The sequence below is a fragment of the Anolis sagrei genome, chromosome 3 (assembly GCF_037176765.1).
Source record: "Anolis sagrei isolate rAnoSag1 chromosome 3, rAnoSag1.mat, whole genome shotgun sequence".
Classification (NCBI taxonomy): Eukaryota; Metazoa; Chordata; class Lepidosauria; order Squamata; family Dactyloidae; genus Anolis; species Anolis sagrei.
Genome location: NC_090023.1, coordinates 238,719,286 through 238,863,464, shown reverse-complemented (window position 1 = coordinate 238,863,464; position 144,179 = coordinate 238,719,286).

The following is a 144,179-nucleotide window of genomic DNA, read 5'->3' as shown; positions in this document are numbered from 1 at the left end:
GTGAGGATGTAAATCTTATAAATGTTATTATTGCAGGTAAAAACAAATAATGTTACCAATGTTCCTTTTTGGCGCAAAAAGGTTATAAAAGACATCGGTTTAAAAATATATATATATATTACTATTGTTGTGGATGAGTCTCTGAGTACTAGTAACAACTGGGAGTTGGAAACTAGGCAGGCAAAAAGGTCTACTTGGGAGCAAGAATCTATTGAAGAGCAACAGCAGAAGAGAATTCAGCAAATACTTACTGAATCCACTGATGAAGAGTCTTTTGAAGGGTTTGATGGGGATGATGGATTTGGCAATGAAGCAGATTATATGAGAAGTGCTGGGAGTGACACTTATGGGGCTGGGGATGAGATGGATTGGACAAAAGTAGCGGAAGTGAGAGAAGTGTGTGAGGAGCCTACAAGTAGTGACACATTCAGAGGGTTTGCTGGGGATGAAACTTGGAGGGAGGATAATTTGTCTACTGTTTGGGGAGATGTAAGTAGAAGCAGGAGAAGGACCTCTTGGCAGGCAAGGCAAAGAGCAGCTCGGGCAGCACAACTGGCAGCTGAGCGTGGGGTGTTGTCTGATTCTAGTATGGAGGAGAATGCAGGAGCAGATGAGGGTGGACTTATTGCAGCTCAGAGGAAAGTTTGCAATATAAGGAGGGTTGGTTGCAATGCGACTGGCAAAGTGTATGCTGGGTTCCCTGCAACGCTGGGTTGTGTTTCCTGTGATTCCTGAACTTTGTGGACCCTCTGCTACTGCTTTGGCTTAGATCTTGGATCATTTCTGGACATCTCCTTCGCTCTTCTGCCCTGATTGGACATTGATGCAGCTGCTGCTGTGGTATCCTGTTTGCTGTTGATGACCCATGGACCGGCTTGACTACAACCCTAGAACGTGCTTGCTGAGACAATAGCGAGTATCTTCTCCTTTGCTGTGCATTTTGGTTAGTGGGTTGGGGTTTTTTTAGGACTTTGGGACTCTCTGTTTGCCTCCTTTTTGACCGGTTGGTCTGTGTTTTATTTTGGAATACTATTTTGCTGCTGTTAAGCATTTTTTATTCTTTTGAGCTGTACTTTCAATAAACTGTTGTTACTTTGCACTTGGGACTGACTTTGTGGCGTCTGTACCTTGACAACTATTTTGGGACTTATTCAATGCCATAAATGCCCCCCCCCCCCCCAATACTCTCTCTCTCTCTATATATATATACAGAACAGAAAAAACAGCATTTTTCTGGTTTCAATTGTTTTCTGTCCAGAAAACATATGTATATGTTTGGTCATCTGGGATCGTCTTTGTTAGGGTTTGCATTTTCCAAATACATAATTTGCATCCCTACTACTAAGCACTGAAAGAGGAAGGATGAGCTTTATAGATCCAACAACTGGCAGCTCTTGCAGTTGTTGTGCATCATGAGATGTAACCTAGAAGAGAGGGAGCAGTCTTGATTACATCCAGTAAAAGCATCTGGCAGTGTGGTATGAGATCTTGGCCTTTAGTTCTCCACAATTCTACAACAATGTTACTTGAAAAATTGTTAGTAGTGTCCCCAAATTTCAGCCATTTGCTATGTACATTATTTTTAAAGACATGCAACAACAACAAAAACAATAGTAGTAGTATCATATTGGAAGAAACTCCAAGGACCATCCAGTCCAACTACCTGCCATGTAGTTACGATCCATCTCCATTCATTCTATTGATCTTTGCCTTAGCGGCACTTTTCTATCCTAGCCAAATAAAGCATCATGGAAAAAATTGCTCACAGGGCCTGGAAACAAAGCCATAGAAGGAACTCAGTAAGTATGAAAAAGAGAAAATGAAATTGGCAAGCTTTCAAATAGAAGAAAAAGCAGAGGGTAATTGTAGTAGAAACCTCAAATTAATGAATTCAGATTACAAGAAAGGAGTTTTTAACTAAAATTAGGGTGTACGTATTTGAAAAGGAAATTAGAAGATGGTCAGGGATACTTAGCTGTGAGGGATGGATTTGATTACTCTTAGGTTATATTCCAATTGTCTGAATTTAGTTTGCTCCCAATATGTGGATACTGGTATTTCTACCCAGGGTGTGCATTGTAATTCATTGGATAGCTCCTATTTACAAATACATTAATCTTGGTTTTTATCATACACCTTGCCCCCCAAAATGATATATGTGGTTTACTTTTGGTTACAATGAGCCAGCATGCTGTAATGGTTTGAATGTTGGATAATAACTCCTGGAAACCAGGGTTTCAATGCCCCAATTCCCAGACATGAAAACCCACTGGGGTATCTTCAACACTTTTCCTCTCTGCATTAAAGGAAGGCAATGGCAAATGTCTTCTGTATGACTCCCCCCCCCCAAACCCCCCCCCAAAAAACCCTAGGATAAGCTCACTATAAACAAATCATCTAAAAAGCACATGTCATGTAAAAATTTACTGTTTCACTGGATCAGTAAATCTGTTCTACTGTGTGGGCATGGGCGACTGCATCCTTTCACCAGCAAACCCAATGATGACACACACACAGTGCTGGGATAACAAAAGGCCACAACTTGTTTATTGATTACCAATGAGAAACAGGGTTGGCTGCTTTGCATGGGTCCTGGATCAGGGATTGGGCAGCCCACTGCTGACCGATACCATTTAACCATGCCAGGGGATGCAGATGTTACTGACTGGTACACTACTGGGACACCATTACCACTGCACCCCTGGTAAACCACCAGAAGTTGCCCCTCTCCAATTGGAGGGGGGGGAGATATGCAAGTCAGATCTCAGCCTCATGCCGCATGACTGCAAGTTGTGACAAAGGAGCAAAGCTCAATAAAACCATCAAACAGTTAAAAACAAATGAAGGGTGGGTAAGAGGGGACATCTGAAGGTGCACTGCTGGCGAGAGGCCTCAGGCAGCTGTTGATAGATTGAATGATGGCCAGCCCATGCCAATTGGGGGTGGAGAAGGGCCTAAACTGATTGGCTAGTTGCCTGGCCAGCAGGCAACTTTCCCACTGTGCAGGGGGCTTCTGGGAAGGAGAAGCCCCCTACAGGCACAATGATGGGTGGGAGGACACCCGCTGCCAAAACATCTCCACCCAGTAAGTCATGCAGAAAATTTATGGGTTTGGGTTTTAATTTGCTTGCACAATTTATTCTCAAGAGATGGTCTTGAGAAAAGTTATAAAACAACACCAATAAAAGTTTATCAAGTAAAAGACTGTTTCTTAAAAGGCCGCCTAAAATACCAAACACACATGTGGTTTTTTATCATTATTATTTTAAAGTAACAAGTACACACTTGACAATTTTTGTAAATTCTTCCATCAGATATCTCATCAACATGCCCTCCTTTCTACATCAATAGGTGTTTCCAACTTGATCATGCAACAATTTTATGCCCCATTTATCTCATGGTCATCAAATTCCTATGGCCCCTCTATGTATGAGAGAATTGCAGTCCGCAGGAAAAGTGCTCCTCTGTGTCCCATTAGGCAAAAGTCTTCCTGTGTCCCATTAGGAAAAAAAAAATCCTCCAATTATAGTGCCCTCTCTTTGAAGGGTCAAAGGATGACAATATTGATTTCTTACTGGCACTGAGCTAAAACATTTTTTTTTAAAAAAAAATGTCTTCGGGGACTACATTTAATCAGAGTTTAAATGGTTGTAGCAATTAATGATGTTTTACTTATTGCTATATCTTATCTCATTTATATTATGTTTTAATCTGGAAAGGTTTAAATGGTTTATAATATTGCCCTATTTCCTATGATAAAAGGTGAGATAAAAGAGTTTAAGTAATCAAATAAATAAATATTTTGTGCACTACCACCTTTTTATCCTTATCCTATCTCATCCTTCCCAACTCCATTTGTATCTGCTCCTTTTTCTGATAGTTAAACAGGCCTTTCCTTTTATATTCTCTTCTTCTTCCCAGCATTTCAGCAGTTGTGATTGGCTGGCTACTCATATGTTAACTTGCTGGAAACAACAAAAGATCTGTTTGGAAAGAAACTAGAGTTCTCAGGACAATCTCATGTGCACTGATTGGTAAGCTTAAGTACACATAATTCCAGAGGCATGGCAAAACATCTTCAACTTGGTCAGGGAATTTACCTCAGCTATAACATTTGGTGACTCACCCAGAGAGGAAATAAGTCTGAGGTCAGTGTACAATCCAAAAAGCTACATTCAGTGATTACTGGCTTTGACCAGCATTTGAACCACAAATGTATATGTGGCAACTTGTTTCATTTAAAATGTCATGTTTGTCAAGAATGCAAAAAGGAAAGAAGTTTCCATTTGGGATGAATAGTTCATGCTTTAGAACCCAATACCACAACACCAAACCTTCAAGGAAAGCACTTGGACAGCCCAACTCAAAGATTACAGCATACAATATGTATCAACCATAACTGGAAGTGAAATAAGATGACCAATGTCCTTCTTCTTTATTTCCTTCTCTTTAATCAAGTGGGACAGTGACGAGTCTGTTCCCTTGGCAAGAGTTCAGGCATATAGCTATTTATAAAAGGCCAAGTTCAAGTAAAATTATGCTAAAATGTTGCCCACCTTCCGCTTCTGGAGACTGGGGGTGTATCTCTACAGAAAAGTTCTTCTTTCATGCCATTACCTAGGCTGTTGCCCAAAGGACAGAATTCTGTGCCAAGGCAGGTATAATAAGGAACAGAAATAAAAATAACATCCCATTTCTAAAGAACAAAAAATAAGAAAAGGGCTTCCTGAAGACTTGTCTACACACTACACAGGCACTCACCTTGCAGCGGATCCTGTCTATCCCCATGGTGTTCTGGAACCACTTGTGTTTTTTACAGAGCAAACTGAGTTAATCTGGTTTAACCTCATGTTAAGAAAAGTTGGAGGTGCTCCAAAAGAACTATACAGCCTTGGAAGAGTGGACAGCAGGACCAGATCCAGGGCAGAAAGAAAAGCTTATCCCCAATACTATCTCAATTTCTTTTATATGGGGCTATATATATCTCAGATATGCCCACTCTCTTACAGGCATGTAGCCGGGGGGGGGGGGGGGGGCTTGAGCCCCCCTTCCCCGAAATTCTCATGGTGGTTCACGAAAAGGCCTTACTGGTGCATTATTTAAACTGTTATGTTTATTCATATCATGATCTGATCACCATACTCAATATATCCCATATGCATGGGGGTATTGGGGTAATGATACAAAAGGTTTGCTAGGGTAGACCCTCTTTCACTCAGACTCAGCCCCTCCGAAGCTCAGCCCCCCCCCAAAGCTCAGCCCCCCTGAAACCCCCCCCCCCCCCGAAAAAACTCAGCCCCCCCCCCGGAATCGAAATCCTGGCTACGGGCCTGCTCTCTTGGCATATGTGGTCCAGCCCACCTTGACTCCTCCCTATGAACACAACCCCTTTTGCTCTGAGGTACAGATTTCTATAGAAATATAGTCCTTCCTCTTTACTGAATTCTAAATCTAACAGTGATTTATAATAGACACAGAATTTCAATATTCAATCTAATCAGGAGAATTAATTACAGTAACAAACCATTTTGTTGTACATTCTGTTGGAAAACTATATTGTTATCTATTCATGAAAAGGAGCCATTTTGTTGTATATTCTTATTTTCAGCCGCTGTTTTATTTTAGAGGTGCAAAATTTAGTTATCCTTGATTACCCCTTACTATATACATATCTAGCTGTAGAGATAATATAACGATAAACCACATATTTAAAAACAATGTAGTTCATCATTATATGATCTCCATATAAACATGTATTTGTTGCATTTTTTTAAAAAAATGTAAGATATATCAATCAATTTGTGGAACTATTACTCTCCTTCCTTTTCCTCTTCTTACCTCCTTTTGTTGACACTTGCACAAAGGTTCGCTTAATGCATGATGAATTTAAAACTGGAAAAATATTCATACCAGATACTGTATAGAAGCTAAAATGTTGTGTGTTTTCTGGGCTATATGGCCTCTCCTGACGTTTCGCCTGCATCTATGGCAGGCATCCTCAGAGGTGATGAGGCCAGACCTCACAACTTCTAAGGATGCTTGCCATAGATTCAGGCGAAACGTCAGGAGAGAATGCTTCTGGCCATACAGTTTGGAAAATACATGGAAGCCATCGACAATATAGCTAAAATGTTCTAAATATTTCAAGTATCATTAATTTCCAGTGCTAAAGTGCGGAGCCAATTATGGCAAACTGTTATTATTTTTTCCATGTTATAATATCAATCAGTAGACATATTTAATTAAAATGTATAAATGTTTTGCCTGTGAAACTTTTGATGGCTAAAAAAAACCTCTCAGTACAGTTGTGACACCTGGATAAGTCTTTGAAGAGTTGTCACTGAAATGGATTCAGTTTAGAAAACTTAAAAAAATCCCATCTGTAATAAATTCATGAAGATTGATAAAATAATAAAACACACACATCTAAGATGAAAAGTAGGCCAGAAAGATAAATCTTCTCAGGCTGTGAGTTATTCCAATTAGAGAGAGCTAATAAGCAATTTTCTAAGGCTATGCTGAATTGCTTCCCTGACTTCAATGCAGTTTTGTTAGGAGACTAGCCTCTTATTATGTCTACCTTAAATAAAAAGCATGACAGCAAGTCAATCTTGACTTTTCTCCACTAATGAACCACAAGAAGGTTGATCAAAGTAAAGTAGCTTAGTGAAGACTTTGAAAGATGACACACAAACCCATTAATTTTCTTGGTGGAGGAGATTTTTAAAAAGTCACATCTGATTTTGACACATTTGATCAGTTGGAACAGTTAGTAACTCACTATCAAATACTGTGTGCTTCTATGAGTACTTGAAATCATCCTCTTTTTTATAATATTGAAATATAAATGGGATCATGATAGAGGGTAAATACTGGATGTTTTAGTCCCTCTTTTAAAGGCCAATCCATATTCATAACAAGCAGACTTAGGTGTCTTCAGGATTATTTGGACAGTTTAAACCTGGATTGTTGGAGCTAGAGCTAGAAAAAAATAAAGAATTACCAGCAAAATAAAATTTTAAGAAAGTTGGAAAAGGAAGAAGACAGAAGGGAGAGGAGATATTGGAAGAGTGGAAAATAAAGTTAACTCTGCCAGTCTTCTAGTCAAAACAGCAGCACAGCTGGAGCTTTAGATAGGCAATTGAGTTACATGAAAGGGGGGGAAAGGTTCAGGAGGAGAGCTTGATGACCTACAAGCTGGAAAGGAAGACTGAAGAGAGAAGGACTGAGAGGGCCTTGAAGAAAAAAAAGACAGCAGGAAACTGAGAGTTCAGCAGGAATGGGGATGAGAGGGGGTCATTTAAACCACTGAGAAAAAACACAAGCTGCTGGAAAAAAATCCTTGTGCCTGCTGATAGGAGAGAACAAAAGGACTCAACTTTGTGCATGCTCAAAAAGTTCTGACTAGAAAAAGGATCGAGTGTTGCATCTCAGCCTTGTGACACATTTCTTCCTTTATTAGTCACCCTCAGTTTTACTCTGCAAAAGTAAAGCTGTAGTTTGGATCTCCAGTTTCTAGGACCTTATCAGATGGCAGTATTGAGAGGCACTGTTAAGTTAAGAGAGGAATCAGGAGCTGATGTACCTTCCAATCTTTCCTTGTTCATCTTCTTTCATTCTCCTCTCATCAGACTTTTAATGCTTCCTCATAGGTGCTCACTATCTTTCTTATCACATATAGGAAATAAGTCTCCGCCCCAGCTTTTTTTCTTCATGCAAATCTGCCAGAATTCCTTTCCATGGATGCAATCTGCAATTATTATTTTTTGTCGTGTCAGGAGCGACTTGAGAAACTGCAAGTCACTTCTGGTGTGAGAGAATTGGCCGTCTACAAGGACGTTGGCCAGGGGATGCCCGGATGAATTGATGTTTTCATCATCCATGTGGAAGGCTCCTCTCATGTCCCCGCATGAGGAGCTGGAGCTGATAGAAGTTTTTGTCTGCCTCTCCCCGGATCGAACCTGTGACCTGTCGGTCTTCAGTCCTGCCGGCACAGGAGTTTAACCCACTGCGCCACCGGGGGCTCCTAATCTCCTTAATCTGCAATTAAATCCATTGGATGCTTGAGAAAGGGATGCTGTTTTAAAACATTGCTTTCCATGGAATGCAACAGTTCTGCATCAAAATCCATTGGACTCTTGAGACAGGAATGCTGTTTTAAACAATTTCTTTCCATGGGATGCAATAGTTCTGCATCAAAACCCATAAGGACAGCTTGCTGCTAAGAATCACCAATTGAAGTGCCCCTTTTCATCATGGCAAGCTCCAAAACAGAACAGAGACTGTCACAGACCCCATCACATGTTGTTCTGAGCCAAAATAATGGGCCCTTAGTGCCATTTTGGCTAAATTCATATCCCCCCCCCCATGATTACAGATCTGCCCAATTTCATGATTTCTCTGTAGTTATATGATGGAGGTAGGTGGGGCAGGAGTGGTGACTTGAAGTCATCTGATACTAGCCGTGACACTCAGTAAATTTGTGGTGGCTGCATGTAAAGCTGGGGGGGGGGGGGCACTGTAAGTGTGATGAGATGGCTAGTGTCTAATTGGGGAAAAAAGATACTAGGAACTCACCAACCCTCACAAGGATTTAGCCAAAAACAATTCCCATTGACCTTGGCAACAATCTTTCTAACCAATACAATTAAGATAATTGCTGCCAGTTGCCTGGTTCATGCATTATCCACCTGAGTGCATGCCTGAGATGGCAAGAACTGCATTCATAGACAATTGAACTCCTGCTGTGAAATAAAGAGACCAGGCACAGAAAATTCAGCTATACTACAATGAGTGGGAGTACAGTGGGCCACTGCCACATGAGCTGAAGTGGAAGTGCCCATTCAGCTATGCTACAGACAGTGAATGGGGAATCGATTCTCCACATGGACCTAGGAATTGCATGACGTAGGAAACTCCAATTGCTTTCATATGCTATAAGTCCATCATTTCAAAAATCGTAATATTTCCCAAAATATTCTAGGAGTTCATGGCAATCAAGTATCAAGACTCTGACCTGCAAGCACAATCTAAAACTGGTTAATGACAGAAACAGAGACATAACAATATACCTTAAAACCTTTCTTGGTGGCTAGCTTGTGGCACATATAAATCGGACTGCACAAAGGGTGGTCCTCCAGATATTCTTGGCTTATAACACTCAGAATCCATTACCCATTGATTGTGCTGGCTATGGTGAAGTAAAATTTATTTGAAAGGCTGGGATTTGTCCATGCTTTCTTTAAACAAATGCTAACAAAAATCAGAGTGAAATTTGCTCTAGAATCTCCTTCACTGATGTGCCGCATATCCACAGACAGAGCTTTTTTTTATGATGACACATCTCTTCATCATATTCTGCTTGGATTACTGTAGTGAAGTCTGTACAGACTGCCTTTGGAAACTGTTTGAAAATTTCAGTGGATGCAAAATGCTGGGGCCAGTATGTTCACTTGGGATAATTACCTTGTCGAAAGAGATTCACTGGCAATCGGTCTTTTTCCAGACATCATTCAAAATGCTGTTTGTTACTTTTAAAGCAGTTTACTGCTTGTCTAAAGATTATCTGAAAGACTATAAACCTATCCAGATTCTCTTGGTTTTACTGTCATTGGAAGTTGCTAGGTGAGATAACTGACAAGGGAGTTTATTCCTTTAGAAAACAGGGAATTTCCGACATGAATTTTGCTCCTTTTTGCAACCATTAAAAGGACAAAAGCTCTTCCCTTATTTCATCTGGCAACCCTATTACATGCACTTTTGGTGATGACCAAGGAAGGAACCATCTCAATGGCTACTCCATCTCATGGAGCTCCCTCAATCTCCTTGTGTTGGCAGGAAAAGACTTTTTTAAAATTTTGGAAAGCCTCTAGCTTTAAAATAATATGACACAGTGGTCTTTTAATGTGGTGTGCTTTGCCTTTTTATTATATTTTAGACATGATTTAAACTATTCTGACTTTGTGTTTTTAATTTTGTTTTGTTTTAATAAATGTTTTGGATAATGAGATTTCATTGGGTTTCGTTTTAATTTGTTTTGAGGAAGGTGGCATATAAATTAAATAAGCAGACAATGAACAATTCATTTCTGTTATCTCTCACCCTGTAAAGTGTAAATAAATTTTTATTTTAATTATAGCTGAATATGGTTTTTAAAGTGGTGTCAAGCCGCATTAATTCTACAGTGCAGATGCACCTTAAGAGTAATGTCCAGACCAAAGTGAACAGAGATGATAAGAACTTTAATAACTGAATTCCTAGAGCTAGCCTTTACTGGTAAGTGTGTTTTTCTAAGTAAGTTTTGAACAATAAAAGGCAAAGGCAAAAAACTATCAAAACAAATAAATAATGTGAGAAAAATGATGTATAAACAAAATAATAATAATTGTTGTGAAATATATGCCAAACCAATTAAGTGATGTGAAATATAATGTATGCATTCCAGCCACTATACTAGCCACACATCTGCCTAGCTTCTATAAATAAAAGTCAAGAGATGCTTATGCTCTGCATTCAGCTTTTTATCCTAATATGAACTCTCAGGCTTTATAAAGCCTTTGCATCCATCATCCCAAGGAGGCTGGAGTAATGAATCAATGGACCCTGTGTATGTTTTCAGCATAAACTGAAGTTTAGTTATTTATATCTGACCTTCTTCAGAACAGGTGGTTGTGGTGCTTTTGCATTAAACTAATGCTAGCCTTGACAATTGTGCTTCTATAATCCCATTAAGGTAGCAAACACAGAGAGAAGGCAATCATTATTATGGATTCATTATCCATTGCCATCCCCTTCTGAGCATCATGCTAAAAGGTAGAGAAAGAAGGGCCAAGCTAAAACTGTGTTAACCTTTAATTTGTCTAGTATGTGCAGTTACTAGGCTTGGTTGATTAAAAAAATGGTTCAAAACTTGCTTCGGATGTAGGGGGTGCTGTTCGATTTCAGGTGCATTTCCGAATTTTTCCGAAAAAAATATTCAGAACTTTCCAAAAATTCTGAAACTTCCAAATCACTTCATTAATGGCAGACATGACTGCGCAATATGCAGAAAACAGATTTAAAAACTCTTTAGGAATGATATTCTTGACTATATGGGATTTGTAGTGTCTTCTGGCAAATAACGCACAGCAAACAAAGAAAACAAACAGAGCCGAGAGAGGCCTTTTGTCATTTTGGAAGGTGATTTTACACCTTTAGGAAGGATATTCTCGACTTTATGGGATTTGTAGTGTCTTCTGGCAAGAAACACACAGCAAGCAAAGAAAACAAACAGAGCAGAGAGAGGCCTTTTGTGGTGTTGGAAGGTGATTTCACAAATTTAGGAAGGATATTCTTGACTTTATGGGATTTGTAGTGTCTTCTGGCAAGCAACGCACAGCAAACAAGGAAAACAAACAGAGCAGGGAAAGGCCTTTGGAGTTTTGGAAAGTGATTTCACAATTTTAGGAAGGATATTCTTGACTATATGGGATTTGTAGTGTCTTTTCTGGCAAGTAACAGACAGTAAACAAAGAAACAAACAGAGCAGTGCTTTCCTCTGAGCTATTTTAACCCAGGGTACAGCCACATTACGCAGCTTCATCTGGATTAGTCTATGAGCATTTTGTGGCTGTCCATGGACTGATCTGACCCACAATGACCTAAATGGTCAATATAATATGTCCTTAGTTTCTAAAATAAATTTCAAATTTATATGGAGTGGCATTCTGGACATTCCAATATGTGGAGGGACATAGCATGAGATATAGTTTCCTTAGCTTTCTCCTCTGTACATTTTTATAAACCTGCTTACCTGAAAGTTTATGACTTATACCATTAAATATCATTAAACATGGTGTGCAGTGTATGTTTTCAAAATACATTTTGTCAAGTCTGTCCAGGCTTTGTCCTTAAAAATAGCCACCATGTTAATTAAATATGAAGTATTAAGCAATATCCTCAAAATACATTTAACTGCTCTGCAACCAGGATGAATAATTCAGTGTAACTGCTACTCTAAGCTACACACCATCATTTTCACAGTGAATTATTCATGCAGTTTCACACATTGAATTGTACATTTGCTCTATAACTAACTTTGGAACAACAAAATAGGTTGCCTTCTACATTGTCCAGCAAAATGTGAAATAGGTGAATCAAAGGATGCTATTTTCTTCTGATTTTTTTTTTTTGGCAGGGAAGTGCAAATGTTGACTAAGGTTCTATGACGAGACACAATACACCCTTTTACATCCTTTTGTACATTTTCTGGTCATAAAAAATGTAGTACATACTTTTCAAACTTGATGCCCCCCCCCCCCATTCTCAGAATTCCACAATGATAGGTGTTGCAATCTGGAACAACTGGAAGGTATCAGTTTGGAGACTAGCATGGCACAATAGGAAACTACCCAAATAAGTGTGTTTAACCTGTTTTGGTCTCATAATCATAAAGAGAATCAGTGCCACTGGATTATAAGGGATTCTTGAAAGTCAGTTTCAAGAATGCTACAGAACAGTGTGATCTATTTATTGACAATGGTCCACAAGCCATAGTATGCTGAGGGTATGTGGTGATTGTTCATTAAAACTGTATTTTCACATAGATTCAATACTGAGGCATTTCTATCTAACACAATGGGTGAAGAAAGCCAGAGTGCCACATCCAATCATTTGAAAAGGGCTTACTTAGAACAATCTCCTTTGTATTACCACTATACAATTCATGTCTGCTTTGAAGGACATACTAATGTAGACTGATGTGTTTCAATATGACAAAAAGGAATGTGCATATATTATGCATATACATTTCAAAACAAATGCACATTCCATACTTCTTCCCTTTTAATTTATTAAGAATCATAGAAATATAGATGTAGAAGAAACATCAGCTAAGTAGGAGAACCTCAGCTAAGTGCACATCTACACCTCAGCTAAGTGCACATCTACATCTGACCCCTTCATACTGATGTGGAGTGTCAAATTCTGGATTGTTCCTGGTAATTTTCACTGCCAGTCCCTAGCTGCTGCAGAAGCAGAAAAAAGTCTTGAATTTTGTTTGATGTTGCTAGGTGGCCACCATTGCCATACCCGTCCTGTTCTTGTTGTAGCACTGGCCAGGGGGCACAATGGACTTTATCACATGCAAGCTCCCCTTCCCATTTCCACACACTTCTAAAACAGTTCATAGATGAAATATTACAGAGCTCATCATATTATGCAGACAGACATCTGATTGTTATCTGTCAGTGAACTGTGTTAAAAGTGTGGAGAAATGGAGGGAGCTAAAGCCATGGAAAAATTGTCTTCTGAGTGCCTGATGCACCTGGGAATAGTAGAAAGTACTTAACACATGTGGATCTGTAATATTTGCGCATGCTGAATTGTTTCAGTGATGTGGGGAAATTGGCATTCTTTAGAATGATGCCTTGGATCTCCTCCAGAGTAACGGGAGTAACGGGATTGAGAGGGAAAGTCAAGGAGCCCAGAAGTTGTGTCTGTGTTAAAAATTGTGCCTTGAATTTCCTCTAGAGTAACAGGATTGAAGGCGAAAGTTTAGAAGCACAGAAGTGATGTCTAAAGAGTGGTGCCTTGGGTTTCCTCTAGAGTAACATGATGGGGGGGGGGGGGGGGAGTCAAGGAGTCCCAGAAGTGATGTCTATTTTAAGAACAGTGCTTTAGGTCTCCTCTAAGAGAATCCTTTTAGAGGAGGCGGGAGGAGGCGATCCCACTGGCTGCTGCTATGATGAGAACAGAAGGGGGATGGTGAGTGTCATGCCTACATGAAATGGAGTATTAATTATAAAACATTTCTGTATTGTGAAATTTAGAAATGGAGCATGCATCACAGGCCCCTTCAATACTGCCCCTATAGCCCAGGATCTGATCCCAGATTATCTGATAATCACAGATTATCTGGTAGTGTTGATTTATATAATCTAGTTTAAAGCGGATATCAGGGATCAGATCCCAGGATATAGGGCAGAGTAGAAGGGGCCTCAGAGTTTTGAGAGTAAGCCCCCTTTAAGATAGGGGAAGAACCACTGGTGAGACAGTATGGGAGATCACAAGCAGGGTACCTTTATAATAAAGAGCGCTCACATTTTTTTCATTATGTAGAACAGCTCACAGCATTAGTTCACAGTACAAGGAACAATGCGCAAGCATTGAAGCTGCCCTTGCTGTCTGTTGAAAGCTTTCTTCTGGTGCTGGTTCCAATTAAAGTTGCTTCTCTAAAGTCATACTTCATAGATGAAAAATATGGTCAGCATCTTCATCATAACATACACAGGTATACATTGTGAAACCTATGATTTTGGGGAGCAAAGCATGACAGTTGTACATAGCTGATGGTGGAGGGAGTGAAGTTCTGCAAGAGGAACCATTGCACATGTGCATGTACACTGATCTTTAGAGATTTATGTTTATTGTGCATATTGCCTTTCATTTTGCACACCAAATGTGCAACTGTTGAATTATATTATAACCAGCACAGGGGTTGTGGAATTGAAGTTTTGCATAATTAGATATTCCCCTCCCATGCTGTAAAAACTTCAGGGTTGCAACTATGTTCTAGAATTCATGCAATTTGGCACCACTTTAACTGCTATGGCTCAGTGCTGTAAAATCATGGTTGTTGTAGTTTTACAATATTTTTAGCCTTCTCTGCCAAAGAGTGCTACTTGGCCCAGGATTTTATAGTATTCATAGCAGTTAGTAGTGTCAAACTACTTTAATTCTGCAATGTAGGTGCACTGTGGGTTTATATGGTACCCACCCAGGTGATCAGAATGCCTTCTACCATATTAATCTACCTCAGCACTTAGCTCTACTTCAGAGAATCTCCTCTACACTTTCCATTATTCATGCCATCATTTTAAAACAGTGCTTGCTGTATAATTATTTTGAAATAAGTGGCTCATTAGTATCTTCAGCAAATGATTAAAAACTGGCAGAGTTTTCTAATATATAGAAGACTACAAACTGGGTGATTACTAAATAATGTCTGCTTGCGTGACATGATTGTCTCCTCTTCTGCCCCTCTTACACACTGTAAAGCCCACATTCATCAGTTTTTCTTCAACAGCTCCCTCTATCTTAACCATTAATTTTGAAAGGAGGGGAAATTATACGGTAAATTCCCCCTCCCTTCAAAATGTATAGTGAAGATTGATGGAGCTGCTCATGATAGACTAAACTGGGTCCCATTCTTTCAAATTAGTGACATGATTCAGGAAAGTGATAAAGTTGTATGTTATAAACTCAGGAAAGTATGGTTTGTTCTAATCAAAACTAGTTTAAACATACTGGAATCAAACTATGGCATGATATCCTAGATTGTCAATTGATAACAACATGGAATTGTCATGGTGGTCATTTTCATGCTGATAAAAATAGGAGAACACCTTAGAAAATACCCCAAGAGAATACTGACTTGCACTATATTTATCTATATTTGTCTATAATTTGCCATGCATTGTGGTAATCCATGGGGTCCTGGTGTGAGGCGTGGAGAATCCATTGCCACACACTCCTCATCACCTGACATCACTGGCCCCATCCCATGGGGAAAAGTGTCCACTGCTCAGCTCCCCCCCCTCCCCCCATTGTTACAAAGGCAAGACAGGAAGCTTTCTATGTAGCCACGGAGCCCTGCCAGAAGCAAATTTACATCATGTAATGGGCTCTGTGGCAAAAGGAGAGAGAAAGCAGTGTATGATGGGCAAAGTAGCCTGTAATGTGGGTTTGTATGTATAGATGTTATTTGCGAAATAATTAGTAAAATGTAAATAGACATCCTCATCGTAGTGGAGGAAACAGTTTCCAACTGATCTGCATTCTTGTTCAGCCTGCAGCCCAGGTATTTATTGTTAAAGGGCAACTTCAAGCTTCCTTGATGGGCATGGCTAGATTTCAAGTTGGGGTTTGGCAGCATTTATAATGCTGGTGACAAGGGTGCCATGACTATAAATGTGAATAAGAAACAAATATGATGCTGTTTCCTACAACATCATAATTCATTAACAGGATGCTAGCAATGTTTCATTGATCTAATAAAGTTGCAAGACATTATTTTTTTTAAAGTGGCATGCACTTATGTGTAATTTTTCCACACAGTAACAACTTAACAAGATGGTTTTGACATGTGAATACATTGTTGTTAAGACATGACCTGTATTAACGTGAACTACTACTACACTATTTGCTTTATCTTCACCGTTGTTATATCTACAACAGCTGTTGCTACTGAATAGGATATCTAGATATTTATCCACAATTACTTGAGTTTTCCACAACGCTTCTACATAAACATTGCTTTATTTGGTAACAAACTTATTTTTGTCTTCTTTATTCTTTGCCTGTTCAGTACATGCATGACTGAAAGTCCTTCCTAAACAAAAAGTAAATTACAAGCTGTCACTGGGAAAAAGATGAATTATATGGAAAAAGCCCCCAAATAACAGAGTGAGAGCTACCACATTATATTTTGTAAATCACTTCTCTAGATGTAAAACTGGTACTTTTGCTTTCTGGAACAAGCTGTATTCAGCCCAAGTAAGCACGCAGAGCACCACAGAAAAACAAATCTCTGCTAAGGCCAAGAAATGCATTAAGATAATCTCATCTCTAAGTCTTTGACTGTTGTCCTGAACTCAGTAAAGTGTCCTGAATTTGGAATTCAGCTTTTAGATAAAACTAGTATATGCTCCCTGAGTATCAATGTCATTTTGAGGTGATGGATGCTTTCAGTGTCTGAGCCACTTCCTTGCAATATCATTTCGGTTAGATGGATATATGAATGTCCATTTTCATTTTTTCAGGAACCTGATGTTGATCACCAGTTTCAAACAATGGGGAGGAAAGCTATAAATGGATGCTGTTGCTGAGCTGTAGTGGATATGTGATCATGGACAATGACAGAAGGAAAGTAGAGTGCAGAGACTAACACATTTTTTATTGGCAGTCAAGACCAACATTCATCCAAGGCTGGATAGACTGATCTGAACAGGGCAAATAACTATGCTTGCTGGCCAATGGCTATAGCAAGCCATGTAGATACAAGCCTACCACAGACATACACTACTCCATTTACTTATCTCACCCAGGGTTTTATCAATTTTAGCCTGTGCATTTGGCCCGTACACTCTGTTTTTATTCTTCCTTCATTTTAAGTTGTGCTTGCTTACTGTATACCTGTTATTGTTTGCATTTTATTTGATGTTATTACTTGTTTGTTGCATTTTACCTTGCTGTATTGTAACACTTGAATTTGGCCTCATGTTAGCTACCCCGAGTCCTCTCTGGGGAGATGGTGGTGAGGTATAACTACTTCTTCTTCTTCTTCTTCTTCTTCTTCTTCTTATTTATTATTATTATTATTATTATTATTATTATTATTATTGACACCATTCACTGTTAGGAAGCTTGCAGCTATGTTTTGCAATCTTATAAAGAACCTGTTTCAGCCCACTGATCACATTTCACTTTGGGGTGGATCTAAAGGGCCTCATTCTAACAGGGAGGAAGGCAGAGAACACAAGGTGGGCAAAAGCAAAAAGGGATGAGCCGCATGGAATTCCTACTAATTTGGATATTTACTTAACAAACAGGCAAAGCAGGCCTACCCAGTCAATTTTAAACAATGAATTTTAAATATACATTTCTTGATATTACAAGTGGTGTTAATGTTTTAATCTTTGTTCTATACATGTGTGTATATATGTAATATGTATATATGTGTGCACGCATATATGTTTATGCACAAATGCAGACAGTTTCGTTTACATCACAACAAACCTCTAAAACAGAAAGAAAGAATGCGCAATCCAGAGGGTTTCCTCAGGTTACCTGCAAATGTCTCATCCTATTACTTCCAATAAGTGATCAGACATAAGAGCCGAGAGGTAATTTAAATCCCAGGAAGTTGCCATATGATAGGACTAAGATGTTCTTTGCCATCAGCAAAACTTAACTCAACTTTGTATCTTCGGAGTCTTTGGAGCTTTCATCAGAAACAGACCTGCATAGAAGTGAGCTCTGCTTTGTATGCCTGAAACTGCTGCACTGGGTCTTGCTCCTGAGCAGTAGTAGGACTTCTTCTCCTTCACTGTCTTCTTTTCTCTTCTCCACCTCCTCCTTCCTCTTCTCCTTTTATTTATTAGCTGCCTCTTCTCATGCTTCTAGGTGGCTACAACACAGTTAAAATACAACACACACACACATATCTGTAGACATCTCTGTATCACAAATTCCTCTCCAATCTGATTACCATTAAGAATGATAAACCATTCTCTGTTTACAGCACATATTATTATTTTGGGACAATATTAGGTGGGATCTTTTATTCTTCCATACTTCATTGATTTAACTAGCTCCTAACTGTGTTAACTAGCTTCCAGCCTCTGAGCATAAAAGCTAGGCTCTTTGATAAAAGTCCGCATAAGTTGAAAAGAGCATCTCTTGGTAGCAAAGACAGCAGATGATATGCCATTCTGCTGGCCACATCCTCATAATACCGACCAATGGTTGTTTGCAGATGGTCAGAAATTATACAAGAGTAATTCAACACAGCTTTGTGGTTTCCTTTGGCAGGAATAAGCCATGTTTCACATACATTTAGGATATGGCTTGGTTTATATAGGATCAAAGCTGGATCAGAAATGAATCCAATGGCTATCCCATTCCATTTTAGAAAACAGAGGGCTTTCATACAGTGGCAGTTGGCTGGACTAGGGCTGAACAAATTTTCATTCCTGACAAAAGTTTGCCTAAACCACAGCTCAGAAGGAATCCCAGTGATTTGAGTTATATTTACATTGATTCAAATCCAACCATCCATTGGAGGGTTTAAAAAAATTATAATAAACGTGCTCAGCCACAAACAAAGAAAATATTGTAGTTATTAGTGTTTTGACACTTTAAGGATGATAAAGAAGCCTAGATTCCCATCTTGCTCTATGTGGGTGTATGTATAAACTCTGCAGACAGGAATAAGATTTTAGCAAATTTTACATTATACACACACATGCTAACCCTTGTATATTTAATAACCATGGAGATTAAAACTCTCTCAAAAGCTTACAAACTGAAAGAATTTAAGTATATAGGAAATAGGATGGCCTTTTTATTCTTCTTTAGCAAACCCAACATTAATTTTACTATTATTGGCTTTTGGTCCCCCTCCACCCCCATTTTTGATCACCCCATTCTTTTCTTTTTCACACACAGTCTGTCATTATGTAGTTCTTTGTAATGTGACAGCCACGATCATAGGCTTCTAAAATACTTTTAAATACACACAATACAGAACCCTAGAGATTAACTTCTGACTAGTTCACTGGCCTCTGCAATTTAACATCTTGTTCCTTGTTATTGTACTTATGCTAATCCCAGTGGATGGGTCTGGTTCCAGATCTGACAATGTTGAAAGATTTGTAATTTGGATTGAACACAGTTCACTTCATCCTTCATGCCCACTACAGAAATTGGGTATTTAATATTTAAATAAAGAAAAACAGACAAATAAAGCAAATCAATATAATTCATCTCAAGGTAATTCCCTTAAAAGGCAAAAAATAAGCACAGCATTAGCTGTCAAGATTAATAGAACCCCAAATCCAATTTTCCTTCTTTCCTTCATATTCTAGAAAACCTTAAATGTAGGCTTGTCAGTAGGCATATGTTTATTGAAATAAATATTAGATATGTGTTTATTGAAATAAATGTTATCTAATTCTGTTTTGACTTAATTAGGATAAAAATCCATGCATTTTGTAAAAAAAGAAAAGAAAAAGAAAAAAGACCAACTGATGCCTATTCTCTATACAACTCTTGCTTTCAGGATCTTGCCCAGAATGTTTTTTCTATAATATATTTAATTTTTTATTTTATTTATAAATTATTGACTTTTAAATGAATAACCTTTTAAGTGTATAGCTCAACCCATTGGGAAATATATGTTTTCTCTCTTGCCCTCACAACAACCCTGTAAAACAGATTAGGTTGGATATAAGTGCCCTAAAGTTATCCAGTAATATTCTTTACTGACTAAGATTTGGACCTGGGTGGACCTTGAGGTCTCTTCCAACTTTCTGGATTCTAAGTCCAGATCACATTTTTGGCCAATTATTGCTTCAAAATTCACTACTGCACCTTGACATAGCATATTACAGACCCAGAAAGCCACCATTTGCCTACTGCATTCTACAGTTACATTTTGGGAAATAGGTGGAATCAGTAAAGATTTACACTAGGCAGTTTAGCCTGATGTAAATACATCTCAGAGCAACCTGGATCCTCTATACTCATCATTCAGTGCTGCTGTTCCAATTGCCTGCAAGTGCATTCACTCTGTTGGGAGTGGCCAAAAAACTCACTTTCATGTTGTCACTGCCACCACTCTTAGCCAGTTATGGAGCTTCATTGGAGCATCTGACCATTGCAGTTGTCTCTGCTGATATCAGAATGGGAGCCTGTCTGACCAGAAAGAAGGGTATGATCTTTTCTTTCTTCTTACTAGTGGCACATCCCTCTTGATCTGACATCTGTGTCAGCCAGGAGCATTAAAGTATCTCTGCGACCAGCTAAAAGCAGTGGCAGCAACAGCAACAAAGGCACAATACATCCAGGCTAATGGCACCAGTAAACTACCCCTCCCCCCAAATAGAGCAGTTTAAAGCAAAAACCAAAACCAAGAATGACTACAACAACAAAACCTACAGTACTCACCAGAAGTATTATCTGCCTATAATCCTTGTGTCATAAGCTACATTTTTACATATTTCATCATCATTCTTAAACCACTCAACAGCTCTAAAGGACTGTCAATTGGAAAGCTATCCATAGACATAGTAGCCGTGATTGGCCATGACTTTAGGGGCCTAGAGGGAACCCCAGCCTTCAGTGTCATAAAAGCAGACATAGAAACATTTTCAAACTTGCTTCTTATTTACCTCATGGATAAACAAAGTGCAGCCCTCCACTTATTGTTGATAATAGATGGTGTGGAGTCAGGCAGAATACAGTTGGCCCTCTATGTCTATGGATTCTGTATCTATGGGTTCAGCCATTCATAGCATGAAAATAATCCACCTCATTTCTACCAAAAGATAAACAACGATTTACCATTTTACTATGCCATATAATAAGACTTTGAATACCAATGATGTTTGGTATCCATAAGGGTGCTGGAGCCAAACTCCAGAGGATACCAAGGACCCATTTTACCTTAAAATATGTTTTGAGCATAGATGGGGTCATAAAATTCAACAAGGTTCTGTTCCATATTAAATTATGGGCAATTAGATCACCAAAAGATTGCATTGCTACTGGTTTTGCTTCTGGTGGATACTCCCTCTCCTCCAAGTAAATTTATAAATTGAATGAGCTCAAAAAAACAGAAGGATATGAAGACACAACACTTCATTATTTCTCCCTCAAAACTAGATGAGCCCCTGATTAGAAAACCCAATCAGCCATGACAAACCATGGAGAATTCTAAGACACACCATCAGACTTAGGGAGACATTGTGAAATAAAACACCATGAATCACACATTCCATGATATTATGATCAGAACCTCAAATAATTGCAGAGTGTTTATTTTTTTAAAAAAATCTGGAATAGGGCAGTAAGACAATCTATTTTCCAGCCTAGTATTTGTATATGTTGCAAATAGTTTCTTGATCCATTCTAAATGAAAGGAAAAAGCAATATGTGTATGGCATAGAAATGTTTTATTTCTTTCCTGGCACATTTTGCTTATTATGAAGAGGAACTATTTACGAAACAACTCCAAAGTCATCCATTATCTTTGACTTACATTGCCAATTGCAACTTATTTGGCATTTCTCACACTATGTCAACTGGTCCTTACCATTTCCATCTGAACGTCAAGTACTATAATTTACCACAAAAGCTGAAGAAGATTGAGAGCTATGAAAGCAATTTCTTTGGCAGGTAACAAGTCTTCCATACAAATTGAATGCTTACTACAATAAGCAATCCTTCTCAAAGTCATATTTCTCTTCTAAATACTTCTTTGCCCCTCCCCATTCAGAAGTTGGAAGAAAAGCAAGACATTTTCATTTCCTAAATGTAAAAAAGAAGAAGATCTGAGCACTGAAGGTCCATTTGGATGCAGTGCACTCTTTAACTTTAGCTTGCAAAAATGGAGAAGCCCTGCAAAGTCAAGCCTATTTCATTGTAATACAAAAGTGACAGTGCCATGACCTTTCTATGTCATTTTTTCATATGATCGTGCCCTGCAGCATGAAGAAATGTGACATTTCGAAGGAGAGAGTCAAATGTGGTTAAACAGATGGGGGTTTTCTTGTTTGTTTTGTCTCTACTCAGACATCTGTTGCAAATGAAAAGGAGATCAGAAAGTTACCAAATTATTATTGTGGATGCTGTAGCATCTTTTTAGTATGTTGATTTTTTTCTCATATATGCTACTGTAATGCATACACCACAGTTCTCAATTATTTTAGCGCTTCTCATTATCCCTCCCTTCAAAATAACAACAGTTGCATTCTGGTTCTTGGAAGATTACTTAAAGAATCATGAATAAAAGTCATAACACTATGAACTTGTGTTCTCTTTAACTGCTGAGCCTGAGATTAATGTCTTCTGATTTAGCTAAGAGTATATTAAAAATTCAACATCATTAAAACTATAATGGAGAAATGAGAAAAAAGAAGAATTTGCCAACATCCAATGTAATTAGACTTGGGAATTTGGTTTCCAGGGTCAATATGTGAAATTCCTAATGTTAAATACTGTATCTTAGAATTGATGAATCATAGCTCAAATAAGTTGTGGTAGTGAAGCAAATTAGCAGCTTCAAATGTGAGTTTGATTGGAAAAGAATTCAAGGCTGCATTAAATATCGAAAAGGTCTGAAAATAAGATGGACAATGTCATTACAGTATTCTTCAACATATTTGTTCCTGCAATAGATGGGTGATATAAAGGGGTTTTTTTTTTTTAACTATGGCACATATAATTTTGCTGCTATGAGAGCTGAAGAAAAGATAGAGAAGGGAAGCAAATAATAGCAGCAGGACAAAAGTCTCTGGGTATAGTGGTATAGGTTGAGTATCCCTTATGTTTGGGACCAGAAGTGTTCTGTATTTCACACTGGGTGGTGGTGGTGGGAGTTTAGAATATTGACACATACCTAAGGAGATATTTTGTAGATGATATTCATTTATGCTTTATAAACACCATATTCACATACCCTAAAGGAAATTTTGTATACATTATTTGTAAGTATGTGTGCATGAGACAAAGTTCATGTCTATTGAAGTATCAGAAAGCAGTGGTAATGCTATCTTAACCACCCATGTGGACAATTTTGGTTTTTGGAATAGTCTGGATTTCAGAATTCTAGATTAGGAATACTCTACCTGCATTACTAATAGCCAGTGAAATAATTCTTTGGTGAGAACCATCAGCCACCATAGTCATTACTGATATTAATTTCTTTGACCAATTCTTATAACTCCATTATAAATGCCTCAGTCAGTGCTGTGCAAACAAGTAGGTCTAGATGGCTTAGATATTTGTCTCTATTTATTTCTTGAGAACTGGATGAGGAGGCTGGTTGAGAAAACTTGAAGCAGTGAGATGAACTGCAAGACAAGGGAATTATTGTATCAATACTGTAATGTTTCATGTATGGATTCATCAGTGCTTTAACTTTCCTTCATTTATTTACCTATTTAATTTACACCTCTAGTTTCCCTCATACAGGATCCAAAATAGCTTAAAACATAGCAAACAAAATACACATAAATATTGAAACAATCAATTAAAATAAACTCCCAGCTAAATAACCACTAATTTAAAACAGTGTAAAATCATTTTAAACATAATACTAATAAAAAAAGAACAGTACCCAAGGCCAACAATTTATTTCAGCACATGAGGTATAAATTTTCACAGGTAGCACTTTCAATGGCATTAAAAATAAATAACTAAAATTTTGTTGTTTTTTAATGACATTCAAGATCTGTTGCTAGATCAACTTCTTTCACTTCTCCTAATGGCTGATGGCCCTTATATGACTGATACCAGTATTTGTTTGATTTATACTTTTCTCCATGTTAAGGAAAATTAGAGAAGAGTGTTATTCTCTGGAATAATAATTTAACCCCCCCCCCCCAATGAATCACCAGAGACTTGATTCATTTGCTGCCAATTCAACTCAGCATAAGAAGCTAGAGAAAGAAAGGGAGTGGAAAGTGATTAAATGTTTTTGGTTTAAATATTTGGTTGTAGCATGGGATAATATATAGCAGGGGTCCCCAAACTTTTTGAACAGAGGGCCGGGTCACAGTCCCTCAAACTGTTGGAGGGCCGGATTATAATTTGAAAAAAAAAAACCGTGAATGAATTCCTATCCACACCTCACATATCTTAAAAAACACTTTAAATAATACAATAATTAAAATGAAGAACTATTTTAACAAATATAAACTTAGCAGTTTAGAATAAATATAAACCTAGCAGTTTGAAAACATGCAAATGTGAGTAGATCAATAGATACCGCTCCAGCAGGAAGGTAACGGCGCTCTATGCAGTCATGCCAGCCACATGACCTTGGAGGTGTCTATGGACAACACTGGCTCTTTGGCTTAGAAATGGAGATGAGCAGCAGAGTCCCAGAGTCGGACATGACTGGATTTAAGGCCTCCCCCCCCCTTCTCCTGCCTCCGGGATGCGGCGAGGCGGCACCCTGAAGGGAGGAGAGGCTGGGCCCACGGAGGCGGCGGGCCAAGCAGGCCCAAGCCGCTTGGCCCGCTGCCTCCCCCCCCTTACTCCGGGATGCATCCAGGATGCATCCTGAAGGGAGGAGAGGCTGGGCCCATGGAGGCGGCAGGCCAAGCAGGCCCAAGCCGCTTTGCCCGCCACCTCCCCCTCTTCACCCGCCACCTCCCTCCCGCCTCTCACCCTTCTCCACAGCCCGCGGGCCGGATAGATGCCCTCGGGGTGCCGGATCTGGCCCGCGGGCCGTAGTTTGGGGACCCCTGATTTATAGGATCTGTCAAGATGCTCCAAGATCCACCATTGGTCCAAGATTCATTATACAGCTTGACTCTACTGCATCATGACCCCTCAGGTTTGTGTGCAGATTTATGCTCAGTAGAATGACAACAAACAAATGAAAAACGGAAAAATCACCTGCATGGAATGTGTATACAGAACCAGAATGATGCAGTGATTTCATTGTTGGGCTAAGACTCTGAGAGATGAAGACTTGACTTCCTGCATAAACACAGAAGTCCACTGGGTGATTTTGAGCAAATCACACATTCTTGGTGTCAGAAGGGAGCAATGGGAAACCTTCTCTGAGCAAATCTTTTCAAGAAAATCTCATGATAGGTTCATCTTAGAATCGCCATAAGTAGGAAATGACTTCAAGGAACACAGCTGCAGTAATTATAGCCTGGTGTTTTTTCTGTTAAAAGTAAAACAAAATTTAAAAAATGCTGATTTTTTTTTAGTGCAAAGTTATCCATTTTATGACCACCAAGGGGCGGACATTCCAGGTATGATTGTAAGATGATGATGATGATGATGACGATGATGATGATGACTATAAATATGTCCCTGTGTGGAAAAGGAGGGGGAAAGCCCATTCTCAGAGATTGAGGCCCTTTCCAAATAGCTGAATAAAATCCCAGATTATCTCCTTTGAACTGGGTTATATGGCAGTATGGACTAAGACAACCCAGTTCAAAGCAGATATTGTGGGATTTTCTGTCTTAATATTCTGGCAAGCACTATCTCAAGCAAATATTGACAATTTATTCACACTTTCATTACTTGCAGCAATAGCCGATGTAGCAAAGCAACCAAGTTGGGGGGGGGGTTGAATGCTCTCATTAAGGAGGCCAGACTTGGTGGAGGTGGTTGACAGGGGTGAAACTGCAGGCTATTGAAGGCTGCTCTGCCCCCTGCTGTGCTCTTTGCTTCAGCGTCACCCTAACCCCCCCCCCAAATTTTCAACCCCCCCATTTTCAACCCTCCCCAAAACTTTTATCTGGCTACGGCCCTGGTAGCAAGTAAAAATTCCAACTACCTTTTGCATTAATTTCCAAGTGCAGCATTCAGAAGTCGGATCCCATCACAATTCCTTGTTGCTCCAGAGATTGTTAGTGGGAAGGAGTTAGATAGGCCATTCTGCTTTGTCCAGATAACTAGCACAGAACACTGTCTGTTGACTGTTATAGCAGGTTTGAGAGGGGGTTAGGGGGAGTAGACAGTTACACATTTGTAACGTGTTTGTAAGACTTAAGCATATACATACATTTTCTAAATTGAGAGGACAGAAGAGTGTTCCCATATATCCACACATTCTGTTCATACAAGACTGTTTGGTATCACAAAGATACTGCATGTTTGAGATGGGGAAAATCGGGTACCCATGTGGCAGATTTCATTGGCATTCCTAGCTGTAGATTATCAATGTTTAGGACGTCTGGATTTTGGAGGGCTTGTTTCTCTTGTAGAAACCTTTTTTTACAGCAACTCTAGATCGAGTTCTTGATTTCAAGTCAAAATAAAGAACTTATTTCCCTCAGCAGAAAAACCATGCCATCCCATTATATCATTATTGGTGGCAGGTTGCCCCCCACCTCTCTCTCTATATATAATCTATCTTTATGATGTTAATGATATACCATATTTAAATCTAACTTCTAGCAATAGGTTCTGCCACTGCTTTTTTTGTAAAGAAAAAAAGGGGGATCTATGTCTCTGCTATATTTACAATAATTTTATTATTTTATTTGGTTTTATTGTAAAATAGTCTAAATCCTTTTGTTACACCTAAAGTAAATAGACTGCTGCATTACTTGGATTTGCCGACATATTGGGCCCTTCTGCACATGCATTTAACCCAGGTTAAATCAGGTATTGCATTCTTTAAACTCAGTTCCCTGTCTTACGTTTTAGGGCCGTCCATTTACTTGCTATTGAAAAACCAATTCAAGACACAACAACAAGCAGTTGGATAAAATATGACACTGAAATTATTATAATAACAATAAAAACTTGCCTTAAAGAAGTTGTTTGGTTGTTACTATAATTTTTAAACAACTTTCCATCATCTTTGAAGTATGAAGGTATTCCCAAAATATCATTATTTCGCTAATGACATTCATGTGACTTATCACTTTTTCCTCATTCATAAGAAAAAATAATTAATATAGAGAATTTAAGTGTAATTTACATTGATTTCTTGCCCCGCAAAAAATGCAAGCAAACAACCCCTTATACGGAGTGACTTCTGGAGTATTTTTCACCCCGAGAATTCCACTATATTTCAAGGAACCATCAGGCCCATGGCTACAGGACTGTTGTTTATGAGTGACTGTTTATTATGGAAGGGGGGCAATGAGTACAGTGTCCCCATAATTAAAATTCAATGATTTTTTTTCAATTCTTTATTTTTCAAATTGCAGGAACTTAAGACTTCAGATGAGAATTTAGAAACAGGGACTGACTTCCTGGTTTGATTTATGGTCTTGAATTGTGGTTTGTAACTTTAGACTTCAGTTTAACTTGGATTATGTAGCTTGACTTTGGAACCATGATTATGGATTGTACCCTTGGAACTGGGGGCTTTGATTTGTGTTACCCAAGCTACAGAGTGTTGGCCACTCTGGAAACAGGACGCAAGACTAGAAACAATTTTGGTCTGATCATCATCTGTTTGTGTATTCCTTTCAAGATGTTACATATTTTATTTCATGAGGAACAGTGCTGTTGATTAGGAATTCTTATTTAATATCACAAACATTAATGGGAGCCCCCAGTGGTGCAGTGGCTTAAAGCACTGAACTGCTGAACTTGCTGACAGAAAGGTCGCAGGTTCAAATCCAGGGAGCGGTGTGAGCTCCCGCAGTTATCCTCAGCTTCTGTCAACCCAGCAGTTCAAAAACATGCAAATGTGAGTAGATCAATAGGTACCACTCCAGTGAGAAGGTAACTGTGCTCCATTAGTCATGCTGGCCACATGACCTTGGAGGTGTCTACAGACAACGCTGGCTCTTTGGCTTAGAAATGGAGATGAGCACCAACTCCCAGAGTTGGACATGACTGGACCTCATGTCAGGGAAAAACCTTTACATTTACCTTACCCAAACTGTATGCTGTGTTTTTGTTTTGTTAGCCAGACCTTGGAAAGACTCGATGCTTTAGTTCTTCTTTTATGTAATTTTGGGTTTGATTAATTCAACTCTGCCCTCATTATTGGGTGAGAGCCCTGGAATACGACACATGTCCCACTCTCCGAAATACTGCAACTGTGTGGTTTGAAGGAAAATTTCACTTTCTTTGAGGGGATAATAAAATAATATCACTATTATGTGTAATTTATTTATTCCCCAAAATATAAACATTTAGGAAATGCATGTAAACACTAAATGATATTACCCCCCCCCCCCCATTTTTCATGGGGATGGAATGACTTACACTAAAACACCCTTTTATATTCTACAGACAACTACAGCACTTACATGCCTGCAGTGCTGCAGTGTCCCGTGCATGTAAATTTCCTATGAATTGTCAACTACTCTTCCCTATGACAGAAGTAAGAAGTAACAGAGTGGGTGTGTATGTGTGGCTTGTTCTGTTGACTGTTGCCAACATATACTAGGTCTTCAGCTGGCAGAGAGCATCTGCCATATTTAAGCTGTGCAAAAATTATCTCCCACCACATTTGCTCAATGTGGCAATATGGTTTAGTTAGTGTTGCCACCAAATTGTAACTAAGCTGTGCTTCCCATGGTGTACTAGGCTGCTTGCCCAGGTAAATATCCCTATTCGGATACTGGGATGTCTTAGCTTCACAGTACCAAAATTGTACTAGATTTGCCTGGTTTAACTGTCATCACACACTTCAACAGGCCTACACAATTTGATTTTCATTGTGTATGTTCTTAATACATAAAGTGCCCACGTGCTTCAAAAGCTATATACAGAATGCTTTTTGCTGAGGAACAATTAAAATATTTCAAATACCATTTATTTGTTTCCATCTTTCTTTGGAGCACAATATTCCAAGTGAGTTCTTTTTTTCCTACAATGAATTGTCTGTGGATAATTACATAGGTGCTTCCATCTCTGTCTTTCATAACATTCACTTATTGGACAGGCTCAAATAAGCATGCTATTTCCGCTTTCCTACTTTTGGATAAGTGAATGGTTTGTTTCTCATCCAGAGACACCCATTGGCTTCTCTACATTATGTTTCACTCCAAAATGGCTGGAAATATTGTGTAGAAAAATGGATAGCCCAGCTGCAAAAATATTATTCTAAACTGCTCACCTTGTATGTTTATTATTCTGTGAATTCTGCAAGAAGACAGAACTCTGGGGTATAAAATGTTATGATCCAGCTTTGGTTTGTCATTTGAAAGCTATTGGTGGTTGATGATCTAGAACTGTCGTGCTCACTCATAACAGATAAGCTATTGCATTCTGCACACAATTACTGCCTCCCATAATATGCTCCCTGTTTTTCAAGTCTTGTGAAGTTTTCTGCATTTTGAAATGCTTATTTGCTTTTGAACAATGACACACTAAATGAACAGGGGCATATAAAGCAATGCTTCCATTTTGCATTGTTTTTCTTTTAATTGCACACTCAACTCCATTGTTAGTCAAAAGATAGAACAAACATAAAACAATGTTTGCATTTTGTAGAGTTTTTTGTTAGTTATGGGAGATAGTCTCTTGTCTAAATAGTTAAAAATGAACTTTTGAAGAAGAAATTTCATCCATGGTCACATCTCCAAAGGGAGATATTCATTCTTGATCATGACCCTATTTGGACTTTGGACTTCCTAAGTGGGTTTTGAACCATGCACGAAAGGGGGGGATCTGAATTTGAACCACTTACCTTTTTTTTGGAAATATTCTATAATGTTTGGATGCCTCCCATGGTTATTTTAATTTAAGCAACTTTGATAAAGGCAAGGGAATTTTAAAAATCTCATTCTTTCTGCCAGCGCTGCAAAAAAAAGGGAAGCAGTGGGTGTGGCTAATCACAGCCATCTTTAACTGTAGTTTGGGAAGGCCAGGCCCCCAATGGTAATGATTGCAAAAGGCCCTGCTGTTAAACTACATTTCCCATAATGCATGCCTGTTCATTAGCCAAAATGGCTGAAGGACCCAAAAATAGCTGTCTGTAGCAGTCTTTGTCTAAATATAAAACTGATTGAATCTACAAAGGAGTCTAAAGAAGGCAGCAAAGCAATAAGCAACTTTTGCAAAGCCAAGAGAACATAAACTGCTTAAAAAACCAATCATTTTACTTTTGCCTGATTGCCATGAACAAGGCATTGGGATAGCCAGCCACAGCCAGCAAGCCAGTCCTTTACAGTCAGTAAGTAATAATAAAATAAAATGATTGATTGTATCTGCAAAAAGGAATAAATGGATGGATGTGTCTTGAGGGTCCCCTCCAACTCATTAGAGGAAGCAAATGGATGTCAGGAGAGTTTGGATGGTGCCTTTCTGCCCAGAAGAAAGGGGTCAGTCTAGATGTTCCTTGATGAGGTCTGTACTATGATTTCTGTCCCCCACCAATTTAACACAGTTTGTGCCACACAAACAAAGTTTCTGGAGTAGAACAACTACTTTTAAAGTAAAGACCACCCAATGAAACAGGAAATAACACTTTCAAACCAGGAACAGATTTTATTACTAAAAATGTTTTTTTTATAAAAACTTTGAAAATTTGCCAAAATCCATGGATAACTCAAAGGTTATGAAATTTGGTGGGCTAACAGTGGTCAGTGTATTCTACGACTGCAGCAAGCTTAATCAGGATTGGTCTAAATATGAAGGAGAAACCCCTGAAATTTCCCCAGTGCCAGTGCTATTTTTTCCTACTGTTGCACACCAAGGCTGGGGTTGGCACCTTAGAACCTGTAAACACACCAATGTGCTTTATAAGCAAAGCAGTTTATTGAAGATTAATATAGCAATAGCCAAAAGGTAAAAAGCATTCAAACAGGTAATAATGACATGTCCACAAAATAGTCAGTTGAAAATAATCCAGCCAAAATCTAAGTCAAAAAACAGGAAGGTTCCAAAATCCAGTAAACAAATCCATAGGAGTAAAGTCTTTCAGTTCCAAAAGGTTGCAAAACCAAAGTCCATGGAAGAAACAGAAGCAAACTTGAACCAATAAATCCAGATGCAGGAGCTTGAAACCAAGATAAACAGCTTACAAAAATCTTAGCATGAACATGAATCCAAGGCAATACACAGGAATCTTAGCATGAACAGGAAGGCAAGGATATCAGGCATGAAGCACAAGACATGGTTGTACATGAAAACCATTAATGAATCAATTCAGAAATTTCAGAAATTTCAGAAAGTTTCAATTTTTTTTAAAAAAATCTATAAGTGAGTTTAAATTTGAGCCACCAGCGTCCTCTACAACTGAAACTATTTTTGAACTTTTTTTTTATCAATCAACCCCCCCCCCCCACACAAAAAACACACATATATAGAGAGAGAGTGAGTTCAGGCTATTTGACCAATTGCATTTCCTCTTATAAACCAGCCTGGGCACTGCGGTCATTGAAGGAGGCCCTGTTCCTGGTCCCACCCCCATCCCAAACATAGATAGTGGGAATGAGAGAGAGGACCTTCTCTGTGGTCACCTTCCCTTCACCGCTGGAACTCCCTGTCTAAAAAAATAAAGCTGGCCCCTCCCTCCTCACCTTAAAAAAACTGAAGACCTCCTTTTGCTCACTAGCATATGGATAGAAGGAGGATTAGATGATCAAGAGATCACTGTCGGGCCTCTGGCGGAGAACTATTCATGTTTGAGTTTTCCTGGTCCACACCAGCTCAAAGAACTCATTTGATTACATAACCAACTGACACTGTTTTATGTACCCTTGCTGGCTGTTGTACACTAATTTGGATGTTTTGTTTAGATTTATGTTATTATAGAATTTTGTCTGATTATGTGTAGTTTAATTTATTGATCTCAGGTTTAATTTACTGATGTTAGGTCTTAATTTAATGTTAGGCTTTAATGTTACTTTTATATGTGGGAGTTTTCTGGGATTTTATTATGTAGGCATTGAAAGTTTGCCACTGTTATATTGGAATCCACCTTGAGTCCCCTTGGGGAGATAGGGCGGAATACAAATAGAGTTATTATTATTATTATTATTATTATTATTATTATTAGTAGTAGTAGTAGTATTAAAACTTGATCCATTTTCAGTGTCCCAAAATCCAGAGCATCTCCTGATCCTTTTTCAGGGGCTTCCAGAATTCCGCTGGGTGGTTTCCGTTTTGCTGTTAAATCTACCAAAAATTAATTTTTGATTCGGCCATTGGTAGCAGTTGTGTGTGTGTGTGTTGTGTGTGTGTGTGTGTGTGTGTGTGTGGGAGGGGGGAGACACCATAGGCTCCCCTTCATAGAATCATAGAATCATAGAATCAAAGAGTTGGAAGAGACCTCATGGGCCATCCAGTCCAACCCCCTGCCAAGAAGCAGGAATATTGCATTCAAATCACCCCTGACAAATGGCCATCCAGCCTCTGCTTAAAAGCTTCCAAAGAAGGAGCCTCCACCACACTCCGGGGCAGAGAGTTCCACTGCTGAACGGCTCTCACAGTCAGGAAGTTCTTCCTAATGTTCAGATGGAATCTCCTCTCTTGTAGTTTGAAGCCATTGTTCCGCGTCCTAGTCTCCAAGGAAGCAGAAAACAAGCTTGCTCCCTCCTCCCTGTGGCTCCCTCTCACATATTTATACATGGCTATCATATCTCCTCTCAGCCTTCTCTTCTTCAGGCTAAACATGCCCAGTTCCCTAAGCCGCTCCTCATAGGGTTTGTTCTCCAGACCCTTGATCATTTTAGTCGCCTTCCTCTGGACACATTCCAGCTTGTCAATATCTCTCTTGAATTGTGGTGCCCAGAATTGGACACAATATTCCAGATGTGGTCTAACCAAAGCAGAATAGAGGGGTAGCATTACTTCCTTAGATCTAGACACTATGCTCCTATTGATGCAGGCCAAAATCCCATTGGCTTTTTTTGCCGCCACATCACATTGTTGGCTCATGTTTAACTTGTTGTCCACGAGGACTCCAAGATCTTTTTCACACGTACTGCTCTCGAGCCAGTTCCTTCCTGTCATAGTTTGCCCTTATATCCTTCATTAAGAACTGAATTAAAAGCATTAGAGCCAAAATACCACACTTTCTGGGATTGTTTGTCCTTATATCCTTCATTAAGAACTGGAATAAAAGCATTAGAGTTAAGATACCACTCTTTCTGGGATCATTTCCCTTCTGTCTTTCAAGGAGACTCAGGCTTAAGCAAGGGCTTAAGAAACTCACTTCCTGGGATCCTTTCCCTATTCTCTTCTAGCGGCTGCCTCCCTCCCCACACTCCATGTGTAACTGAAAGAAATAAAAAGCAGCTGGGTTTCGACAGTCATTGTTCTGTTGTGGCAGAAAAAATTGACAGCAGAGCCCATGTTGTTATGGATGTCCAAACCGGCCAAACCAGCAAAAGACTTAAAAAAACCCAGATAGATGCACAAGACTAATATACATATACTTATGCATATACATACACATACAAACACCCACAGAGATGAAATTACTTTGTGAAGATTTTCAGCTTTCTTCTGGAGACCCAAAACCATCTGTTTATACAAATCTGTTTCTTGGAGTGAAGTGAATTGGAAGCACCTGAGTATGTGAAAGAGAGAGAGAGAGAGAGGACTCTTTTGCATCTCTAAGTTATGACTTAATGGAAGCATAAAACATTTTCATAACTATTTAAATAAGATTTTAATTTAAATAGTGTTACACTTTATTAGATTAGATAAAATTTCAATTACATTTAAATCATTCTATATTGCATTACTAGGTTGGTCATGTGGAGCATCCAGAACAAGAGTAAGAAAGTGATTTGGAGTCTATAGCAAGAATTTTCTTTCACATATTTTTCTCAGATGGTTCATCCAAACATCTTAGGTCATTTATCTAGCTTGCACCTCTATTTATGAATGTCTTTGTCTTCAGCATATAGGAAGGCCACATCAAGCAATCTATTCTAATGTTTAATCAATTTTTTTTCTCATTTGTTTAGGTTTGCAGCCGCAAAAAGAAATTTATCCATTATCAATGGAAGCACTCCTTAAGCTATCTGATGTGGGTAATGGTGGTATTGATTTTGCGCTCATTGGCAGTAATTGCTTCTTTTTTCCTACTGGGAATTCTATAGGGACCTGTAGTTGGTGGCACATACACTGGCATGTGTCCATAGATTGGTTAAACACAAATAATCCACTTATAAGGATCAGATAATGAATAAGTCCAACAAATAGGTAGAATGTGAAACTTAGACTGTTCAATTCACAGTAATCACAAAATTAAACAATATGAAATAAGTTCTGTACAGTCTTTTAGTAATATCGTTGTATGTTCATGAATCAGCCTCCCACGACTGGTTTCGGCCTTTGCTTCAAGCCTTCTTCGGGTGGTCTGTAATTTTACATACATACATACATTTTACAATTGTATGGGTTGAACATAATGTAATAGAATGCATTTAGAAATACTTACGAAGTTCAGTCTTTTACATATGTTCTCATAAGAGATACTTAAGTTTTTTGCAATGGGATCTAGGTAAAAGGAACAAATTGTGGCTATTAACATTTAAAAATTACATATATCAAAATAAATGTTTTCCCAATATATTTCACCAATTAGGTGTATACTCACAAGATACTCTGCTTCCATAGATTGCAACTTTGAGTAGCACTGGTATTTGAGTATGCTTTTCAAATACTTTGAGATGGCTACTGCATTCACTCTCATTCCTCACTTCACTGTGATAAACATAACCAACCCAATTACTGGAATCGTCATCATATTTGTCATTGACTTCAGGACTCAATTCAATTTTCAGAATTTTGAACAGTATTCAGGTGAGGTTCAACATTCCTTTGAAAAAATGCATGTCTTGAATGTGAGGTTTCAGTTTTCTAATTTAAGGATATAAGGGGAAGGGGATAAAAGAGTTATACAAAGCTTTAAAAGTCAATGTGACAGTTTAGACAGTATCAGCAAGTTGGCTTTTTCAGGTGACACAAACTAATAAAATATAATCATTTGCAGGTTCTAGAGAGATGCAAAAATAAAAATAAAACTATCTAGAGACCCACCAAGAAAATCCAACAAATGCTACATTCAGCAAAGGACAAGAGGGATCCTCTTGCTTCTGCAGGAGTCTACCGTATACCATGCAGCATTGGAGAAGTCTACATAGGGACCACCAAACGCAGCACCCAAACATGACTCAAGGAACATGAAAGGCACTGCAAACTACTTCAACCAGAGAAGTCAGCCATAGCAGAGTACGTGATGAACCAACCTGGGTACAGCATATTATTTGAGAACACAAAAATGCTGGACCGCTCCAACAACCACCATGTCAGACTACACAGAGAAGCCATTGAAATACACAAGCATGTGGAAAATTTCAACAGAAAGGAGGAAACCATAAAAATGAACAAAATCTGGCTACCAATATTAAAAAAACTCTAAAATTACAACAGCACAACAACAACAGAGAGGAAACAAACAAGGACATCTAATCATCTCTCAACAAAAGATTGCTCCAGGCAATGCCAGGCAATCAAATGCTAATCAAGTTGGTCAGTTGAAACATTCACACCTAGAGTCTTTTGTCCCACCCTGGTCATTCCACAGATATATAAACCCCTTTTCCTAGTTCCAACAGACCCCACTAACTCTGAGAATGCTTGCCATAGATGCAGGTGAAACGTCAGGAGAAAATGCCTCTAGAACATGGCCATATAGCCCAAAAAAACCTACAACAACCCAAAAATAAAACAACTTTTTCTGAAGTATAGCTCTTCCTACTCCCCAGGGCATTCTGGAAAGTACTGTATAATAAACTGAATACTATGAAAAGCAATTGTGATAAAGCCCAGCCTTAAATATTTTGAAGACACAGTCCACCATTCCATATAAATGAGGACTATTATGTTCAAAGCAAAGGTCATCTGTCTAGATAACACTAAGTACAAGTTTCATTGTGAAAATTTCAGTTGCTGTGCAACAGGTTATGAACTGCAAAGTAACGGAGTGATATTGTCATGATTGCAAATGATGGAGAGGACACATAACATGTCTATGTGATGAAATTTCCTTCTATCTTCAGTGCTACATATAGCCAAATACCTCAACTGTGACTTGGGGCAGCATGTTAAACACCATTTAGATTTGTTATCATCTGCTTTCTGATATTGAGGCTATATAATGAATGTACAGCAGGGAAAGTAAACGAGAAGCTATATCATAAGGCTGTACTTTGTTTCCTGTCTAGAAACAATGGCACAGAGCTATTTTGCCTGCTAAATCTAGCTTTAAAGAAATAAGGATGTTGCTTTTATTATGATACAGTGGAATGTAAGTTGAGTGACAATTAGGGGACAGGCAAGATGACAGTTAGGGTGACAGGCAAGATTTTCTATGGCCAAAATCCTATGGTTTACTCACAATTGGAGTAGAATCTTGGATGCAATTGTTGTATGGTGAGTCAAACTATAAGTAAATATCATTTATTCGATGGTTCTACTCCATCAAGACCAAAAAACCCTCTATTTTCACTACAGCAGCTAGAATCCTTAGCCAGCATGAGAGGTAAACAGAGTATAGTCAAGTTTGGATCAGTATGCACAGGATTCTCAACCTAAGTATGCATGATATTGCAGTCTAAGAATTCTGACTTAAGAGAGGTAAGTCCTTTGGTAATCATGATTTAAACAAGGAGGGACAATTCCAAGAAAGATGCATACAGAAATGCATGCATTCATAAACACTGGCATAAATAAAAGTACCCGCCAAGTTCCCTTTTTAATTCTACAATTTGAAATAACACCATAAAATAAGAAACCAGGCATCAAAATATGGAACAAAGGTCTGTTTATTGACCTCTTTAAACTGTAATCGAGAGCAATAAAACACTAACCTGGAGATAACAACAAAGAAATAGGTCATGATGGATGCCAGATATCACACAATGACTACCTCTGCGTATACCTCTGGGCAAACACCAGACTCCAGGGGTAGTCCACTTAATTGCTTGCTAGCCTGGATGGTCATTACTGGAAGGCCATTCCAGGGGCACTCACTCCTGAGCCCCAAAACTTTTTAAGAGGGAGTGGAAACCCCTCAGTCCAGCCCCAAAGGGGAAAATCTCAAGATGCTCCCAAGCCCTGCAACTTGTCAGGGCTATCTCGGGTATCCTACTTCACCCTCATATACAGGGTGCCAATGTGAACACCAATAATGTTCTCCCCCCAATTCTTGCAACCGGAAATTTAATGAGTAGTGCCACCCGAATAAACTCCTTCCTCCAATGACACAATATGGAATAGGTGAAAAAACCCTTCCCTTTAGGAGGAGGAAAAAATCCTACCCCCCCCCCAATAAAATGACCAACATTCACTCATAATGTGCCGAGTGCAGGTGGGCAGGTCGCTGGACAAACAACTGAATCAGGAGGGAGGGGAGCCAGCTACTTAAACAGACAGAGCCTTCTCGGTGGTGGCCCCATGGCTATGGAATGCCCTCCCTATAGATATTAGATCAGCCACCTCCCTTTAACATTCCAGAAAAAGTCAAGACGTGGCTTTTTGAACAAGCGTTTCCAAATGCAGAATAACTGACATAGGAAAATGAAATGACAACAATGAGACCGGACAATCTTTTTAACAAGGAGAAACTATGAATTTAAATTTTATTGATTTGTTTAGTTTTTATTATATGTTATGTTTTAATTATATTTATGATATTGTAAGCATTGAATTTTACTCTGTTAACTGTTCATAGAATCATAGAATCAAAGAGTTGGAAGAGACCTCTTGGGCCATCCAGTCCAACCTCCTGCCAAGAAGCAGGAATATTGCATTCAAATCACCCCTGACAAATGGCCATCCAGCCTCTGCTTAAAAGCTTCCAAAGAAGGAGCCTCCACCACACTCCGGGGCAGAGAGTTCCACTGCTGAACGGCTCTCACAGTCAGGAAGTTCTTCCTAATGTTCAGATGGAATCTCCTCTCTTGTAGTTTGAAGCCATTGTTCCGCGTCCTAGTCTCCAAGGAAGCAGAAAACAAGCTTGCTCCCTCCTCCCTGTGGCTTCCTCTCACATATTTATACATGGCTATCATATCTCCTCTCAGCCTTCTCTTCTTCAGGCTAAACATGCCCAGCTCCACAAGCCGCTCCTCATAGGGCTTGTTCTCCAGACCCTTGATCATTTTAGTCGCCCTCCTCTGGACACATTCCAGCTTGTCAATATCTCTCTTGAATTGTGGTGCCCAGAATTGGATACAATATTCCAGATGTGGTCTAACCAAAGCAGAATAGAGGGGTAGCATTACTTCCTTAGATCTAGACACTATGCTCCTATTGATGCAGGCCAAAATCCCATTGGCTTTTTTTGCTGCCACATCACATTGTTGGTTCATGTTTAACTTGTTGTCCACAAGGACTCCAAGGTCTTTTTCACACGTACTGCTCTCGAGCCAGATGTCACCCATTCTGTATCTTTGCATTTCATTTTTTCTGCCAAAGTGGAGTATCTTGCATTTGTCACTGTTGAACTTCATTTTGTTAGTTTTGGTCCATCTCTCTAATCTGTCAAGATCGTTTTGAATCCTGCTCCTGTCCTCTGGACTATTGGCTATTCCTCCCAATTTGGTGTCGTCTGCAAACTTGATGGTCATGCCTTCTAGCCCTTCATCTAAGTCATTAATAAAGATGTTGAACAGGACCGGGCCCAGGACGGAACCCTGCGGCACTCCACTTGTCACTTCTTTCCAAGATGAAGAGGAAGCATTAGTGAGCACTCTCTGTGTTCGTCCACTTAACCAATTACAGATCCACCTCACCGTAGTTTTGCCTAGCCCACATTGGACTAGTTTCCTTTATTTATTATTGTTAGTCGCCTATGGGCTGAGAAAGGCGGTATACAAATACAGTAAATAAATAAATAATAAATAAATGAACCTCTGCCCAGGCCCCTCCCTCCTGCCAAGACTGGCGTAGAACATGAGTCAAGGCATTAACACAGGCCTCTTCATGGGGGTTTCAATTGCTTCCCTCTAGTCAAATCCTTTGGCTGCTGGCAAGGCGATCATATACTCCCAATCTATCTCATGGGGTTATTGTCTTCAAAAGTGAAAATCAGAGCTACATAAGTACATATACCACCTTCAGGTGACTGGTGAAATGACTGAAAATGAAGACAATTTATATAGAAATTAGTAAAGAAAAATAAACTTTCTGTGTTGGTGCAACTTCTATTTTGATAGTTTTAAAACTCTGAGTAATCAAAAACCTAAACCCAAGGATCTGTGAAAGGAAACAATTTACCCAGTGTAGGCCAGTACTTATCATCTTATGTGAGAAATCTACTTTCATTAACATGCAAAGAATAAATAATTCTTTAGCAACTCATTGCAGGGAAATTGAAATTAAAATGGAGGTTTATATGCTTTGAGATAGTGCTCAAAATTCTAAGTGATGAGTTGCTTCTGCCTGACTGAACATTTACTTGTAATCACATGTGCTTCCCATAATATTTGGTTGGAGATGAAGCTGCCTCTAGAGAAGAGTGATACATCTACATTAGCTCATTTATTAAAAATAGTTAGAATTCACAGTGAAGAAATTGACTTTCCTCCATAGATAATAAAATAATGTGCAGCACTCTCTGATGTGTTACTAATTATTATTTCAAATATTTAGCCTTTTAGCAAGAGTGAAGGTTTCCAGCACCACATATAAGCTTAGAAACTGCACTTCTGTGCACAGTCTTGCCTTGGCAAGGTACTAACATCATACTTGGGTAGTCACTATTAAAGAAAGTAAATGTCCCTGGGAGTTAAATTATCATTGAGAATTTGATATAATGCAAATGTTGTGTATTCTCAGTCTATCTCTTTTTTGAGGACCATGAGCAGCTTTTGGTGCTATGTAGCTGTCCTGTTGGTTAGAAAGATTTTTCATTTAGTGAAATTCTGATGTATACAAAGTATTTATTGAAGTTGTATGGTGTGATGAATCTAACCTTTTGCCAGGAAGGCCGAGGCCTTGAAGACAGTAGCTGACATGTTGAGAGATAGGCAGGAGAGCTAAGAGGCAAGAGGGAGGAGTCAGCCGACTCCTGATTGGCTAGAGCAGTCAGGGGAGGAGTTAGCTTTTAGAGGGAAAAAGGCTGTGCCTTTTGACAAGGAGGGGGAGAAGAGCTTTAAACATCGAAGAGTGGAGAAGGATAGTTAGGAAGAGGGAGCTGTGAAGAATTTAGACAGGGAGAGAAAACTTTTGAAGTGAGCCTTGGGATTAGAGCATAGGAAAGGCAAAGGTTCCCGGATCACTGTACATAGAAGGGTCAGTGAAAGGAAAGCCTGTTTGCTCTGTGAGGCAGTCAGTGGACTGTTCTCAGGGACACACTGTGTCAGAGTTGGTGAACAGTGTGAAGCAAGGAACTCACAAGAAACAAAAGTTAAAGTCTTAAAAGAAAGACTGCTTGTCTAACCAGCTAAGCCTCATGTAACCGCATTACGCTTATATACCACTCTTATTAAGAGTTGATTTGTTCACCAAGTTTAAATAAACCTGTTTCTAATTTCATATTTAGACTGGTGTCTGCCTCGGTCTGTGTAACACATTAGATCTCAGCTAGTCTAAAGACAAATCCATTTCAGTCCAGTCAGCGAAAGTAGCAGTCATTGAAGAAGAACAAAGGGCTTGAACGTAATTTACCAATTTCACATTCACACTTATGTTTTCCTCAGACATATAACTGAAGTGGTGGCGGCGAATCTACCTAATACATCGGTCATTAACATCGTTAATACAGTTGGTCACTCAACAATATTACTGAGGTGGGATAAGAGAGTCTTTCCCCCTTGTCATAGTCATTTATCTTCGTTAAAGTAGTGTCCAGCTGAACGTTAACCTTTCACACTGGTGACCAGCGGTGGGATTGCTTGTCCCCCCTGCCAAGATTACGTTTATCTCCTTTACATATGGTTTCCAGACTGTATGACCATTGTCTAGCATATTCACAAAAAGATGGTGGTAGACGTGTGACTCTTCTGATCTTCTGAAAATGCCAGCCACAGATGCAGGAGAAAATCAGGAGAAAATGCTGCTAGAACATGGCCAAGCATCCTGGAAACCACACAACACTCCACCGATTTCAGCCATTAAAGCATTCAACAATACATTAAAGCAATTTATTATTTACCAGATTACTTGCAGTCCAGATTTCAAGGTCGTGTAGTCCTGCAGTTCACAGATTTAAAATTTACTTATATAAAATATTTTATTATGCTCCTCATATTAAAACAGGAAAATCCACAGAATCTAATAAGATAAATCAATTAAAATAAAACTATATTAATGGCAGAAGTTAATAAAATAGAAAGTTATACCTCTGTCCAAAGTAGGCAGAATTTTCTATTTCAGTGATGTTATGAATCCACTCTGGATTTATTCCAGACTTTAAAGGATTTATTCAAGGTTCTGAATCTACTTTTATTCAGTCTGGGAAGGATACAAAATCTTGAATTAGGTACTATTCAATTTGGATAGGGTTCAAATGTTGGACATAACCCAGTAGATCGGCTACACCATTGACATGATAGTCAATGGCCATCCATGCAACACATTTAATAAACCAAATAGGAGGAAACACAGTACATCTGGAAAAGCAGATAAACTGTACCGGATCACAGCATCGAGTAACTTCAGATAATGCAGGTCAAGGCTGCATTATGCCAGAATAGCTCTTTGCATTGTATAATGACAACATATTGATCCAGCACTTTTGCGCCATAAACAGCACATCAAGATGCACCCTGAGATGTCATTGTGGCTATGTCAGGGGATGAGGAGTTTTACAAAAATCTTTCCTAGCATGTGGCCATATATGCACCCCTCTTCCTACTTTACCAAATACCTCTTTATAGAATAGACTTAGAGATGAATTGGCGCAATTTAAGCTCTAAGTCAGACATGGATCCCGGTGGCCCATATGCTACTCTGTCACATGCTATGTAGTATGTTACTCCCTGCCAGAGGCTATGTTGAGGACTAATTCATTCATCACTACAACAGCAGTGTAATACTCTCTTCCCTCTGACTTATTCCCATACCACCAAAGATATTGTTTTCCCAGATACACAAATATCACTTTAGCTTGGAAAGAGGCAGGATGATGTTCATGGAATCTTGTACTATTCATGGAAAAGAGTTCAGTGTGGATTCCCACAAAAATCTTAAAAAGCTTTCTCTTTTAATGCATACCCATTTGTGCTCCAATCAAGACCTTTACATGTCTTCATTTCAGGGCATACAGAAAGATCAAGATTGTGTACATTGGCCTCACTATTTTTGGATGACAACTTCCAGAATGGAACGTCCATATTGAATTACAAGTCCGCATTGCCAGTAATGTACAAACTTTAGTCCAACCCTGCTGTCAGATTCCCTGGGCATTTAACTATCCACAGGTTGGAGTCATAACTGTAAAGAATAAATTTGTTGAACATGTGCCAGTTAAAGAGTTTTAAACATATTTATAAAGGTCTCAATGGAAATGAAAGAATTTTAATGCACATTTAATAAAAGTTTGATTGTTACAGTTATTATGATTCTGGACATACTCCTGTGTGGCTATTTATTGGCTATTTATTGAGAGGAGGAGGAGGAGGAGGAGGAGGAGGAAGATTGCTGTTGCCAATATATATATACATGCACACACAACGTTTCCCGTGACACCTGACAGCAGATAGGACAGCACAGAAATAGAACACTTTTACTAGGACAAAAATATAGTAGCCTGCTATTGATTTTATGTCATCTTCTCTGAGTTGAATTTGAACAGATGTGTTTATGGAAAGAGGTGCATCGATACTAGGCCTGAATGGAATATTTCACATGATGAAATTTTAGATGCCACTAGTCATAATTTAGCTTGTGAGAGGCAAAGTCTCCATTTTGCGCATATCTATTACTCTTTGATCTATTTTATCTAATTCATGCAAACATGGAATTAAACCTTTGCTACAAATTACTGAAATAGATATTTACTGTTTCCTTCTTCACTGCCCTGTTTGAACTTTACAGAAAACAATATTTAATCTTCTTTGATTAATGGGTTATAGTTTAGGAAAACACTTTTATACCTAGTAACAAAACTAGTAGCCGCTGTGGCAGTCCAAGCAGTGAAAGTATAAAGAAAATTAATACTTCCCCATGAAAAAGATTAATTATACCCATAATTGATGCACTGCTTTTGTAAGGCTTCCATGTATTAAATTTCAGATATAGTGTGTATGATGAGTTAGACATATCTCTTCAATAATGTTGCATACCTTAATAGCAATCCTTATATGTTAAACAAGGTCGCAATAGATAGGTTAAGGTAAAGGTAAAGGTAGTCCCCTGACATTAAGTCCAGTCATGTCTGACTCTGGGGTGTGGTGCTCATCTCCATTTCAACTCTCTCTACGTGGGGTTGCCTTTGAAGACGGCTCGGAAGCTCCAATTAGTCCAACGGTCGGCAGCCATGATACTAACTGGAGCGGAGCGCAGGGAGCACACAACTCCTCTGCTGCACCAGCTCCACTGGCTGCCGATTTGCTACCGGGCTCAATTCAAAGTGCTGGCGTTGGCCTTTAAAGCCCTAAACGGTTCTGGCCCAACCTACCTATCCGAACGTATCTTGGCCTATCAGCCCACCAGGACCCTAAGATCTTCTGGGGAGGCCTTGCTCTCTATCCCGCCTGCTTCACAGGTGCGGCTGGCGGGGACGAGAGACAGGGCCTTTTCTGTGGTGACCCCTCGGCTCTGGAACGCCCTTCCCATGGAGGTAAGATCAGCCTCCTCGCTGATGGTATTCCGAAGAAGACTAAAAACTTGGATGTTCAAGCAGGCATTTGGCTAATTTGGTGCAATGAATGTGTTGATTACGGATTGGTAATATGGATGATGCAATTGGACCACGATTTTAGTTAGGAGATGTATTGGATTGTGATTTCATGTAATATTGTGTATTAGGTTTTTTATGGTTTTAATTGTATACTGTGCACTGTATATTTTGTTGTAAACCGCGTTGAGTCGCCAATTAGGCTGAGAAACGGCGGTATACAAGGACAGTAAATAAATAAATAAATAAATAAATAAATAAACCGAAGAGCCAGCATTGTCCATAGACACCTCCAAGGTCATGTGGCCGGCATGACTGCATGGAGCACCGTTACCTTCCCGCAGGAGCGGATCTACTCACATTTGCATGTTTTCGAAGTGCTAGGTTGGCAAAAACTAGGGCTGACAGCAGAAGCTCATGCCGCTCCCTGGAATCGAACCTGTGACCTTTCGATTAACAAGCTCAGCAGCTCAGTGCTTTAACCCACTGCGCCACCGGGGGCTCCCTCAATAGATAGGTTACTACAGGTGTATTCCTGTGGAAACTGTGGCTGTGCACAGTGCACAGACCTGTTTTTCAAAATGGGCTCTGGCTGTTCCAGTTCTTTTGGCCTGCCATAACGGCATGGGTGCCACCTCCATTTTTATTTCGGCCACAACAGATCACACAACTACCAACAACAGCTATTTTCGGTTTCATTCAGCAACACATGGAAAGCGGAGACATAGCCATGTGCCCATATGGGAGTCCTGTCTGTTGAGCCAAGCTGAACACAAGAAAGCCATGAAGTGTCTTTTAACCAAGCCAGGCCTCTATGATTCTGTTGTGAACAAGTTTCTGAAGAAAAAAAAAAGATTGTGCTCCAGTCTGCTGGTGATCTAAATGCCATTCATAGCTCTGCATTGCTTGCCTTGCTTTTTGACTCAAATAGCAATAAATAAGTGTGTGCTTTCTACACATGTAAGAAACTGGCACCAATAGTGTCCTTCACATGACACAAGCTTCAAATGTAGTATCTTCTTGCCATTTCTAAAGCTGCCATAAAATGAGGAGGTAATTTATATCTTTTTAAAATAATGGCTAATGCTCCTTTAGGTGGTGTGTCTCCTACTGAAATAAATGTTTACAAAGAGTGTCCTAACCCAGTTTCATTGAAAGGGTGTTGAGGATAAATGATATTTCTTAAGTCTAATGTCTTAAACCCAGGTGTAGTTGAAGGATATGAAGAGAAAAAAATGATGGAAAGGGAAGCCTCGGAAGTTCCCCCATTGACGTCAATGGTTTGGATCTTCCCGGAACAAAAACTGATCTTTCAGCTGCCAGATTGAAAAAAAAGAAGTTTGCACATCAGAATTTGGGAGGCTCCCAAAAAACAGATGGGGGGGGGGGGACCTGAAATATGGGCACCGTAAATGGCATGGGTTAAGCTGAATTGCACATCCCTAGTGGAAACTGCTCACAAAGAGTAAGAGATTTGATGCTTTCCAAATAGCTGTAATCTAAGATGTAGTTTCTTGCCTCACACTCTTAATTAATGCCTTTCACCTTTGCTTGCAATATTTAGTTACTGCTATTGTAGACAGGGTGATGCAGAATAGCCCGTGGTGTCTGAAATGCCTTCCCAGTGACTAATACATTGAATTGGTATAATTCAATGTCATTTTAATTGGGACAAGGAATAAGTCAGATGTGTATAATTGCCACTCATTATTGTTGCTGCAAAGGTCAGAATTCTCTTTCAAGCACTGCTTGTAAGTAGTCCAGCCTCAACCCCATGGCCATTTTTGTGTTGTGGGAGTGGGGGATCAGTGGGGACATGCTCAGTTATTTTCCTATAGTTCAAGATAGACCATCTGCAAGAACATCTAGCATTTGTTTGTAATTGTTATCAGGACAGTATTGTTTATATTGACTTCAGTCAACTTACTTACATGGTTTAGATATTTATTTCTTGAGAATTGTTGAAATATAGCTGTCCCTCCATATCGACAAATTCTATATCCATGAATTCAGCCATCCACAGATTCATTTTTAACAAAATAAAACCCAAAAAGTAAGCCTTGATTTTGCCATTTTATATAAGAGACACAACTTTGCTATGCCATTGTATATAATGCGATTTCAGTGTTCACATTTTGTTTCCCAAAAACACCATCGCTGTAGAAACAACTTGATACCGAAAAGGTATGCTTCTGCCTAATATTAACTGAAAAGACATATATAGGATGATAAAGACATCACCATTTACTCAACAGAGGACAGAAATCCAGTTTTAGAGGAGTGCAGAATTTATTTAATATCTATTAATTTATGCATTGGGGGACATGAGAGAAACCTCCCTGCAGGATTGCAAGACATCCAGGCATCCCCTGGGCAACATCTTTGTAGACGGCTGATTCTCTCACTCCAGAAGCGACCAGAAGTGAACTACCTGACTTCTGCCGATAAGTAGCAACCAATAGTGAAAGGACCAAGGCAGTGACATCTCCAGCCCATCCCCTGTTTGGATATCAGCCAGCATGCCAATAACTTAAATAAAAAAAATAGTTTTCTAAGATCTACAGAGACACTCACTGGAACACCTCAGCAAGCGAGAGTCCAAAAGTGGCAGGCTCAAACCCAGAACCTCAACCAATGGCTGATACCAAATGAGAGACTCCCCCCCCCCCCCCCGGGCACACAGAAGACTGGGTGACTTGGAAGGCGTTGAACAGACTGCGCTCTGGCACCATGAGATGCAGAGCCAACCTTCAGAGATGGGGCTACAAAGTGGAATCCACGACATGCGAGTGTGGAGAGGAGCAAACCACTGACCACCTGCTGCAATGCAACCTGAGCCCTGCCACATGTACAATGGAGGATCTCCTTGTGGCAACACCAGAGGCACTCCAAGTGGCCAGATACTGGTCAAAGGACATTTAATCAACTACCATATTCCCAAATTCTGTATTTTGTCTGTTTGTTTGCTTTGTTCTGTTAGAAATGTAATATAATTGACTGGTTGCCCTGACATGACAAACAAGTTACACATGGAGTGTGGGGAGGGAGGCAGCCCCTAGAAGAGAATGGGGAAAGGATCCCAGGAAGCGATGCAGAGCCAATCTTAAGAAATGGGGCTACAAAGTGGAATCCATGACATGCGAGTGTGGAGAAGAGCAAACCATGGACCACCTACTACTATGCAATCTGAGCCCTGCCACATGAACAATGGAGGACCTTCTTATAGCAACACCAGAGGCACTCCAAGTGGCAGCTACTGGTCAAAGGACATTTAATAGAATGCCAAGTTTGCAAACTTTGTGTGTGTGTGCGTGTGTTTTAAAAAATACAATACAACTGTTCACTCCTAACGTGATAAATAAATAAATTTATGCATTTAGCTATCCATACTATCCCTTTCATTGATGCAGAAATCAAACTCAAAGTACTCTGAAATATTTCCTTGGAAGTCAATGCCATTAAATTGAATGTGACTGAATTATGGAAAAAAACTTATATAATCCATAAAACCTACCTCTAATTTGTCTTTAATATTTTAAAATTTAGCCAGACACCAACGAGTTTCAGTAGTTCTGTTGCTCAAGAAGCTGTGTGTGTTGACTGCAAAACATGTTGGTTCCTGTCAGTAATGATGAATGCCACATCTCTACTGAACTTGCCAAAGTACATGGTAACTTGGCTCATAAAATGAATTTGGCCAGCAAAAGCTTGGCTGATATTAGGAATGGATAAATTTCCCTTGGTTCATTTTGAAATACATTTGTGGTCTTTCCAAGCTTTTCTGGAGAATGTTAAAACCAATAACAAAAACACCTTTGAGTTTTTATAAGGAAACTTGATGGAGGAAAAATTAAAGTGATAAAGCATGTACATATTATGATTGAGAGTATGGGAATGGCAGCTTTTCTCTCTGTCTCATGATTCTAAGGGAAGGCAAAATGAGCAGAAACAACTTGCCAGTAGTAGGGTTAGACTTTATTGTGAGCTAGACCTATATTCAGAAAGGTATGCAGCCTGGCTCAAATTGAATTAAGATATTTGCATTTTGATTTTCCCATTTACTATTTTATTACAGTTTCATATCAGTCATTTGCTTATATTCAAATAAAGTTCATGTTCACTCTGAAATTCTAAACAAGCAGTATCTCTATGGTCTTCATTCCCATACAAGCTATTTTGTGGCTACAAGATCATACAGCACATACCCCTGAATCTTGATTCAATTCTCTATTGCTATGAAATGCACATGAACAAGTTAATTGAGCATAGATTCTATGGTTCACTGAGAACCTCAAGTCAATCATTACTAGTTTAAAGATTGGCTATAGGAGATGCTAATTTGATTTACCAAAATTATGTTGTGTATTTGCATAATTGGCTATACAATGATATATTTCTACAAGGTTCAGGACAGATTTGGAACAGAATGGTTTGTGCTGTGTAACTCCAGATTACTTCTTTAGATAATTAAAATGGCTAATCTTACTTGTTTGAGGAGCTGTCATTGAGGAAGCATGTATCAGATACTTTTGTAATCTTTTATTTCTGAGAGAAACATTGGTCCCCTCCTTTGATGTACATATAACAGGATCAATATTGCCCAGGACAATTCCACATTTGAATTTTTTTTCTACCCATTTCAGTTCTTCTTTTCTCTTCACATTTTTGTTTGTTTTTAGGGTTTATGTGACTTATATTCTGATGCTTCATTTTATTGTTTTTTTTCCTTCCATCCTCTTCTGTAATTTTGAGAAGATCTGATAAAGACATTTCAATGCCACAGGGAGGCACTCCCCTCTTTCAGAGTAACTTTTAGAAAGCCTTTCATGGTCAGAATCACTGGGTTGTTGTAAGTTTTTCGGGCTGTACGGCCATGTTCCAGAAGCATTCTCTCCTGTCGTTTTGCCTGCATCTATTGCAAGCATCCTTAGTGATTGTGAGATCTGTTCGAAACTAGGAACACTGGGTTTATATATCTGTGGAATGTCCAGGGTGGGAGAAAGCACTCTTGTCTGTTGGAGGTAGGTGTGATTGTTTCAGTTGGCCACCTTGATTAACATTTAATGGCCTAGCAGTTTTCAAGGTGTGACTTCTTACTGCCTTGGGGAATCCTTTGTTGAGTGGTGATTAGGTGTTTCCGACTGTTTCTTGTCTGGAGTTCCCCTATTTTTTGAGTGTTATTCTTTATTTACTGTTATGAATTTAGAGGTAGCCAGATTTTGTTCATTTTCATGGTTTCTTCCTTTCTGTTGAAATTGTCCACATGCTTGTGGATTTCAATGGCTTCTCTGTGTAGTCTAACATGCTAGTTGGTAAAGTGGTCTAGTATTTCTGTGTTCTCAAATAATATGCTAATCAAGGTGGCTAACTGAAATATTCACATCTACCCCCAACAAACAAGAGTTCTTTCTCCTACCCAGGACATTCCACAGATACATAAAACTCATTTTCCACGTTTTCAACAGACCTCCAACAGACCTCACAACCTCTGAGGATGCCTGCCATAGATGCAGGTGAAATGTTAGGAGAGAATGCTTCTGGAACATGGCCATAGATCCTGAAAAACTTACAGCAATCCACTGGGACAGAGTTTACTGCCTCCAGGCTTTGAGAGAGGTTTCCCTTTTTGCATCACAATGATGTTTTCTTTAAGAATGCAATAATTCAAATTTCTACTTAGATGTAGGTTTCAATGGGACTCACTACTATGTAATTGTGTACACAATTATAGCTGGAGATATTACAAAAGACTATTGGAATGCATGAATTACTTTATCACTATTTGGTTTCCCCCCACAAAATTTATGTTAGGAAATTAAATCTCATTTAGCTTTTGGGTCTATAATTATGGCACTTTTTTAACCTCACCTTTTTAATTCTAAGAACAACCTGATGAAATGGGTTAGGTTGGGAAATTATAATTGGCACAAAGTGATTATGTGAATGTAATGTTATGGGGAGGTTACAATTTGACCTCATCTGAAATGTGGATTGGGCAGAGAGGATGGGTATACCTGAGAAAAACCTATAATTTTCACCTAGTATGGTGAAGCATTGTTAAGCATTCTTATGCATCTATATATGCAAAAGAGTACTTTGGGATTGCTTTGATTGTGTATTCTCGCATGGCAGGGGTTGGACTGGATGGCCCTTGTGGTCTCTTCCAAGTCTATGATTTTAGGCTTTGCTAAACTGAGTACATAAATTCCAGGGTTTTTCTGTTTAAAATAGTAGCTTGGTATGTTCTTCCTCAAAAATAAGTTTTAGTCCCTTGTTGCCTAGCCACAACCTTTTGAACACACTGTGACATTGCTCTGCTAACAGTTTTCATCCTTGAAATGTTGGAGGGCATGAAATATTTGAAATGAGTGTTTGGGATCAGAATGAATGGATTCACCGTTACTTTCTTAAAGGTGTATTTTATTCTATATATTATGTATTTTATGTATGGCATATTTGTGTGCTATTTTGTAAGCTGCCTGAGCATATAAGTAATGTCTTCTTCTTTTTCTTCTTCTTTCAAGTGTTGAGAAATTTTGATGAGAAGAATCCTAGATTGACAAAAAAATCCTTACAGTTTGAGACTCCTTCTGCACATAATTCACACACAGTCATTTTGTGTAGGAAACAGAATTTTGTATATGGACATTTTCAATGCAAAAAAATAATTCCTGCAAAGAAAGTGTGCTTTTCCTTGAAGAAGATATTGGTTTGCATAGAAAATAGCATTTGTTTGTACTGAAATATTACTTTTTCCTCGCAGAAAATAAAAATACTGATTTCTTCACGTAAAATGTTGTTTCCATGTGCAAATTTTGCAAGTATACGTCCTCCACTGCAAATAGCATTAAAAACTGCATGATTCTTAAAGACTTTATTGCAGAAAGAAGAAAACTGCTAATATTACTGTCTTTTTTTGTGGAATATTTTATTAAAGAAAAAGAAAGAAAAAAGGTACTACACCATCCAAATTAATGTCCTGTGTGTTATAATTTTGTCACTACATAAAAAGAGATACATTCTTGACATAAAGAGTGAGAAAAGAAAGGAAGTGAATATGTACATAGAATAATTATATTGACTTCCTATCTCCTCCCTCGTTACATATTTCTATTTGTTTTGATCTTGTCTTCATTCTTCAGGCTTTTATCCTTCTCACTCCTCTCACTACATTTCCTTTACGTCAGTTTCTTCTTTAAGGAAGTTTCTAACTATAGTCTAATCAATTTTCTCTTGTGCTTTCCACTGGTGGTTTCTGAGCTTCTGAGTAAGGCTGTCCATGTTCATGATATCCAATACTTTAAGTGACCAGTCCACTAGTGTTGGTGTTTCCTTCTTCTTCCAGTTCTTAGTGAATGCTATTCTTGCAGCTGTGGCCAGATAGTTAAAGAGTCTTTCCTTGCTTTTCTCCATATCAAAATCTACTATACTTAACAAACTGCTGATATTACTTTCAAGAAGAATTTTTGTGAAGACTTATAACTTTATGTTGCAAAACACACTTTGGAATTCAGAAGTAGTCACCTGTGATTCATAGAACTATTAGATAAAATCCTACCCTGGGTGACAGTTTAAAAATATTTTGTCATGTGCATCAACCTTATTTACTCAAACAAAGGGGGAGTTTTATTGTATTAAGCTGCATTAAGCCTGGTTCCTATTGCTTGAATCCAAAGCCTTTAAATTACTAGATAGTTTCATTCTTCTATTTGGGTGAACTGTAATTCTGAGCTCCTTATTTTAATTTCTCAGTTTATGATTATAGAGGTCATCTTTCGAGAGCTAATTAAAGTCTTTATAGTTTCATAGAACAGGAATGAGCATTCACTGTCTTTGAAACAGCTGAACTGGAAATGTGAACACTGCATTTAGACTGATTTATTGTCTTTTTAATGATATGTTATCACAGTCCTCTTAAATTTTTACAGTCCAGGTTATTCCTAGGTTAATTTTGCTGATAATGAAAAACATGCCACATGATAACAGGAGTATGCAAAGATTATTCTGTCTACTAGAAGACACTGTTAATTTTAGGGATTAAGAATGTCTAAAAAGGGCACACTAACACTTCAATGATACAGAGCTTGCCTACAAACCTCAAAACACACCAGAGGTTCCTACTGGGTATCCAGATGATGATTAGGTACCTCTGGTCCCTAATGTGGAGTAAAACCTGTTAACCTGACCCTCCCCCCCCCCATTAGCAGAAGTAAGAGAATATTTATAAGCCCCCCCCCCAAAACTCAGGAGCAGTTCCACACTTTGAGCTCCACACTGGACCAGTTCTAATTACAAAGCAATCTCATTGTTCACATGGATAGTGCCACCATTTCATTTTCCTGATCTCCACAGTGCTAGGAAAAGGGGATGGCACTTACCCATTTCATTGTTTATCATTGCAGCAATGTTCATGCAGCTCCAGAGACTTCCTGGCTATTGCTTGGTGCCTTTGCTAGTGTCAGCGAAGAAACCTATGTAACTTGGAGAGAGGAGGGTGATTGCCACATTATCTGCCCTTCCTCTTTACAGGTCTGTGGGCACATTTGCTGACATTTACAAAGGTGATGGCCATTGATGCGGTAATGATTGAACAGTGCAAAAGGTAAGGGAGATAGTCCAACATGACTGAACAAGGTTCGATGACTGAATAGTCAGGACTTTACTCCTGTTGCAGTTCAGGAGTGGAAAGGTGTAAAACCCTCAGCAGTATCTTGAGGTGATCTGAAACATTGTTGCTTTGGACTGTTCCAGATTTAGATGCCCATGTCTCTCCCCCCCCCCTCTCTACACACACACACACACACTTAAAAAGGTTTACACATCCAGTGCATTGCAAAGATTATTGGTTAATATGTAATTGCATGGAGATTCTATTTATTTGCACTAAATGGAATAAAATATTTAACATGTACCCGTGCTAGAATGAGGTGGCTATGACTGAACTTTCCCAAAGTGATATCTATGTGAATATGGAGTTCCGCTCCATATTTCAGTTAACCGTTAAAGTAAGAATGGTTTAAGATATTTAGGGTGCAAATGGAATTATGGAAGTTTGATGAGACACCAACACTCTTTGGAGAAGGCTATAGAATTTGTAAAGCTAGGATTTGCACAGTTCCATAGCATTGAGCCATAAGAATTAAAGTGGTGTCAAACTGCATTAATTCAACAGTGGAGACGTACCCATATCTGCCTAAGGTGAGCAAGTGGCAAATACCTTGACACAAACCCAAATGCCTAGTACACAAAAGTACCCATGTTATATTGCCACATGAATCAGAATATCCCACAAACACATCTTCTTATTTCTGGTAGTAAAGTAAATAACAAACATTTTTCTGCTCTTTCATGATTCCCATGAAAGCTGTCTTTCATGGCAACTCCTCTTGCTGCCTAATGGTGAGTCGACCCTATTTTAAAGTCACTGCCAATTTTCAGTGTGTTCTACCAATTTATTCAACAACAGATGCATCTACAAGTACATACACATCAACAAATAAGTATAATTTTCAATGGCTGGGATCCTGCATCATCAGACATAACTATTGTTTACTCCATTGCTATAGGTAATATCTGATGACGCAGCCACCTGAAATCCACCCTTTGAGCAGTGTAATGATAACAAGGAACGCTGATAAAAGAAATGGTCTTGCTGAAACTACTTCTTTAATACTCCGCATGTCTCGTGACTGGGGAAACACTCCAGTCTCCAGAGAAAATGCTGCATTATATAGATGGGTTAAACTGTTTATGGCTCCCATTGGAGATAATTACATATGCCCTGTCTAGTAACAAAAAAGAAATAATGGACCATGTCTAGGGGTCTGTGACACTCTTTGTACTCACATGGGCAGGCATCTTGACTGCAAAAGGAGAAAGCTGCTATATCAGTCCCTTCTTTTTCCTCAAAACATGGTTTCTGTGGAGCCAATGAACCATGTCTTGTCTCCTGTGCTTTGGGAAAGAATCAATTCCTTTCCAAAAGCTAGATATTCAGGAAACAAGCTGCATGGAATTTCTCCTACTATTGCCACCTCTTTTTGCCTGTCTTTCTTCCTTTCTTTCCTTAGCTTCACTATCTTTTGGGGAGTTGCCATGACCACTGGCACAACTACATCAGTTCACCCAGTTGAATTCTCGGCTCTTGTATAACAGACCTTTAATTTTTAAAAAAATATATATTTAAAGGCAAAGTTACACAAAATGTGTATATAGCAAACTTCATTACACATGTAGTGTTCTGTTGGTACATGTAGTGTTCTGTTGGTATAATATTTTTCCACAGAAAGCAGTATATTTTGTACGCAATAAACATTTTATACACCAGGTCTAGTTTTGAGATATATATATATATATATATATATATAGTCCTGAAACACAAACAGGAGTAGCTAACTACTGCATTTTCACAGAGCAGAGAGAAAATTGGTAAAATTATTAATGATTACACATGGGGATAGAATAAGCAAAAATGTCAATCACCATTTTTCATATTCCAAAAAGTTATATCTAAAGGGTTAATTTGATCTTTTGAAACAGCTCTCCCCATGATGATAATCTACATCTCAGAGCAAGTTAACAGAACTGGGTGCAAACAGAGGATGGGATTGCTTAGCAACTAAATGGAAACTAGAAGATTCTCACTAAGATAGACCTCCTGTGTAAAGAAGGAGTTAAGTTCTGCCCAGCTTTTTCTCTCTGTGTGTTCTGTGTGTCTTTATAGCTAAGTAAATTTCTGCCTTGCCAAGCCTTCCGTTTGGTCTCTGTCAGGAGCTCTTACTAACACAGAATTATTTTCCAGTCCTCCCCCTTCCCTCTCCCCCGACCAGGCATTATGGCAACATATACTTCATCTACAAGGAAGAAAAGAGCTACTTACAGCTTGAGATGTAATTCTCTTTGACTCACTGCCCATTTGTACTTCAAAATAACATTTCCCTGTAACCAGATAATGACACAGGCGCTTGCTTGTAAATATGCCAGTAAAGCAAGGGGAGGATTCTCCATCTTTTAATTATGTAAGTAGCAAACCAAACATCCTTGTATGAATGTCAGACTGACCAAGCTCTTGACTTTTCTTCTGCTAACAAAGAGATGCCAGATTAATCTAGGGCTTGCATTTTAGAGGTTCATCAAAATGGCTTCCACTCTCGTCTTTTCTATTTTTTTGCTCTCTTATTTTGTTAAATTGATTCAACTTCTCCTCTCCATTGTAACACAACTGGAATGCCCTATGATACCTCTTTACATTACATCTGTCATGGAACCAAGCCTTTTCAGTCACTGAGATGGGAATTTTCTTATTTCATTTTTCTTCTGATAAGAAATTTCAAAATTACACATATTTGGCAAGGCAAGAACCTGAGGCTCTTGTTGCTGTTTTTTTTTTTTTAAAAAAAAAGCTGAACATGACAGAAGTACAACTGAAAAAGCTTTAGCAATTAATCCCCAGAGTAAACTCTATATTTGATATCATATCATGAATTGACACTGAAATCTCTCCCCCCACCACCCACCGGTGGTTATCCTCATCTTCTCCACTTGTCTGCATCAGTACAACATAGTCTTCTCAACATTGGGAAAAGCTGGAACAAATAGGGGACAAATCAGTTTTATTTCATTATCTGAACCAATACCCATATTTATCATACCTTTCAACTAGGATATATGGCTAAGCAATACTAGAGTATGGTCAAGATATCAGAAATTACAGGTGAAGAACAACAGCAGCTGTAATAGCTTTGTGTACATCTACTGGTAAGGGCAAATCCATCCCCCCCCCCTTTCTTCACCCTCAATGTGTACATGACTTTTGCATTCTGAATTCAGTTTGCAGAAATTGAAATGAGTAGAGGACAAAGGGGTAAAGTGGATGATGGAGAAAAACTGGGACGCTTTTAATTCATTTTAGATACAAGGTGTGTCTCAGTAGTGTCCAGAAGAAGGAAGTGATATCATGTTAGTCTGCCCCAATTTTATTTTAAGTAAAATTCAGCAAACCACATAAATGGTCCAAGATCAGAAGAATGATACTGCAAGTTATGATCCTCAATACTGTAAATCATGTGTGGGTTGAAACATTAATGTCCACTGACTCCAAACTTAAACTTCATATGGAGAACCACATGTCTATGAATTCTTATAAAAAGATGAAGAGGTGAAAGGAAAAATGATGATGTTTGAAGAATTCATGATGTTGTGAACTTTGAATTGTCTAGAAAACAAGCAAAATAAATGTTACTGCATGGGATATAGCAAGTATTGGAAAAAAAATACTTCTAGGTGGACAAATTACTTTTGTGTGCTCTTCTGTTCTCTGTCAATGACTGTGCTATTTTGTTTGTTTTTAATTTTCTTCTGTGCCCTTGACATCAGTATTGATATAGTGATTTGATTTTACAGTTTTTTTTCTTTTACTGCTGGCTTGTGTGGTTTTGCCCAAATTGGACTTCTTTGCTGCTAGAAAGAATACCATTATCTGGAACATGCTCCTAAGTATTTGACATTTACTTGTGGATTAATTAGAGGTGCATTATCAAACCTGAAGATAAAGAGTATTGTTACAGCTGAAGTTTCAACAATGCCAGCATGCAAATTTCAGGTGATCATACAGAAGATATAGACCTGTACAGAAAATTGTAATCCAATGACCCATTGAGGGTTGCATGGTTTGGCAAAATTATCTCCCAAAGGAAAAAAAAAAAGAGAAAAATTGGTCAGAAGAAAATAGACTTGGTGTCCTTCCACGCAACCACATAACCTGGGATATCAAGGCAGAATGCTCCACAATATCTGCTTTGAACTGGGTTATCTCAAGGCTCTTCCAGACAGGACCTATATCCCAGGATCCGACCCCAGGTTTTCAGCTTTACACTGGATTATATGAGTCTGCACTGCCAGATAATCTGGGATAAACAGAAAACCAGAGATCAGATCCTGAGATATAAGGCCTGTCTGGAAGGGCCCTGATTGACCACTGCCATATATTCCAGTTCAAAGCAGATAATGTGTGATTTTATTCAGCTGTGAGGAGCTCGGTTTTCAAGAACAGTTCTGGAAAATTTAACAGAAGACCCATTTAAAAGGTGGATTCCCACCCCATTCAATGAAAACCTGGGGGCTAGCAGATAAAGCAATTTGAAGAGTGTGAAGGAGTCAAGTGGCACAAAAACCGTCATGGGAGAAATCCACTCCTGCTTTAAAATTATCTGGTTGTAAAGGATGGATTGGGCAGTAGTTATATATCTGGGCCACTTGTGCCTCTGTGATTTCAGCTGGCTGAACTTCCTCAACCCTTACACATCTGGTCTGTTCAGCGATAAGACTATAAGTGTTTTTAGTCATTATCCTGATTAAGGGTAGACTCCTTGGGATAAGAGAGAGTTATCCTCCACTAATAATGTATTTTCATGTTATACATACATGAAAGACATACAGGTTCTCATTTGTAAATTACTAAAATCAGTTGTTAATTTAAATGGGATAACTGTATCTTGACTCTTTCAGAAAGTGGATGTGAATAACAGAAGAACTACTGAAATATCCAGACAATAGATGGGACAAAATTGAGTCAAATATTGTTGCAAGAATTATGACAACACTGAAAGTTTTCTTTTAAAGTTAAGCTTTTTGGAACAAACACAATATTGTCCCTGGAAAACTCATTGAGCAGACTAAGTGTCCATATTTCTATATTTATTTTTATGGCAACACACCAAGAATTGACTAACATGCTTAGATCTTCTGTTTCAGACAGACTCAAAATACTTGTCTACTAAATGTTTTTGCCAATAATGGCTTGTTCTCTTTATTTTGAAGAACAAGTAGTTACTAAGTAACAGCATCCCTTCCTGTGTTAGATGACTCTCATTTTTGGAACTCCACACACCTGATTGCTTTGAGAATGGCCTGTGCCAACAGCACATATATGTGGAAATGCACACATACACAAATACTTTAAACCCCAATAACCCTGGCTTTAAGACAGGGAGTTCTTCCTAGATATACTATTAATGCCTTCCTTTTCTTCTTGGTACATGGATAGCTTCTTTTTAACAAAAGTTAAAACTTGTATTTTTTTTGTTTGAAATTAATTTTCTATGCAAACACACTTTTTGGATGATTCATTGTAATATTATTAATATGTGTAATTTTTGAAATGTAGAAAGCTAAGAGCAATTATAGTACATTGTGTATTTGGGAGGTATTACTGTTTGACTTTCACTTGCTCATTACAGTCCAAACCAGTTAGGATGTAAACATGCAAGGAAGCAGTATTGTACACTTGCACTTAAAAGTAACTGGATTACTACATGACAAAGAATAATGTATGTTTGTTTCTACCCAAGCTCATTTAATAGCCAAGCCTGGATGAATAAAAATGTTTTGAAAACCAAAAACCCTCCCAATTGACTGTTTAAGAAAGGAGGAATCTCAAATCACTCACACCAATTTCCTGATGACTCTTTCTCATCAATCATGTAGGGGCCCTTCCAGACAGGCTCCCAATTGTGGGCCCTGTCAGACTTTTACCTGAGGCATCCAAATGACACCTCATGCAAAAGAGGAAATCCCGCTTTGTCCTGAATTATTTAGATAACCCAGGGAACCAAGGAGGGCATCTGCTACCTTCTTTACAGATCATAATACTTAATATATGTTCAGGCAGAACTTAAACAATGGAACAGTTACTCTGACAATTCTAGGGAGGAGGAGTTTGAATTTTTGTAGGTTTACCTTAAAAAAACCTACAGCAACCCAGTTACCTTTTTCTCTAAACTGCTCATTCAATTGATGGGTCACATAATTCCATGAATGCTTGATTGTCTGCTTTTTTTTCTTGTATAGCTCTTTGATTGCAGTGTTATCATTTTAATTTGTTACAACTCTGTTTTTTATACAGTTATTGCTTTAAAGGTTTTCCATTCTCTTGAAGTGGGTACATTATTTATCAATGCAATCATAACTATTGACTCTATATTAATGCTGTATTAGAGAATGTGATTTTTCATTAATTTTATTCTTGAAAGAAACAATGAGAATAACGTTTCTCACTGTGAGAAAATTCGGTCCGTGTTCTATGCAGTATTTATATAGGTTTTTTGTATGTGTAAATGTGTAAAAAAACAGGATCTTTTGTGGACAATATAGCATTTTCTGCATAAAAATGATCAGCTAAAGTATTTTCTGCACAGAATATTCTGTATTTGGGAACACATTCTGTGCAAAATTCGTATATTTTTTTTTGCAGAAAGCACAGAAAAAGATACCTATATTTTCACACACACACACACACACACACACACACACAAACAAACACAAACACATATGAATTTTACTTAGAATAATTCCTGGATTGTGAAGATTCTCCTCATCAGAGTTTTCAGACTTTAGAAACCGATTTGTGGAGGTTGGCACTTGGATATTTGGAAAAGAAGAGAAAAGTAGATTTGAAGATTGCCATAAAGGGAATTTAGTGAAAGAAGACATGTGGGTAGTTGTGGGTTAGTTATGTGGTTCATATTGAGGGGTGTCGGAGATCATGGGGGTTGGGTTCATGGGTGTGAGGTTAGAGGGACAATAAATGTTAAGGTATAATAACTGTACAGTCAAAGTTGATTTTTCACATGTTTAATTAGCACTGACTGTATACCATTCTGTATATCTTTCTTTTCCTTCCCCCCTTTTCCTGATTTTTTTTCTTTTTCTGTTGTCTGCTTTGTTTTGTGTACATTATAAAACAATATATTTTTTAAAAAAGAAACAGATTTTTGAAATAAGTCCTTCCATTGCTGCTCTTGATTTCTTCTATTCAGGGTATTGCTAGATGTTTTCAGAAAAGTAAAATAAGCATTGGGTAGAATTTTTTCCTGCTGTTTTAATTTTGTATACGGGAAATTTCTGACAAGTGCTGGCCAGGACTGAATGAACTTATTTTAAATTGATGCAGAAATGAATGGCAAGTTATAAGAATATATGGAAAACAATGAAACATGTGGGGAGCGGGGCCGGGGGGTGGGGTGGGTTAGTTAGATGTGCATGATCTCTGAGTTTGATTGAGTGAGAAATGGGTCAGAAAATTAGAGAATTCTCCTTCAAAATCCCCAGGTTGTTTTTTTTTTGAGGTTCGTTATTAGGTGAGAGAAGTTAACCATTAGATGTAAAGATTGAGAAAATATAGACCCAGGAGGGGAGGGCTAACTGGGAATTAAATAGAAGGGTATGCATTATAGGTTTGAGTGTTTTCTTAATTAGACATATTTGTTCTCCTGTCTATTTTTGCCAAATTTCTCTTATGGATTTAAATTAATGTTTGCATTGCTTACTGAGTGCTTATCAACAATGTTTAAAGTAAAATAAATTACTGTTGCTGCAAGGAACATAGGCATCTTATATTGAGAAAATATTTAGGTCTCTCAAATTTAATATTATCTTTACTAACTGTCAGTGAATCTTCAGATTTTATCTGATAATTTTCAGAATTATTCCTGGATTCCTCATGTGAGTCATATGTTCTGCTCCTTATCTCCCCTCTTGTAGCTATGTGCCTTATGTGCCTTTCCCCTGGAATTGAAGGTTTTTAACATGTAACCTCTAGATTTATTTATTTTATTTAAATAGAACTAACATTTGTATTTAGGCCTCTAAATATACATTTGTTTTTAAATACTATGGATTACTGAGGAAAAAAGTATAGGCATTTAGCACTCAGATGATTATGATGTACATGAGTCTTGGCTTTTAGTCCTAAGTTGTCTAGTACGTGTGTATACAGTTCCACAGAAAACTTTGTTTTTCCTTGATGCGTCTGTGGCTTCCAGAGATTAAAAAGGGATTCCAGGATTTTCAGAAAGATAAACAAAAAGATAAGCAGTATGCAAAGGAAGAATGACACACCACAAGAAAAACATAGGAGGAGTTTGGACAGTGGTTGTTGCCCAGTCTATGACCTTTTCTTTTCTATTTCAAAATTGTTGTGGTTCTCTGCTTTTCAACTCAAGCATTTTCAGCATTGTTATTTTTTTCTTTAAAAAGCAAAGAAACATGAATGGAAAATGTTTAAATATGGGGGAGGAGAAATCCAACACATCATAAAAACTGAATTTCTTTAGGCAGCAAAATTCTTATTGATAGGTCAGTGCTCTCATTTTGCTCCCATCCTTTGCTTATAGACTGAGGACTCCAAAACCCACCTTGGGGGGGTTGCATGTGATTATAGGACTGCACTTGGTTCACTGCTGTTTTAGGTATTGGAGTTCCTTTGACTTTGCTTTTGGAACTGCCGTTAACAAGACACTTATTTACTTTTTGTATTCTGCTAACCTAGAACCCTGAACAAACTTGAGCCTCCTCCAGACTTGACCTTAACTATCTACTAATGCTGGAATAATATACGTAATGTTATTCAGAAAATACTGGGAAGGGTGAGGGGGAAAGTATTATTATTATTATTATTATTATGCTCTTTGGCTAATTCCATCCCTGTCCCTTAAGAATGATTATGTGGTTTTATTTGCTCCTTTGACAATTTATGCCAAAATGCCATTGAGAGATATTTCCTGCTTATTCCTGTCATTCCCTCTGCATTTCTCCAGAGGCTAGTAGTAATGTGCATCCATTTGATAGTACTTACTCCATGATCCGGATCATAGCTCATTCTGGGCAAGATGTCTGTAATTCTGTTGCTTGGCGAGAGAAGTATAAACCAGAGCCAGTTGTTTTTCTTGCTACACAACAAGGCTAAAAAAGTCTTCATTACTTTATACACTTGAGTGAAAACAAATTGAGTAACTTTAAAAGCGGATTACAAACTCATAGAGGATATCCCTGTCAGCGTCTATTAGTCACGATGACTATATATATATACTGTTTGCACATACCCTCTTTCTCAAGTTTGCCTTTTAATACCACTTGGTGGTTATAAACAGTGGAAGAGGTTTATTGCTCTTTTGATTCAATTTGGGTTTTTCCTCAGACTAGTAACTGGAGGCGCAAGACTATAGGTATCTCATTGAAGTAGAGAATGAATCCACTTTAAATCCGGTTCCACCTCCTGCAGAATTCTGGGGTTTGTAGTTTAGGGAGGAGCCTTTTACAGCTTCAATAAACTACAAACCCCAGAATTCTGCAGGAGGTGGAACCGGATTTAAAGTGGATTCATTCTCTAGTGTAATTAAATAGTAGATAGGTCTTCTATATTGCCATATAATCCAGATTATCAAAGCAGATAATCCACATTATCTGCTTTGAACTGGATTATCTGAGGGCCCTTCCACACAGCCATATAACCCAGAATATCAAAGCAGATAATCCACAATATTTGTTTTGAACTGGGTGTTATGGATCCACTCTGCCATATAATCCAGTTCAATGTGGATTTTATACAGCTGTGGGGAAGGGGTCTGAGTCTACACCATCAGATAATCCAGTTCAAAACAGATAATACAAATTTTACACAACTGTGTAGAAGGTGTCTTAATCTGATCTAGAAGGGCTTCTGGTTTGTTCCAAATTTCCAAAGTTTTTTTTATGTGGAACCTTTTCTGTTATTTATAGCTTATGGAAGCATGTCTTCCATCTTTCCTCTAGGGACAGTCCTAATTAATCTTTTATCAAACATTTTCAGTGTTTTGTACCAATTTATCTTTCTTCCTTCCACTTCCCCTCTTTGACTCTGAATTACTTCCATTGTTCTTAATTGAGTTCAAAGTGCAGGAGTAGTTACTTGGGACCATACTTTAGTGTTGCTTGGCTACACATGTCCTGGTTTTCATTTATGAGATGTTGGTGAATATGGAGAAATCCAGAAGTTACAAATAGCAAATTTTGGGGATGGTGGGAAGCTCAGAAGGTAAAACGGTGGTTTTTGAGTTATGTTAATCCCACAAATGGACACTACATTTTTATTTATATAGATATACATCTTATACACGTAGTCTGAAGATAATTTTATAAAATATTTATAATAATTTTTGCATGAAATAAAGTTGTTTACATTAACTAACAGAAAGTAGTAATTGCATTACCACAGTCACATAGCTGGTCAGTTTTGAATTTTGAAATTCTTGGGATTTCAGAGAATGTGCAATGTGTATTACACATATCTGGACTGATTCTGTGGATAATAAGATGGATTACATATGAAAATAATCTGCAATATGGTCCTTAAAATAGGGAGTGGAAGTGGCTGCTAAACCCAGTAAAAATCAATTTTTAACATTTTATTGGCACTTTCAAGTCCTTAGAATGCTTCACATGGATTATCTAGCTGTAATCCTTATGATAATCCCATTTTCAAGTCTATGTTGGTATGCTCAATATTACTGATGGGGGTGTGTGTCTAAGGCCGATAAAGTGGTTCATCTAAGGCTCCCTAATGAATTCATAGTAAGATTGAGATTTCCGGATTCACCTTAGTCTTTTAGCAACTGGGAATGGCACCTCCCTAGAAGATCAAAAGGACAGTTCCAGCTGAAAGCTACAAAGCAGCCATGGGCAATTTTACTCCCCGTAGTGTTGGATTCCTTATCTGCCTTAGCCAGCATAGCTAATATCGAAGGACTGTAGAATTGCAGTCCAAGAACTTCTTAAGAGCTGTAATTTTCTAATTGTGCACTAAACCTGGAGTAGTTCATGTTTGCTGAGCTTTGACACACATGAAATTTGGAAGCCATTCTATCTCAGGTTTAGGAGAGGAAAGAAGAGCAACCCCTTGTTCTCAAATGGAGCAAGAAATGGTATAGCAATTTCTTTCTCAGCTAACTAAACTATTTGGCCTATCAAATAACATGAATGTGTTGAAGAAACATACATCTTTTTCACAACAGTGTGCTTTCATATATCATAATAATCAGAATTCTAAGAAATCTAAAATTCTGGTTTGATAAAAATTAGCTAGTATGCCAGTGCATGCTTCTCGATCAACATCCATGTAGTTTGTCCTGCAAAAAGAAGTGACTAACGATTTCATCAGATGGGTTTCAGAATTGCTATGCATTGTGGCAAATTCAGTGATGCCCACTGTGGAGCATGGGAACCTGTCACCCTATGCTCTGCATCGCCTGGCTCACTAGTTGGCCACCCAGCTCCCCCCCCCCCCCCCGGTTGTTTCAAAGGCAACACCGGATCATCTATAGTTTTACCATGGAGCTCCATCAGAAGTAGTTCAATATCATGGGATAGAAGCCAGCAGGCTCCATCATAAAACTATAGAAGATCAGTGCATGTCGCCAAAAGCTCATTTGATGAGGTCACTAAACAATCAATCCATGGTTTGTTTAGTGTAAAATATGCAAAAGATAACTGGTTTTCCTCTTCCCTAACAAGATAGATTTATAACTTTGGGTTTGGTTTTGTATTATAACTATGGTTTCTCATGGGAGTAACAAATTAGAAGTTCTGGCTTATTTATTTCATGATAAATAAACAACAGATGGGACATTATTTGTTTGTTTCTTAAAATTGGGTAAAGAAACACAAGCCTGCTGCTTGTAAATGATAAGCCTGGTTTCCCCTGGTACTCTGATCAAACCCCAGTGTCTTAATTTGTACTTACATTGTACATGAAGTTGGGACCATACTCTTAAATCCACCTTTGTTGCTAGTTACATATTATCAGCCTTTACCAATTTCTTCCATAAGAACGAACATTTATTTGATTCACTCTGATAGCTTTAAGGAGATACTATGTATTGTAGTATAATAATATACTAGTGTCTAATGAAGTTGTTAGCACCCAGTGTAGAGATAGCAGACCCAATTCACTCTTCTTTTCTATTGTTTGTCTATCAATAAATGCCTTTACCATCTTTGGTAATGGAAAAAGAGGAATCGATATCATTCATATTAGTTTAAATGCCAGCAATGTGCTTTAACGGAAAACATCTGGCATGAGCTCTCAAAAGAAAAAGATGAAATTTACGGTTCCAGTGGGATTGTATCACATACTTTTACAATAGTAGAAAATGAAAGCTTCTCAGTGCCTTTAGTTTTTACTGGACAAGTCATCCCTTTCAGCTGTGTTTCAGGAAATGTAGGCTGTCATATGTGAATGACAGGAAGTCCTCAAAAACGGTGGGAGGCAAATTATGGTGGCATGGATGAAAGACACACCTTTGATTGAACAAGGCAGAAAAATCCATGTTTAACCTATGGAATTTCTGGAATTTTACATGGATATTGATAATCATTTGGGAGAAGATAGAACTTGGCAGAAGTTAAGATGGAATCCTGTCCAGAAGGATAATCCAGATGTTGTTGATCAACCATTAGGTTTTTAGGGACTCAATTCATTTCCAGTCTAGGATTATTCTATGTAACAGAAAAGAAGGGGTAACACTGCATGAGAAAGAAGGAAGAAGAATTTAGGAGCCAGGTTTATGCAAAACAAAAATTTCTGATGTTGAACATATCTTAATTTAATATTACTATAGATGCAATAATCTCTGCATGGTCCTGGGAGCAGTGGAGCATCTATAGTTGCTAATGCAATCTTAAATCTTCTATGACAGAAAAAAAAATCTCTATCTTCCTCTGATGTAGTTGTAATGCAAAAGGGAGTTGTCTTTCTCAAACTGTGCATTAGTCTTTTAATCTTCAATGAACTTTCTTTGCTTGGAAATATTTCAGATAAGCTTAGATGCCATTCTGTCCAATAGGCATCCTTCGGTACCTCCTCTCTATCTTTGCAAGTAGAGTGACGCCTACTGGTCATGCTTTCACATTATTTAAACTGGAATTCCTTAAATCATAGTGGATAGAATGTATTGTTCCATTATCGATTTTTATTCTCAACTCCCATGTATTCACTAATTTAAGGACTATGTAGAAACCATGAAAGTTCTCATTTACCTGGCAGCAGCTGCTTCAATTGATTGGTGTGTGTGTGTGTGTGGGGGGGTATACTATAAATTGGAAAGTGACTGATGGATATTCCACCCCCTTTGCTTCTGTCTGTCACACAGAGGATTGTTCATGGGAGGGGATGGAATCACCCATCCGATGCTTTTTGGTCAACAGGGGAGTAGACCCTCTTTGAGTGCAGTGACTGCTGTCCAGTAAGTAATGATTGGGGGGAAAGGAGGTCTGGGCATGAGATACTACATAGTTACATCATTATGTAGACTATGTAGTTAAAGAGTGATAAGAGAATTCTGGCCAGTGTGAATCATCAGCATGTTGGTACACACAGCATACCCCATGTGCTGTTTCTCCTGTTTGCCCAAGCACATGAAGAAGTCCAGTAGCAATAGCTTAATATTACATCAGAACTTTAGATATTGGTGGACTGTATTCCAAACTAGGCAATAATCTTAAACCAACAAGTTTTTTAAATCTAGTTTATGATCCTAGTCTTGTTTTGAGTACAATAGGCAATCATCTCAGGATCAAGCCTTTGCTCGCATGTTAATGCATGCAATTGCCAAAAGAGGATCAAAAAGCTTAAGGTTGTGGTTGTGGTTTAAGGAGTGCTGACATAAAGTAACATTTTAATTATAACTATTGTTGGATAGTTCCAATAGTACTTTTTTGCATTTGCAAATCAAAACAGAAATATAAAAATTGGTAGAAAAGCAATTTTGAGGGGGGGGGGGGGGAAATGAATTGACATTTTTTAAATCTTTCTCAATTTTTTATTGCCTATTTTATATAATGAACCCAATGGGATTGATATACATGGACCTCCTTTCCAGTTTCCCACCCAATTGCTCATCATGCACATCTGATTCATGTATCCTGTGCCCTCAAATCACAGTACTGTTGTTTGGCACATACAAATGGAATTCGCTTTGTATTTTCATTTTCTATAGGATTGCTAGCTCAGACCAGCATGCCAAGATTTCAGTGCCCATAACTGATATATAGAGAACACCCCTTGTGTGTAGCAGGTCAGATCCTGATGACATTAAAAGGGTGATGTTAAAAGGGAGCAACTTTTGGTGATTTTTTTATGTATGATACATTAAGAATTAACTATAATAGTACAGAGTATGCAATTCAAATTACGAAAATCCTACACCAAATCTAATAAGCAACCCCATTGTCAGGGTAGTGCTCTCATCTTGAGATTTCTTCTGTTTCCCCTAAGGACTGAAAAACAGGGTCCAGGCCCTGAAACTTGAAATGTCTACATCCTGTTTTACAATTGTGTATGAGTTATTAATGAATGTGAGTAATAGAAAACTCATTAGTTAATCATAAGTGTCCTTTTCATTTCTGTTTGGTGCCATATCAAAGTCGTCCTTATTGGCTCTGCTGAAGGGAAGTGCACTGATTGGAGTTTTGCTGGTTAGTGACACTTTAACTTGTTTCCCTGGTATGGAAGGCTTGAAGGCAACCCTCACTTGAGTCTATTGCTTGTTCCTGTCCCACTGACACTGCAGTGGGCTAAGGGAGATCAGAGCTGACATCGCATCCTGCTGCATCCAAGCCTTTCAGTGGTATACAACTAACTTTTATTGTTCCAAAATTGAGGTATTTAACTATAGTTTAAACAAGCTTGCCAGTTATTCAAATAATTGCAATATCCTATACCAACCTTTGTCAGTAAAATGAAGAAAAAGAGTTACAGTACATCTTGAAAGTGATTTTTTCACAGTGATGCTATTTCTTAGAGATTAATTTAAAGACTGAAGGAAATCCTAAAGATGTACAATTGGTGAAGACTCCAATAAAATACGTTGGAATTTTAAAAGGGAGAAACAGTAATTTACACTGTGGGGCCATTTTCTCCTTTTTATATAATGGCAGAAATACTTTAAGATACCTATGTTAAATATAAATAAATGTATGATCTAAATAAGAGTATGGGTTAGTCTGCAAAAAACCTAAATATAGACATAATTGAGATACAGTAGAGTTAGGTGAGTTAACAATGCTATCCTGAAGCTAAATTTATAGTGATTTAAAGAATGATAACTAGATCATTAGAGTGTATAGTTCAGATTATTTAGAAACTGCCTGTCCTTAATGAGAGAAGTGATTCAGATGAAAATATTGCGTTAATTAAAAATAATTGAGATGTATTGAGGGTGTTTATGAAAAATATAATTGGAAAAAATAGTAGCAGGAGGCTATGAAACGTATATAACTATAATGATTAGCTGTGAAGTTATTTGAGCTTTTAAAAATTTCTTTAGTTTAGTTTTGTAAAGGTATATGTACATGAAATGGCAGTTTTAGATTAGAGTGACTATTATTTCAATAAGTATTGTTTTGTGTATATGCAGTTTTTCCGTATGTATTTATATTATAAACAAATTGCTGTGCAAGACAATACAATATTATTTAACATTACTTTTTCCAGCTCCCAAAATTCCTCAGACATCATGGCCAGAAGTGCTATCTACTTATATGAGGCTCAGCCCTGATTGTATGTGGCTCCATGCTCAGACAAATACAAAAAATATTGTGTGGACTCTAAAAGGCTGCTCTGTCACCACTTTCATTGGTTTTGGTTTTTCTCTTTGTACCAGAGGCAGATGAAAAGATTACCTAGTTGGATGAAAGTGTTTGAGGTGAAAAGAATACAAAAACAAGTATTCATTATGGCTGCAAAGCAGAGTTAATCCCAAATTAGGTTTCACATAGCTGAAAAGAACAACTGCTTCTGAAACCTTGATACTTGTTCCACTGGCACACTATAAACATACCTTGAAGATAATTTTATTCAATATAATTGTGCACAAAACACAATATCTTTATACAGTATCTTTGTGTACATTGAAACATCAGAAAGCAGGGATGTACTATCACAGATTACCCACATGGACAGTTTTAGATTTTGGAGTATTTTGTAATTTCTTAAAAGGAATATTAGGCTGTGTTAGTAGTGAATTTTTAAATCTTTATCTAGTGTAAGAAACTATCTTGAATCACAGGGATGGGGAAAAGGTGTGAGTAAATAAATAAATATTGTCCAAATGTGTGTGTGTGTGTGTGTGTGTATTCACCCGCTTTTTGGAACTAGAGTAAGACATTATGCCTAGTAAATCCAATAATGTATATAAATAATATGCATGATGTTGAACCTTACCCTAAATGAAGGTATTTCATTCTTCATCACCATGAAGAATTTCCTTAAACTGAATAGGAATCATCATGTCCCTTTGTGAACTAGCAAAGAGCTCCACTTACTGGCAGACAAAAAACTCCATTTTAAACTTAATTGCTGAGCTACAATAAAGTCTGAAAGTTTCAGAATTATTTTTTTTTAGTGAAAAATCTGCTCTAAAATCAGTTGCTCAGATACAATATCTCAATTATATATGACTTTTCTAATAGGAAGCTCTTATTAGCCACAGAAATGTCTGAAAGCTCAGTTTAGGGCACATGTGTGTGTTATGTTAAGGGTATTTTGTCCACAACATATTTTGGACTTGAATACCCAGCATGGTCAATCGTGTTTCACTGTGGGAGCTGTAGTTCAAAACAACTGGCAAGTAAGTCATTCCCCATTCATGGCTTAATAATAATAATAATAATAATAATAATAATAATAATAAATCTGAGTGGAGACAAATGAGGAATATTTGCTTCTCTACACAATGTCTAGCACAAAAGCACCATTCCTAAACACCAATGTCAAATTATTCTTTGAGTGGCCCACAATGATTACACACACACACACAAAGTTATTTGTGGATGATGAGTAGCATTAGGGACACACGTGTTAGCTTTCTCCCAATAGTGCTGAAGGAGTTTTATACTTTGATCTTCAGATAAGAACTGAAGAAGACTTCCTTGCCTGTTCACATAAATACCTTGGACACCCTTTCTCAATGTTGCACTAAATGTCCAAATATCTTAAACATCCTTCTGATAGTGTTGGAAACTTATGAATGAAGTATGAGGACATCACAGTGCCTAAAATGTGAGACAATTGTGGTAGGCAATTACAGTAGGAAGATCTTGGTAGCCATTTGCTCTTCTTCTTGTATGAGTGAATAGATATTATGTGCCCACAACTTCACTTTACTTAGCCGTACAGATGTGTTGAACTACAATTCCCATCAGCAGGGTCAGATGCCATCTGGAGGCTGCTTTTTATCTTTGGGAATGAAGATTTGAAATGGTTTCTTTCATGTGTTTTTATTCGTCCTAATAGGAGCCCCCAGTGGTGTTAAACCCCTGTGCTGGCAGGACTGAAGACTGACAGGTCGCAGGTTCAAATCCGGGGAAAGGCAGATGAGCTCCCTCTATCAGCTCCAGCTCCTAATGCGGGGACATGAGAGAAGCCTACCACAAGGATGATAAGAACATCAAATCATCCAGGTGTCCCCTGGGCAACGTCCTTGCAGACGGCCAATTCTCTCACACCAGAAGCGACATCTGACACGACAAAAAAAAAAAATTCATCCTAACAGGAAAACAAAATATTATGCTAGGTCCAGGTAGTATGTTGTCGACATAGAACTGGAGGGGAGCTCAGAAGGCCTATGTATTTGGACTTTTAAACTTGTTGGTCCTTTGTATATATAATTCTTTGAGATTATTTCTCTCTTTTAAATAGGGGATTGTTTTGTTTTTATTTCACATGCTATGTTATTTGTATGTTGTCCTGTGATACTTGTGTTTTGAAAGGTTGGCTATAATACTTTATATAACAATAGCACATACACTTCTTTTGCTGGAGTGAAAGCTATTGGGAGAAGAGGGGTTCAGAATGATTTTTTTCCAGCTGGCTTTTTGTTTGTTTTGGTTTTCTGCTGAGATTCTTATATCTACTAATTTTCAGTAAGATATGAAAATAACAAAACCTTACTAGCTGATCTCGCCACAATTAAGCATGGGTACAATAGAATAAGCTATACTTGTGGGATTTATTTCCTTGATTGGACTGATATTTGCATTTCCTTTTGGGTTGTTTTTTTTATATTTCACTTGAAGGATTCTTTTGATGTAACTGCTGGATGTTAAGATGAAGTTAGGAGAGGTGGGGCAGGAGACATTACTTAGATACACATATATAACTAAGTAGCTAATGTAGAATATTGCAAACATTCCTTTATTATATTTCTTTATTTTAACATGTTATACCACAAAACTCTCTTTCCAAGAAAAGATTACAGTCAAAGAAGCTATCAAACATCATTAAATACAAAATTAAAACTAAATTGGACAGGAATCTTGGCAGATCTACTGCACATCACCCATTCTGTTTGATAATTGTGTAGTCTCTTCCCCATTGGTTTGGTGAGAGATTGCCTTTTTAGCGTACTTCCTTACATTCTTTGCTTTCATCATAGAATTATTCTTTGTACCATTAACAGAGAAGTTGAATGAGGGCTGTAATTTTCCCCAGGACTACTTCAAACATCTATTATCAGTGTTCATTCATGTGGATGCAATTACATTTCATGGAGTATAACATGATATTTTGTATGAAAGTAATGAACAAAAGCCATTTAGGGCTGTGCCAGAAATATAAATGTGCAGCATACTGCCCATTCATATTATTCAAAGTAAAAGGCTTAAAAAAAAACAAAAAACAAAAAACAAGGCAGCATGCTCTCAAAGGAATACTGCACAGGAGAAGAAATTGATATTTTTTAAAAATCTGAGATGTTAGATTTACATTCTGCCCCAATGGGTTTTGCTCTTTTCTATTCGGAAACCTTGCAAAAGCATCATGCACATTCTTTTGGCACTTGTTTGATTCCAAACCTCAGTGCAAATCTACTCCAGTTCCTGTGAATGATTGTTATAAAAAGTCCTATTGAGATGTTCCTGGACATTTGTAATTTGAAATGTCTAACAAATAGACAGCACAGTGAAGCAGAGTCTTCCAGAAAAACAAGTATATGTAAAGCTGTGTCTATACACAGCAAGCTGATCGAAAATAGGTGATCCATGCAATTGGGACAACTATAACATTTGAGTCTCTAATAATGTGTAGACAGACCCAAATCGTGAAAGGAACCAGGATTTAAAATTCCTATTCCTTTTGAGATTTAGGCGACAAGAAGTCAACCTGGGAGTGAATCTAGCCAACCCCAACCCCTTGTTTCTTCTCTAAACTTACTGGAGAGTCCTGGCTGCATCCTCAGGCATCTCAAAGAAAGCTTCTGAAGAGACAGAAACTTTCTTGGAGGGGCCTGAGGACAGCGTCAGTCATCTCCAGTAAATTTAGAGGGTTGGGAGGGAAGGGTGGGGGTGTTATCACACTACTGGATCTGTTGAGATTTTTAAAAAATCAAATTTAATCTGGATTAACTTGAAGTGTCGTTTGTATACCTCGGGTTTATCCACAAACCAACACATGTTTTGGGCCTCAAGTGGGATAGGCATGCTAACTCTAACTATTTTGGATTTTAAATTGGTCATGTATTATTATTATTATTATTATTATTAGTAGTAGTAGTAGTAGTAGTATATTTATACCCTGGTTTATCTTCCCAAAGTGGAATCAAAGCAGCTTGACATTAAAGCTTTAGTATACAATTTAAAATATATAAATATGCCACCATTAAAACAGAATTAAACACAAACAGTACTAAACATTATAGTTAAAATCCATCAAAACATATTCAAAGTTAAAAACCACAGCACCCACAGAAAAAATCTTAAACCTCTCTATTTTTAAAAGCTTATCTGAATAGAAAGGTCTTAGCCTCCCACTGGAAGGATAGCAGGGAGGGGGCCTTATGGCTTTCCTGGGCAGGTAGTTCCAGAGTCGTGGGGCAGCCCCCAAGAGAAAGGCCACTCCTGAAGATCTCAAGGCCTGGGAAGGTTTGTACATGGGAGTGCAGTCAGCCAATAAGCCTGGACCTGAACAGTCTAGGACTTTAAAGGTCATTCACCAAGGCAACCAAAGCTGTCTCTGTTCCACAGCCAGGCCTGAAACCAAATTGAAATGGATCTAGGTAATTTGTTTAATCCAAAAATTCCTGGAGTTGAGAGGTCCAAATACTCTCCTAGATCTTGCTCAGAAAGAGAAGGTTGGACACTGGAAGATAGTTGACCATTATAGAGGGATTCAGGGATAGCTTTTTAAAAATATAGGCCTCACAACTGCCTGTTTTAGGCAAGTTGGAACTATGCTTTGTTCTAAGGAGGCATTGACCACCACCTTCATACACTCTGCCAGTCGTCCTCTGGTCTGTTTGATCAACCAGAAAGGGCAAGGATCTAGAGTACATGTGGTAGGTCTCACATCTCCAAGGATTCTATCCACATTCTCAGACTGCACAAATTGAAAGGTGTCCATCAACACTGGACAAGTAGGAGCCAGAGCTATATCCACTGGGACTGTATCAATAAGAGCATCCAAGTCAGAATGGGTCTGAGTGACTTTATCTGCAAAGTGCAGTGCAAGTTCTTCACAGTGAGCTGCTGAATGGTCAGGAATGTCTCCTTGAGGATCAGTATGTAATAGCCCTCTGATCACTCAAAACACCTCTGCTGGATGCAATGGTGGCAGCAAGGAATTATTTCTCTGCTTTCTCCATTGCCACAGAGTCGGCTCTAGCCTTTGCTTGTTCAGATTCGATTCAAGTTCTCCACCAATGTCGCTGTAGTCTCCATCTCACTTGCTTCATCACTGCCAACTTCTTGGAAAACCAAGGGGCTCATTTGGCTCTTGTACATGAGAGAGGACATTCACCAATCCAGAGGTTAGCCACAACTTTGACAGAGTCACCTGTTAAGGTGACAGGAAAATCCCCATCTGGATCCATAAGCCTCCTGGGGTGGGTCATCTTAATTGTTTCCCCACCCCTGTGGAGTTTTGGAGTCCCGGCGAGTCTAAACTTGATCAGGTAGTGATTGGTTCATGACAATGAAACTGTGACAAGTTCCTCCACACCACAATCACCATCATCCCAACCTGAACAAAAAACAAGGTCCAATGTGTGTTCGGCAGCATGGGTAGGGCAAGATACCATTCAGGACAGGCCTATGATTGTTTTTAGTTTATGGGATAGGTTTTATGACTACGTTCAAGCGGCACTGAATCTTGCTGGAATTGTAAACTGCCTTAAGTTCCCCAACAAGGGTGAGAAAGGCAGGGTATAAATGAAGCAAATAAATAATAAATACAGATTTAAGTTAGTTCTTCTTAGGCCCCATCAACACTGCCATATAATGCATTTTAAAACTATATTCTATGGTCAGTGTAGACTTATATAATGCAGTCTAACTGCTTTTAAGTGCATTATATGGCTCCACACTGACAATATAATGCAGTTTCATATGCATTATATGGCAGAATAAATGGGGCCTCAGAATATTAGACTCTGGTTTTTGCTATGTACTTATAGCAGCTATAAAGAAATTAAAGGGCTGTCTGGGCAGGGGGGACAAACAATCCCACCGCTGCCACCAATATAAAGAAGTTAAATGCTTATCGAGGCAGGGTGGACACAACGATCACACCTCTGCCCTCAGTATAATACAAATTAGAGGTTTGACCACAAGATAAATGTGAAAGTGACCGAATGTTCTTGGTAGTATTTGCCGCCACCACCTCAGAATTACTGGCCTGAGGAACCAAAAGGTGTGAATGTATTATAGGTAATCGATGTTTGAGCACTTGATTTTCTATGGCTTCTTCCACTGGACGACTGGATTTTAAAAATGTGTTGAGAGAATGAGTTCTGAGGGAAACGAATGGATTGAGGCATACACCAGTTAAAAGTTAACTAAGAAAGAATTTATTTAACTTGATATTAACAACAACTCGTTGGAAATGAGTGGTACAGAATCTTGATTCAATTACAGAGGCTTAGCTGTTTAGACAGTTTTCCCTAAGAATGTAGCTTTGGCTTACTGTGAGTCTCTTTTAACTATACTGTTCAACTTCCTTTTGAAACAGTATCTCACTGAGAACAGTCTCTACTGTCTCACAGAGCAATTAGTCTTTAACTAATTCTCTCCTCAGAGCAATAAGCCTCAAGTGAACAAGTCTTCTTTACTGACCCTCTGTACAGTAAACTTCAAGCCCTTGTCCCTGTCTTATTCTCTCTGACTAAAAGCCTCACTCCCAAAAGCTCACTTTCTTCTGTCTAAATTCTCCTCAGCTCCCCAGCCTAAAAATCCATCTACCCTCTTCGATGTTCAAATCTCTTCTCTCCTTTCTGTCAAAACAGGCAGCTTCTTTCCTTCTCTCTAAACTGACTCCTCCCCTACTGGCTATACCCAATCAGGAGTCAGCTTGACTCCTCCTCCTGCTCTGCTTGACTACCAAGATGCCAGCCACTGCCATGCAGGCTTTGGCCTAGCCGACTGAAAGGTAGATCTATTACAGCAGCCTTTCTTATATATCTATAAATGATCATCCATTGTTGGAAAGACCTTCTGGAAAGTTAAAAGGTAAAAATCATCAATTCCCATTCAAATGCTCTGGGGGGGGGGGGGCATGAGACAAGGATAATAAGCTTATTTATATACATCTTTGCTACGCCACTGTCAGACTTCCATATACATCTACCTGAAATATGACTGACTACCTGTGTGACAGTGGCATGGTAGTGAATAAGGACATTTTAATTTAGTCATTGAATGACAGATAAAAGATGTGAATAATAACTTCTTAATTTGTTGGTGATACCAGGTGTGCTGAGCTCTATGAAAGTTAATCCAAACCACTGATAGCTAGACATTACACCTACTATGCATTTTGAAGGGTTGACATAATTAAAATATATATCAATGGCCAGTTAAATCACATACTTTAGAATGTTTAAAGAATAGCCTAGAGAGAGTTTAATTCCATTCAAAGCAGGTTGCATTCCAATTCCCAGATCTGCCTTTTGTCCTACCAGGAATACCTCCATCTTGGCTGGATTAAATTTCAATGTGTTCATTCTCATCCAGTTCATTATTGATCATAGACACTGGTTTAGGTCAGAAACAGCTTCCTTGGATTGTAGTGGAAAGAAATAATAGAGCTGGGTATTATCTGTATACTGATGGCAACTTGCCCATTGTTCCCATAACCCTGGTGCCAGTCTTGCCATACTTGTCAATTTATTAGTGCTTTGCATAGTCTGCTCCATTACCTCTTGACTTTGATGGTGTCTGAGATCCTTTTTAAATGAGTTTTGGCTGACTTTTTGTCTTCTTGCTTTCCTGTCTGCATTTACTGTTTTCATTATTGGTATTGCCTTTTTTGGGGGGGGGGGGGATTTTTAATTGTTATTAAAGTTACTATGACATTCTCTGCAATCTACTCTAGCAAAACATTTTTTAAATAACTGGAATGCATGAATATTGAAGTAGTGTTCAGTAAGCATTTCTGCTAGAAAAATTAGCAATTATGAAAAGAATATCTGTATTTTAAATTAATAAATGACATTTTTTCATTTTTGGCTTTTATTATTTCATATGAAATGTATATAAATATTATGGAACATTATATGAAGTTGTAATAAATAAATTGTAGTTTTCAGATCTAAATTCATTGTAAACTGAATTTATTAACAAAAAAATATAATTTCACACTTGTTAAGAATGGCTAATCAAAAACATTCAATGAATATTCTTTTCAGCTTAAATAAAATCTTATAGAGGTCGGCAGTATTTACCCCTATAGACTGAGTCACAGAACAGGAGTCCTTTCTAATAAAAGAATGATATTAAGTAAAGCCACTTCTATTTGAAAATGGATACTGGAGAAATAATTTCAATTCTTTTTTTTTTTTTTTTTGCTTCACAGATAATGAAGCTGTCCTCTAGAGGGATCCATTTTATTGCATTTCTGAGAAATCCCAGTTGCAGTATATTTTTACGCGTTCCTTTTAGCAGAAGAAACACTTTAGTTTATACTAAAGGAAAAATGCTTTAGATTAATGGTTAGGGAAGATAAGCCAGCAACTGCAGATCAGCAATGTTGGTTGCTATGGACACATATTTAGGAATGAGAGATCAATAGAAACAGTGGCATTTACTTTTGAGTAAACATTCATAGAACTGGATTAAGAAACAAGGACTGGGATCTGCTTGCTTAAAAGCCAATATGTTATGATGTACAGTGGGATGAAAATCATTCTATTTAATCAAATCTCTGTAAAGGTTTGCAGAAACTAAAAAAAGCTCTTTCTGTTTGAGGGGATGGGTGGATCCCCCTCCCCCCCCCCCCCGCCCAAATACTATCTGTTCTCACATTTATTCGTATACTTAATGGAAAGAAACTTAGATTTTAAAAGCCTGAATGTGGGATGAAACACACGGAGAGATAAATCTCTTTGGGCAGAAGAATTAGAGACTCAGATTGCAATAAAGATAGGCAGCTGGAGTGGGTTAAGATGAGACTATTGACCTCTTCACATAGCCCTTTCGGGCCATGCCCTTACGCTGCAAAAGGAAAGGTGTGTGGGGCAACTGCTGGCATGCCGTGCACCCTCCCTCCTCCACTCATCACATGGTGGGAACAGGAAAGTGTACATTGATACCCTTTCCCTCCACCATCAGATGGCAGAAAGGGTGGCTACGTGCATTGCCCTGCCACCCTTTCTGCCATCACATGGCAAAAAGGGGAAGAAAATGTGGATAGCTCCATTAGATATACCCAAACAACACTTTCCTCTCTGTAGTGGAGGAGAAAGCACATTTCAGCACTTCCCCTTCACTTTGGGAGTAATGTGTGCAGGGCCTGCTATGTGTCGTGTGCATAGCAGGCCTGTCCATGCCATACATCAAAGCAGCAAAACAAGGTAAAACTGCTTCATGTGAAGAGGTCTATAAAGCACTTGTGCCATCAGAACTGTCTTTAGGTCACTCAAAATGCCTTTAGGCTGGCATAACCTCCTCCAGTAAGCTGATCTCAGCTATCAGATAACTGAGAGATCATCCAGCACAAGTTCTGTGATCAGGTGGTCAAAGAACAAAATTGTGGGTGGAACAGGGGAAGGCCTGAGTTATATTTCATCCAAATCTTGCATCACCTATGTTGCTTGCAAAAAGTTAGGTCAACGTGGAAACAAATGGGAGCTCGTTGAAAATATGTGTCCATAGCAACCAACATCAGGTAGAGCCACATCTATCCTAGACCAATAAAGCACTGCTTCAGCCATCCTCATGTTAGCTCAGCCAACTCTTGGCTCACTTGCTGAGTTAGATTTGCCATCTCAGTTTCTAGTTTGAACAGCTGTGTATTTAGCCATATTTGGGGAGCTCTGTGATGCTTGCCTCTTCTTTGTTTCTCTAGCAGAGTTGTCTTCTTCTTTATAATCATCTTTATCAGCAGCAGCAGCAACAACAACAGTGCAGTATCAATGGGTAAGAACAGTTCAATATTTGTAAATTTCTTAAATAAATAGAAAAAATGAGATTAAAAAACTTAATTTGAGAATTTGAGAAGAAGTAAACCTGACAGACCACTCCTGCTTTATGTTAAGAGACTTTTCAACAGTCTCAAAAACCACTCAACAGTTTGTCCTAGAAAAGGAAGGAGAATTGCAAAAATAGTTCTTAAGCCAATATAAGAAAAATAAGGGAGATCCAGCTAGTCTTTTCACATGCTGCCATTTCTCTTGCCACTTCACCCAGAGAACAATGATCTAGACAGTTCATGAAATTTACACAAGAGAGAATATTTCAACTATTTTTAATGGTGATGTAACCCTTGTACAAATCTCTGAAGCATAAATGCTGATACACGGGCTCCCTCTGCTGGTTTCCATTTACGGTGCTTTTGTTTGGATTTGGGACATGGTCATTCTGCATCTTCAGGATTATCAACCCACTGATGTCCACACACTTTCATTGATCTCCCATCTTCCTTCATGGATGTTGCAGATCTGGTCCATTTCTGAGTGAATATTATTATATTTGCAAAAGAGGGGTTAATATTGTCATGAGAAAAACCATGACATGTTTTACTCTCTTTGTTGCTTCCTATACATTTTATAAAATGGGAATTGCTACATAGAGTCTCATGTGTGCTTATTATGAAAGTATTGCGCTTTGTACCAACATTTCAGTGCACGACTTTTCCACACAAGAAGAAGCTGCACTAGGAAGAAAATGTCATGTTCTAATATCTTCATCCATCATTTGATGGATGAGTTCTCATGTGACACAGCAATGGACTCTAGAGTGACAGCAGTACTCCTAGAATATTATTCCATTACAACTACAGGGTTATATGTTTTCCAGTCTCCTGAGTTGCTCAATTCAATATAATAGAATAATATTATTCTCGTTGTACATCATACAACAAAAGGAAATGCAACCCCAATCACATTATATATGTAGAATTACACCCCCCCCCCAAAAAAAACACTCATTCTTTCACATTCTAATTACTATTGTACTACCCCTAATGCCAAAGTAATTCTGTCCTGTAGTATTTTTGTAATATATGCTTTATTTATAACCATGCTGTTCTTTGGTAGTACCAGCAGATTAAGTATTGAGTATTATGATCAAAGGATACAAAGATCTTGGATAGTAAAGAATATTGACAAATGTTCTTATTTATGATTAAATGTTTCTCAACACATTGAGACATCCCATCAAACAAACTGTCATCTATGAGATTTTCTACTGCTGTGCAAGATTAAAAAATACAGTTGAGTGTTTTTTAAAAGGTCTGTTTCTGCAAAATACAATAGTTCTGCGCACACACACACACAAAACAACAACCTCACAACACTTTGCACAAAACACAATGACTGGAATGCTGTTGATTAATCCCAGCTGGCGTAGATGCATTCAAGCACCATTTAGAGTGGGATTTTTAAAATTGTCATTTATTTATCAATTATTTGCACTTTTTAAAAAACCCAAAAGAAATAAGTAATGTTCTTTAAGTATTACAGCAAGTAGCAACAATAATGAATAATGTTAAGAAATTTAAGAATTTTTCCCCTAAGCTCTGAATCTCAAAGGAAATAGGTGCTCTGTTTATGCTCTCATTTTTTAAAAAACTGTACTTTCTATGTAAGTAAGTTGGCATTGTCTTTTAAGAGAAAAGATTTTAATTAAGAACACAACAGTTTCCTTAGGGTGTGCTCAGTTCTTAATTTAAAACAAATTACCATTTTGGATTTTATGCAAAAACAGAAAGAGATCTCCTAAAATTACTGTATATTTTCTCAAGAGGCTAATTGGTCCTTTATCCCTTAAGCTTTAATAGCTTGTTTCAGGAGTTAACTCAGGGTCAAAGTGAAGTTCTTTCTAACCTGAGCCTTAGGATTCTAGCTTAATTTTGTATCAAACCAGCAATTATTAACAAGAGACTTAACTCACCTTACATAGAAATCATCATTGTTCTTTTTTGTACACAAATGAATTAAAGCTTTACATAGAACAAAGAAATGAAAAAACAAAACAGGACATCTGACCCAACTTTGACCATGAGGCAGAGCTGGCATTTCAGCTGAAGCTGGTAGTAAGCACTCCTTAGGTCTCTTAATGGCAAGCAGGGGTGGCTCAACCCATTATGCAAAGTAAGCATTTGCAGTATAGTTGATTTTGCCCAGGGGTGCTCTTGAGGTGCTTTTGGGGGAAAATAGACCTTGACATATGCGAGTTGTAGTTACTGGTATGTATAGTTCACCTAGAATCAAAGAGCATTCTGACCTCACTACCTCTGAGGATGCTTGCCATAGATGCAGGCGAAACGTCAGGAGAAATGCCTCTAGAACATGGCCCTATAGCCCGAAAAAACCCACAAGAACCTAGCATTCTGAACTCCTCCAATGATGGAATTGAACCAAATATGGCACACAGAACTCCTACCGATGAACAGAAAATATGTATCAGTGATTGGTTGGGGGGGGGGGGGGCAAAATACTGTTTGCTTACTGTTGAAAATTACCTAGGGGCGCCTCTGATGGCAAGCATCTCGATTTTGTATGGATTCAGTTTCAATTTGTTCTTCCTCATCCAGTTCATTATCTCCTTTAGGCATTAATTCAGAGGAGACACGTTATCCTTAACTAGCGCAGTTTTGGAAGGCATGGAAAAATATATATGGGTGTCATCAGTGTACCTACTCTACACCCCATGCCTCCAGATGATCTTTCCCAGTGGTTTCATGTAATTGTTAAAAAGCATTTACAAGATGCCAATTATACAAAATGTAGCTATTGACATTTGGTAAATTTTCCATTAGTTGATTTTCTCTTTTTCAATCTAACTTTTAATTTGAAACTATGAGATAAACCATATTGTTAGAAATAAACAAATATTGTGGCATTAAAATGGATCATAAAGAAGCAAGTTTTATTACAGTTGGAATTATTAAGAGATACTGGTTCAGTGCTGTTACTAAGTTAATGGCCATTGAGAACTTTTTGTTGAGTTTTGTTTCCATTGATTTGAAGCATTTAATTAAAATGCTACATAATTTAAGCTCTGCCAATTTAATTTTTATTTGCTTTTGCCATATTCCCAAAGACTCTGGATGGAAAAAAAAGGAAATGCACCCTTAGGCTAAAATAATATAACAAAGAGCCATAGATAAGTATATGGGCAAATATTTCTCATTATAATAAGTAGGATACTACCAGACCTGTTTGATTAATCCTTTTATAGTTCAGTAATTTGGGCAGCAGTAAAGTTCTTGTGTCAGCTTTGCATGACAATAAAACTTATTAAATTCCTTTAAAATAAGAAAGAACCTGATTTCAGTGCAGAACAGTTATTAACATCCCCAAATATTAGTGTAGTTGTGTTGGATTAAAGTATATGACTTTATTTTCTGCAGTTTTATTATCTATTGACTATAGCTGATACCTAATACAGATACAAGCAGTCCCCGAGTTACAAAAATCCAACTTACAAATGACTCATAGTTAAGAACAGACATGAGACAACCAGAAATGAGAAAAATCTAATCTACCTCTCGGATGGGAAATTCACCCCCGAAAGAATTACTCTCATGTGGGAAAGGTATGAATGGGATAATGTGGGAAAGGTGGAGCCCTCAGTGATGCAATGGATCAAACCCTTGTTCCGGCTGGACTGATGACTGACAGGTCAATGGTTCAAGTCCAGGGAGAATGAGTTGAGCTTTTTCTGTCAGCTCTATCTACCCATGCAGGGATATCCAAGGGCAACGTCCCTGCAGACGACCAATTCCCTCATACCAGAAGCAATTTGCAGGTTCTCCAATCCCTCCTGACATGAAAAAAAGTGCAGGGAAGGTGACTCATCTGAAGCTTTCTACCAAGTCTGGTTTCCACAAGCCAAATTTTTCAAAATCCAATTATCACAGGGACAGAAAGTGAGGTAAAGTCTTCTGAACAGGAGCACAGATAGCAAAACAAACAGCATAAGAGTGTTAGAGCCTCCCCTATGATATACAAAGCAGTTCAGTGCAGTTAAACTGCATATGAGTCTACATTGACCATATAATTCAGTTTGAAACATCTCACAATTTGTACCAAAAGTATAGATTTTTTTATTTCTGCTATTCATAAGAAAAGGTAATCCAATAGCAAGAAATATTAGTATTTTCTTGCAGATATGGAAATAATGGGAAAAAATCAATAAGGATTATTACCATTTACTTAGTTTTATTATGTTCCAGTGACTTTCACAAACTTGAGATGTATTTTTACTTATTCTATTATATATTTCCATCATATTGACTTTTTGGCATATTTTAGCAGGTTCATTAATATATATCATTTATGTAATGTCTATGCCTGATTTGATTTTTCACTCCTGCATTCCTTCTTAAAGCTATTCGGCTATTCAATATGTACTTGCCTTAAGGATTTATGAAAGAAATGTTATAATTGCCTTTTCCTAGGATCAATGGTATGGGGCAATTATTTTTAAAATTCTGTTTCTCTCTCAGAATTTTCATTATGCAAGCTATGAATGAATGTTACTAAAGTAAAAAAATAAATCTTTGGCTGTGTTTTTCATTGATAAAATCAACACAACTGTATATAAAAAGAAAATGAACACATATCTCTATTGGTTTTCAGACAGATGTAATGGAGTGATCTTGTCAAGTTCAATGAAACAAAACCTCTGCATTATTCTTACTGCCTTCCATGCAGAAATGATGTGGGTTCTTTGTCTTTGAAATACCATGCTGTCATCTTGGCTGTATGATCATTGAGCAATTAGTTTGAGTACCTGTGAGTTAGAGGGCATTGTGTTCTCAACAGCTTTCTTATAGGTAAAAAAAAGGCAACCAAAATGTTGGTTAATGGCATGTGTGGCTTCCATGTCAGTTAATCAGTGAATCTGTTCCAAGTTTCTACCAAATTCTTTAAATATGCAGCTAGGCTAAAAGGCCCAACATACTCTATGCTCAATGAGCTTTATGAGTAGAATGAATATTAAAAATGCCCAAAGATCACAGAAAGCAATATCTTACAATCTGTATTTTGCTGATTTGAGAGCAGTGTCATTGTCCAGATGTAAAATGAGGTGATAACAGATCATCTATAGCAAGTTTTAGGTGCATTTCACACAGCAGTCCCACCTTCAGGGAAGAGATGAGGGGAGTGATCACTATCATTATTTGTTTCCTGAAGCTTGTGCTACCATGTGCATAATTATACAGCATCCCCAGCTTCAGGAGGTGGAAGATGAGTGGTCACTACTGGGCATGCACTCCTCCTGCTCCTTAGCCCATAAAGATAAGAAACAGATGAAGCCAAAATTTGGAAAGGCCTTATCTCATGGGTCATCTACACTGACCATGTAGATTGATTTAGAACTGAAACCAGTTTCACTGTGTGAATGATTAGATTGACATAGCTGAAATGGGTTTGAGACCAGGAAGGTGATTAAACAACCATGAAAGTCTGCCTTGAATGAGCAGTATCTGCAGTTTGACAATCACCAGAGAATGTATGTTTTGTTCCTCCTTTTCCTGCTGAGATGCACACCTGCACTCCAGAGGCATGAGGTTGTGGGGGGGGGGGGGGAGGCAAAAGAAGGAGAAGGGAAAGTGTCAGTTAGTAGTGAAGGTAATCAATTATTTGTTCCAGGGGTTCAATTGGCCTCGTCTGCCCAGCTGAACCTTTGGGTATTTAACAGCAGCCCCCTGGGTGATGTCTACAATGCACCTGCTATTCTGCAGAGCTGATTTCTTCATGTGATGTGGTTTAAATATGGAACTCACTGAAGCACATTAAGAGACTTATTTCAAACCTTCCCCTGATTTTACTTGATGTACCTTAAAGGTCTCAATTCATGCTGTAGCATGGATTGGTGGTGTGCATTTTGTAGCTGCCAAAGGTTGAGGTTAGAAAGCTTCAAACTGGATTATAAGATTAGTGTAGTTCTACCCTCAGTCAACATTTCTATCTCTATGGGCTAGGGATTTGAGCCAAACACTGTTTCCATCCTGGAAAGCAGAAAGAAATTGATGAGGGTGGGACAATGACAAATCTGTGAATAATTGAATCAGTGTCAAAACAGCAAATGTGGAGAGGTGACTATAACATTTTGCCAATTTCTGCTGAGGCACTGTAAACTTGTACAAGTTACAGGGAAAGAAATACAAGGGTTGAATGAAAAGTAATGCCTCCACGTTCATTACTTGGGTTTGGATGGGAATATTTTAATAAAATAAAATGCAGAAATAATCCTTAGAATGTTCACTTTTCCACATAATCACCAGACAATTGGATACATTTCTGCCAACAATGAAGAAGCTTTCTGAAGCCGTCACGGAAGAAGTCAACACTCTGTTTCCGCAACCCATTGTGCACAGATCTTCCGATAGCCAAGCCAAGCAATAATGTGATCCACACATTCTTGTGAAATGCCGATTATGCTTGAAATTTCTCTCTGAGTGATACGACGATCATCCTGAATCAATCTGTCAACTTGTTGCTTGTGAAACTCAGTGGTTGCTGTCACAGGATGTCCAACTCTTTGTTCGTCACGCAAGTCAGATATTCCCACCTCAACAGCTTTAAACTTACTCGCCCAATGACACACAGTACTCACATCAACACAATAACCATAAACAGCTTGCATTCTCTGATGAATCTCCGTTGGGTGACACCTTCTGCTGTCAAGAATTCAATGACTGCACATTGCTTAAGTCACATTGATCGACCATATGCACAGGGTTCCATACTTCACACTTTAATAACACAATTGTTCAATACTAAGGCTTCCCGCCAAAATGGAAGTGTAGAGGAGAGTCTACTGAACAAATCAGTACCTGCCGTATACCAGTATTGCCATCTGTTGAGGAGTTATGAAGATGGAGGCATTACTTTTCATCCAACCCTCATATCTTATAGTCTGCCATCTTGGATTTATGCTTTTCTTCCTGTAGAGAGCAACATTAGGAGTTATAGAACTTTCTGTATATATGGGTGCTGCCTATGTGATGCTTCACTCAGGAAAACCAGTTTTTAAAATCATGTGGAGAGCCATTATAAGTATAGCAGGCTCTCTGTTCCAGTTTGTCACTCTCCACAAGAAGAAAACATCACCAAAAGGAAGGACCGCAGCACTCTATATATTTGCCTGCTTACATCTACGAGTTTAGAACATATTATTAGAGTCTTATTAAAGCAGCAAGTCATAAAAAAGGGACAATTTTAACTAGTGCTCACATGGAGTTGGAGCTTTTAGTGTGACTGCTACCACTCTCATTCAGCTCTCATTCAGTCTTGCACTGACTTAATCCATCATGATGAACAGGAACAAAAAATAAAGTCAAACTACAGCTGAACATGGGGACACTTAACACTTTCCCAAATATACAGTTTGCCTTCTAGCCCTCATTTATCTCAGTTAATGTTGCCATACCATATAAACACACCTGGATTAAAAATAGGTTATTTTATTTATTTAAAATATCCATTTATTTCCTCCTGATTTCAGCCTTGCCTTGCATTTTCAAGTCCTCCCACTCATTTGTCACTTTTCCTCCTCCAGGAGGAACATAGCTGAATGATATGTCAGATCACTCAGCTGAGCAAGCTGTTTTCCTTTTAATTTCACATCAGATCCCAACAAATTTGCTAAGCTTCTTCCTCAACCTACATAATGGTAAATTGTGCTGCATGAAGTATGAAGAGAAGAAATTACATTGTGACATTTAATTTCAGCATAGCAAAAATACCCCAACTGTTTTGGATTAAAACCATTAAGTATGTTTCTCTTTGACGTGACATTTCTGTCATGCCTTTTACTGTATAGGAAAGAAGATAACTTTTTTTAAAAAAAAAGAGAAGGGTAAAATGTTTTCATACTTTTCAACAACAGAGCTAGTTAATTATTACTTTACTAAACAGGGGATTTTCTGCAAATATTTATAATGTATGAAAGCAGGTGACTTTTTTCCTCTGGAAACACAAAACTCTATTGCTGGTGGATCTTCTGTTGATGGATCCAGGGCAGTTTAATTATTTTTAAAATGTGGAGGAGAACAAGAGCTTGGAACTGAAGGATGTAACCCTTTGTTAAAGTTATTGAGGGGATTTTTATGATAAGGGGCTTCTCAAAATAAAACCCTGCTTTGTGCAACTCGATGCTCTTGATATCTGTTGGAATACAAGACCCACCCATACTTAGCACAGGTCATTCTGCCCCTTGACACATCCACCTGTTTACAATGAAAATTGTTATTCTAAGGGTGAAATAATGAGCAGTATGTTCTTGTGGGTTTTTTCGGGCTATAGAGCCATGTTCTAGAGGCATTTCTCCTGACGTTTCGCCTGCATCTATGGCAAGCATCCTCAGAGGTTGTGAGGGCTGTTGGAAGTAGGAAAAATGGGTTTATATATCTGTGGAATGGCTGGGGTAGGGCAAGGAGCTCTTCCCTGCTGCAGTATAAATGAGCAGTATCATTATTCTTTTGTTTTGTATTAAAGATGATTCTCTGCCCTTGAACCTTTTTATTATGCAGATTATAATTTCTCATAAGGAAAGTAAGAGTGAGTGATTACCATGTCCAAAGGTCAGGTCCCATCCAGTTGCAGCATACTAATATTCTTTACTAAAAATATATTTCAAATTGTGATTTTAAAAAAATCCATGTAAAGCATTTGTAGTGAAAGTCATTGTTGTGATCATCATCATTAACACAACCACCACCACTATCTTTATACCCAGCCTTGTGTTTTCTATTTTATGAATTCAAATGTTTACAAAACACCCCCAGAAGGACAGCAAGTAGGGAATATTTTGTGTTTATCAAGAAGAGAATTCCAGAGTCTAGGGAAGCCCACTGAGAAGTGTTTATTCCCACAACTGTACCTGAAAATGTGGCAGGACTGAAAATAAGTCCTTTCCTGGGGAACTCAGGATCATGGGGAAAGATGTGGTCTGTTAGAGAGCCTAGACCTATGTTGTATAAAATTTATTGGTGATAAACAACACTTTGAAGCAATCCCAAAAACATATTAGCAGCCAGTAAATATACTGTATATACTCAAGTATAAGTCGATCCGAATACAAGCTGAGACATCTAATTTTGCCACAAAAAACTGGGAAAACCTATTGACTTGAGTATAAACCAAGGGTGGGAAATGTAGCAGCTACTGATAAATTTCAAAATAACAATAGATACTAATAACTTTACATCAACTACGGCATTAGACTTCTTCAAGCTTTTGATATACAGAGCCAGTGCTTTTTTTCATTTCCCAAATGAGGTTCATTATTTTTTTTAAAAAAGTTTGTGTTTTAATTCTTTCTAAATAATTGAAAGAGCTAGACAAAAGATTTTTAGGGAGTGGGTTTTGCCAACTTGCAAAGATGTTGTATCCTTTAAAACCTTGGCATTATTTTCTTGAAAATCTTGGTCACTAATCTGGACTGTGGCCAGCTGGACTATGACTTCCTCCCTTGCTGTGCCACTTTGAAAGCAGCAAATTATGGCAGTCTTTGTGTGCATGGTATGCTTTCTTTATACATTTATGTTATTTTATATGCCTTAACAAAGGAGTTCGTTAAGGAGCTTGTGAACATTCATTGTTTGTCTTTTAAATACCTAATATTCCCTTCCTGCTCTGAAAAAGGAATTTTTAAAAATGTTGCATTTTACAATAGGTATTCTGTTTCACTACTGTATGATATTTTGTTCTCAATTCTGCCTAGAGTACATAAATAAATGGAAAATAAAAGAAATGTTGTGACCAGAATACTTAGTAAGTAAATGAAAACCTTAAAATGGACAAGAAGGCATTTCTTACTGCATCTTTCCTTCTTATTATTATTTGTTTAAAAGGCAAAGGATTTTCATAGAATCATAGAATCAAAGAGTTGGAAGAGACCTCATGGGCCATCCAGTCCAACCCCCTGCCAAGAAGCAGGAATATTGCATTCAAATCACCCCTGACAGATGGCCATCCAGCCTCTGTTTAAAAGCTTCCAAAGAAGGAGCCTCCACCACACTCCGGGGCAGAGAGTTCCACTGCTGAACAGCTCTCATAGTCAGGAAGTTCTTCCTCATGTTCAGATGGAATCTCCTCTCTTGTAGTTTGAAGCCATTGTTCCGCGTCCTAGTCTCCAGGGAAGCAGAAAACAAGCTTGCTCCCTCCTCCCTGTGGCTTCCTCTCACATATTTATACATGGCTATCATATCCCCTCTCAGCCTTCTCTTCTTCAGGCTAAACATGCCCAGCTCCTTAAGCCGCTCCTCATAGGGCTTGTTCTCGAGACCTTTTATCATTTTAGTCGCTCTCCTCTGGACACATTCCAGCTTGTCAATATCTCTCTTGAATTGTGGTGCCCAGAACTGGACACAATATTCCAGATGTGGTCTAACCAAAACAGAATAGAGGGGTAGCATTACTTCCCTAGATCTAGACACTATGCTCCTATTGATGCAGGCCAAAATCCCACTGGCTTTTTTTGCCGCCACATCACATTGTTGGCTCATGTTTAACTTGTTGTCCACGAGGACTCCAAGATCTTTTTCACACGTACTGCTCTCGAGCCAGGCGTCCCCCATTCTGTATCTTTGCATTTCATTTTTCCTGCCAAAGTGGAGTATCTTGCATTTGTCACTGTTGAACTTCATTTTGTTAGTTTTGGCCCATCTCTCTAATCTGTCAAGATCGTTTTGGATCCTGCTCCTGTCCTCTGGAGTATTGGCTATCCCTCCCAATTTGGTGTCGTCTGCAAACTTGATGATCCTGCCTTCTAACCCTTCATCTAAGTCATTAATAAAGATGTTGAACAGGACCGGGCCCAGGACGGAACCCTGCGGACGGAACCCTGCGGCACTCCGCTCGTCACTTCTTTCCAGGATGAAGAGGAAGCATTGGTGAGCACCCTCTGGGTTCGTCCATTTAACCAATTACAGATTTTGCCAAAGGGGAGAGAATCCCCCTCAGCAGGATGAACTGCAGCATCCTACTGCTTCAGTCCTAGGAGCTGGAAGTGGCAATGCACCCAGCTCTGCCCACTCTGGCTCCCCGCTCCCTCTCCCAGTGCAAGCTTCCCTCCCAAATGGCTGACCTACTGCATTCCTTGCACCAGGAGAGGGAGGGGGAAGCCAGAATGGGGAGAGTTGAGTGTGCGCAGCATCTGAGATCAGGATGTGGCGCATGCGAGGGGAAACATGGGTGGCGCATGCCAATCTCAATTTTGGGTGCTGTGCACGTTCAGCTCTTCACCACTCCAGCTTCCCCCTCCCTCGTGCAGCACATGGTTCCCTCCTAATCTTGGATGCTGCACTTGCTCAACTCTCCCCACTCCGGCTTTCCCTTCCCTCTCCCAGTGCGAGGCTTGCAGGAGTTTGGCCAGTTGGGAGGGAGCCTCGAGAGAAGCCTCCCCATGAAAGCCTCCTGGGCTCTGGAGGTGGCCTTGCTGGTAGTGCTGCTGGGCTGCCCGACAAATAGTGGGTAATTTGGAGATGAAAGGGGGTGTGTTCTTGGCTTTGAGGTCTGAGGAGAATAAGCATATGAAGTGAGGGAGAGGAAAGGGGCATGAGGGAAGGACAGAGGAAGGGGCGCAAAATGACCTCCATTCCGGTCTCCATTGAACCCTCACTCAAGTATAAACTGAGGGGAGCTTTTTCTGCTTTAAAAATGGGCTGAAAAACTCAGGTTATACTTGAGTATATAAGGTAAGTATATCTTATCTTTCAAATATTATTGAATTATTTTACTATGTTTCTGTCTCAATTATTTCTTTCTCTGTGGGATTAATTTGTCTTGAATGGCCTACACTAAAATACTTAAATTGATGAAAATGAGATATAAACAATCAAAAATTTTTTTTTCATTGGGAACATTTTGATCAAGACTAGCCATCTCAGCATAATTGGGCAGCTTGCTGAGGATTTGCCAACCCCTTAATTATGGGACTTGCTTGCAGCATTAGATCAAAACATAAAATTGTTCAGGAGTCATTCTCCTCTCCTTCTTGCTCATTGTGCTGGCACCTTGTTCTGTCATCAGCACGGGTGACTGAAATGGCCAGGTGCTTGGATGGAGTCTCATAGCTAACTAGGAGCACCAGTTGCAGTGACACAGAAGAGATTCCGTCCTGGCCATCTGGGTCAGGGACTGGTCTTGATCAGATTTACACTGGACATACCTGACCAGTGTAGATGAGTATCACCCCCTCAGGAAGCCCATCATTCTGAATGCACACATGCAGTTTCTCCTTTGTTTTAGACTTGATGAGTGGGAAATGCTTGGTAACCTGTGCGCAAATCAGCTTTGCAATGGTGGGATACACTGATGGACATTTAACCTAAGCTAAAAGTTCTTAGGTTTGGTCTGTGTTGAGAACCTGTTCAATGCACCTGTAAATGTTATGCAAGCTCAATGCCTGTGTGGCTGTGCTGCTCAGCTCTAGGAAAGAGCAATCTAAGGAAATGGCAACTTCACTCTTAATTAATACTGGATGCAGAGAGTATCTGCTAGGAAACACTGACCTTGATTTGTTATGTTTCATTTTGCTTTATAAAACTATTGTCAATGGGAAAGTTTGGATTGATTTTCAAATGTCTTATTGGTGCTCAGTTAAATAAATGATATAATAGAAAAATACTGACAAACAGATAGCATTTCTATATAAGTATCTGAATAACCCAATCAAAATTCATATAAACTGTACAAATGGTAAACCTTCTGTGAAAAAGGTAATAAGCCAGAACTGCTAAATATGTTAGTCTGTTTGACAGGCTAATTTGTTTTTCTCTGATACAATGATTTCTCATAAAAAGTCACACATAACTGAAAAATTGTATTTGTGTAACATTAGCTTACTGATCAATATCAAATTACCTTGAATGAAGTCAAGGATACAGCACAATTATAAGCATGACATTACATTCTGATCAAGGTAAAGACCTCTAGTTTTCAAGTGGATCAATGTGTTCTGAAGGTCAATATGGAATGTGTCTAACAAAAAATATAGTTCTTTTAAATGTACCATCTAATTGCCATTTTGTTTATAACCCACACTGAAATACTTATCAAAATTCTACACTACTGCATGAATATAGATTTCTTTTTTTAAAGAAATATACACACACTTTAGTTCCTATCTGTATAGCATATTACTTTTATGTAGCAAGTTTTGTTTATGCTGAAAGTCTAGAATTAAATCACAAAATGATCTGTGACCCAAAATTTAAAACCAATTAATAAAATCAATTTAGTAATTTAGATTTATTTAAATGACAAAAGACATGGCTTGCATTTTTTTGGACTTTGAATTATCTTTTTAAAATGTATCCTAGAATGTTAGAAGAGGAGGACAGCAATTGAATGCTTGGTTTATTTAGGGCTGATGGATAAATATAGGCAGTTCCCATGTTACACACATCTGATTTACAAATGACATATACCTCACAACCTCTGAGGATGCATGCTATAGATGCAGGTGAAATGCCCATCATTTTGCAGACAAAACCACTCAGATCTGCTTTGACTTGGATATCAGCATTGGCCCGTTTGAATGAATTCATTTCAGTTTGTTCAGCCTGATGATGAGGGCAAAATTCTTGGAGCTATGAGGGCGACCACATGTGTTTTTGATCCTTGACCTTCCTGGCTTATTAAACAAGCCAGAGGGGGATTGGCTGAGTGGATTAGGAGGATCGTCAATGCCTCATTGGGACAGGGAAATATTCCAACTTACCTAAAAACAGTGGTCGTAAGACCTATTTTGGAAAAAAAAATCATCCCTGGACCCTTATGTGTTAAATAACTACAGGCCCATTTCCAAACTCCCCTTCCTAGAGTGTATGGTCACTATTCAACTCCAGAGATTCTTGGATGAAACCGATTATCTTTACCCATCGGAGTCTGGGTTTAGGCCTGAGATGGAGACAGCTTTGGTCACCTTGGTGGATGGCCTCCGCAGAGGGGGAAAGGAATATGAGATCAGTGTATTTACTGAAAAGGGATGAGGTAACCTGAAGATTTCACAGGGAATATGATAAATATTTGCATTGCCAAACCTGCTAAATATTGACTTTCCCCATTATATCTAAGAAATATACAATTTTTTGTTATTCAATAATTTTGTGTGTTATTCAATATTTTTTCATTTTGCACAATGCTTGACAAAGTATAAGAAGACAGGCCCACAATGTAAGGAATCTGAAGTCTAAAACATGTTAGAAGAAACAAAATGAAGGACAGGGGAGGAAATACGGTGGGAAATAAATGGAAATAACATAGGTTGAGCATTTATTATCAAGGATGTGGAAAAAACATTTGATAATGGGAAGAGAACTGATTAAATAATTATTCATTTTCCCATATGAAAACAAATACTCATGTATAAGTCAATGGCAAGTTTTGGGACCCAAATTGTACATATGACCCATGGATATGTTGAGGGTCATTCTGCAGAGAGAGGAAAGCACAAATGTCCCTTCAGGGAGTCATTTAGAATACTCAGCATTTCCTTGCCCAGGTATTCAAAAAACCCAAAGCAATGTCATGTTGAAGAGAGAGTTGGTGCTTCTTTTAGGTTCTTCAGAGACAGAGAAAGCTATTGCCTTTTACCACTCTACTTAATAGAGAAGGGCATAGTTCCTTTTTTGATAAGAGTTAAAATAGAGTTCTCGCATTGATCTGTACATAAGTCAACCCAAGTTGTTTTGGTTGATTTTTATTTTTCTAAAATTTCTAGACATACATACATAGAGTAATTTACCACAACATAACTCTATATTGAAGCCCCTGTGAAATTCAGTCAAAGGGATAACACAATTGTGTCTTTAAAGAGCTTTGAGCCCTTTCCCCTTTATTTGCTTTTCCTGATATTTACAATTTCTCATTTTACTACCATAACTATTTCAAACTATGGTACAAAATTAATAATGAAAGCATAAAATAACAGCAGCAGTAGCCCCTTAATTTTCTATATAAACACAATTGATTGAGGATGGTGTGATTTTAATAGTGAATGCAATTTTTTTATGTTTTAATGTGAATTTAATTTTAATTTTAGATCTTTAACTTAAATGTATTTTGACTGTTTGTTGCCCAAAGGCATTGAATAGTTGCCATATGTAAAGCAGCCTTGAGTCCCCTTCGGGGTAGAGAAAGGCGGGATACAACAAGAGTAAATAAATAAATAAATTGAACCAAACACATTTTGAAATTCATATGATGAATCCAAATAAAAATAGCAATTATATAACCTAACTACACATTAATTTAGATTGTATCCTCTATAATGGTTCTTTTCATTTATTTTATTTTAATTTTATTATTTCACTTTTGCTGCCAGCTTTTAAACCCAATACTCTATAACTGATGATTTTCAAAGAAATTATTACCATGTAGTAGAATAAAGTCATTACACTGGTGATTAGAACGGGTGGTGTGTGGATGTTAATAATCAGATATAATTATGAGTTCTGCGCTATTGCAGTAAAAAAAGGTAAACAGACCTATTTTCTTGTGTGAATATGCATTCAAAATAGGACACAATCTGATTATGTAATGTTAGTGTGAGCTCAATGAATCCATTAATATTTTACTGATTAATTGGCATACATGTTTGTTACAAACCCATAATATTTCATTAATTGTACAAATACTTATGTTGATCCAGAACATCAAAGTTATGATTGGGAGGAACAAAAAAGAGTGAATTGGTTGCACAGTTTTAGCCAAAAGAAAAAAAAGATTGGAATGAACTAAATGAATTAATAATTTAGTTATTCAATTGTGATTAATGGATAATAAATTTTCTAATTTGAAAGAAATATGATTTCATTTTAATCTGTAGTATGTACTTTGAATTACCTATGTTTCAGGTGACATGGGTTGGCTGTGGCAGCTACAATTAGCCCTTTGGATTCCCAATTTATCAGGCAGTGCATTGTTTGTTTTTGTTGTTATTTGCTGTCAGTCATTGCAAAGTGCCATACAAAGGCTTGCAGCTACTCATCTTATGCTTCTTGTGTGGTAGTCACACGTCCACCACCATCCTGATAATGAAAGAAAAAGAGGGTGATAATGGCAACGTAGACCACAGAGACAGTGGCTGTAGCATTAATTCCAACTTTGACTGCAGCTTTGCTTCCTCTGTTTTCTTATTTCCCAACAGTGTCACCTTCTCTGCAAGTGAAAGGGGTTAGCCATGTGTTAGTTGTCCCAAAAAAGCAAGAAAAAAGTTTTATGTGTGTGTGTTTTGGAACGGGGGACCAGAATGGGAAGGTACAACATAGCCTTTGTAAGTAAAGCAGCAACAATAGCAAGAAGGCACAAATAGCAGATTCCTTTGTCTTTGGTGAGGAGTGGCAAGCCCTTAGTCTCTTTGTACTCACTCCCCCTCTTCCACCTCCCTCTCTCCCTCCCTTCCTTCCTAGTAACTGGGAACAGAATCAAAACAAGTGATTTTAAAAATTACCCCCCCCCCTCTCAGGCATGTAACCCCCGAAATTCTCATGGTGGTTCGCGAAAAGGTCTTACTGGTGCATTATTTAAACTGTTATGTTTATTCATATCATGATCTGATCACTATACTCAATATATCCCATATGCATGGGGGTATTGGGGTAACAATACAAAAGGTTTGCTAGGGTAGACCCTCTTTCACTCAGACTCAGCCCCCCCCCCCCCGAAACAAACTCAGCCCCCCCCCCCCCCCGAATCAAAATCCTGGCTATGGGCCTGCCCCCCTCCTTTTCAGGCTCATTCAAAAACTGTCAACCAATTAATTCCTTCAAGTGTGAGTCTCTTTTTGACTTTGCAAATGGTACTGAAAGGGCAAATGCTCTTGAACTGTAGACTGTAATTCGAAAGATCATTTCATTTGCAATGCTTTGAAAGTAATTTTATATTTACATTTATTCCTAAATCTTACAAACTTTTATCCATCTTACAAACTTTGGTGGTGCACATTCTTTGCAGATCCATATCTGTATATGTGTGCATGTGAGCTGTTCGGTAGCCAGAAACCCTATCAAGAAAACAAAGAGGCAGTGGTAAGAGAAAGTTGGTGCATTGGTCCATTTGGGACTAGATTACTTTTGTCCTAATGACTAACATGCACACATGGGTTAGCTATGGCATTGTGTTTGTTAGGCCAAAATCCTACTCCTCATCTAGCCCCAAATGGCACAGTACAGCTAAGAACATGCACTCACTGTTTCTTTCCATGTCCTCTCTTCTCATTAATACACGTGCAGATACCTGAATGCTGATCTAGAGAGCTCAGAATTCTGTTGGATATGGGACTCCAGAGTTTAATCCCATCTCACATACAACAATAAGATTTTTCTTTATCCAGTGCTTCTCACTCAATTATATGTCTTCCTGTCTGGAGAATCAGAGTGGTGCAGCAATTCCCTGAGACTTGAAGCCATGCTCTAAGACCAGACAACTCTGTCAATTAGAAAGTCCATGTGGTCAGGTTTGGTAGGTTCAGCCACATGTTAAAGTGGAAGGCACCAGTCCAAGGTGGCAACCCAACGCTTTCTCCATTCCAATCCCGGGCATCTCTGTTTCCCCTTCTTACAGATACAATTGTGGTATAACTATTTGGATGCAGAGCTCCAGATGTATTCTGAAGTGTAAGACTATATGCAAGGAAGAAGATGGACAGGATGTTAATTGCTGGTATATGAGATTCAAAACTATACTCAGTTCTGTTTATGACCATACTCTGTCACATTTTCTAGCTACTGGAGTAATGATACTCCTGATGAATATAAAGTGGTGTCAAGCAGACTTAGTCTGACATAAACCGGTAATATTTTCCCATTTTGTTTGGAACTCCTATCTTGTGAATGTTTTAATGTGTGCTTTTGGGAAATGTTCATAAAGAAATCATCGGAACAGCCTGTTCTCAGAGGCCAACTGACTTGTAATGAGTTTTCACTGGTTTATTGATTGTAATGGTGTGAGCTTTTGACCCACGCTGGTGAGATTTTGTTCCCAACAGCAACTGTCATTGGGGAAATTATATTTGATATATATAGTGTACTAGCCAACAGGCAGAAAGAGGAAAGGTCACCATATTCCATTTACATAATATATTGGACCATGAAAACCAGGAATATGGTGATTCTATGAGATGTTCATTTCACTCTGGCACAAAGCAGCCCACTAGAATTGAGAATTGCAAGTCTCAGGAAGCAAGTAAGACAAAATATATGTTTTAAAATCAAACATTTTAAGTGGCATAGTTTTTCACATCATTTGGGTGGGTTTTGTCATAATTATAATACAGATTCTATTCTTTCCTGCACCAGAGACTTATTTTCAGTAACATTTTCCTCTTATTTTTTAAAAACTATACTTAACCTTGGAAATGGGAACTTTATTTATGCAGTTAGAATGTATGCACAGTACACAGCAGCCAGAGTTTCTAAGGACCTCATCAGAAACCCCAGGCAAAGTGTTGATTGTGTATTCATGGATGGCAGGGGGTTGGACTAGATAGATTTGCTTCTTCCAACTTTAAGTTTCTATTAATTATTAGTCATGGGCCTGGTATTTGTTTCATTTTTTTCTTTCATGTTTTCATTTTGTAATGTTTGTTTGGACGGAATGAAATGGTACATCCCTTTCAGGTATGGAAGCAACAGTGAAATGAAAAGGAAAGTAGGAACAGAAATTGTTTGGTTGCCTGCTTTTCAGACCACTGAGCCCTGCCTGTCAGGCTAATTGGCAGGGGAGAAGAATGGCATCCGCCTTGCCTGCTGCCTGTGTTGCCTCGCCTCACCCACCACCGCTCTGCAGACTGAGGGGAAAGCATTGCATGTGGTATCTTAAGCCCGGTCTTTAACCTCTTCTGCAGACGGAGAGTTAAACTTTTCAGAGTTAAACTTTTCAGAATCTTAAGCCCTGTCTTTACACACACTTCTCTTCTGCAGATGGAGAGTTAAACTTCCCAGAATTAGTGGAATCTTAAGTAACTTGGATGCTTTTAATTCAGGTTATAATGAAGGATATAAGTACAAACCATGCAATTTTATCTATAGAAAGAAAAATAATCCCTAAACATTGGAGGATGACCTAAACATTATAAAACTTGGTGGGCAAAGAGTAGTAGATTTGTCCTCCATGTGTGGCAATGTTCATCCCTCTAGTCATAAAACCGTGGGGAAGGGGAACCTGGAAAAAATGCCCATGTTGGCCAATGGTCTCAAATTGTTTGTTCTTTTGGATGCTGAACAAAATGCCCATTCGGATAGGTGCTCCATTTTCAGAAGTAGTGAACAAAAATCAAAATGGGGCCAAATAAATGAAACAAAACAAAATGCATAGTGGTTCCAGACAAATGCACGAGACTATTGCTTTTACACAAAATAAGTCACTAAGTAAATAATGCAACAAAGCACATGTGGTGTACCTGAGGCAATACATCATGAAACAGAACATAATGTATCCAATATTGCAAAGGGAGTAGATTATCATAAAATAAATTTAAAATACATATAAGAATATTTATTTTACAAAGAAAAATTACATAATACAAAGGAAAATTATCAGAAAAGCATTGTCCAACAGTCTTCAAAACAATGTACCTTTAGTCAATGTGCTGACATTTTTACTAAAAAGCTGTACTTATAATAAAGCTAGCAATTATGAAAACTTTACAAAAACCATTATAAACCGCAAAATCAAAGCTTTATCAAGCCATAACATATATGTCCTTTAACAATTGAAATGAGATGTAGATCTATCATGAAAATACTTTTTTTTCCAGGCAGACCCTTATCATCTAGGCAGGTTTCAAATGGCAAGGTATCACAGTTTCTTTTCATTTTTCCCTTTTTAATTGTGTTCAAGCTGTTACAAAGTTTTAAATTATATACATTTTCCCATTTGAATGTAACCATTTGTAGCTTCCTGGAGTGGCAATTTTAGCATAAAGGAGAAATATACATGAAAAACAAATTTAAAAATATATGTAACTTTGAAGCACCTAAAGCAAAAAGAGGCTAATCATCTATATTTAAAAGGCAGGATTCATTTTCAAGAGAAAAATGGTACTATATCACAAAAAGGGAACCATAGGTAGACATGAACCAATATTTTACTATTAATAAGTTGAATGAAATTATTATGCTTAATTTTCCTCTATTGCTGGTTTATTTGAAAACTCAATGGAGAGCACACATTTGCTACCACCATCAGAAAGTTCCTTTAGTACAAATTGCATGTTATAGTTAGAAAAGGACTTTTATTTAAAGGTATATTATTCATACCACTAATGTGAATAGAAACAGCCTGCCAGACTTCAGTTTCTTTTATAGTACCCAGTCTGACTTAAACTGCAACAGCTGCAACCTAAAGCATCTTGGTATTTGTAGTTTGCTGAAACACTAGAGCTCTCTGACAAAGAAAATGCATAGAGATCTGGTAGTAAGAGAGATCAAAGTGTAGTGCAAAGGAGATGTTAAAGCCTTATGTATCCCCTTTGCTTGTTGTGGATATGAAAAAGCCCTTGCCATGTTGAATCCAAGCTTTCTTAATCAGAGGAAAGATAATGAACACAATGGAATATACTGTATTTTGGGCATACTATGGCATATGAGCCCCCATATGCATAGGAGCCCCCGGTGGCGCAGTGGGTTAAAGCACTGAGCTGCTGAGCTTGCTGATCGAAAGGTCGCAGGTTCGATTCGGGGGAGCGGCGTGAGCTTCCGCTGTCAGCCCTAGCTTCTGTATATAGCTCTCATTTACAAATCAGTTTCATTTCAAATACTCCGATTTTCTTTGATTTTGGAGTCAGGCCATAATCCCTTTATGTTTTCCTGCAAGAGAATGAATCGAATAATGCCAGGTTAAGCAATCAGCAGGAGCCCCCGGTGGCACAGTGGGTTAAAGCACTGAGCTGCTGAGCTTGCTGATCGAAAGGTCGCAGGGTCGATTCGGGGGAGCGGCGTGAGCTTCCGCTGTCAGCCCTAGCTTCTGCCAACTTAGCAGTTCGAAAACATGCAAATGTGAGTAGATCAATAGGTACCGCTCTGGCGGGAAGGTAACGGCACTCCATGCAGTCATGCCGGCCATATGACCTTGGAGGTGTCTACGGACAACGCCGGCTCTTCGGCTTAGAAATGGAGATGAGCACCACACCCCAGAGTCAGACATGACTGTACTTAATGTCAGGGGACTACCTTTACCTTACCTTTATGGCATATGCTTTGGCATATCTTTGCATGTGTTACCATAAGGAAAAAAAATGTGTGTTTAAAGCGAAGCTGAAGTAGTGACAGGGAATTAAGTCAAAGACATTTTGCATTATAGTGGCAATATAGACTCCAATTTGCCTCTCTCAAAAAGAAAGATTTTTTTTTGAGAAAACAAGTTACATAAAGGAATAGAGAACACAGACTGCAGTGAGGTTTACTTGGGAAGTAATCTTCAGGGAGCCATAGCTCTAACTTCATATTACATTGGGTGTGCATTCATTTTGTGATAGGGAGAAAGAGAGAAATACCTTCTAGACATCAATCACTCTATGATGCTGCCTGGAGGCTAGAAACACAGAAAATGATCCCTGTTACCTCCAGGGAGTTATTCCATCATTAGATGAACGACCACTAAAGCAAGCCCATACATCATTAAAAAAGACAAGCAGAGTGTTGGCTACACTGGAATAATAAGCAGAACAACTTGTGCTGTCATTTTGGGGTGGAATACAGTAGAGGTTTTTATAGACAATGCAAGCATTAATATGTAGACTCCATTTCAGGGAGGGAAGGAAAGAGGGAATCAAATGCTTGGTCAGAAAATCATCGGAATACTAACTTTTTCTGGTGGCCTATTTCTCACTGAACTGGTAAACTTGCTGCATTATACACTGGATTATACTAATTCACTTGGAATATTCATGATTGAATGCTAGCATCTTAGTGAAAATATTTTTAGTTGCATTAGGGCTGGGGCCTTAGAAATGGAGTATCCTTGCCACACACAGTAGGCGGTCTTACAATATATCTTGACACACACTCAACTTCCCCAAATGGCTTGGCTTGGCTTGGTTTGGAGAAGAGCTATCTGGAGAATCTTAACATTTTTTTTTAAGTTTCACTTTTAAGTATAAAATAGAGAGAAATGGGGACAACCCTATTGCTGGGCAAAGTGAGTGAGTGGCTGACGCAGTAGTTGCTAGCGGTAGCAACATCCTCTTTTTCATGAGTCTTTTGGCCATTCCTTTCTGGATAAAGTACTCCATCCTTATCTGTTATTGCATGGTTAAGGATTCTGATTAACTGATTTGTCAGCTAATTTATATTTATCTGGAGTTGCCAGGAGTTCACTTTCTATTTTCCTGAGTTTCTAACTCATGAACTAAAACTTCTGGAGATAAGCTATGGGATGTCATAAAAATAGGTTGGAAGGATAAATAGGCAGCTTTATATTTTCTGGGTATTTTATTAATTAAGCAAAGTAGTTTATATAGTAAAGCAATCTTTGGGAGAATGTTTACATCATACAGATAGTGGTTTAGATACATTTTTGTTGTTTCCAACATGAGAAAACAGAGAACAATCTCAGAGCATTATTGATAAAGCTGCAGTCTGGTTTACTATCTCATTTTAGACATTACTTTAATGGCATGCAAACTTTCTTTATGAAAGATCAGAAAAGATAAATTGTGACTTATAGAAGACTAGATCGGATGGACAGGGGAAGGGGACGGTGTGTATTTTATTTTTAAAAAATGCCAGTTACAAAAATGCTCATTATTCACAATTTCACATGGAGGATTGGTAGTTTTACTGGGTTGAGTTTGGTGTTTTATATCATAAGCATGAATTGAATTAATAATTAAGCGGCATAAATCCCCTCTCTGAGATATTTGATTGAAAGACACTGCATACAATGACATATGTGTAGGATAACAGCAATGAACCTACTCCTGACATCAGACATCCCACAATTTCACCTTATGCATTCACACATTTTGCAGAGATGTAGAGAAGAAGCTTATGTGCTAGCTGCTGTTTGTTCAGAGAACTGTCCTAAGTCTTTGGAACCTTATGTGTGAGCAGCTGCTGATAGAAGGCCATGCCAATACATGTTTAGCCAGGTTGCAGATGTTTATGCCAATGCTTAACATCCAAGATGAAGATATGATGAATAACATGATGCTAGTTACTAGGGATAATATAATCATAACATAATAAAAAATGATATAATTGAGATCACATCTGTATTAGAATGATAGCCTTATATGATGCCTGGAAGTCAACTCTAATTTATGGAGTTATGATTTATGGTGATTTATGGTGACCCTATTATAGGGTTTTGTTAGCAAGATTGATTCAGAAGGGGTTTGCTTTTGGCTTTTTACAAGGTTGAAAATGTGCAATTTGCCCCATGGGCTTCTATGAGGCTTGCATAACGTCCTGTAAGAAATTCCCATCATAGTCTGAGTTCAGTGTTTCAACCATAACACCATGCCGGTTCTGCCAGTTGCTTGTTAAACATACTTCTGAATTAAACTATGAAAACTAATTTTCTGAATCAAATTATAAAAACTAATTTTCATGAATAATTTCCACACCACATTGGCTATTGTGAACCCAGAGGTTTTTCCTCTTGTTTAGCAGAAGAGGGAGAGAAAAAGGTACTTCAAATTGCATGGTATTAACACATGGTTTTTCATCATAAGAGTAAGAAATTCCTGGGATACTACCAAAGCTGCCTTATGTTAAATTTGTTGTTCAAAGTTTGTTAAAATCCCACAAGGCTCAGTAATCTATTGAGAATAATTTCTCCCTGAGCAAGGTATTGTTTCATATAGAACTTAAAATAAAGTACTTTAAATCAGTGTTATTGTTTATTTTTAGAAGATGATTAATGGGCAATATTTGAATAAAAATAATCCCAACATGAAATAAGTGGATCACTCCATTTATTAATAGAAAACAAATTCAGCATGATAACAAAGACCAAAACTGTAATCATTTGCCTGGGTTTCTGTCCACTGCAATGAATAGGGGTTGCTTTGAAGGAGGCACAGAAATAGGAGCATTGTGCAAAACTGTAACACACACAAAAAAAAGCCATGGTCTGAATCACTGTTGTCAACTTTGCATATTGTTTTGTCAAGTCATATTCTCTCAAATGGAGCCTTCACATCTGCAACATGATAATAATAAAGACCTTCCCTCTAACATTGTTGTAAGAATGCAATGTATTATAACTTTTTGAACATTGTAGAACCACTTGCAAACACTGTTATTTAATATTTTAAGCAATTTTAGGTAAGATATCACACAAAACAAGAATATAGACCTTATAGCTTCTTTTGTAGTTATGAAAGGAAATCATTAGCTTTAATTTTGGTTTTAGTACTTGTGTGGGAATAGGGAACTCATCATAAAAGCCCATGGATTTGCCCTGCATTGGGGCAAATACATGGGCTCCCAGCTGGGGGGGGGGGGGGGGCTGGACAAGCCACCACTTCACTCTCCAAATTGCCCGCTTTATCTTGCTTCTCATCCCATGGGTGGAAGCAGCATCACCGCCTGGCTTTCCCCCATTACTAGGAAGGCAACATGGGAAGGCTCCCATGTTGCTACAATGGTGACGTTTGCCACTTTCTCTCCTTTTTCAGCACACAGCATGACTGGACGTGTTTGTACTGTGTAAAGGCTCCATGCTGAAAATCTTGGGGAAACAGCATATGACGGGCAAATTGGCCCATATGATGAGGCAGCAGATGAGCCTGCACAATCCACATACAGAATTGCCACCTCATTTATCTTCTTGAAAGATATAATTGAGTAAAGTGTAGCATTCAACGAATCAGAACTGAAAAGAACTATATTGGCCATCTAGGAATTCCTGGCCATATAGGAATTCACAACTAGAAAACTCTTGAAAGATGTCCAGCCAATCTCTGCTTCACGACTTCAAAATTTGAAGAATCTTTGGAGTGTATTCCACTATCCAAGAATTCTTACAGTAAGGCCGGATCTCCTTTCTTGCAAATTGAACACATCGGTTCATGTTGCAGTCTCTGTCATGCAGTTTGCATGACATTCCCTCAGATGTATTGAAAAATACAAACTTTGGAAAATCATTTTCTCCTCTGGTTGAATTGAAGGTTTTCAGTAATTCAGGCAGCAGGAGGTAGCATCTGACATTGTTGTCTTACCACCTGCCCACTGCTTCAAGGGATTTCAATGCCATGTGATTTACTATATCAGCCTTTTCTAGCCTTGTTTGGAAGCATATCAGGAAAAAGGGGGTCCTTAATCTTGTGGAATATCTGTTCCCATCTCACATGGCCACAAACTGCTCTGTTTTCATCCCTGTGGTGGAAAAATGTCATCAGAGTAACCAGAGCCAGTGAGTTTTCTGCTGCCATTCAAAAAGGAACTTTGTGGTTGGGATGCTAGAATAGGAAACATACATCTGGCACATTGATACATCTTTAGCTACATTTTCTGGTGCAATCTTCTGAAACCTCCCTTTCAAGTAATATAGTTCCTCCTTTCCACACACATACTATCATTTTCAATTCATTGGAAAGTCTGAAGATCAGTAGAGATTCAGCTCTTTTCCCATTGCTGGAATGCTACAATAGCCATTCATAGCAGCTTCCTGGGAGTTCTTGGGATGTCTTTGGATCATGTTCTATATCTGAACATGTTGCTACTGATTGTCTTACTCCCTCAGCATTGGTGGATGATGACACAGAGCCCTTCCACACAGCCCAATACCCCCGAAAATCAAGGCAGAAAAACCCACAATATCTGCTTTGAACTGGGTTATCTGCATACACACTCAGATAATGTGGGATTTCCTGCCTTGACATTCTGGGATATAGGTCTGTGTGGAAGGGCCCACAGTCAGTAAAGAATTCTTATCTCAGCAAATGACCCCAGAAGTGATTTACAATATCATATGTTGGACTTACACTGTTAAACAGCATGCCAGCTTGTGCTGTCCCTTTCTCTCTTAGTGAAGGAGGTCACTTCAATAAAGCCCACCACCAACCTATCAGAGACCACATTTTCCTGTCTGCATGCTATATGTAATTTGATTTTTTTGTACTTCTACATACCAAATGCTGAAGTACTGCTACAGCAACAGATGCTGCACCACCATGCAAACCATTCACTTATCAATTTTCCCTCTCTTCTTCTCTGACATTAACATGGCAACAGCTGTCTTACATATAATGGCCTAATAAACTGTATTTATGGCAAAGAATAAAGAGCCTTCAAACAACATGTACACAGCATTATTGCTTTAGAATTTTGGTTACATCTGGCCATAATAACTCTGATGGTACACTTTATTCTTTGTGATAATATGCCTTTAAAAATAATGTTCTTTAGGGTCCAATGGACCATGAAATAATTTTTGTAGAAGGACTCCTCATCCAGTACTGCACCACACATTCATTTTGGCTGTCAGCTGCAAGAACCACAGAAGAAATGAAGTACATTTATTATGTACTGATGTTCTCCTACTAAGATAATACTTTTCAGTTGAAAGCACTCTAAAGGCAAGGATAGATTACAGTGTAGCCATGGGTTTGTTTGTTTTTTAAATACAGTTCAGATGGTTTCCAATTTGGACTTTCAAATCCATTGTTTGATCATTTTTATATAAATTTCTGGTTTTACTTTTATTGTTATTTTAAAAAGAAATCTAAGGTAGCAATTGTTAACAATCTATTGATTTGAGATTGAACATTTTTGATACTGTTCACTGGCTACACCCCCCTCCCCCCCCAACACAGTTTTTCTAATGTTATGTAGTTCTGATATAAATCACTCAAGGCCCTTCCACACAGTCCTATATCCTAGAATATCAAGGCAGAAAATCCCACAATGACTGCTTTGAACTGGGTTATCTGAGTCCACACTCAGATAATGTGGGGTTTTCTGCCTTGATATTCTGGGATATAGGGCTGTGTGGAAGGGCCCCCACTAAACAAATTGACTATACAATCACACTTTCATACTCACATTCTGAATCTGTGGATTCAGTGATCCATAGTTTGGAAATATTTCTTTAAAAAAACAAAAAAGCAAATCTTGATTTTGGCACTTTATACAGTATAGTAAAGGTAAAGGTTTTTCTCTGACATTATGTTCAGTCGTGTCCGACTCTGGGGTGTGGTGCTCATCTCCTTCTCTAAGCCAAAGAGCCGGCATTGTCCATAGACACCTCCAAGGTCATGTGGCTGGCATGACTGCATGGAGTATAAGGGACAGTATTTTGTGATTTGGTTTATGTATGTAAGGCATTGAATTTTGCCACTATTTCTGTGTAAACCACTTTGAGTCCCCCCAGGGGTGAGAAAAGCAGTATATAAATACTGTAAATAAAATAAAAATAAATATTTTACTTTGCCATTGTATATAATGGGACTTGAGCATCCATGGGATTTTATATCAATGGTGGCTTCTGGAATAAACTCTCATTGGATACCAAGGGCCTATTTTATCACACATTATTTTCCTGCCTTTTCTCCCTTTAAAAACTTTTCTCACAGGAATGTGTTTTTTTTTTAAAGAAAAAGGCCAACATCAGATTAAATATGACTTATGACTCATAAAATTGTAGCATCAAATGTATTCATTTATCTTAGTTATTGATTCTGACTGAAAGGACAGAGGATGGTAGAAAATGTGATTTAAGGCTGACTGAAGAGTGCTGTGACATGTGTCAGAAATCTCACCCAAATGGAAGACTGTCCTTTTTCAAGTTGTCTTACTGATCCATCCAGCAATTCTAGATGATATTGTCAGTGCTGGAGGAATATTAGTTTTAGAAAGTGCATTTATGTCTGCTCTCTTGCTCCATAACATGAGATTGGCCTGATGGAAGAAGCAGTTCATGAAAGGCAATGAGACAGCTACACTGGAATGGAACCCTAATCAATGCGTACACAATGCACATCCCATGTGCTGTAAATTCAGCTTCTAAGAAAGCCTCAACAAGAAACTAAACATAATGTTGATTTCATAAATGCAATTCACCTATATCTGTGCAAATTTTGGAAAGGTAATTCAAAGCATAAATTCAATTGTGGCAATCACGATATATCTTTAACAAAGCAATTGTGGAATAATGCCTTGGACCCCAGTGCACCAGCCTACCATTGTTCAGTTATGAATGTCTGCAGCATGTCATGAAATTCATTCTGAGCAATTATATTTATTCGTAACCTAAGGACCACATTCATTGCATGAAATAATCCCTACAACTAAATTACAGTAAAACACATATGACTATAATTAGGCAAAAATCTATTTTTTGTAAGAATTGCTTGCCTTCCTGCCAGTTTTGATCGAAGTTGTATTTTTTAAGCAGCCATTTGCTGTGCTTCGGTTGATTATGGGGATTGTGATGCAACATTTCTGGAAGGGAAGTCATTTGTGAAGAACTAAATGCATATTATTGTTCTCAACAGCACACTATAAGTCATTCAACACCTCTGAGACACAACACCCCATTAACTTTCATACAATTGTTAAAGTAAGACCTTGGTCTCAGTAAGGGCTGGTGGGAAGGTAGAGGCATGATGCCAGGATGATTCATTTAATTCATTAACTACCAATATTCTGCATGAATGCTAAACTTCTTTACTGCATCTTTAGGTTCTGAAGTTTTTTCTGTCCCACCTGCTAGGTAATGTTACAAAGGGCAGCCCAAAGGTTTGGCCCTTCTGAAAAATGCTTGGTCCTCTTATTCACATCTTCAATTAGTCCAGGAGTAAACAACTTTGGCAGATCTGTGAAGCAATATTGGTAGCAAGAGTTTTGCTAAATCCAAGGACCAATCTTGGCACCAAAACACAGAAGGATGTCAAGAAACCCTCCACTTTCAAAGCAAGGTACATGTTGTTTCACATGTGCTTCTGGGAGGCATCTACAAGTGTGATTCTATTTTAAGGCAAAGCATACTCTACTCCTTCACCTTGTTTTAGAACAAAAATGTGGAGATCTTTTTAATCATATCCTTGCTGTGCTGCTGACAGAAGCAAAAAACAAATTGGAACAAATTTTAATGCAGTCTTAAATGAAAATGCCATCAGTCCAAGCATTACTTTCCTAGCATCTCCTTCTAGAATCATAATCAAGGTGATAACAATACGGTGCCCCTGTTTTCAGTTCATAAAGCTTACCTACTAAAGATACCAATATTTATTTATTTCATATCAAAAGCATTGCATAAATTAGTATAAAGCCGATAAAAATAGAAGGAGCACAGGTGGCTAAATATCTTTTGACCAAAAACCGGGCAACAGCAATGGCATTGTCTGTAGCCTCCAATAATTCTTCCTCTGTACATGAGGCAGGGCATAGTGGACAAGCATACAGATGCAGAGTTGTCTGTTCTGCTCCACATTCACACAAGGTGTGGGATTCTTTTAGGTAGTGCCATTTTGCCAGGTTGTCTTTTGATCTGCCCACTCCACTTCTGAATCTGTTCAGGGACTTCCTTGTTGCCCAGTCTTGGTTTGCCCCTGGAGAAAGACCCTCGTGGAGAGCCATCCAGTTGGGATCTCCTGGTTTAGCTGCCCAGAGAGATACCCTTGCTGTTGCTGGGGGGACGCCAAGAGGGTTGGTAGTTCTCATAAAGCTTTCCTTGATTTGAGTCTACTGGAAGGAGGCTGATGGCCATGTAGTGGATGGCTTTCACAGTGTTCAACTTTATTTCTCTCACATTTAGCAGTAACTTCCCATCGCACATTGGAGGGGGGGGGGGGGATTCCAGCTAGCTTGTAGAGTTTATCAACAGGTGTACCATGGCTGTTGAATTATAGCAGATAAAAAGGGATGCCTTTTATGCACTAACTTTGATCAGCCAATGCAAACTCTTATATTTTGCATTATTAATATTGTTTTTATTTATTTATACCCCACTTTTTCTCCACAAGGAGATTCAAAATGGCATTGTGGTCATAACCTTTTGTTTCTGCTCTGTTGTACTTAAAAGACTATCCACTCAAGTTCATCAGTCCAAAATGGAGCCCCTGGTGGCACAATGGACTAAACTCTTGTTTCAGCAGGACTGAAGGCTGACAAGGTTGTAGGTTTGAATCCAAGGAGAGCACGGATGAGCTCCCTCTGTTAGCTCCAGCTCCCCATGCAGGGAAATGAGAGAAGCCTCCCACAAGGATGGTTAAACATCAAAACATCAGGGTATCCCTGGGCAACATCCTTGCAGAAGGCCAATTCTCTCACACCAGAAGCAACTTGCGTTTTCTCAAGTTGCTCCTGACATGAAAAAAAGTCTAAAATGTATTATAATGTTTGCTGCATTGGATGATAAGTAAAATGAGCAGGAATTGTTTTATATATGTATATTTATTGCAAAACTTCTACTAGGCCACATTTAAAGTTTTATTTGTGAAAAGGTTATCAAAATGAAAAACTAAGCCTCTAGTAGGACTTTAGTCTTTGAAAACATATCTAGCAATGTATGTAATGAATTTTCCCAAGCTGCAAGATTATGTCTTTTCTGTTATGACATGTTTATTTTCTCATCCTTGGCATTTGCCTGTGCTGACAATCCTATTCAGCTTTCTTGTGTTCTGGATATGTTGTACATGTTGTTCTTTCCTTTCTTTTAAACAGTAAGACATCTAAAGTCATGGGGGAAAAACACAATTTTAATTCTTGGAATTGAACCATTTGTCATTTTTTTTAAAAAAAATTGAAACTACCATTTCAAATACAACAATATGCCACAATTGACCTATTATTGTTCAAAGGTTTTATTGGGTACTAGCTGTCCCCTGCCACACGTTGCTGTGGCCCAGTCTAGTGATCAGGAAAATAAAGTAATGAGAAAGTGTTGGTTTCTAATATATGTAAGTTCTTTATGTTTGTGGGTAAACTGTAGTTGTTGTTTCTTTGTCAGTGTTGATGTAGAGATTGTCTGGTTTGCCTACTCTGGAAAAGACAACATATAATTGTCCTTCTTTAGGGGCCCCTTTCAAATCTATGATATTATATCTGTCATATACATGTGTGTGTGTGTGAATCATATCTCTCTATATCTATGGCTGGATGGCTCTTTGTCAGGAGGTCTTTGATTATGTTTTCTTGTCCTGTGAAGAGAGGTGGACTGGATGGCCTTAAGGCAGCATTTCTCAACCTGTGGGTTGGGACCCCTGGGGGGGAGGTTGTGAGGGGGTTTCAGAAGGGTCACCAAAGGAAAACACAATATTTTCTGTTAGTCATGGAGGTTCTGTGTGGGAAGTTTGGCCCAATTCTATCGTTGGTGGGGTACAGAATGCTCTTTGATTGTTGGTGAACTATAAATCCCAGCAACTACAACTCCCAAATGTTAAGGTCTATTTCCCCCAAACTCCATCTGTATTCATATTTAAGCATATGGGATATTTGTGCCAAGTTTGGTCCAGATCCATCATTGTTTGAGTCCACAGTGCTTTCTGGATGTAGGTGAACTACAACTTCCAAACTCAAGACCAATGCCCACCAAACACTTCTGGTGTTTTCTGTTGGTCATGGGAGTCCTGTGTGCCATGTCTGGTTCAATTCCATCATTGGTGGAGTTCAGAATGCTCTTTGATTGTAGGTGAACTATACATCCCAGCAACTACAACTCCCAAATGACAAAATCAATTTTTTTGAGTGATAGACATACATTGGTTTGTTAGGTGTCTTGTGTCCAAATTTGGTGTCAATTCATCCAATGGTTTTTGAGTTCTGTGAATATCACAAACAAACATTACATTTTTATTTATATAGATTTGCTGTATACCTTTGTCAGTTCGATTTCAATCTGCGCAATGTGAATGTTATAGGCACCATAGAAGAAACCTGATTAAGAAATGAATGTTTCAACATTTTATTTAGGTGGAAATAGACAGTTATTATTAAATTCTATAATGTTAAAGGATTTATTTTAGTAGGTTTCTAAAATCCCTTCTTGATAAAATAAACACTAAATTAAAAATGTTCAGTTCTCGTAATCCTACTTCTAAGCCCTGAGAACTGTGTAAAAATCTTTCTTCTGCTTCTGAAGTAGAAAATCCTTCCAAAAAGCTTATACATTTAGATATTACTATGTGGTCAGCTAGTTTTTCCATATAATTCAACAAAAGATTTCATATTTTTAAAAATAATTGTGAACATTTAATTTTAGCAGTCTAAAATTAGCTGTTGATTACACCAAATCACAGGTGCACTTCCACAGTGATTGCAGCAATTAAAATTATTATAGATTGCAGTTACATAATGAAAGTATTAATATATGTTGATTTTGTCACAGAAAAATCTGAGCTTTTTCATAAGGAAGTTCCTGCCACAGGACATTATGTTAATAGTTTCAATTATTGTCAGCCTGTTAAATTGGTAGTCAGAAAACAACACATTACAACTTAGCAAGATATTTTGCGTTTAATGGACACAGATGGTTTCTATATAAAGAACCAATCTTAAATAAGGTAGCTTAAATGAAACAAGATTAGGTACTTTTATTGTTTTTACAGCAGTTCATTTTTTTTAGAAATATATTGTTCAATGTTTGCAAACACCTACCACCATAGCAAATAATAAGTTCATAGCTGTTCCCATCATCTACTTGCTATGGTCTCTCTAAGAACTGCTGCCTGTCTGCTGAGAAGACCATCTATATACCTTTATGAGCAGGCACTAAGTTCTCCAGGCATTGAGCCAACAGCTAATGAACCTTTATTGTCATCACCCGCCTAGCAGCTGATAGGAGATATAAGGGGCTGTTTGGAGGAGGGTTTTGGAGTTGGAGAAAAGGTAAGAGTAGTTATCTTGTTTGTGAGTGGAGGGGATCAGTTTTCAAAGACCTTCACTTGTCTACAGAATTGGTGGACACCAGTTTTGACTATTTATGAGTCCCTTTGGGGAGATAGAGTGGAATATAAAGAAAGTGTTATTGTTGTTGTTGTTGTTATTATGGAAATTGTAAAGCTTGGGAGCAATTACTGAGTGATCTCTTTCCTCTGTTTCCACCAAAATGTTTTAGAACAAGATGGGAGAATACAATATTTACTGAGTCGAGTGAAAGCAACTTTTCTAACGTTTTACCTCCTTAAATATATTTGGGTATGATTGCAACCCTTTTGTTATAACTAGCATGTTAAGTAAAGCCTGATCCTGAGGTAATGCTATCTGATCATAAAACTCTGGATGGCAATCAGTAACAGATTGTGAACATTCTCTCTCACCAGATTTTATTCTCTCTCACCATTATTCATCCCCTTCCATAATTTTAATCAAAATCAAAGGAATATAGGTAAATTTGTTAAAGAAAAATGCCTAAGAGAAAAGAATCAGTAACAACAACAACAACAATAAAAGCAGAGGCATAATACCATGGCTCAGATGATCCATTGGAACTTGTGCCACAAATACCATCTGCCTGTGACAAAGAACTGGTGGGATCACAATCTGATAAAGTTACAGAAAATGAACATGACATACTATTCTGGTACTTCCGAATTCAGACTGACAGAGTTTTGGAGCACAATACTGCTGACCTCACAATAGTTTAAAAAAGTATGGATCATTGATGTTGCAATCCCAGGTGACAGCAGAATTGACAAGAAGCAACTGGAATAGCTGAAGTGATATGAAGATTTAAACACTCTGGCACAATGCAGTAAAGATGATCCCAGTGATGACCGGTACACTGGGTGCAGTGCCTATAGCCCTTGGCCAGCACTTGAAAACAATCAGTGCTGAAAAAAAATGCCATCTGTCAGCTGCAAAAGGCCACCCTACTTGGATCTGCACCTGTTATTCACTGATACATCACATAGTCCTAGACGCTTGGGAAGTGTCTGACATTTGATCCAATACAACAGCCAGCATAGTAATAATAGAATCATAGAATCAAAGAGTTGGAAGAGACCTCATGGGCCATCCAGTCCAACCCCCTGCCAAGAAGCAGGAATATTGCTTGCTGTGTACTAATCATGTTGTGTATAAGATAATAATAATAATTTCTCTTCATGGCTCAAGGTGGTTTGCAAAATTGCTATAATGTCTTATTTTTTATCAAGAAAACCTATCCAAAAATGAAAACAAATTGCCCTCTTGGTGGCAATTTGTATAAATAAGTGCATTTCAGACAAATCTAATCCGGAAACAAGCCTTCTGAGAAGAGCACTAACATTATTAATAAGCCAGATAACTGATTGGATAAGACAATTTTGAGTTGGCTGACATCTCTAAATCTGGCACAGTATAAAAAAAATCTACATACCAGTTGCCATGAAAATACCATGTATTACAAAAGACAAGGTCAAATTAAACACAGTAAGATAATTTTTAAAAAGCCTTTTTCTTTAAAATTGCATGCTGCAATGTTGACATGTGATAAAGCATATAACCAATTACAGAACAGTTACATTATCCTTTATATGAGCAGGAATCTCCTGAAAGATAAGATATAAATCCATTAAACATTTTAATATATAATGTTAACCATTTTCTGCAAAAGTGAAAAGATAGAAGGAAAATGATGGGAAAATATGGACTGTTTACACACATCAAAACTGCATATGTGATGGGACCATTCTAAGCCCAATTTCTTATTTTTTTTGGCATGTTTTAATAACTTTTTTGTGAGTTGGCATGTTACAGTAGTAAGAGTGTTTTGGCAAGCAAACCAATTGCCTAAAGTGGTTTCTTACTCTGGATATATTCAAAAAGAATCTGGATAGCTCGCTATTGGAAATACTTTAGCTGGAGATCCTGCATTGGATAGGCAGTTAATCTCAATGATCCATGAGGCCTCTTCCAACCCTATGATTCTACAACTCTGTGAGTGCTGCACTACAGCTCTGAACATCAAGGTTTGTACCCTAGTATCCCACAGGGTTATCTTGGATGGGTCACACTCTCTCAGTCTCAAAGAAAAACAAAGGCAAATTCCTTCTGAACAAATCTTGCCTGTGATAGGTTTGCCTCAGTGTTACCATTAGTTGACAATGATTTGAAGGCCAACCAAAACAACAATTGTCTCCTTGTCATGGATAATAATTAAATAACCAATTTCAAATGAGCTTGGCAGTATAAGTGCTTGCCAAAGTGCATTCACTGTGCAGGCCTCATTTGCAAGTATGAACATATATACATTCTGTGTTTTGTGCAGGTTGCTGAGCTGGCAGTAAAGACAATGATTGTTTATGTTTATAAAAGCAGAGATGATAATGGGATATGCTTATTATATATAGATTTGAATTGCGTCGAAAGAGGAAATTTCTATTACAGTTAAGATTTAGAGAAGATTATGCTGTGATGTGAATAGAAGAAATCCACACGGTGAACATGCAATTTCACACACATTTACCCAGAAGTAAATAGCTGACTTTAGTGATGCTTACACCAGGGTAAACACACTGGAGCTTAACTTTTAAACAAGCACATATAAAATGCATATACTTCTTTCTTGTCTTAATAAATTAATATTAAAATAGTATCGTGTGTCCTGTTGTTCAGGCAGACCTTCCTTTAAATCAGTGGTTCCCAGCCTTTTTTTGACTAGGGCCCTCTTTAACTGGGTGGGTACCACTTTGACCAAGAATCACTCTCCATCATTAGTACTAAAAGGGGCAGGGCTGGTTAGCTCTGTGGAAAGGAGCAAAAATAAAATTTAAAAATAAAGAGGAAGGAGGTTCGCGGACCAGAATTTTGATCTTGTGGCTCACTGGTTAAGAACCACTGCTTGAGGAGATTATAAATTACAGAAGTAGTATTACTGCAGCAGAAAACTAACTGGTGCCCTCTGGAATTGCCAGGTAGCACACAGAACAAATAAAATGGAAGCAATTTATAGGTCACAGTGGATCACATGGAAAGACTCTAATATTTCTTTACCCCTCCCTATGCTCCCCCCAGTTCTACCTTCTTTCCACCCCTGGCTCCACTCTCAGCTCTTGCCCCTTGTGTAAATCCACATTCTCGCCTCACAGAGCATGTACAAGATCCTCAATGAAGTCATTGTTTTTCCAGTTTGCAACAGCATTATCTTGTCTTTTGGCTGCTTCTACAGGCCAAAGCCTTGAGGTTCAGAGTGATGCGTTGCTGTGGAAATGTAGCTCTCTCCATATTCCAGGACGTCTCATTCTTCCCATCTCTGTTATGTTACTGAACCAACATTCCAAAATGACAATTAATCCAGAAATTATCCTTCTAACAATTATTAAAAATTGAATTTCATTCAGGTACATCTTCGCTATCATTTAAAAAAACCAGGGCTATACTTTGGGCCTCTGGAAATTATTCCTTGAGAATTCTGATTGAGCTGACTATTAAAACAACGATGTGATTTAGTCCAAAATTTATGACCGCAATGTTCATATAGGGCACATTTCCAAAATGTCCATAGTAATGCCAGGTAATCTGCTTATTGTACTGATTTAAAGCCAAAGACTTCTAAAGTGGAAGACCTGAATATAGGTGTTTTATTACTCAAAAGAAAATATGTGCTGAGATTTTCCTGGGAGTGTAAAGAAACAGTCATTTCCTTTCTTCCAGTGAGTCCTAGGTTTTCCTTAGAGGAACATTTTGCTCTATAAAGTGATATCAAAGCTGAACCATTGAATGGGCCTATTGTACATTTCTTCTGGTGAAGAAATGTAGTGCTATTAATCAGGAGGTTTTGCTTCAAATCTAAGTTCCTAACTCTGTTTCAAATTTGTGATGAATTAATAAATCCCTCCAAACATAATACATATTTCAAAAATGTGTCTCTTTGTCAGCACAGATGTTTCCAATGCAAAGGGCTGTTTTTCTTTGTAGCTAGTTCTGCCCTCTTTAAAATAACTGAGAACAGCTCATCCACTTTTGAAAAATGAAAAGAGACCTACAAATTTGGAGAATCCCACAGTAGCCTCTTCTGAAGAACCAAATATGCTTGTTCTGTTCTTACTAAATTAGAGACAGTTTATCAAAGTAACTGAGAGAAAGAAAGATCCAAACATTTCTGGGAAAAAGTGATGCAAGTCAAGCCAGGAGGGGATTTGCTTTACTGAATCCCTGATTAATGATACATAACAATGTATTCCTCTATGTTACTCTAAAGAATTCATTGTAATGGTGTATTTACAGGATGTGAAACCAATTTAAACAGTTTAAAACCATTTGAATTATAAAACAATTAAAATATTTTAGTCAATTAAAATGTACAGTAATGTGACAAGGTGTAACCATTTAAAAGTGGGACACCATATCAAACAAAGCCCTCATGGATGACTCTAGCCTTTGAATGTTTTGTATATCTTCAGTTTAGAGCACCAATATTGACAGTGAGTGCAAGTTTTTAAAGAGTAGTGTTATGTGGATTCTTTGTGGTATTCTGGCCAGTAATTGTTGCGGTTTATGCGGAAGCTAACCAGCAGACTTCCCAGCCCTCTGTTGATCCACACAGAGTAAATGAGTCAGGGTAAATGGAAAAACAAAATTTACTCTTGAGTAACAGAGTTAAATAAGCAGCTTTACAAAAATATCCAGCCTTGGAAATAAACTCAGTCTATTGCAGAAAATAATTCACACAAAGTCCAATGTATTAAACCCATGCATCTTCTTCTGCTTCCTCAATGGTGCAAGGAGTCTTGAAGTAAATGGTTCAGGAACTTCAAGTCCTGTAGTAAGTCCATAGAAGTCCCATCATCATGGAAGTCTCATAATCAACCCTCTAAATCCACCAGGAAGCACTCCTCATGATATACTCCATGCAGGGAGTGGTTCAATCTTAATTGCTAGATCATCCAGGTGTTCTTCCTCAACACACACCCACACAGGAGATGATCCTTGCAAAGACTTAATCATACATGCATATCCTGTAACAGTAATCTCATTTCCACATTTTGCAGCAGCTGCAAGGAACTGACCATAATGTATTATTTGTTAATGTTTTTGTAATGATATCCCTGACCTTTTCTTGTTATGTGTCAAGTCATTTCTGACTTAGAAATGATTTGGCACATAAGCAAGTGACTTGACACATAAGCAATACTTAGAAATGACTTGACACATAAGCAATACTAAAAGCACAGGAGGAAATTAGAGAAATAGATAAAAACATATTCTGCTTTCAATACAGACAAATAAGAGAAAGCTACATTAAAGACATAAATTGGAATTTATGGAGAAAGATACATTCTGGGGAAAAATAATGGTCAGAGATAAGAAATTAATCATGAAAATAGACCAAAAACTTTTGGAATCGTCAACAAAAGAAGAACAGATTAAATATTGCATGGTCAAATGGGCTGCACATATAGGGCACACAATAAGGCTAGAAGAATGGGAGAAAATTTGGAATGTAAAATAAAAATATGCATATTCTTGCGATTGGAAAACTTGTACAAGATGATGTACCATTGGTACTTAACACCCCAAAAGCTTTCAAAATATTATCAAAAAGATAATATAAAGATAAATGCTGGAAATGAGAAGAGAGTATTGGGACATTCTACCATATGTGGTCATGTAAAAAAGCTAAAAATAAAAATAAAAATAAAAATAAAAATGGAAGGATTATATATGAGAAAATTCAAAAACATTGAATATTAATTTTCAATTCAAACCCAAATATTTTCCACTTGGAATCACAAACTTTGACTTAGAGAAAAAATGATAAACTACTCCTTTATTTATCAACAGTGTCATAAATAGCATTCCCAAAAATGGAAATCAAAAGAACTACCAACAATGGACAAAAGGATTTTAAAAGGGACAGATATTATGAAAATGGACATACTAACGCAGGCAATCACTCAAGACACACAGAAGAATAATGCAACAGACTGGTCTGCATTGATGTATTTTATGAAAGAAGAAAAAAAATGAACTGGATAGAAGGAATCCTACATTGAAAAAATATGTTCCCCATAGGAAGAGATATGAAGTGGTAATACAACAACTGGAAAAGACAACAACAGAAGCATCCACTGAGAAGAGTGGAAGTCAATTCTATTGACTTTTTATTTTGCTCCCCCCTTAATTACTCCCTATTAGATGCATATATATATATATATATATATATATATATACACACACACACACACACACACACACACTTCCATTTTCCATCACTACTATTCTATTTTTGGAGCACATCTAACCCCTTCCCCTGATTTTAATATTTTTAAAACTTTCTTATTTTTTCAATAAAATTTAAAAAAAGATTTGCTTACAGAGTAAGGCTGCCTTTTCCTTCTACTTAGGTTGAGAGAATGTGATTTCACTAAGATTACCCAGGGGGATTTCTTAACTGAACAGGGATTAAAATCCTATTTTCCAGAGCCATTGTTCAGTACTTAAATGATTGCAACACACTGGCGGCATTGTATTTTGGAACATCAAAAATCTTGGGAAGTTTGGCCATATTTGAAGCTATAAAAATAAGTAACCTATGAGCCTCCCTATTACGATAAGAACAACTTTCTTGTTCTTACTAAAACTTTTGAATAAATTTGGGGAGGGAGGTTGAAAGGGGAAAAAAATGTTGTTTATTCACTCTGACTCTTTGTGACTTCATGGACAAGCCCATGCTAGAGCTCCCTGTTGGCCGTCACCACCCCCAGCTCCTTCAAGGTCAATCCAGTCACTTCAAGGATAACATTCATCCATCTTGCCTTTGGTTGGCCCTCTTCCCTTTTCCTTCCATTTTCCCCAGCATTGTTATCTTCTCCAAACTTTCCTGCCTTCTTATTATGTGGCCAAAGAACTTCATCTTTGCCTCTAACATCCTTCCCTCCAATGAGCAGTCAGGCATTTTTTTCCTGGAGTATGGACTGGTTGGATTTTCTTGCTGTCCAAGGCACTCTCAGAATTTTCCTCCAACACCAAAGTTCGAAAGCATCTATTTTCCTTCACTCAGCCTTCCTTATGGTCCAGCTCTCACATCCAGAGGTTGCTATAAGGAATACCATTGCAGACCTTCATTGCCAGTGTGAAGTCTCTACTCTTCACCATTTTATTGAGATTGGCCATTGCTCTCCCTCCAAGAAGTAAACATCTTCTGATTACTTTCTTAAATTATTAATACAATAGAATAATGATAAAAATATGCATAAGTCCTTTGAAAGTATATTTAGGATGGAATGAAAAAGCAGCTTGTTGAATTATGAAGGAGATATAATTTTCCCTTGTTAAGGTATGGCTCAATCTAAGAATAATATGCTTAATGTTGTGTGTAATAGCAAAGTTGTCTTTTCTGTTTGTTAGAGTGCTCTGTTTGGGCTTTTTCTTATAAATTTCCAATGAAAACTTGTGTTTATTTTTGAATTCCTGAAATGATTGTCAAGCAGTAAAAACTATATTTGATTCTGCTATTATACCGGCTGTCTAAATTTGCCTGTCCTAGGAATACTTTTTCTTTACTCAAGGTTTGCTAATTCTGCTCTTTATTGTACAAGATAAAAGATGATTTTTATAAATTATTTCTTGACATGATTAGTCAAGAGAATTTCTTTTCATTTATTGACCAATATGTCTAACTTGGAGCTTTTTTTTTCTTTTTTCTTTTAGTAAAAGTGAGCTTTAAAAAAAACAAAAAACTGGCCATGATAGTTTGACTGACTGATTGATTTGATTTATACCCTGAGTGGTGTAAATCAAATCAAAGAATAATTATCGTAAAAATCTTAGATCTCTCCTATGGAAGGCATTGGTTAGCTGTCAAGATTCTGAGTTCTCATTAATTTTCTAAACAGTTCAATCTGTCCATCCTTTCTCAGGAGAAAATTTAGCTCTATTCAATATAGTTTTTGCTACCAATTTTCTTTCCAGATAATTTACTTCTGTTGCACAAACAACATACAAGTGCCATGCAGTACCTTAATGATTGTTGATAATGTGGCTAATAATAATAACACAGAAAGTATGTATAAGGACCTCATCAGATGGGCTGCCAGAGTCACCACACAATGTAGTGGACAGAGTCTAGATTTGCATTATCTGAAAACTATATTTTATTATATGTGGTGACTTAGCTATTAATTGGGATTAAAAATTGAGTGACAGCAATGACAGTAATTACTGAGATGAAGTGATGGCATCCTATGACCATCTACAAAAATATTTGAAGCAATAAATTATTTAATGAACTAGTTACAAGGAAAGGCCAAGAGCCTCATCACAAAGGCCAGGTGAAGTGTCCGGCTTCGCCTGGCTTCGAGGATAAGAGAGAGGGGCAGTGGGCCAAATCTATTGCCCCATGTGCAACTCCCTCTCTGTGAGGAGGGAAGTGTCACCCTTCCATGGAAGACCTGTACTGGCTCCATTGGTGGCAACACAACACAGGAAGCCTCTCGTGTTGTTTGGGAAGCCTCTAGTGAGGCTTTCACCCTGGTTGGAGGTGGAGCTGCTGCCAGAAGTCACATAACATTGTGTGGTGACTGGTGTGGTGCTCCATCCAAAAGACATGGTGAAAGCATCCTAGGATGCTCTTTTAGGAGAGTGTGATGAGGTCACAAGATTTAAATCTTGTCTTGAGATTTTTAGGAGAATATTTTAATCTCCCAAATTTTGCCAGTCAAAATTCATTATTTTCCAATAGAGGAGTTTCGCACAAAAGACTACAGGACGAAATAGTCAAATTAGGACAAATAGAGCAGTTTGATTTTTTTTTTGGCTTTGGGATATATATCAGTAATTGTTTCTTGCCCTTCTTATGACCTCATCAGACCTTACAACCTTTTTGGCAGCATATGCCAGTTCCTCTATCATTTTATAGCTCACATCCCATCACACAGAACTACTTTTGGTGGGGCTCTGTTGTAAAACTATAGAGGAACCAGCATACTCTAGTGTTACATACAAATCCATCGGAGAAATCAGGCAGCGGACTCTTTTCCCCATGGGATGATGTAGAGGGGAAGCTGGGCGATGAAGTATGCAGGGCAACTCTTTGGGAGATTTTATCATAATAACTTTGGCACAGTTCCATCCAATTCAATATTCAAGTTGACTTTTTGCCCATGCTACACAGAAATTGTGTGTGACTAGAAGGGATTCTGGAGATCTCAGGTGATATACTTGCTCAGCATTAATATGGTTGTAATGCAATAATGTTCTTCTTTTGAAAATGACTTTGAATTTTTCTGGCTTCATCGAACTCCTATGCATAAGGGAGAGGCCCTATGGAGCTGTACCAAAGAAAAGGAAAGCAGCACTATCTCTCTGTATGATCCAGCTGCTTTTTGTATAATACCAAACTGAACTCTGGTGCCTTTTTTTAAAAAAGAGACAACCTTTACTCTTGAAGAAGTGTAATTTTCTCTGGAATTGAGCTTCACAAGATAAACTTAAATCTTTCAAAACTTTACTTGTCAGTGTGAAGGAGAAGGAAGCAAAGAATGATAAATCCTTGTTTGAAGAAGCAAAATAAAACGAATCCACTCAAGCTTTAAACATATATTATCAACTATGAAGAAGTTCCTCACCCACCATCTGTTCTTTTTCCTGCCCCTTTTTGTTTTGCGTGTAGCCTGTCATCATTCATTTTGACAACGCCTTTGCCAAATGTTTCATAAATGACAATATTAAACATTTTATCTGCACAGGCATAATATATATTCTGACAGACATAAATATATGAATGTATTTGAGCTTTTCCAGACACAAAGGCTGTATCTACACTGGCAAATAATACAGTTTGAACTGCATTAAATGGTCAATGTAGACCCATTAATGCAGTCAGATGCAGTTCAAAGTGCATTACTTGGCACTGTAACTGCAGCCATAGACGATTGTTAAATGACCAATTTAACATTAGTTATGTGCACTAAAGATAATAAAAAATCACCTAAATATTGGAAATAAGACCATAACATAACTGTCCAAATTGGGAGGGGGGATATAAAAGCATAAAAAGGACCTAAGTGCATGTTGGCAATAAAATGTGGCTTTGTGATTCTGTGCAATTGCTTAAGACTATGGAAAGCATTAGAATTCACAGCATATAGCTTTTACTCAAGTACTAAGAATTCTGAGGACATGATGCAAAATGGAAATTGAATATCTTAACCCCTGAATGTTTCCCTCCAAGCTTTTGAAATTAGAGCACTAGCAACGGCCTCCCATCTACCACAAAGACGGCATGTAAGGAATGTTCACAAATGTTCTCATTTACAAAAAAGAGAGTATCTTAATATATTGAACAAGCTATTGAAAAGAAAAGAAAACCCAGCACCGTGAGATTTTGTTGCAGAGATTTTGTAGAGAACTTGTTTCTTCTCTGAAAAACATTAAGAGAAAGCAAACAAACAAATAAAAAAGTTGTAAGCTCCCACCCCCCAAATTGTTCAGGGGCAAAAATATTTGAAATACAAAAGTCCTTAAATTCCTATATGTATGTGTGTGGGTGTGAAAATCCTCTTACAATCTTAAAAAGAGAAAGATTTTTTAAATTATACAAAAATGATAAACATCCTTACAGAGGGCTTTCTGAAGATAGATTCTACATGTTTTTCTCAAAGCTGAAAATCCTAGAATTCATAGGAGGGAACCATGGAAATTAATGTGGAACCATAGTGCCAGAATTGCTTCTGGTGAAAGGAGCGCCAACGAACCAAAACACCATTCCATTACTTCCATGATAATCAGCAGCAGTGGTAGAAGCAATAGGTCTATGAGGTACTCTTCCCTCACATGTTAGGTTCTTTGTTCAGAGTAGCCTTTCTCCATAAGGGATATCTCAAACATGTAATTTCTCATCTGTAGCACCAAGCAATGACATCTGGGAAATACTTTGTTTTATAATCACAGGAGATGAAGCAGCAGCCCAAACGTCCCCAGTTGTGACAAGGAATACTGCTGGAGCTTCATTAGTGGTTATGCATCTATATTCTGCATTCTGGCAGTTCTTCAGAAGTCCTAAAATCTGCAATTTTAGTTTGGTTTCTGAATAAGGTCAGTGTGGTTACAGTTGGTACCCTATGCTTACCATTGTCAGTTCCTACTAAAGCTGTGAGCAAATACCTTCATCTTCTATATAGGCAGGGAAATTGGGAATACTTCTTTCATCATATTCTGTTTGTCCTTCTTTTCACCTTTCTTTCCTCCACCCCTTCTTTTCTTCTCCTCCTCCTTTGCAGGTGAAGCAACATAGTGGTACTCTGAACAGATGTTTGTAAGCATATATATATATATATATATATATATATATATATATATATATTATTCCCAAGGTTGCTAAAGTCAGTTTGCTGGACATATTTTCAAATTGAATACACGTAAAATCTAATAACATAAGGTAAAAGTTTAAAAACATGTACATCTATGGACTTCATCATTTGCAATAAAATCAGTGTTTCTACACATTTAAGAAATGGCTACCGATGGAGTCCATCCTATGACACAAGCTAATACTGTGGGTTCCAGGTATTTTACTGTTTCTAATGTATGTTTTTTCCCCTCTGTGTCCCAAGTCAATTGGCAATCAACTTCTTTTTTAATTCCTCATGAAGAGCCATGTAAAAATCTGAAATTCCCCAGTGTCCACTTGCAAATATAGCAATTATGTCATTCTGGGGGGAGGAACCGAGATGGATAGTATATAATCCTTTATTCTGCCATAATCTTTAGAAACGAGGAGGAAGGAACAGTAATGTATATCTTTTTAAAAACAATGTAAATTTAATAGAGTTACCTTTTGAATTGAGAGGTACCTGTTCTTGTTACAGAGGTAACAAACACAGAGGATTACTTCAAGTAAAAGAAAGTAGTGGAGGAGACACTGGAAGGAGAATGAGAAATTTCAAGAGAAAGAGACTTCAGCATATTCCTCTGCCAAACAGCTCTTACCATCAGAAATTTCTTCCTAATGTTTAGATTTATTTATTCTTATTTATTCTTTCAGACCTTTATATCTCATCCTTCTCACCCTCAGAGGGGGAATCAGGGTGACTTTCAACCGGCAAACATTAGGTGCCAACAACAATAATAAAAACACAGTTAAACATTAATTAAAATATTGTCATAAGTTAAAAAATCATTTAAAAGAGACAAATCCATGTCCAAGACCAGAGTCATAATTAAAAAACCATCCAATGTCAATTACACGATTTATTTATAATTGTTACTGCTGTGACTATTGGAATCTTTTCCCCTGCAATTTGAATCTATGGCTCCTTGCCCTAGTCTTCAGAGCAGCAGAAAATAAGCTTGTGGCCTCCTTAATGTGACCTACTTTCAAATATTTAAACATATCTATCATGCTCCCTCTCAGCGTTCTTTTCTCCAAGTTAAACAAACCCAGTTTCTCAGCTGCTCCTTATAGGAGTTGAATTTCCAAATCTTTGGTAATTTTGATTGCCCTTAGCTCGAGATGTTCTAGCTTGTCACCTCACCCAACTTTTAGTTGTTGCATGTCCCCCAGCAGATATGTTTTAGGCTGACAAACAGCAAAAATTTGAAGTTGCCCAGCCTCTACATATTCAAGCACCTTTCCCAAGGAGAAGAAAACTACAATAGTGTGGGTCCAGAGAGGACTGCAAAGAGTAGATATTACATCCTTCTTCCAAGCCGCAGCCATGTCTTACTGATGCACTGAAACACCCCCCGGGCATCCCTTGAACAATCCATTTCTGCAAGATATTATCAACAGAAATGTACAAGGTCGGTGCTTATTTTTACTGAGATGACTGAGTCAACTGTCTTGCCCACATCATTAAAATTCAAAATACAACTTAAATTGATCCCTAAACCTCTGACCAGATAAAACAATGAACACTGACAGACTGCAATAAGTGTGTGTGTAGTTCTGATTGAATATGAGTGATAAAATAGGGGTTTTTCCCCGACATCACTGCTACACAATAAGCGGAAAAAAGTGTCCTTGGTAAGTTTTGGTTATATTCACTCCATGACCTACACTACATACATTCTAACTGTCACTGAGCATGTTTCACTGTTCTTTGATTTATTGTAAATTCAAGTGAATTATAAGTGGGCTGAATATATTGGTGGCCCCTTCCATTTTCATGGATACACAATGGATTTGGTGGAATAACTTGCCCCATGTCCCCCAGAACACTTAGGATCCCCTCAAATTATTATTACTTAGTTCTATCCTGCCTCTGAAGTGATGATCTGCTGCTTCCAAACCAAAATTCCCAAAGAGCTAGTAAGACAATGATTGAGTTGTTGATTTCACCAAAAACAGACTTTCTTGTATCTAACAAAAACAAAAAAGAGGTCCTGGACATGTCCTGCTGCACGTAATAGGTCAGTATGCATATGTCTGACCAAAAGCATCATAGAGTTACTTTGTAAAAACCATGTTTAGTTACTCTTATGGCTGTGATTTTTAAAGTATCACTTTATTCTTATTATTCAGAAGAAACTAAAATACATACTTTTAATACCACCTTTCAAAATGTTACAGAATATTAGCCTATGGCAGGGATGGATAATCTATGGTACACTCACCATCCCTCCCCTTCCCACTCAGCCTGCTTACCTGCCTGCCTGCCATCCCTCCCCCATTCGCTTGCCTACTATTCCACTTACCTGCTTAGTTGGCCACCCACTCGTCCCCCCCCCCCCCCCCGTTTCCCCACCTCCCCTCCAGCTTACTCCTCTTGCTTGCTCCATGCTGCTCCCTCCAGTGCCCCCCAGGTTTGATCACTCAGTCTTTAAAAGGTTCACCATCACTGGCCTATGTTATAAAAATGTTCAGTAGCAAGGCCACTGCCCACATAATGAAATAACTCATCACAGTTACACAGATTAATGCAGAAAGGGTGATGTTATCTGTCATAATTTTGTAGGTGATGAAAAAATAGAAATTTCCCTAGAAATTTGAATTTGACTGTCCTAATTGATATACATATATCCATTGTTTTGCAAGGGGGGAGCTTTTTCACTCAATTCAACAAAGAAAGTATTGTGTATGTACATCTGTATATATGAATGATACATTAACACATTTTTTCATCCTAACAGAGCATTGGGATAAATATAAAGAAAGTGTCACATTAATATGCAAATCCTAGACAGTTACATCAGCCTTGAGATTTAATGGGTTGTCTTGACCCTTGGAAAGCTCTAAAGGTCACATACTAAAAATAGTGAACACATTCTTGCCATTGTTTCTTGATAAAGTACAAGTGCCTAAGGAACTACATTATCACCATTGCTCAATCCATTAGAAAAGCAGTTGATGTCAAAGGCATGTAATTAAGTGTCAATTAGCAAGAGGTGAAATGCTGCATGACACATTAAAAGCCTACATTAATTGCAAACTACTCACAGGAAAAGAAGAGAATCTTTTCATCCCCAGGTGATAACACTTGCAACTGTTTGATCCATGATTCAGTTCTTTTCTATTATTATTCTGGACTGTCCTTGGCATCACAAACATAAAGTAACTGGAGCTTTTTTCTTTTCTTTTCTTTTTTACAATTCAGCCATTCTTGTTTTTTTCAGTGGTCAAAAATATATAAGAACACTTTTTCAAATCAGAACCTTAACCTCTAAGTAATAATTAAAATAATTGTGCCATGTAGGCATAGGACTTTCTCACATGGACCTGTTTTTCCACTACAGATGACACATAATGAGTCCAAGACCTTTGATATCACACCGCTCTTCATTCATGCTATTGTGCTAATTCAGCAATTTGTGGTATCTTGATCATACTTCTGCATACTCTTTTAACCCTGCCTTTCTGTGCTACCCTGTTCTCTAATGTTTTAATTTTAATATCAGAGTAATTTTACAATTCCAGCTTTGAAAAACAAGAAAGGCAAATATAAATATCAAATATAAAATGATAAGAAAACAGTTCTGGAATAATGAAGGGGAAGGAGAAATGTGAGAAGAGAATCCCACCAACATGCTAGCACAGAAGCAGAAGGGACCCGTGACACCAAGGTATGTGACTGGAACATTGTGGGACTGGGAGCTATTAATGAGTTTTCCCATCAATAGCTAGGGACAAGATAATTTATTTTATTTATTTACAGTATTTATATACCACTTTTCTCACCCCTAGGGGGACTCACAGGGAGAAGGAAGACCAACGACATGACATTGTGCAAGAGGGACTGTCACCAAAGGTCCAGATCCAATGCTGGATTCCCAATCATGTGATAAAGTCCATAGAATAAGCTAGTCTGGTGTAGTAGTTGAGCACTGGGCTATCACTGTGGAGATCAAGTTTTGAATCCTTGCTCAGCCATGGAAGCCTATTGGGTGACTTTGGATCAGTGATATTTTGACAGCTTCAGAGAAATGGAAAGACAAACTTCATCTGAACAGATCTTCCTAAGAAACCCCATGATAAATCTTGCCAGACAAAATCTCAGGCCTTGGGGTTGTCATAAAATGGAAATGATTTGAAGGCACACAACTACAACAACAGCATACAATGGAAGCAATACTTTTCATAGTAGGTGGTACCAATGAATACAAGGAGAAAACTCCCCCCACAAAATTTGCAAAATAAAGAAGATATTTAAGCATCTACATCCAAGTCTCTAATTGCATGGAGAATTGGTCATTCAATGTATATAAACATCCACATTTTTATACAAAAAGCAGATTCTTGTTATGGAGACTGCCAATTGGCTGCTTTTTATTACAGAAAAAAATGAGTATGTAAGTATTGCCATGAGCGAGTGATCTGGATTTGGTCTAGATATTCTACAGTCCAATCAGGTCAAAGCTATGTCTCAAAGATGTATACTATCTAAGAGGCTACATACAACAGAAATACTATATTTATGGCCTGCCTGATTCACTTCCTCCAGATGCTATCTTTAGCATGATGAGTGGCTCAGCGGCCATGTTGAAATTGAAAGTAAATGAGGTGGAAGGACTAAAATTAATGGATGGAGGTGAATCATTGCTTAATGCCTATGTTTTAAATGAACCTTTATCTCAGCACTTAAAGTTATGGCTATTCCAAATAGTCATAGTCAAATATACTTAGCATGACAAGGGGGTATTTAATAACTTCTAAGTATTTTGGGAAGATTTCCCTGTCATCACACTTTGTTTTCCAGTTTTGCCGTGGTTTGCTGCTTTGTGCCACAATTCCTATATTTAAAAAATGTTTCTCGTTGCTGCCCACAAGATCTTTGACTTTATAAATACATTGAGATCAAAGTAACTTAATAGCCACCTCTTTCCCCATCACATCACCTGTCCTGTTACTGCATTCACCATCCCTTGAAATACTTATCATTGTGTTCCACTGAGGGAGTTGGTGATCAGAGACGTAACTTGTGCTTTGTTTTCAACTTTAGGTTAAACCTTTACAAACCTTGCTTGGGATTTTTTAGATTTCAGCTATTTTACTATTGTTTTGCTTTGCTGATAGTATGCTTGGTAGCCTGGTCCCAGCTAATCAAGGATCATGTAGTCATGATATTACAGTGATGTTTACACCAATGATATTTGGTTATGTGACATAATAATGGTGCGAATCCATATAAGCAATACTCCCTTCTTTCAGTATGACTACATATTTTGACAATAATGTATAATCAATTAAGTTTTTTTCATATAGATAATTCAGAGGGAATATAACACTTTCTTTATCACACTGCATTCACTCTAAGTAAGGCTGAGAGAGAAGTGCAAGGACCACATAATATTTAATTTTTTTCTTTGCATTGCTTTTCTTGAACCAAACAAGGGAAAAACGATAAATTTTGAAGTCTAAAAAGACTTGTCCTTCACTTTGGGTAGTCACAACATTCCCAAGGAATTGTGTGGTTCTCTTCCTCAAACTAAGATTGATTTGTTAAAAGGGAAGATGGATGTAAAAAAGGTCTATTAGATGAAAATGACAGTCTTTTGGACCTTTCATAAATTCCATGAACAAGCGCTGTCAATTGCAAAGTGAAAGTATTCCCTTTTTCTCAGTCCTTGTTGAAACACAATAAGGTGGTATTTGTGTCAACCTACAAATACAATGTATTGAAACTATGTATTAGTGATAATCTAATTATATAATATATTGAAATTTTTCATGTCTAAACAATGAATTTTATCTTTCACGAATATAATCAAAACAAACAAATTAATGCCTTGGTGATTCAGAAATATTATAGTGGGGAGTGTCATCTGGATACATGAAACTTTTTGAACAGAGCTTTTAATCATTAGAAAATAGCCCAAATGTTACTACAGGATTGTAATTAAGGAGTGAACTAGATACTTTTTGTAGAAAGACAAACCAAACTCGTTTTACATGCTTACTCTGTCTTCTGAATAATACACTGAAGTCAAATTCCAAATATTAACAAACATAAGCATGAACAAGGAGAGCGATAACCAATAATATAGCAGTGCCTCACTATGCTTTTCATGTCTGTGACCAGTGCTATGACCTAAAGGTAATTGAAAATCTTTGAGAAATTGTAGAATGAAGCATGAACACTCAGAAACACCAAGGACAAAGAGATGGTAGAAACTATTCAGGTGTGAACCTATACATCACACCTAAAGTTTTTTTCAAAGCAGTATTAGATAGATGATGATTCCCCTAAAACTTAAGGTTCTTCATTTTTGAAATGAAGAAACGTTACATGATGTGAGCAAATATTAAGCAAGTTGTTTGCGACTGTAAATTCTGAAGACATAATTTCCAATTAAATTACACAAACAACAGTACTATTGCATCACTAAGTTTGCAATAATTAAATTACACAAACAACAGCACTATCACATCATCAATCCTGGGAAAATAACATTTGAAAGCACATCTTCCTAAGACAATACAATCATCATCCATGTTTTCTACAACATTTCATGAAATGATGTGAGTTTAATCATACTGTCCAAGATCTATAGTTTTGCACTATGTTACGTCTTACTGCCTTTATTTTAGTTATGTAAGACAGGCGACACATCATGAGTCTTCAGAACAGATCACTGTTGTGGCAAAAGTTGACATACAATATCTGGAGGACAGGAAGATAGAAATTCATGGATTCTCCTAAAAATGTTAGTGGTACTGTCGAAGTGGACTGTAAGAACTGTTTATCAGGTCCCTCCAGGTTGACCAAAGGGTTTAGTATTGGAGTTACAGCTGTAGTTACTGGGCTCCCCCCTCCACCTGGTATCCACACAATGTTATATATGTCCTAGTATTTTTCTCATGGATGTGTGGCACTGGCAGCTACTTTTAATTTTCTGTCATGGTTTTCTCATCTGTCTCCCAAGATGGGATTCCAAACAACTGCAGGGGGAGTTTTCTTCCTCTCTTAGGAGTTTCTAATACAAGCTGGAGTAAAAGTTATATGTCTGTTTCCCTTATCTCAGTTCCTCACAGTGTTCTTTTGGGTAATCCCACTGATGATGTTTGGAATAATGGTGTGACATTTGTCAAGGAGGTTTTTAACTGTGTTTTGTTCCTGCATTCCTTTTTTGGTTAATGAACTGAACATTTCTTCTTCTATCTTTGTTTTAGATTCATAGTGCTGAAGTTGTTTAAAATGAGTAATACAAGGAATAGGGATACTGAGAGAGGAGTATGGAGGAGGTGCTGAATTAATTGATCAGTCGGTTTATTTCTACTCTATGATTTCTCCATGGAGGGGATAAAGGAGATGAAGGGAAAACATGCCCACAGTACAAATTAATGATATCTCAAGTGCCACAGACCTTGATTACTTCTTCACATTTCTGATTGAATCTTCCATTGTTTATATTTTATGAGATGTCTTTTATTGTTTAACTGTGCAGCATTGAATTTTTGCCAAATTTGTAAGCCACCTTGAATCACCTCTTGGATCAAGAAAGGAGGGGGAGAAATGAAGTTAAAAAATAAAATCAAAACAAAAGGACACTAATCCTAAAGAAATGACATTCTATGCCATCAATTAGGATAGGAAGAGAAAGAGAGAGAGGGGAAAAAACAGATACATCAACAGATATTTGGGAGGGGGGATTCCCTCAGCCTAGCCTAGTTCTATCTAGTTGGTACTCATTGAGGACTGCAGATTTGAGCAGTGTGTAGTTGAATTCCAACAATAGCAACAACAAAAATAACTTTGACACTACCTCTAAAGTTTGTATAGTAGAACCTGAAGGTTTCTTTGGGGGGGGGGGGAATTCAGTTTGTTGACCATTCTGACCAGTGATAGGAACTTTTAATACCACCACCAGCTTCAGTAAAATAATCCTTGAGGATTATATGATTCCCTAAAATCTTACAGATCAGGCTGAGATGGACAATTGGAAGACCTTATTTTGCAAGCTGTTCACACAATTAACCTTCCTTCCCATCTTCCTTTACATTACTCTGATCTCAAATTGAAAAGAGACACATAAAAATAGAAGGAAACAAAGTAATTTTGCCAATTTCATTTTTGCCTGATGCAAGATACAAATCTAGGCATTCATAATATATGGTTATGAATGATAAATGATTGATGCTATATTCCTAATGGCTATGTTTTAGTTCTTAACTCCTTTTGTCTCTGTGTGACACGCCTTAAGCAGCAATGGCAGTTACCCCCAAACCCAGAGATATTAGTGGAGGGGGGAGATTTATTTATAAATTAATTCACTCCCTAGTAGGTCTAAAATTCCATTGTGCCAATAGAAATCTTTTATTGCTAGACAAAGAGGAAAAGGGAAATTGTAAAGATGGAAATTTATAAGCTTGTAGGGGCTGAGGTTGAGACCTCAATTACACATGAGAACCTTTTGTAATAAAATGAATGCTAGGAAACAATGTCAAAAAGTGGTTTGGTATTTCAAGGCAATCTTGAGAACAAAAGTAGAGACATTATTAGAAAATAGCCAATTTGGATTTGCACAAAACAGCTGGCACATAGATACTAGCAATTTTCAATACTTCCAGTTTTGAAATAACAGATTTAAACTAGTTTCATTGTCGAGTGTATTTGCTCTCTGTATCTGCTGCTTATCTTAAATTTAAGAATATTATCTACAAAAATAGACTACATATATTTAAAAAGTTAAACTACTTATATGTATTTATTAGTCTTGATTATGTATACATTAGTCATAAGAAGAAGGAAAATCTTTGACTGCCACATAAAACCATGTAGTAGAAGTAGACAAAACCCTTGGACCTGCTGATTTCAGAGAAATTGATTATGAGACAAGTCACTTCATAAATTATTTTCCATGAGTTCATGGAACTCATGGGGGAATGTATTGGAGCTGCACCTGCTGGCATCACCCTCTTAAGCCCCAAGTATTTGTTGGGAGGGCTGAATGGAAACCATAGCAATGTGTAAGGTGAAATCCCTTGTATTTTAGGCTGGGTGGCTGTCTTTCATGAGTGCTTTGATTATACTGTATATTCCTGCATAGCAAAGTTTGGACTGGATGGAACTTGTGGTCTTTTCCAGCTTTGTGATTATGTGATTCCATAAAAAGAAATATATACTGCTATTACTCCACAATATCACAATTACCCCCTTGTGATAGATTTAATTTAAACCTTAAGAATTATTATATAACCAGTTAATGGCAATAAAGCAGTAAGCTTTACTCAGCTTTACCTTGAACAAGTTGTGATTAACCCAATGTTAATAGGAGTTTCCACCTAATAATTTGCCATGTATTGAGCTGCAGAATTAGGACCTTTTCACTTGGGGTGAAATAGCCCCATTTTGCAGCTTTTATCTTTGCCTTGGACAGGGCCTACCGAGTGCCTTCAGATGACTCATGGCAGGCCCCGCCCACATTCCTCTCAAAGTGGAGGGGAAGTGACAGAAGGTGTCTACTCCACCAAAGGGAGGAAAGTGTTTTTCAGGTAGCTCCGATGGAGCTACTTGCACTATCCTCCCCTTTTCACCATATGATGGAAGAAAAGGCAGGGGAGCAACATGCATTTCCACCCTTTCTTCCATCCAATGAGGATAGGAGCAGGGTTCCAAAGCACCATGTGATGGGGAAGGAGGGAGGGTGCATGGGACGCTACAAGGCACCGCATATGTTCCCTTTTGTCGGCGATAGCATGGGTTGTGTAAAGAGGTCTTTACTGGCATTATGCAATGGGAATATGTTTTACTTTGAACTTTTTTGAAGGTAGATGTGTTTTAGTGTAGCATGAATGTCCTAAGTCCTAAGTCATGTGAAAAGGGTTATCAATATTGGATTCTGATAGTTCATGCTAACACCAATTTTGTAATCTTTACTGAAGAAGCAATTAAAATGATCCATATATACAATTGGTATAAATTATTTGGATTTATATATTGGGGCATACATATACCCACATGTAAACTTGTCCAGCATCTCTTAGTATCTTTCAGAAGTAATTTCGTATTGCTGCTCTTCTTAGCCCTAACATCATAGCTAAAATATGAGCATAGACATGCTTGAAGGTCTTCCTACAATGTTTTCCTTTTCAAGTGTTATGCCCTACATTTCTACAGTAGGCAAGAAGAGTTTCCGTTTGTGCCTTTTTAAAAATGTAGTCCCATGTGGTCAGATCTAAGATTCATCACATCTTTAAAAGCGAATGAATCACCGAGATTTTTTTTTATTTGCATGCACATATATTTGATGATTTGAAAATGCAAACAAGTTATTCAAGATGAATTGACACTGGGGCATAATGAAGGATTTCTGTATTTTTTTTCTGTATTGATCTTTGACATGTCATAAAGTCACCTGGGTTCATATAGACACTTGTGATTAAAGCATACTTCCTGATTTCCACAGACTCCCTCCTTTTCACATGTCTAAAACTACCCTTTTCCATGCCTTCTGAGCATAGGCACAAAAGAAAACTATGCATTTTCAGAACATTGTTTCAAAACAATACGTAATGGACAACCCCCCTCCCCGGCTTACCTTTGATTCAAGTGTGTTTGTGAGTGTTATTATGCATTTTAAACGTTCATACAGCTCAGCATATTTCTTCTTTTGGGTATGAAATGCATTACAAGTATAAAAACGCACAACTGTTCAGCACACATATTTCTGTGTTTAGTCCATCAAGCAAAATCAGTTTTGAAACACCAATGACATACATGTCAGAGGCATCCTGTAATAAAAATGGAAGGGTATTTCATAATCTGGAAGTACCTCTAAGGCCCCTTCCACACAACTGTATAAAATCCACATTGAACTGGATTATATGGCAGTGTGGACTCAGATAATCCAGTTCAAAGCAGATATTGCATATTATCTGCCTTGATAATCTGGGTTATATGGCTGTGTGGAAGGGCTATAAAAAGCCCCTTTGTCATGTTTTCATGAAATTTGACTTTGAACTTTGTGAGGCTGAGAAGGCCTTCTCCTGAAAAACCTAAAATGTAGACAGACTTATATTAGAGAACTAGGTCTTTCAGAAAATCTGGATCCATGTCACAATGGATTAATAACCTGCAGTGTGAATTATGTCTAGAGCAAAATGATATCAAGTAGAGCTTTTGGAGCAGAGAATGCTATAGCAGTCTGGCTATAGCATTTTACAACTAATTTTCTAAACATCTAAATAGGATATAACTAAGATGTGTGCCACTGTGCCCAGATCCAATATTTCCATAAATGAGCACAGCTGCCATACCAGTTTAAATTGAACAAAAGCTTACCTGGCCAATAAATGTTCAGAGATGTATCTAGAAACATAGCTGAAACAAACACCTGTTTTGGGAGCAGACCCCAAATTGAATCTGTGTGACCTCACCTGACTAGTCTTGTCTCGTCTGCAGATAATTGTGCACAGGTTTATCAGACTAGACTGGTTTGGCAAATTAACTGTTCAAGGGCCTATAAATAGATAAAGTACAGTGTTTTTTAAAAAATAGATATTCTAATGGAATACCAATGATGACAAACTTTTTGTATATATGATTACAGTGGCAAGAATAATCTATGCAAAGACATAGAGACAAACAACAAGACCTCAAAAGAAGATTGGATAAAGAAAATCCTCGACATAATGAACATGAATAATCTGACATCTCTACTATCAAAAATACAAAACAAACATATGATGATGACAGACTGGACATCCTTGAAGACTTGGTTAAAGAATAATAAAGTAAAGCTACAGATATAAATAGAGAAAAGACAATACAATACAATACCACCAGAAGAAAGAAGAAGAGAACAAAACTCAAGAAATAAGAATCTACATAGATAACGCCACTATGAAGAGAAACAGAAGAAACCACCACCACCCCTCACGTTTTTTAAACCACCCCTCCCCAATGTTTATTGTAGAAAAAATCATTTAATAAAAATTATATATATAATAAGTAGATCTGGGTTTGTGCGCTAATGGGCATTCACACACTCTTATTTGTAATAAATAGCAGACTTGCAAATCAAGAATCTTTTTTTTAAAAAAAATCTTGACACAAAAAATAAGTAAGCTTTGTTTTAAGCCCTGAAGGAAATGAAAAGAGCTGAGCCATAACAATGAAAAATAGACTTTATAATAGAAATAGCAAGCCAAGCCTAACTGTAGCACCGTGCAGCAGTAAATATAATTTGCCAGTGAAAACCTACTGTAATTTCTAATTTCAAATCATCTCAGAAATCCATCTTCACAGTGACCTGATCTTATAAAAGGATGAGTACAATTTATTTTAGTCACATCAAAATTTGTTTTCCTCGAGCCATATGCTAATGTCATATGTAAGACTTTACAAATGTCAAAGAGAATCTGACTTCATAATGAACTACCCAATTGTCTCTGTGACAGAGAAGCAAAGATTTGCTTAGACTACTGTCTGCTGACATAATGAATTTAACATGATGCATATTCTATTAAAAGATTAAAAACTCTACTGAACTGTATCTGTCCATATAGTCATGTAGGTATGAGCTCACTTCTAATCTTTTGTATGTATGAGTAAAAATGCTCACAAATATAAATGATCTAGACTTGCCCCCCAGAAATCATGTTCTGGCTCAGTGTCTAATTAATATCTGTTTGAAAGAGACTCTGTACATGCATATCCAGATTGGGATTACAACATAGGATGTGAATCTTGAGGGTGTCATGAGCTGGGCCATGATAACAGGAGCTTAGGTTTCAACAAATAATATGAGAATAAGCCAAACTCAAGATTCAGATAACAGAGAAGCCCAAATTACTCAGTCCTTGAGTCCAGCTGGAATAATCACACAAACCAAGCAAAGATAAGAGTGAGCCAATGCCAGGTTCCAAAGTCCAATAAGCCTAAATCAAGAAGAGAAACGACAGAGTAAATGAAAGTCAAAGTCACAATCCAGGGTCAGAAATGCTGGTAGTCCAAAAAACAGCAGGGTCAGGTTTCAACACAAGAATAACAACAAAGTCAAGATCAGAGTCCAGAAGTAAACTTCAGAAATTATTGAAAACAAATCAAGGGGTAGCAGAACCAGGGTCCAGAGCAAGAATACCACCGCAAGACTGGGGAACGACCTGCTCAAAGAGCTCTGGCAGCTAAATGAGCTGTCGGAATTTAAAAACCATCTAAAGACCTATCTCTTCCGGCAGGCCTACCCAAGCCAATTTTAAGCACAAATTTTAAATATGTGCCCTTTGTTTATTATTTTTTTGGTGTATTTTAATATGTATTTTATAGAAATAGGTTTTAATATGTATCTTTTATAGAAATAGGTTTTAATATGTATCTTTTATAGAAATACATTTTAATATGTGTATTTGTGGTATTTTTACAATGTTTATGTGTTTTAATTATTTTGCAACCCCTCTCAAGTTATGAGGAGAGGCAGATAAGAAATTCAATTATTATTGTTATCATCATCATCAGATGTAGTAGTGAAGGAAGATAGATGCTTTTGAACTGTGGTGCTGGAGGAAAATTCTGAAAGAGCCTTGGATAGCAAGAAGATCAAACCTAATATTATATTAACTGGCCATGCACTGGCTGACACATCTGGCCTGCAGGGGATCAAACCAGTCCATACTCCAGGAAATAAAACCAGACTGCTCACTGGAGGGAAGGATTAAAGGGTTGCTTGCTTGCTTGTTATAAGGCTAAACCAAAATTAATTTCAAATTATTTCCCAGTCAGTCAGAACTTTGGATTTGCAAGAGTGGCCCCCCATTGCCTGGAGCTCAATGCATGAGAGGCAGTCAAAGTAATAGCTAGAATATTAGACTCCAAATGGGTTGCAGCTTGCTTGTTCTAAGGCTAAACTCAAATTAATTTCAAATTATTTCCCAGTCACTCAGCTTCACAGCTTGGCCTTTGAAGCAGTAGTTTCCAAGTAAGTTCTAATGTTAAATTCTAGATAATATATTTGATTGCTGGTGCTGTAAGTTGAGACAGTGAGACATTGACAAGAGGCCACTTATGACAGCTCTGCCGATGTCGGTGTTGTGCAGCAGCTTAATATCAATTTCAGCATTGCTTTTTGCTTGCTAGAAAACTCAAAATAATTTCAACTTCTATGCCAAAAAATGCAGCAGGCTGGCAGCAGCAAGCACTTCCTCAGCACCCAGACTATGGGCACTGGGGCAGCCAGCTAGCAATAATGCTATAAAAATTAAACTAAAATAATTTCAAAGTATCAGCCAGAGCTGCCAGCCAGCCGAACTGAAGCCCAGCACGCAGCGCCTGAGCCCACAGCCACTCTCCTCCGTTCTTTGTCCAAGCTGAGACTCTCTGCCTCCCTTCTGTCTCATTTGTCTCTCTTCTCCCTTCCTTCTTTGTGATCTCTCTCTCTCTCTGTATTTTACATGCCTTGAGCTCTCGCTGCTCTCCTCCCTCGATCCCTTCCAGATCACGAATGGAGTCTGGTTCGGTGCTCTCTGGAATTTAAAGATGAAATGCTGGCTGCTCTGCTCCTCCCTCCTCTATCAACCTTGATTGGCTGAGAGGCATGCCAACATGTTTGGCTTCAACTCTCAGCAGGGCTTGCTTGACCTATAAATTTTAACTGCATCACAGGGGCCTCATGAAGAAAATGAAACTTAATATATGAAGCCATCTTAAAGTTCGATTTATTAATTTTTGGCACAGACTACATGTGCGCATCGGATATCATATTGTTAGTACAAAAATAACAAAATTGATCTGACTTACAATGGGATATGACATTTTTGCTCATGTCTATGATATATATATATATATATATATATATATACATACATACATACATACATACATGGGCATAATGTATTCATATATTCACATGCATAAGGAAGAAAAAAAGAAGACCATCCAGGGCTTTGTGGCTAGAAATAATGTGATGTATGTTACATGTGATGATTGCAGGACCACATTTCAACACCAAAGTGAGATTGCATAGGGATATGTGTTGTGTTAATGTTATCACTAGGGCTCAGGGCAATGCAAATTGACAGATTTTTTTACAACACTCAAGACTGTATTGATCTTTTAGGATGAATCTTTGCATTTCATATTTTAAAAGAGTCATATTTGAAAAGAGAAAAGAGAAAGAGAAAAAGAAGATGATTGTGATGATTGTAACATTAATAAGTTATTCTGCCCTTCTACTAATATCAGGCTTTGGTTCTCCACTTAGCCATGGAAGCCCATAGGGTGTAATGCTTCACTAAGCTTCTTTTTAAACATACAGAGGAGTAATTTTCTTCCCACTGCAAGAAAGTCTGGAAATCACACAGTTTAAGAATCCTGAATGTTCCATGTATCTAAATCAATGCAGAGAATATTCATTTCACATTGTCCCTTCTACAGCTAGAGAAATCTAAATTCAAGATAGAGGGAAAATAAGACTTTTCTTTGCACCCATTTCTTGTTCTCTCCTAAATCAGGGGTATCTGATGGCTTTCAAGTCAGTGGAGTGGTGATACTGAAATCATCTGCTTTGTGAATCCTGAATAGGATTCTGATTGTTTAATAGTACCATGAAGGTTCAGACTAAAACATGGCATGGAAACCATCACCAACGTTTTGAAAGCAGGGTTTAAAAATCAAGATTAATCAAAATTCACCCAGAATAAACTTCAGATACACATATCCAAGTAGACTGCTTTACTCTAGACCAGTGTTTCTCCAACTGTGCTCCTCCAAATGTTTTGGACTTCAGCTCCCAGAAATCCCAGCCAGCTTACCAGCTGTTAGGAATTGTGGGAGCCAAAGTCCAAAACATCTGGAGGAGCAGAGTTTAAGAAACTCTGGTCTAGACTACAGCACAAAGGCTGGCCATGCTCTTTGTAAGAGGGAATGGTCATGAAGCAAATATCATCTGCTACTTATCTAATTTTAAAATTATTCATTAGGCTTGTTGTGGGAATCAATGCCTTTAAGTCAAACAGCATGAATACTTAGCTGATACAGTGTTTGTTTTCTTTTCCCCGGGCAGTCTGGCTCACTTTTTCTTCAGCTCCAGAAAATTGTTGGCCCTCTCAATGGAGAGGTACTGCATCAATGTCTTGTTGATCATTAATTGCAGTATGGTTAATTTCAAGAATGCAGAATAATATAATACGGATATATTACAGTTCACCATGTGAACAAAGAAGTTAGAAACATACTATATTATATATGTGTGTGTGCTGCTTAAAAAAAAATGTTCCCTGTAAGGCTAAATAAGTTGATGTCATTATAAAAAATGATTTCTGTAGTACATCACTGGACTAAAAAGTATTACTTGGAATGACTCATCAGGAAAAAAAGCTAAGCAAGAAATATATATGTTTACAAGTTCTGCATTCTACAAGAAGTTGGTCATCTGTACAAATGGAAAGCTAAGTCTGACAGGTAACAGATGGATTAATCTGTTAGGTTTGGTTTCACTCCTCCGTTTTCCCGGTGTTAAATTTATTTCCTCACATTTCAAGATTATTTTTATTTAAAAGTTAATGTAAAATACAGATTTTGTGTACATTTATCTGAATATACACATTTTTCTATTTCATACACTCATATATAGGTTTGTAATTAAAAATTAATCCAAATAAATGGGTTGACTTTTCCACAAATACAAACTATTCTCTTCTCTGAGTAAAAAGGCAAAAGCTTATTATGTTCTGGGAGAATATGTTGTCCTTTCCCCACTGCAATGCTTATGTTCCACTGCTGTGCTTATGTGTTTTTAATCATTCTGTAACTTGTCTTGAGCTGTGAGGAAAGACAGATAAGAATTTTTAAAAAAGCTGCATTTGGCCTTTTTTAAATGCCTGGGTGGGAAATGGTGGTATCAGCCAGGGATGGCTGGCCCTCTAAGGTGGCGTTGGTGTTTTCCCTCTACAAGGAATAATTCTTAATTTATCCACAGGTGATATTAGAATCCACAATACCCCCCCCCTAAAAAAAAACCCTGCTCTTGACTTACGCATGAGGTTGACTTATACATGAGTAGATACACATTTTTTCTAATAGAATATTTTTGTTTTATGTATGTATAGGTAAAGGTTTTCCCCTGACATTAAGTCATGTCTGACTCTGGGGGTTGGTGCTCATCTCCATTTCTAAGCCAAAGAACCAGTGTTGTCCATAGACACATCTAAGGTCATGTGGCTGGCATGACTGCATAGTGTGTTGTTATTTTCAAACTGCTAGGTTGGCAGAAGCTGGGACTAACAGCGGGAGCTCACCTCGCTCCCTGGATTTGAACCAGTGACCTTTCTGTCAGGGTGAAGGCCAACAACTAAAAACATTCGCCTGCTATGTTACAGCTTGAGGTGAGGCAAGATTTAAAGGCCTTAAAGTAGGGAGAGCTGAGCCTCAATAACCTTGAGGAAAACCGCTTCACATATTTACCTTAGTGGTTGTCCGGGATTATGTTGCCAGGGGATCCAAGTGTTCCACCCAAATAGTCGAGGGGTAGTCCGGAATGGACACTACCTCGACTTAGTTACACCAAGTTCTATACACACACAAGTTAGGTCAGTTGAAAGTTAAATAGGTAACCATTTAATAAAGTTGCCCTAAAATTAACCCAAATCAAATGTTGTGTGGTCTCGTTATTTTGGGGGTTGGAAGGCAAAACAGAGTCAATGAATTGCAACCTAGTCCTTTGTGACTTTTGACGACTAACTGGAAGATCTGGGTCTCTCTCTTTTGTCTGTCATATTTTTCTTTGTGAATTTGAGTATCAGCTATTTTAAAAGCATGAGAGCTCTTCTACATGTTCACACACTGCTACTTGACACAGGGTTTACCTGCCCCAAATCTAATCTCTCATAGCAAGGAAATGATTATTTCATTACATACTAACTCTGTGATAATGGTGCTATTATTGCTTTAGTTTCTGAACTGTTCAGGAAAAGAAGTGGCTTAAAAAAAAGGGAAAAGAAGAAACAAAAATCAATGATCCTATTATATCTTTGGAGTACCATTTCAAACTGATAGAGAATTCAGTCTCCCTAATGAGAGACACGTGGCCACTGGGAAGAGATTGCCTTGGTAATGGAACACACATTCTGCATGCAAAAAGTCCCAGTTTCAATCACTTGAACTATCAGCTAAAACAACAAGATGGAGTTAAGAGTCCCTAGTCACAAACTCCAGAAAGCTACTTCTGCATAAACAGTAATGGTCTAAATCAGTGTTCCTCAACCTGGGGGTCACGAGGGGGTGTCTAAGACCATCGGAAAACACAGTATTTTCTGTTAGTCATGGGAATTCCATGTGGGAAGTTTGAGCCAATTCTATCATTGGTGGAGTGCAGAATGTTCTTTGATTGTAGTGAACTATAAATCCCAGCAACTACAACTCCCAAGTGTCAAGGTCTATTTTCCCCTGATTCCACTAGTGTTCACATTTGGGCATAATGAGTATTCAAGCCAAGTTTGGTCCAGATCCATCATTGCATGAGTCCACAGTGCTCTCTGAATATAGGTGAACTACAACTCCCAAACTCAAGGTCAATGCCCACCAAACCCTTCCAGTGTTTTCCATTGGTCATGGGAGTTCTGTGTGTCAAGTTTGGTTCAAATCCATCTCTGGTGGACTTCAGAATGCTCTTTGATTATAGGTGAACTATAAATCCCAGCAACTACAATTCCCAAATCACAAAATCAATCCTCCCCCAACCCCACTAGCATTCACATTTGGGTGTATTGGGTAGTTGTGCCCAGTTTGGTCCAGTGAATGAAAATACGCCCTGTATATCATATATTTAGATTATGATTTATAACAGTAGTGAAATGACTGTTATGAAGTAGCAACGAAAAGAATGTTATGGTTGGGGATCACCACAACATGAGGAACTGTATTAAGGGGTCATGGGATTAGGAAGGTTGAGAACCACTGGTCTAAATACATAAACAATCTGATATAAGGCATTTTTTTCAATATTTAAAAATGTACTGGGTTTTATCCTAAAACCTTTCAATTGCTACCCGCTCTAGGACTGCAGGATTTACATCATGGAAGCAGTTTTTCCGAAAGGGCTGATCACTCTTTTTCCTAATCCTGTTCCAAATTTCCTTTTATGCTATTTTTTAAGGAATGGAAGAAATCCCCTGACCCTGCTGCTCAGTTGAGGATAATAGTGATCCAGCTGATGATTTTCAACCAGGTGTTGAATCTGATCTGAATTTTAGTCAAGACTTTATCACACCAACCAGCTATTCTGCTACAGTCACATTATCATAGATAATAGGGCTGGTCAATTCGTTTCGTTAATTCGTAATTCGTTAAAAAATTCGTTAATTTTTGAATTACGAAACGATTACAAAACTTTTTTTTAACCTGGAAGTGTTTTTAAATATCGAAACGGCAGGCGCCAAAAATTTTTGTATTTCCGTCCATTTCGGAAATACGTAAGATGGCCGCCTGCCAATGCTTGCTGGGAGCTCTCCTCTCTCGGCGCCGGCTGAGCAAGCGAGCGAGAGGGCGAGCGAGAGGGGCGAGCGAGCGGTGAGCGAGAGGGGCGAGCGAGCGGCGAGCGAGCGGCGAGCGAGAGGGTCCGCCAGAGTGAGTGCCTGCCTTCCCTCCTTAATAATAATTTTAATTTCTCCTCCCTATTCTACTAAATTAATAATTAAATTTAAAAAATATTTTAAAAATATTGAAAAAAAAGGGCGCCATCTTTACAAAATGTTTTGTAAATATTTACGAAATTTCGTAAATACCGAACTTTTTTTTTGGAAAATTTTGTAATTATTTTAAATATCGAAACAAAAAAAACCCCAATTACAAATCGATTTTAGAAACAAATTTTTGCGTTGTTACCCAGGCCTAATAGATAATGTACACATACCAGGTTGAGTATCTTTGATATCACGCCTCTCTTTCTTAGTGCAATCTCATTAAGTCACCATTTTCTAGTCACACAAACATGCTTTCACAAAGACTCATCACCCTGCCTGTTTTTAGTGGAATTGTGCAACTACAGCAGTCAAAATAAAACAAAATAAATAGACAACAGAATGTATAAAATAAAAGGAAATCAGCCAGTTTGGGAATAGCAAAAGGAGAGGGGGAGAGTCTCACCTCCTGATGTCACATAATTACCAACATGCTGATACAGATGTAGAAGGGACTCACCTCATTAAGACAATTAAAACTTGTGTGCCAGTTGTGTCTATGAACCATCAAGGAAATTAAGATCTTCTGGGGAGTCAGACTTGGCCACAGTGGTACATGCGCTGGTTACATCTCATATATACTACTGCAATGCGCTCTATGTGGGGTTGCCTTTGAAGGCTATTCAGAAGTTTCAACTAGTCCAACGTGTGACAGCCAGATTGCTAATTGGAGCAATGTACAGGGAGCCCACAATTCACCTATTGCGGCAGCTCCACTGGCTGCTGGTTTGCTACTGAGCACAATTCAAAGTGCTGGCTTTGGCCTAGAAAGCCATGAACGGCTCTGGCTCAACTTACCTATTGAAACGCATCTCTCTCTATGAACTATCAGGGAGGCTAAGATCTTCTGGGGAGGCCCTGCTCTTAATCCCTTTGTAGGTGTGACTGGTGGGGATGAGAGATAGGGCCTTCTCAGTGGTGGCTCCTCAGCTGTGGAACTCCCTCCCTAGTGGGATTAGATCAGCCCCCCTTTTCCTGTCATTTTAAAAACCAATGAAAACTTGGCTTTGGGAGCAAACATTTGGCTCAGCATAATTATCTGTGCAATACAGTCGGTTTTGGCTTTGGATTTATGAACATGATTGTCTGATTATGTCTTTGAATATATGCACAATAGTCATCTAATGGTTACATATGTTGTTTTACTGTTGTTTTAAACTGTTATTGAATTGATTTTATTTGTTGTTGTTTGAGGATGAAATAATGCCTCTCATGTAGGCTGTCCTGAGTCACATTTGGGGTGAGAAAGGTGACACAAATGTAGTGGAATTGGGAGCTATTGGCAGTTTTTACATGTCAACAGCTAGAAACAGGAATACCACAAGGAGGTGGAAGCATTGTTTATCCTGCTATATGATATTGGGATGCACACAGCAATGTCCACCTGCCATGTCCTTTTGCTGCCTCAAATGATGTAGTCCTAAATGTCAATGGAGCAATCTAAAGTGCTGTAGTCTAGGTACTGAGTTTTATCTCCAGAGGAGATTCAAAACTTTCAGAAGAACTCCTCTGAAGTTTGAGTCAATACTTGGAGTGGATTTATAGGCCACTCTATGAGAACCGCTTCCTAGCAGTATCTTATATTTTATCATTAATATGCATTTTTTGCAATTTTGTACTACATCTCTTCACAAACAGTGCCACAGAGGTAGTTTGGTAGGTTATGCTGTTGAATTGGCTTATAAATAAGTGGTGCATTTTTGTCTCCGAATCCCAGTACCAGCATCTCCATGTGTAAATTAAAAAGTCAGAATCCATTTCATTCTGTCAAATGGCTCCTTAGCCATAGGAATTTGTTTCTATATTACTGCACTGAATAAGCAGGGAGTACATGAGGCTTTCTTTTTGTAAATTAAATGGAAAGATTATTGTTTTTGCCTTAAGCAGACATTACAGAACATGCTCTAGAAGATAAATGGGGGAAGCAAAATACATACAGCAGAAGAGTGAGCACTTGTCAAAATAAAATTGAAAGCAGTAGGCAGTAAATTGGATTT